At 38.2% G+C, this 144,179-nt stretch overlaps 3 protein-coding genes and 2 long non-coding RNA genes across 8 annotated transcripts; 4 read left to right on the top strand and 1 right to left on the bottom strand.

The window, feature by feature from the left end:
- The first annotated feature begins 8,483 nt into the window (after positions 1 to 8,483).
- Positions 8,484 to 32,083, top strand: LOC147474674 (uncharacterized). 3 transcript variants are annotated; one of them, XR_015207805.1, is made up of 2 exons: positions 8,484 to 9,750; positions 29,348 to 32,083. It is a non-coding gene; the product is annotated as an uncharacterized LOC147474674 (long non-coding RNA). The 3 variants fall into 3 exon arrangements; XR_015207803.1 differs by lacking the exon at positions 29,348 to 32,083 and adding an exon at positions 14,632 to 16,482; XR_015207804.1 differs by lacking the exon at positions 29,348 to 32,083 and adding an exon at positions 9,848 to 10,840.
- LOC147474675 (uncharacterized) lies at positions 25,013 to 35,463 on the bottom strand. 2 transcript variants are annotated; one of them, XM_086582793.1, is made up of 4 exons: positions 35,239 to 35,463; positions 32,381 to 34,558; positions 32,121 to 32,229; positions 25,013 to 25,376 (listed from the first exon to the last, which is right to left on the bottom strand). In XM_086582793.1, exon 2 carries the CDS (start codon positions 34,516 to 34,518, stop codon positions 32,557 to 32,559), a length of 1,962 nt encoding a protein of 653 aa, XP_086438919.1. In that variant the 5' UTR covers positions 34,519 to 34,558; positions 35,239 to 35,463; the 3' UTR covers positions 25,013 to 25,376; positions 32,121 to 32,229; positions 32,381 to 32,556. The 2 variants fall into 2 exon arrangements, with proteins under 2 accessions (XP_086438919.1, XP_086438918.1); XM_086582792.1 differs by having other exon boundaries at positions 32,381 to 35,463.
- Positions 35,464 to 37,493: 2,030 nt separating this feature from the next.
- LOC147474676 (uncharacterized) lies at positions 37,494 to 37,940 on the top strand. Its single transcript, XM_086585155.1, has one exon. It carries the CDS (start codon positions 37,494 to 37,496, stop codon positions 37,938 to 37,940), a length of 447 nt encoding a protein of 148 aa, XP_086441281.1.
- Positions 37,941 to 38,963: 1,023 nt separating this feature from the next.
- LOC147474677 (uncharacterized) lies at positions 38,964 to 39,600 on the top strand. Its single transcript, XM_086585156.1, has 2 exons — positions 38,964 to 39,218; positions 39,331 to 39,600. The coding sequence occupies exons 1-2, from the start codon at positions 38,964 to 38,966 to the stop codon at positions 39,598 to 39,600; spliced, it is 525 nt and encodes a 174-aa protein (XP_086441282.1).
- Positions 39,601 to 55,046: 15,446 nt separating this feature from the next.
- Positions 55,047 to 57,307, top strand: LOC147474678 (uncharacterized). Its single transcript, XR_015207816.1, has 4 exons — positions 55,047 to 55,132; positions 55,262 to 55,440; positions 56,236 to 56,378; positions 56,993 to 57,307. It is a non-coding gene; the product is annotated as an uncharacterized LOC147474678 (long non-coding RNA).
- Positions 57,308 to 144,179: the final 86,872 nt, after the last annotated feature.

Below are 144,179 nucleotides of genomic sequence, written 5' to 3' on the forward strand. Positions count from 1 at the left end.
TTCACTGTCACACCCATGTCTAATTGACCCAATGTGACATTCAATATCAATTGAGCATTAAGAAACTATTTCTTATACCGGCTGGGTTTGAGCTCAATTAGTTATGTCACAATTTCCTAATACATAACTCCATAGAGTGGTGGATCCTTTATTAGAATTCGTGATTCAAGACGTCCTACATTCATTACCCAAAACATCAAGTCTAGTCTAGCTATGAATAGACATTAGTTTTTAACATCTCAAAGTAATAAATTTGAGACACAATGAATTTTCACAATTCCTTAAGTCTAGGGATTAATTGGTAGAGTGAGATTTGCACACTAACCTTAACAGCGAATTCATAGTGTGTTCTCACTTTGATCCCTCGATTAATCGATCACATTGACTACACCAATATACAAACTTAGAGTCATACTCAAATGATTGAGATATCAACATCTTATCATATAGTAGTTATGTATATTACAGTCTTATAAGTGAAGCGTCCGACTTCACCCTTAACTGTGAGCATTCTAGGTAAATAGATACAATCAAATCTCCCGCACATGACTCTTTATATGCTTGATTGTTCTATTTCTATTACCTATGGAACTTATGGTTTCATCATATGATATTAGTTCACCCATATACATAATAATAAGATTTGTGTATTTAATTATCGTGTATAAATAATAAATGTTTATTGGCTTTGTAAAGGCCAAATATCCCAATAGGTACAGAGGACTCCCAAAAGCTACAACACCAGGAAAAGAAAAACAGCTACACCGAAGGAGGGAAGGCATCATCTGCTCGCAATAAGGGCATCCCAATTAAACATAAAGTCGGCGAAAGTAAATTGCTTCTTGTCTTTATGAACTCCTATCCAAAACCATAAAATCCCTTTGATGGCTTGGATAATGTTTCCAATTCAATGCACAGATTGCCATCTCTGAAAATCAAATTGTTCCTTGCATTCCATACTCCCCAAATAACTGCATAAGGCAAGAGTCTCCACATAAGGGTAGTGAATCCATTGTATAAATGTGTGCGCCATTCCTTGAGGAGGTGGCAAATCGAATGAAAAGAGGAGATCGTTACTGGGGATAAGTTACTCTATACTTGAGTTGTGATAGAGCATTGGAGGAAGAGATGTAAGATTGTTTCCTCTCCATTCTTACACAGAGCACATCTATTCGGAATCAACAAACCTCGAGTGATTAAGTTATCTACCGTCAGAATTCTTCCCCACAGAGTGCACCAGAAGAAAAACTTTATTTTAGATGGGACTTTAACCTTCCAAACGATCTCATGTGGAAACGGAGAAGTAATCTCAGCACCATTTCTGCTAGCTTTGACTAGTTGTCAATAGAAGGATTTGACTGTAAAAGTTTTTTCCTTAGTCCACTTCCATTCCCAAGAGTCATCCCCATCCCCAATATGAGCAGTGGAAATAACATCAGTGAGTACATTGAGAGAGATTACTTTGTGAGGATTTCTCCAATACCCAGAATGCATGTCAATCAATAAAGGAAACCAAATTATAATAGGACATACCTGAAGCCATAGCGTTGATCAAGCAAGTCTTATAAGCAGCAGCGGAACATTGTTGTCTTCCACTCCAAAACCCTTCTTGTGTTCTCTCACAGTGGATGGAAAACTTATGAGAATCAAAATAGGGTTTGGGGTGGGGACCTCAACTTATATATTATGGGTGTATTTCTATTATAGCCCATCATGATAATAGAAATACGCTTAAGCCCAAAAAAGTATCTGCACATATAGTTAAGCACATACTCACTTTATACACGTCTCATTACCTAACACGTGTGATTTGAGACATGTAAATGACTCGGTCATGTTAATTTAAGATCACGGTTTAGGAGTCTTCCTAATGTCACTCGGACGTAGTTCAACAATTAACAATTGTGTAATGTGTATGATCTATGTAGGTACACCTTAAAGAGAAAAATTCTAACAATCTCCCACTTGTACCACATAGGTCATAACCTAATATTAAACAATGTTGACCTTAAGAGCTCTAAATTTTATTGTCGAAATAATGAGTGACGTCTCAAAAAACACAATCTGGTCCATTGAAAACAAAAATATAGGATCACAGCGGCCTTTGCCACATTTAGCATGACTAGACCCATATGTGGTCACAATACTAATATCTCCAACGACATAGATTAAGTATGGATGTGTAGAATGAAAATAACATGTAATGTGATCCCTGAATATGTTCATTTTCAACTGGTCCAACCTTATGATTTATAGTGATTTTCTTTATTCTACTTAATCAAACTTTATATGCGCAACCATAAATGAATAAGTAGATAATTTTATTTCAAAATAATCATCAATTACTGAAGTGACAAGCAAGAGTTACTTAGTAATATAGACTCCCACTGAAATGAAATATCACAAGGACTAACCACTCTTTTACGAGCTATAAGATCTTTTGAATGCCTTAAGTGGTAAGCCTTTAGTAAGTGAATCCATATTTTGGAGATCAGTACTAATATACTCAACTGTCAAATGATAAATGATAATTTTGAACCCTTTCTTCATGTCAAGAAACTTTATATAAGTGTCCTACAGGACGCTAATGAACTCTTGTCATTCTCAAAGAAAAAAAAATTAGCGGTTTTAGTATCACAATAAATCTTTAACAGTTTCTAAATGAAACTAACATCCGATAAGATCCAATCGGTTACCAAATGATTGGTTCTTCGGCATGTGAGTGTGAAATCTTTTGTTCTTTGCAAATACTGCATAAATCTTTTAGCCACTTTCATATCCATTCCTAGATTAAGTATTTGCCAAGCATTCCAACTATGTACGCAGTAACTAACTTGAGCATATATGAGACTCCCTACTGCTAATGCATATGGGATATCTTTCAATTGTTCTTTATAAATAGTTCTTTGGATAGGTAAGCAAATTTAATTTTATCACCATTACCAAAAAGTACATTACCTGGTAAATTGTTGTGTATGCCGAAACTACTTAGCACCTTTATTGACATAAGCATTTTGTGAAAGCCACAGTGATCTTTAAGCGTATAACAAAATTGCTACACCGTATGTCACTTCTTGCTAGTAGAATATCATCAACATATATTACCATAATAAATAAATTTGCTCCCACTAATCTTATGATATAAACATTGATCCACATTAATTTAACTTAAAACCAAAAGAGGCAATAACGTGATCAAACTTTAAGTACCACTGAGGAGATGTCTGCTTTAAGCTATAGATGGATTCCTCAACTTGCAAATCAAATGTTCTGTGTCTTTGGACTCAAAACCCTGAGGTTGCCACTATAGAAAGTATCCTGAATGTTGCCATTCAGAAAACCAAGCTTAATATCCATCTGGTGTAACTCTAAATCATAATGAGTTACAAGTGTCATAATAAGTCTTCTCTTTATAATAAATGCCTTCCTTGTGAGTAAAGTCTTTCGAGACAAGACATCCTTTATATTTTTCGATGTTGCCTTTTTGAGTCATGATTGGTTTTGCAATCCTATTAGCAAACCAATTGGTTTGACTCCTTTACGCAATTCGATAAGATCCCAAACGTCATTGTCTTTTACATATACTTTAACTCATTTAACATGGCATTCATCCAATCTAAGGAGTGAGCACTTTTTTTGGCTTGAACAAAAATAATGGGATTATTTTCAGTTCTTATATCAAATTCATGCTCTTGGAGATACACTATAATTTCCTTAAATAGCTAGTCTCCTCCCCTTTATGTGAATTCTTTAATGGCACTTCTAATTGAGTTTGTCGAGGTTTTTCTGTAAAAGTAAGAGGCAACTTAGGAATACTTGGTTGATTTTTCAGCCACATACTGTCCAAAGACATTAAAGGAACATCATGTTCTTTATTCAAAGCATTATTCCTAGGTTGTGTACTCCCACTATTCTCAACATCCTCAATAAATATGGCATTATTCGTCACAGATAAATAAGGTATTTGAACAGGGGAAATAAAATGTGAAACCCCTGTACCTTTCCGAATAGCTAATAAAGTAGTAACTAATAGTTCTTAAGTCCAGTCCTTTTATTAGGCTTGTAAGGCCTAGCCTTAGCTGGACAACCTCAAATATGTAAATCTCTTATACTGGGTGTCTTTCCAGTCCATAGTTCATCATATGGGGTGGTTTTAGTTGCTGCTTTACTAGGTACTCGAGTAAGGTTGTCTATGGTAGTCTTTAAAGTTTCACCTGTAGACACTCTGGTTAGAAGTATGATTTGTCATTCTAATAACCATGTCTTTTAAGGTCTAACTTCATCTCAAATACACCATTTTGACACGGCGTCCCTGACATGGTGTACTAAAGAACAATGTCACATTCCATCAAGTATCTCACAAATAGTTCTAGATGTTGGGCTGATTCATCATACCTGCCATAGTATTTACCACTTCGGTCGGTTTGATGGTTTAACTTTATAGGCCTTAAACACATCTAATGTTTTATTTTTCACGAATTAAGCATGGATACCCATAACGAGAATAGTCGTATGTAAACGTGATCAAATACTGTTGACCATTCCAAGAAGGCGTAGGAAATGGACCACAAATATCGGTATATATCAAGTCTAAGACACTTGAACTCCTGTTGGCACCAAACTTCCTTATATTTGTTTGCTTACCCTTTATACATTCAATACAAACTTTAAAGTCTGAAAAAACCAGGGGCACCAAGAACTCCATTTGACACAAACCTTTCAATTCTCTGTTTAGAGATATATATATGACCCAAACGCTTGTGCCACAATGTAGAGGAGTTCTCATTAAGTAATCTACGGTTAGTACCATAGTTATGAACATGCAAAGTTTCATTTAACCTTAAGTGAGAGGCATCCAAGTCTAACTTGTATAGATTATCAATCAAAGAACCTATACCGATAAGATTTGGATTTTGAAAGAGACTAAATATTCCTTTTCCAACTGAACAAGTATAACTGGATTTGTTGAAACAGGAAATAGAAATTAAATTCCCTCTAAAAGACGGTACATAAACAGTCTCATCTAAATCCAAATAAAAACCAGACTAATTTTAATCTAAAGACTCTAAAGGCCTCAACACATGCCTTATTGACATCACCCATGTAAATTAACCTTTCGGTATCACTTGGCTTGCGACTCCTTAGACAACTTTGCATGAAAACACTAATGTGAATAGTTGCAACTGTATCTATCCACTGTGACTTAGATGGTACTTCAGTTAGATTAAATTTAGAACAAACAAAACTGAAATTCATTACCTTTCTTTGTGAGTCACATGATATTTTGGACAATCTTTATAAAATGTGATTTGCATGTTTCTTGCAAAAGTAACAGAAGATAACCTTATCCTGTTTATCTTGCACGTACATTTACTTGAGAAGTCACAATATCTACAATATTTTTACCCTTATTATCCATTTTCTTTTCTCAGTGCCCGAATTGCCATTCCAGAAAGTTGTCAAGTGAGCACTCTTAGTCTTATCTTGTTTCAACATTTCTCTTATTGCACATATTAAGCAATGAACTCACTAAATTCTTTTGAGTATTATACTTCATCTTAATGGGACCAAATTGTGCTAAAAGAGAAACTAAAATGAGGTGCACATAGAGATTATCAGAAACTCCAACTTTAGTGTCCTCAATTTAATAACAAGATTAGACATTTCCATAACGTGCTCTCTAAAAATTCATATTCCAGTATACCGCAAGGTGACAAGTTTACTAAGAAGCGTACTTGCCTCCACCTTTTCCGATGCAACATCGGTATGCAACTTGGCTTAAGAATTTCTTGGCATTTTCTATTTAGGCATTACACAAAGAATTCATAAACAGAGTACTTCATTACCATAAGAGTAAGACTACTATTATAGCGCTCCCACTATTCTTAGGTAGCCTTTCATTGGCAGAACTAGTACCAGTAATGCTTAAGAGGCACATCAACTTGCATGGCATAATCCCAAAACCATACATCCAAGAACGATTATAAGATGCTCTTGCTATTAGCAAAGTTGGAACAACTAAGAATTTAATTTTTATTCAAATTGGCAAATATAGAATATGCATTCATTGAAGCATAACACAAAAGATATCTCACATTACTATATATATGTCATCTACTACAGTGCATTGACAATAATAAACTGGAATATTATCATGCATTCAGTAGTCTAAATGAAAAATAATAATCATGTAGACAAATGACAAGATAGAAAACATTTTATAAAACTTTAGTAGTGGGCCTTAATGAGAAACCTAACACACCATTATAATTCAAGTCTTTGGACAAGCATTTAACGTGTAAGTGGTTCTCTCTAAACACATAAGGCTAATCGACTTATGTAAAACAAAGTTACGCTTGGCCAAACAATAAGTCTTCCTTAGGGCCGACTATTGAATGCATAAGTAACTCCTAAAATTATTTTACGTATATTAATTACCTTATACCGTCACTAATCCGGCCAAAATAATAAACTTTCTTTGGGCCGATTATTACTTGTATGGATTAAGACGTAACCATATACAATCCAATAAACTTTACCATTAAACCCAAATAAATTTTCCATGAAAGAGGCCACTTAGGCAGCGTATCACGTTGAACTTATCCAAGTTTCATGGTTTAGATTGCTAATTTTTCAAATGTTTGGATCATGCTATTATGCAATTCTACTATACAACATGATAATAATAGAAAAGAAACAATTCCAATAGCAAACTTAAGAAATCCAAACATGATCAAACTGAAATTTAAGTCCGTCTACTTTATTGGGCTCGAAAAACTCTTCGATTTGACTATTCAACCACCCAAAACGGACTTAAATCGAGTTATATACGCTGAAATAAGTTAATTGGGCCCAAAAAAAATACCAAATAGGCCCAAAACAGGGTCAAACTAGGTCCAGTCAGCCTGAGTCGGACCTGGTCAGCACAAGTCAAACTTTGTTTGCAAAGTCAGACCTGGCATACATGGGCCAGACCAAGCCCAATCTAGTTTATGGGTCGAGTTGGACTTTGGGCTATGGGGGCATACTTTAATAAAACACAATTCTATTTTAGTGGGCTTTAAAAGAAAAAACCCAAAAAAGGTTTTATGTTGGAATCGGTTTTAAAACTCACTTGAACCAAGTGAGTTGACTTTGAAAAAAAAAAAAAAAAAAACACTCATCGTCACTTTCAAAGAACAGATAGTGCTAAAAAAAACTTTATAGTTTTCCAACCCCAAACTACCTCCATTAATCCCATCAACTGATGGATACAAAACAAGTCACACAACCCACCACACCAAATTTCAGCCCCATTGGACACTGCATCTCCGAGATACATAGCTTTTAAAATCGCCAGATTTATATAAAAACGAGTTTTTAACCACTTTTAACATCAGTTAACTACATGAATCTGAGATCGAAAACTACAAGCCACCGTACGGATTTAAAATATGGTATAAAGAGATCAATACTGGAAAATCTCAGCACCATACATCCAAACCCGAAGGAGATCCAAGAGTCCAAACTTGACAGGAAAAAAACAGTTTCGGGAATTTTCGATTTCAACCTTTGACAGCGATACCCACCATAACCGGCGATCAAAACCCATCATCCACCGTTGGATATGATCCTTAGATGATGAAGTACTGACTCCACAAATCCCGACCCCAGAAAAATCTGATCGCCGGAATCCGACGGTTCAATAATGTTGAAACCGAAAAAAAATTTGATTTTTCTCAATTTTAATTTTAACTGTGTAAGAAAATAAACCGTATGTTTTCTTAATGACTAACATGTCGGCAACTGATACCAATTGTAAGGATTTCTCCAATATCTAGAATCGCAAGTCAATCAGTAAAGAAAACCAAATTATAATAGGACATACCTTTCTTGTGTTCTCTCAGTGGATGGAAAACTTATGAGAATCAAAATAGGGTGGGGACCTCAACTTATATATTATGGGTGTATTTCTATTATAGCCCATCATGATAATAGAAATACGCTTAATCCCAAAAAATTATCTGCACATATAATTAAGCCCATAGTTACTTTATGCACGCGTCATGACCTGACACGTGTGATTTGAGACATATAAATGACTCGGTCATGTTACTTTAAGATTACAGTTTAGTGAGTCTTCCTAATGTCACTCGGACGTAGTTCAACAATTAACAATTGTGTAATGTGTATGATCTATGTAAGTACACCTTAAAGAGAAAAATTCTAACATGCTTCACTTTCGCGAATATTTCGTTTACGCATTAGGAAGTTCCAATGAACACTGTTCGCGTCCATAGACATATGGTCCTTGACTGTGCCCTCCTTCAAAACTGCAAATCTGAAAATATTCTGAAATCGCAAGGAAAAGGATTTCTCACCACACCAAATATCATGCCAAAACCTGATATTATTTCCCTAACCAATACAGTAGCGAACACAATTGATGAACAATGATTTAGATTGTAGTAGATTTGGTACCATATTAGTCTTAATTTGTTGGAGATTAGCTGTTAGCTTTGCCTATTATTCAAGCCTGTTTTGCATATGAATATATGATTATAAGATCAATATTATATATCAAAGTGATGGGAAATTGGATTCAAAACAAGTGTTATTCAAGTTTTCCTGTCTTTACTACTAGAAACGAGTTACCACAATATTTGATCTAATTTTCTCTATCTTAATCTTACCTAGTGCCGGCTCATCCATAAGGCGACTTAGGCGGCCGCCTAAGGCCTTAAATTTAGAAGGCCTCTAAATTTTCTTATTTCTCCTTACATAAATTTGATATTACCATCTTTTATAAAGAAAAAAATAAACAAAAAAGATAGTAGGAGTCTATTTGTTTTCTCCCCACGCACTAAATCTCAGGAGTGAATTGGTTTGAAGAAAGTTTAATCCAATAGACCACTACACAATTAGCATCTCAGAGTTATAGGATGAATCTAATGGTTGCTAGTGGGTAGTTGTCTTAATTTTTGTGGGAGCGTCCTCATTTAGTTAGATATCTTAATTAGAAAGAATCAAAGAAAATATAAAATTCCACAATATATGCAAGAATCTCCACTTTCTATGGCGCCTTTTCCACTCTCTATCAACTTAACTAATTAAAGACATATTAAATACATATTAACCAACGTCTCTCCTTCTTGAATTGGTCGCCTAAGGCCACATCTAGACTTGAGCCGGCCCTGATCTTACCAACCACCAAGGCCATGGCAGAAATTTCTCGTCAGTATTGGACGCTTGTTCGACAGGCACATGCATGTTCCACATGACATTTGAATGTGGATGCAGAGTTGGGCGTGGCCATTATGTTATTATTTTCCCGAGTGTAGTACTTAATTGTTGTGTCCCTGCACTGTCCTTGTCCTAATTTTTTTACATTGCCCCTATATCAGCGTATGTACGTTGTTAATCTTGAGCTAACTTTGTCTTTACTCGTATCTTTCTTTGTACATTTACAGTTTGGACCTTCATTTGGTGGACCTCAGCCGGTTGTTTACAATCCTCAGGGCGCGCCGGTACAGTCACCTCAGGCGTATATTCATCCAAATGGGCCTGTGGTATGTCATTTCCTAAATTCATACCTTCTATTTGGGTGGATGTCTTTTCTGCTGCAAGTGCAAGTTTGAAGTAACTATTTGAATTCTGAAAGTTTAAAATAACCTTTTGAATTCTGAGAATGAACTTAATCTATTGCAGTACGGACAGCAGATGATTCTTGTTCACCCTAGACAAGTTTTGTACATGCCAAGCCATCCTCCGGTGAGATTCCGTTTTTCATTTCTTTGCTATGTTGTGAAACACTTTTACAATACTGAAAGGAATTAATAGAAATAGGAAATCGGAAGAATTCATATAGGTGGGCTAGAATACAAGAAACGTGGAGTACAACATGACTACCAAAACTGCGAACCGAGAACGTTGAACAGTCAGTCGGCGTGCCCTTTCTTGATAAAACATATTATCTTTTTAGTTTATCTGTGGGTAAAACGTATTATGTCGGTATACCAAAAAGGTCGATTACATCAATGCTTGGTCAACCAGCAATATACTAATGGTCTAAAGCAAATACCCCTAATTCTCATGAAAGAATCTAACACGAGGAGAATGACTTGGACAGTGGTGGGAGAGATTAGTATATGTGTGTGTATAAAAAGTACCAGAATACTTTTCCACGGAATTTATGTTTTCGGAACATACTTGATGAGACCTCATAAGTGATGCCGTGTTTTGGAGCAGAAATAATAGTCTAAAAATAACAAAAGACTAGTGAAAAACCGCGTGGAAGCATTCCAAGGGTTGAATGTTTAGGGGATTTTGTTCAAGCGAAATTTTCGAAAGAGATCCAATTTTTGTCAATTAGTGTAATTAGGCAAATAGATAATTGAAATACTTTCTACTTTTAGAGAGGATATATAGGAAGAATTTTTGTAAAGATTTTTATAGAATGAAATTGAGTTTCTTATATATTTTGGAACCAAACATTTTACATGTTTAAATTGATGTTTCGACTTTCATTGTTTATATGTATTGGTCTGAAACGTTTTGCCAAATTTAATTTTTAAATTAGTTAGAGTTTTAATTTTGATCAAAATATCAAACCTATCATTTGGTCCTGCATTAAGAACGGTTTAGAGGAACTAACCTAAAAAGAAAAGACGTTCAGATTAGACTAACATTTTTGGCATTGGTTGGTTGGACTTGACCATCTTACATGGAGATGAGATTGTGTTCGTGCTGCATTAAGAACGGTTTATTGGAACCAACTTTAAAAGAAAAGAGTTCAGATTAGGCTAACCTTTTCTACATTGGATGGGTGGACCAAAATTCAATTTTACCAACCAAAAGAAAAGATGTTCAGATATAGACAGTTCGACCAGACTAACATATTTCATTTTGGATAGCTGATATGAACCGTTTAGTTGGTCAAAATTGGTCAATTTTTAGTAATTTGCTAAAATTTGGTCCACAGTGGATGACAAAATATTGATTTTAAGACAATAATTAAAAAAATCATCACTAACCATTGTTTATACATCCAAATATTACATATTTATTTGAACTAGTACATAGGCCGTGCCGTACGGCACTAAAAAACCCAACCGAAGCCTGCCTAGCAAAAACCCGACTAAAAAAGCCCAACCACCCACCAAAAGTCCAGTAGCCTTTGTTGACTTCAATAATGATCCACTATTCTTGTTGCCCCTTCTTATCCTGCCCACACTCTATAAGCCTTTAGATCCGCCATGTCATAAGTTAGATCCAAAGGTTAGGGGTTGCTTTTGGGGGCCCACTTTGATCATTTTTATTAGATAGATTGGATTTTAAATTTCTTTGAAATCTTGAACCCCTTGTTTTGGTCTAATGTTTTGTGGGTGGGGTTCATATTTTGTTTAACTTTTAGCGTTGTAGAGCTTCTGACTTTGGAGGGAGAGATAAAATTCAAACTAAAATTTTCCGCCCAAAATTTGAATTTAAATTTTGAAATTGAACTCGGAAAACAATATTTTTGGGCTAATATTTGATGTCCGTGTTGGCCTAATAGAGCTAACATTATGACTTTCAGTAAGTTGGACCGAAATATTTTGTTAAAATTTCAAATTTAAGTTTGAAACTAAACTTTTCAAATTTCAAATGGAGAGAGATGTGTTGGTTGGAACAAAAAAACGTTCACATTGGGCTATCATTTTCTACCTTAGTTGGGGGGAATGGATCATCTTACAGAAAGATGAGATGTGTTAATAAGTTAATCTTGCATTAAGAACGGTTTAATTGGACTAACTTAAAAAAAGAAGACATTTCATATCGGATATCCTTGTTTGCTTTAGATGGTTGGACTGGACTGTCTTGCACAGTACATAGATAAGATGTATCGGTCCTGCATTAGGAACGGTTTAATTGCACTAACTAGAGGGGGGAAAAAACGTTCATATTTAGGCTATCTTTTTCTATCGTAGTTGGTTGGACTGGACCGTCTTGCACATAGATGAGATGTGTAGGTCCTGCATTAGGAACGGTTTAATTGAACTAACTTATAAAAAAGAAATATGTTCAATTTAGACTATTCCTTTATGCCTCTGTTACTGGGTTGGACTGTCTTACACTTAGATGAGATTTTGCTGGTCCTGCATTAAGATCGGTTTAACTGAACTAACTTAAAGAGAAAACGACGTTCTAACCAGGCTAGCCTCTTCTGCTTTAGTTGGTTGAACTTGACTGTCTCCTTCATAGATGGCATTGTGTTGGACTTTTTTTTTCGCGCTATCAGAGGTATAAAGCTCGAATTGAGTGTTATTGAAGTGTGGAACAACGAACAACCCCATTACCACCTTCTTTGTTTTTTGTCATTTAGTATTAAAAAAAACTAAAGACTTTACCAAAAAAAATTAAAAAAACTAAAGAAACAAGTCCCGCGAAGGAAAGGAATGTGAAATGCAAAGACACTCACACTCTACTTTTTGTTATATATGTATAATTTTTGTGCATTACATAGCATTTGGATCGGTTTTGCACCAAGTGTGCGTTGGATCACTTTGTAGTTTAGTGGTGAGCCTTGTTATAAATGAACGTAGAAAAAGAATAAGTAAGCATAGACGAACTTCCAGGACGTCTGTAACAAGGCCCTTGTATTCTGGGTCTTGTAAATTTTGCTGCACAATCAATTAACATTCCATAAAAAACAAGAAATATGACATTATGAGAATATACCATCTAGATACAAATTGAGCAAAAAAGATAGGAAGACCAACAATAGGTCTCAATTTCTCCAACAAGTTCTGCAAGTAGTGGAAACCATCCATTTCTCGTCTAACAAGTATTCTTTGTAACTACACGTGACACATGTGACCGCATAGGCCCAAAACTCATGCACCCTTACTCGTTCACTCAAGTAACAGGAATTGAGAAGTTTTTGACGAGATAAAATGTAGAAGCAAAGTTCAAGAAATGTTAATATGTAGTAGTAATAATGATTTAGTGTATGACAGAGAGAACCTGAAGATTTAAGAACCAACAGGCTTGGAGTGCAACTGAACCGATGTGGGCGTTTTGTTGTGAAAGAGAGAGAGAGGAGAGGAGGTGATATTAGGGCACAACTTTTGTTTTAAAAAAAGAGTAAGCTAGGGTTAGACAGACCCCCATCTGTATTAATCTCAAAGCCGCTCATACAATATTCTTTATGCATCATTCTCTATGAGATTATAGAGTTCTCGACTTAGAGGGGGACTATGAAAAATACAACTATTACAATTAGAGATGTTTAAACTAGCTAACAAATCCGCTGTTTGTTACACTCTCTATAAACAATGAACAAAAGAACAAAATGCAAAAGAGTTAACTAATTCTTTGATATGTAAGACAATTTCTAAACAGTACCAAGGAGTATCCACCACGTTCTTGATAGTCTGGATTGCCCATAGAGAATCTGATTCCACTTCATTGCCTTGTACTTCTAACTCATGACATCTGATGAGTCCTATCTCGATTGCCTTGAGTTCTTGAAATATTACCGATTGCATCCCGGCCCCCAGAACCTGAATAAGCTTCGATCACTGTTCCATGCCCATCATGTATCACTCCTCCATACCCTGTGCCTAAATTATTTAACGCCCCATCTGCACTCAATTTAAGTCTTGGACCAATCGGTGGGTGCCATTGGCACCATTTTCTTCTTTTAGCTTTGAACTGTACCTGAATACCTAATGACTGACATAAATTTCTACTCTCAGGAGAATCTTGAAGAACACTGATTTGAATATGGAGATAAACTCTCATTTCTTTGATTATTCTACCTAACACTATTGCTGCAGGCTTTGAATTATTATTGAACCTCCTCGCATTTCTCTCTTTCCATATTGCATCCACCGAAGCACATATGAAAGCTGCGTATATATCACCAATCTGAGCTCCCCTTTTACATAATCTCAATAGTGAAGACCACTCCCTATTGGATGACCTTGTATCAGAAGCAATGCCTAAGACAGATTTGATACCTATCAAAATTTCCTTAGAGTAACTACATTCAAAGAATATATGGTTAGAATATTCTCTGCTTTGGTTACACAAGCAGCAAAACGAGTGAGTAATTATCTTCTTATGCACGAGCCTGTCCTGTGTTGGTAAGCTATTAGAGAGCAACTACCAACATGTAATCGAGTGCCTTGGAATTACTAACTTTCCCCATACCATTCTCTGCCATTTGACTTTAGGGTGTACTGGAGATAAAGCTTTGTATGCACTGCTGGCCAAGAACTATCCACAACTGCTTTAAAGGAGGAGGAAGAAAAGTAAAATTTGATTTTGGACTTTAGGTTATGGACAAGGTCCATAAGGGGTTAAGTTTGGGGGTCTGCCTTTAGAAATTCGGGTTCGTAGGTAGTCCTTCCCAGCAGAAAGCCCACCTACCTTTTTCTAGTAAAGCCCATAAAATTAAAAATAAAACCCAATAGCCTTTTTGGTAAAACCCATAAAAAAGACAGGCTTCCATATTTGGTAATGCCCGGTATTTTTTTCTTTTCGTAAAGCCCAGGGGCACTTTCATCATTTCAGGTAGGAGACCACTGTTAATACAATATTTATTAAATTAATTGGCTTTGTTTCCTTGTGAGCAAATTTGAACTCCATTTTTGCGTGAGAGGACTGCAGTTGAGGCTAGCAAGAACAATGCTTTAGCCCTCATTTGGGACCAGATTTGTTCCGCCATTTATGAAATTGATGGGTTTGATGTTCCCCAAAAGATTGCAGCTATGGAGTACGTTGTTTTCAAATGATGGTGCTGAAAACCTGAAAATGTTCTTTCTCAAGATGGATACCGACATGCATGCTACTTGGTTATTGAAGAAGCTTGTTGAAAATTGACTTGATGGGTTTTTAAGTCTTATCTTGGAGTTTTAGATGCGCTTTTTGATGTATATTTTAAGTGTTGTAGATGTTTTAAAGATTTAAACCTAGTTTTTTGTTGTTGTTGTTTTGTAAATGCACTATGAAGTACATGTTTGTGGTAGTTTTATGGATAATATTATGCATGTGTGTTGTTTGCAGGTGTATACAATTGTTTATACTCTATGAGTGATGATAAAACAGGGTAGTTCATGTTTTGTTTTGTTTTGTTTTGTTTTTTTTGTTTTTTTTGTTTTTTTGTTTTTTTTTCTTCTATATGCTGAATTTCTTTTTACAGGTGTCATGTATGTCATATATCTGCAAAATAGGATCAGTCGTGCCAATTTTATTTTCCTATGAACTATGAGTTTAAAGAAAATTGTTAGGTAGTATGATGTCTGTTTCCAACTTTCTTTTCCTTTCTACAGTTTTGTTATACCTAACTCCCTAAGAGCCCTCTCTTTTTCTCTTTTCTTTCTCTCTAGGTCTAGCCTCTCTTTTACAATGAAAAATCCTCCCTCTCTCTCTTTTTCTTTCTCTTTGTACTCCTCTCTTCTTTCCCCCTAGCCGTCCATCTATCCCTTGATCTCGCGGCACGCCTTCCTCTACGTGTAAGGTTGCCATACAATAATTTTGAGTCCACAGACCGATCCTGTGCACCACCCTTCCACAGTATATATTACTTCGGGTTCATCCCACCGTTGATCTACCATATCCCAGATCGTACCACTACAGATGCCCCCTCTCGAGGCCGCAATATTCACGCGATGAGAGTCCCCTCCCTCCCACTCTTCGATGGTCGCGGTCCACGTCACTCCCTCTGTACCACTTGGCCACGCGTGTTCAACACGCGGAAGGGGTCAGTGCCCCTTCGATTTCTGGGCATCCACGTGTCACTTTTCGGCTGGTCCTTTTTGGTGTCTCCTCGATTTCAACACCTCCAGATTATGGTTTTACCCCTCCCCTTATAAAAGCCCGCTCAAACTTCCTTCTCTCTCATTCAGACCCTTCCCCTCGCGTTCTGCTCCTTCTCTACTCCTCCCTTTACCTTCGTTTCTTCGATTGGTGGTTGTTGCTCTTTGTGCTTGTTCCATTGCTTGCGCTCCAGCAGCGGACTAATCTTTTAGCATTTACAGGTTGGTATTCTTCTCAAGCTTTCTCTTTCTTACATTGTTTTCTTTTGTTAAACTATTTCTATTTCTCTTCCCCCTTTTAAAACTGTCCATCTTCTTTTTCGGCCACCCTCTCTGATTTCGGCCACCCTCTCTGATTCCGGCCACCCTCTTCCTCCTCTCCTTCTAACACGGTAGCCTCCCCCCCTCCCCTTGATCCATCCGAGGCCCCTTCTGATAGGGTTATAAACTAAAAACATTATTTTTGTATTAACTCTAATTCTTTATATTTTGAATGAGAATCATATGGGCAAATGTTATACATATTATATATGTTATTAGTTATATGCATGTGTCTAATACTTTATGTTGTAGATGATATGGTGTGAACACACAGAAGATCATATCATCAGTACCTTATAAAGTATAAGTAATCGTTCACAACCTAGATGGATTTGGACAAACCATTAGTACAGTTGTAGTATAATCTGGTATTAGTCTATCTTGACTATAGAATTACACTAGTACACATATTGAACATGACCAAGTGAGGTTGTTTCTCTTTATATTGACTATGTAAGAGAACAAACGCCTCTGTTATTATGGATGCTTGTCCTCTTAATCCGGATATAATAACGGGCACTTACGTGCATTGTACATTGCTTTAAATCATCAATAGGTGAGATTCATTTGTGAGTCAACAAGCTCGATGGATTGGGTAATGATATTGTATGTAAGGTGTGCTGTTGATTATAGAAGGAATATGTGACCTGCAGGAAGTCGGGTTGATGATGTTCTCTTGTTCCCTTGAAGAGCTCAAAAAGATTGTCATGTAAACCCTGCAGGTGGATTTATTCCGACATGACAATAAGGTTGAGTGGTACTACTCTAGGATATAAGAAGTTGATTAATGCAGTTGTCAGTAACTTAACTTAAACACGGGGAGATCAATGAGCATATAATATAGAGCCTATAAACGCTGACACGTAATTTGGGATTAGGGCGTTAGTGCAACAATGACCTTTAGTGGAATAAGCCATTTGTTGACGGACTTGGGCAGTGTGTTCTGGGCGAATATGGGAAGCCCAAGCCCGTCGGGAGGCCCAACCCTAATTTCTCCTCATAGTCCCTGTTGTAGCCTATAAATAGAATACTCTTTCTCTCTGGCCGAAATTAACCTATTCACTATTCACTGTATTAGAAAAAGAGGCAAGGAAAGATAGATCCAAAATTGGATCTAGCTTTGTGAGAAAGAAGGGGATTGGTAGATCGTTGCCCACACAACGTCCCATTTATTCTAAATGAATACAACAGAAGATCAAGGGGTTGATTGTTGATTCGGATTCATAAAGCTTGGATTCTCAGAGTTATCAAAACCGGATCTAAAAGGTATGTTCTCTAATCCAAAATCGTGAGAACCCCATTGATTCCGCTGCGCGTGGGTTCTCGCGGTTTGTAGAAATATTCGTTCTGAAAATAACGGTTCCTACACCTTCCCCCTCAGGGCAGCAATTTACTCTTCCTCCACCGCTGCCTCATAGTCGTAGACCTAATTTAGAGGCAATCAAGGCCGCTTATGGCATTCCCGCTGAGTTCATTCTGGAACACATGCCTGACCTCACCTACTTTCCACACTTAGTCCCTTACAAACTGGGGTGTCTGGTAGCCACGGTCGGGTAGATCATCATTGGACTTCGCTTCCCCTTAACTCTTCTGGATGTTAAGGTATGCAATCACTTCAATATCCCTCCTTGTCAAGGTATCGATAATTTTTGGCGAGTCATGTACGCCGCGAACCACTACAATAGATCCGGTGTGCCCAAAATAACATGCCGCGATATGGTCGCTCATTACTATATAAAAAGAAGCACCAAAGATGTAAGTGTAGGTTATCATTCTTTTTTGTGTCGATCTCTAAGATGTCGTTTGTTGTCCCGGCGTCACCACTTCGGACAAGATGTGGCACCACTATCCGCTGTACGTATCTGGAAACTTTCTGTCCGCAGATCTCCCCCCTGACTTGACTCTTAATCATCTCCCCTTTCTGCCCAGTGGTGAGTCCCCCTTGCATCTTTCCCCTTGTATGTGCAGTTCACTGTATGAACCCTAATGTTATGATTTCCTTTCTCTGTTCAGGTTAGAGACCGGATTTGAAATCACGCATCTACGCCGACGTGAACTCTACCATTTCCAGAAGCTCTGCGACTTAGGACCTTCTCAGGCCACGGTTCTTGGAGTTGACCCCCACACTTGCACTCCGCTGCTATCAGACCCTCAATTGCAAACCATCGGTGCCTACAGCGCCCCCTTTTACCGTCCCCCTCCCCCTAAAGAAAGCAAACCTCGGGCTTCTCTTCCAACAAAAAGGCCCCACACCAAAAAACACCACCCACTCCCCGCTAATACTCGCAGACCTGCACATCCCACTCCTCCTTCCCCATCTGACCGCACCGCCTCTCGATCCTATCAGTCTCTGGTTACTTGGGAGGACCAATACCTCTCCCCTCACTCCCCTACCGCGGACTCTCCCTGCTCAGATATGAACATCTCCAAGAGGAAGTTGTTCGACAGTGACTCAGACGATGACGCGGTGACTGAAGTCATTCCTACCGCCCCCACCACTTCTCTATCTAGACCGCTTCTCAAGCATCCGTGGACCTCTGCGTCCGATGAACCAGTTTCAATTGTCAATGCTCCCCTTCCCACTGCTCCTGCTCCTCCTGCTCGCCCCACACAACGGCCTAGAAAGGAGACTGCGGATTCACCAACTGCCTTCCGCCCCACATTCAAGGTCCACAGCCGTACCGTCAATGTTAATGACTCGGCCTTGGAGAATCTGGCGGTGGCCTCCGCTCTGTTCTATGGGTCCCACCTTCCCAAGGACATGGCATATGCAGAAGAGGGCTCATTTTATCAACACTGGACTTCCTTCTACACTAGCTGGGAGAAGGTGTTTTTCATTTTTGTCTTTCTCTTTGTTTTTATTTTCACCCTAGGTTGTGTTAACCCCTCTCTTCCTCTTAGGTGAGCCTGGATATCTCTTACATGATCCGTGGACTGTTCGATGCCAAATCCAAGGTGGAATCACTGGAGGCGGAAGTCGCTCGCCTGGAGACACTGAAGGAGACCTGCACTCAACTCAAACAAGAACTAGATGTCGCATCCCTAGATAAGGTCAAGGCTCAGGATGAGCTCAACTGTGCTGAGGCTTCCCACCAGGCATACATGGACAAGGTTAATGATCGCCTAAGCCATCAGCGAGAGACCATCCTTGACATCAAAGATAGCCATGGCCACTCTCTACCGGCTGACATAAGGATGCTACCGCGACTCTTCTACAGCAGCACGAGTCGAACATGGATAAGCTTCAAGAGCGCTTTAAATCCCTGGTAGACAAATGGGTTGCCAAAAAGATCAAGGAAGAACATGACCGCCTTATCAGAGAGGGCCATCTACTTCCTGAACAGCCTGCCCCCGTTGATGGATCCGCGGTTGCATTGGTCCCTGAGGATCCCGTCCACCCTGCTGAGGCCTCGGCATCCGAAACTCTTATTGACATTGTGGCTGAGGCTATTAAAATAGCTGCGGATGCGGTTATCGAGAAAGCCGCGGATGCAGTGATTTCTGAAAGTGTTTAATTGTTGCATCTCTTGTATTTTTGATTCACTTTGCTGCTATGTATTCTATGGCAAACTTGTCATATTTTGCTACTTTGTGTTTAAGAAGTGTCAAGTTTTTGACCTTCAATTATCTATTTGTCTTTCCTCCCTGATTAACTTTTTTGATTAAATTCACTCGAATCGCTTTTGGTATGCTTTCTGGCCCGAAGGCTCTTTCTAGCTAAGGTCATTGTGTTGTCCTCTTTCTACTTTGGGGGCAACCCACCTTTCCCCTAGTTCGCTTCAGACCTCAGGAGGACAACTCGTCTTGCCACCTTTGGTGATTTTGACCTTTTGTCTGTGAATGAGGCAACTCATCTTGCCCTGATTCGATTTGGACCTCACGTCTGCGAAGGGTTCATCCCCCTCGCTTTCTCCGTTCTGATGTTAAGTCGAAACTCAGAGCCACATTGCCCTCTCAAAAGTGTCATTACATTATATATTTACAAAGAGCTCAAGTCTCTGGTGACAGACTCACATTACATTCAAGTGTGAAACTTTTTCAACAATCTCACATTCCAGGGTCTCTCTATCAACTTTCCTTCCATGGTTTGCAATTTGTAGGTGCCTGCCCCTCCAACGTCCACCACAGCAAAGGGTCCCTCCCAATTTGGACCCAATTTCCCCTCATTCACTTTCTTTGTATTAGGGGTCACTCTGCGAAGCACTAAATCTCCTACTTGGAAGCGTCGCGGCTTCACCCTCTTGTTATATTGCCTTTGGAGGCGTCGGTGATACTCTTCCAGCCTGATGCACGCGGAATCCCTTCTTTCTTCGGCCAAATTCAAGTCCCTGGACAATATGCCCCAGTTTAACCCCTCTTCCACAGCCCTTGTCCAGGTCGTAGCCTTTCTGACGGTATCACTGCCTCTATGCCATATGCTAACGAGACGGGAGTCTCCCTAGTGGTGGTCCGCGGTGTAGTTCGGTAAGCCCACAGTAGATGATTCAACTCATCGGCCCACGCCCCCTTCTTATCTTCCAGCTTCCTCTTGAGATTGTTTAGTATGGTTTTGTTGGAAGATTCAGCATGTCCATTACCCTTGGGGTTGTAAGGGGCAAAGAACCCCTGTTTCACATGATATGCTTGTAAAAATTCCTTCACCTTAGACCCTGTGAACTGGGTTCTATTGTCCGCGATGATGGCATACGGCAACCCAAACCTGTATATGATATTTTCCCACAGGAACTTGACCACTTGCTCCTCCTTTACCTGCTGTAATGGCACATCCTCTATCCACTTCATGAAGTAGTCAGTGGTCGCCAACATGAATCTTCTCTTGCCACTAGCCATGGGCAGCGGACCTACTATATCCATGACCCACATGGCGAACGGCCACGGGCTAGACACGTTATGCAACGGTTCGGCCGGAGCGAATATCAATTGAGAGAATCTCTGACATTTCTCACATTTCTTAGCAAACTCTACAGCATCTCTTTTTATATGGGGCCAGAAGTAACCCTGTGTTTACAATTGATGCGCAGTGGTCCTTCTCGCGGAATGACTTCCACAATCTCCCCCATACAACTCTGCTAGCACCTCTTGTGCCAACTTCGGCCCTAGACATTTCAGTATACGCCCATTGATGTATACAACTCTCCTCCCAATAATGTATACCTATGTGAAGTATGTTCCAACCTTCTCCTTTCTTTCTTCTCACTCACATCTGGTCCTAACAAAAAGTGCTTGATAAGCTCCATCCATCCCTCATCCTCTTCCGCGGTATGTAATACCTCCACTGGTCCCTTAGTACTCGGTCTTACCAACTTTCCTACTTTGGTTCTCTCCTCTGATCCCAGTATGGCCGCCGTTACATAAGCTAGAGCATCCGCATGCCGATTCTCACCGCGATTCAGATGTACAAATCTGACCCTTGTGAATTTCGCAGCCCACCTATGCAGGACTTCCAAATACTTGGCCATTCGCGGACATCTTGCTGTAAATCTGCCGTTTGCTTGGCACACCACCAGATTCGAGTCTGAATATACCGTAAGTTCCTTCACCCCCAAACTCTCAGCCATCCTCAAGCCAGCTATTACAACCTCATACTCTGACTCATTATTTGATGCCGCAAATCCCAGCTTCATGGTTTGTTCTATTCTGTTGTTTTTCGGCGTGACTAGCACAACCCCTATTCCGCTGCATGCATCTGTCGCTGAACCATCCGCGAACACTCTCCATCCGTTCCTCTCATCCCATGGATTCAAGAGGTCTTGTTCCACTTCTCGTTCGGGTTCTAGGACCATCTCTTCCTCCCAAGTGGGATCCTTTGCTACCGCCTGAGCCTTCTCCGCTGTCCTGATCTGATATTGGATTTCATATGAACTAAGCATCGCGTCCCATTTCAGCATTCTCTCGGACTTTTCATCCTTCAGGGCTTGTTTAAGGGACAAATTTGTCACCACCACCACCGCATGTGCTTCGAAATATGGTTTCAACTTCAAGGCTGAGAATATTAGTACCAAAGCATACTTCTCCACCCGGCTGTACCGGGTCTCAGCATCTAACAAAGTTTTGCTCTGGAAATACACCGGTTTTTCCGTCTTATCCATAACATGGACGAGGACTGAGCTGATCGCGTATTCCGTAACCCCCAAATATAAATACAATTTCTCCCCCTGTTCGGGCCGCGACAACAATGGAGCCTTTCCGAGATACCTCTTTAATTCCTGAAATGCCTCTTCACATTCCGCTGTCCGTGCAAAATCCGGAGTGTTCCTTAACAACCGATACAGCGGTCTGCACTTGTCGGACGACTTTGAAATGAATCTGTTTAGAGCCGCGACCCTTCCCGCCAATCGTTGTACTTCCTTAATAGTCTGAGGTGAGGGCATTTCTACCAAGGACCTTATATGTTCGGGATTAGCCTCTATTCCCCGCTGAGTAACAATATAACCTAGAAATTTTCCTGTGGTCACCCCGAACGTGCACTTTTTGGATTGAGTTTCAAATTGTGTGTTCACAGTATACAGAAAGTCTCCCTCAAACCTCCAAGTGCTCTTATTCTGTCATACTAATTTCCACCATGTCATCTATGTATATCTCGATTTCCTTTCGAATTTTGTTCTCGAACATTTTCTCACCCAACCGCTGGAAGGTAGCCCCGGCATTCTTCAACCCAAATGGCATCCTTGTATAACAGTAGATACCCCCCCTCCACCACAAATGACCTGATTGTATAACAGTAGTCTTTTCCTGGTCCGGCCCATATATCGCGACCTGATTGTATCTCATAGAGGCATCCATAAATGAAAATATTTTGAATCATACGGTCCTATCCACTAACTAATCTACTCGCGGCATAGGATAACTGTTTTTAGGGCACACCAAGTTAACATCTGTAAAATCAACACACATTCGAACCTTGCCATTCTTCTTTGGCACCGCGACAACATTAGATAACTAGTCCGTGAACTCCACCTCTCTGATGATTCCTGCTCCTTTCAGCCTGGCAACCTCCTCACGAATCCCCTCCGCGTACTTTGGCCTCACCCTCCTCATCTTCTGTCTCACTGGTTTTGCATCCTCCCTCATATGTAGACGGTGGCACGCGAAATCGGGGTCCAACCCCGTGATATCCTCTATTCCCCATGCAAAAACATCACTATTCTCTGACAAACATTGCACTAGCTTACTCCTCCACTCCTCCAGCAAATTGGACCCTACTGATGTAAATTTCTCTTCTTCTCCCACCCCCATATTCACTAACTCGATCTCATCTAAAGTCTTCGGTACCCTTCCTACCTCCACCTCCCCTTCCACAGCGGCGCACTGTAATTGCTATGCTTGCCTCTTCCTGGGGTTAGATGATTCTCCTCCCGACCCGCAGACCATCCTTTTAACTGTATCTTGATGACTGTTCTTAGATGCCACCTAATCACCGTGGACTTCATGCATTCCCGTTGAAGTGGGGAATCAAATTACCTGATAATAAGTTGAAGGAACTGCTTTCATTTCGTGGATCCACCTCCTTTCCAAAATAGCATTGTATTGGGAGTTGGAGTCTACCACTATGAATCGAGTGAAAACCATCACAGGCCCTGTCATCACAAGTAACAAAAGCTCTCCCATAGGCTCCGTGGCACTCCCATTAAACCCATACAAGTTGGACTGTAGTGGCCTAAGCTACCCCGGGTCAATCCTCATTTCATCCAAAGCTCCCCTGAACAGCAAGTCTATCGCACTGCCGCAATCAATCAACACCCTTTTGACCATGTAATTGCCCATCACCACAGTAATGACCAAAGCATCCTCATGGGGAGTATCGATAGCTCGAAGGTCCGCGCTGGAGAATACAATCCTATCTCCTCGATCTGTCGGCCGCGCATTGGATCGCGACCCTCTAGTTGTCTCATTGATCTGCTTTATACTTGCGGTTCTTCTTACCTTATCTCTATGAGCGTTGTGACTCAAAATTTCTCCACTGAAAATAACATTAATGATTCCTAATATTCTCCCTAGAGCTGGCACCTGCTCCTCATTCAGGGCCCCCACTATAAATTCTCTCATCATTCCTTTCTCTACCAACCTCTGAACTAACCATTCCAATGCATAACAATTATTAGTTTCATGATTGCGTACCTGGTGGTACGCATAGTACGGCTTGTTCGGCATCTCGACCGGCATGTTTCGTTGTCCCTCGTATCCCTGAGCGTTCTTGATCAACGACAATATCTCACTCAACGTCCTGTTCAAAGGCGTATGTTCAAGTTCGCGGTATGGCTTTCTTTCCCTTTGTTCCCTTTGCGCTACCTCTCTACTCCTTTCGGGACGCGACGAATGTCCGTGATACCCTCCATTGCCTCTATCCGACGACTCCGTCTTTCTGCGATCCCCTTCCTTTTCCACAGAGGACACGACCTTCGCTGACCTTTTAGAATCTTTTTGCATTGTGTCATCGTATCTTATGTATTTTTCTACTCGCGGATACAACTCGTGCAAGGTCGCGATCTCATTCTTTGTCACAGATTGATGGACTCCCGTTCCTGGCCGCAGACCTTTTTCGAACGCTATCACTACCTTCCTTTCATCATAGTGTTCTACCTTCAATGTCTTGGCCTTGAATCGACAAAGATAATCCTTTACCGATTTTGCGAACCTCTGCCTAACATTGAACAAGGCCGTGATGCCCACAACCCGTCTCTTTTGATATATAAAGTGATCTATAAACGCCTGCTCTAACTCTTGAAAATTAGTTATACTCCTCAAAAGCAACCGATAATACCAGTCCGATGCTCCCCTTTTAAGGCTAACTGGAAACATCATACATCGCAACCCATCATACCGCACCTCTTACCAGAGAGACATTTGTTGTCTTAAACGGAGTTGCAAACTTACTGGATTTTTTTTGTCATTCGATAATTCACAACTTACTGGGTTTCAAAACTGTGCAATCAAAGCTTTCAATTACGTAGCTCCCTTGAGGAACCAAAGTAATGGAAATTTTTTACTAATTACGCAATGCAATTTATACATGTACATTTGTAAAGATACACCAGAAAGAAGATTTAAAAAATGATAGAACTTCTCTTTTTTGCTATGAAAGAATGGTATATTTTCCTCTTTTATCTATATTTCCTATTGTAAAAAATGGATGAAAAATTACTGCAGTACAAGGAGCCACATATAATCCCTTCTGGCGTACGCAATGGAAGAGCAAAAGGCTTTTCCTGAGAGGCTGCTTGCTCTGATCGTTTGCCCAATAGCCACCATTGTTGTGAACTCCACAAATTCCAAAAACTGCAGGTTCCAGAAGAAAATATAACTTTAAGCACACTCACTTTGTTTAAAGCCCAAATGTACAAATAAAATGCAGTCGTTTGTAAACAGTGACTTGCAGATGCTGAACACAGGACAACCATATATATACCCAACATATCATGACATGTTTGACAACTTGGCACTATTAACTCAGGCTAGTTTTCAGTCTCAAATACCTAGGTTTTCAAGTGGGGCAACGAGTAGAATGTTTCTATTGAGTCAGGATCTTCCTTATACACGAGCGGGTGCAGACCATAAGATGCACATGGCTCTCATCTCTAGACACTCTTGCAGGACATAAGAAGTAGCTGAAAAAGACAGCTTGTCAGCTCTGTCTCAAACAAAATGAATAGGAAACAAAGAGGAGACTTTTACCCATGGATTTCATCTCCTTTTAGCACTCACTAGCCCATAACAAAGACTTCTTTCTTGCCTCAACTTGATAGCAATCTGATAAGTTTTCTTGTCTGAGATTTATGGAAGTCAAAGCAGGAACTTTGACACCGTTTTGAATGGTGTAATAGAAAGTAAACACAAGCACAAACAAAGAACTCGCCACCCTAGGAAATCCATTAAAGGAATAAGAGTTGTGTCACAAGAACTTGCCACTCTATGGAATCCACCAAAGAGATAAGAGTTGTTTCACTAAGAAGAACTCCTTCTCAAGAAAATTACTATAATTCATTCAAAATACTAGTCCCCTTTTCCATTACAAGTCCTATATATATTATAACTATATACAAAATGTAAAACCAAAGCCTATGGGAAATACGAAGAGACAAGCATTAAAAACTGGTGCAGATTTTCCCCTAGGTTCATAGTCAAAACTGAATCTGCACAGGAAGTTTCTCAAGGCATACCATATACCATTAGAAAGCTCTTGATGCGTAGTTTCCAACCCAATTTACGGTTCGCAAAACGAAGATTCCTAGAGAAAGATATGACCATTTTTCCACAAGGTGTCAATCTGGAATCCAAAAATGAATTAGGCCTATTTGGGTTGTTTCTTGGACTTTTGATCGGATGTTTCGTCATCAAACTTTCACTGGTTTTCTTAAACATAACGAATTTGCCGTGATTCAATATGAAGATGTTGGAGCATATGTTTCCTTCCTACCTATTTCACCTTTTCATTGAAAATTTTGATCTAGTATATTACATCTTATTATGAGTACTTTCAGTTTCTTCGTTTAAATCATTGACAGTGAGGACCGGGATTCTATCCTTTAATAGGCATAATCAAATCAAATTGGTTAATTGAAGCTTTCCAACTTTCGAAGTTGCTATGCTTTCATTGAAGAAGTACGATAAAAAGAACATACGAAAGAGAAGACAAAACCCAGAGCAATTTTCTTCCTTTTGTTTCTTATTCGTTTTATTTTTGTTTCTATGTTGTTTCTCTCTTACTACAGAGAGAGAGATAAAGAGTTACCGAAATCGATAGTCCCACATTGCAATGAGATGAACACTATGTATTTACTATTTAGGCTAGGTCCAATGGAACCCCGTTCCCTATAAAATCACTAAGATCAACCTCCAACCGTCCCCTTCCTGCATAATGCTAACCCCACTCCTGCAAATACACATATTTCACCTTGTATATGAGGTGAGCTTTGAGGGATGCAGCAACTGCTGGTCACCAATAAATTGCTAGTAGCCACTCCAACTGGCTACCCTTTTGAGGGCGGGGGCATTTAAGGAAAGTAGAGAACGCTGATCACCACTAACCACTAGGAGTGGCGTCTGAGGTAGACATTTGTTTGGGAAAGGAACGGTATTGGTCAGCAGTTTGAGTGGTTACCGACTCTGGTCACCACTCCGACTGGCTACTGGTGTCTTTATCCATTGGAGATTCTCAACCCCATTCATATGACTGTAGAATGCAGAAGCAGCAAATTTTACTCCAAACCATTGGGCCTAGCCTTAAGCGTGAATCTCTTTCAAACTGCCATTTGAGATAAAACCCCACCTTTTTTGCTCCGAGGTTGTTGATTGTGGACAATATCAATGCTAGTGGGATTCCTTGGTGTTAACAACTTAAATGATGATAATCAGTCCAGCCCAATGGCATGCCCTTTTATAATGACTTAAGCGATAACCAGTCCAGCTCAATTTGTTCTCAATAGAAGCCATACAAGCCATGTGAGTGGCACATGCCCTGTCAAGTTCTAAATAGAAAAAAAAACTTCTTGGGCAGGAAGTTTCCTATTCAAATATGAGCTCTAGTTCCATACCAACTTTGATTAGGAAGGATAGAGACTAGCATGAGAGATTTAGAATAACCATTCATCTTTCTCATCCTCGTCTATATAAAGGAGCCTTCTTCTCCTTTGAGACTTGAGCCTGATTCCTATTTCTTGTTACATAGGCAGCCTTTGAGAACACATTCCACTTTCTGGGCATGTAGGCTGCCCTCAAAGGTTCAGTCTCATTAACAACCAACAATCCCCACTCTTTGCATCCTTTTTACTTCTACATCATTCTGGAATTGCTTATTAGGTATAGTGCCTAACATTCTTTGGCATCGCACTATGGTTCTCCATCAGATCTCATCTCGTTCTTATCAGGCCTCAAGATTTTATTTTCTTTTACATCTTTATAGCAGGCAAACCGGAAACGTTGAAAAACCTGAGAAGTTTTGACACTCGGTGGGAATACCAACATATATTTCTATCTGGAATTCATTTTTCAAACCGTTAGAAGTGTTGGAAAGAAGAGTCGGAGACCTTTGTAATGGCATAGGGCACAAAAGCTGATTAGTCGCATGTCGATACAAAAATCAGAAACTTTTGGTGGCTATGTGAGGAACTCGTAATCCAAGTTGTTCTGATACATATCCCAGAAAAGGGCGTATATACTTCTACAGAGATGCATTCTACGCAAAATAAATTCCATAAGAAAAGATGTATGTCAATCCTCCTTCGTAAGGCAGAGCCTATCCCACTTGACCCAATTAACTTACCTTCTTTCCCACCACTACGACCCCATATGAAACGGAGATCCCCTTTCAGTGCTACAAAGTTTCATCGGTTGGTTGGCTTTCAGCAGTATCTGACACTTACCAGGCCAAGCATTGTCAGTTTGCCTATGCCGTGCAACACATCCTCAATTCACAGGTGCACCGGTTCCCACTCATGTTCTTGTAGCCAAGCGCATTCTATGTAGGACTTTCAATGGGTTGGGCCAGGCCCAAAAGCCCGATTAAATGCACTCCAATAACTTTGGACAGAGACCTTAAATTTCAGAGTAGAATAAAGACCACCATGCCCAATAGGTTTTGGTGGGGCCCAATAGTTTATTGGTCAGTTCTACTGTTCTAGACAGATGCTAGCCTGACCTTATAAAGGGTCAATCTGAATGTTATACGCAATTGTGGTAGAAAATTTCATTTGTGTTTACATTTAAAAGTGTTACATTATTTTAAATAAACATATAGCACAAATTTGGTCACTGTCTGGTGGTCTAAGGAACGCTGTGTTTTCAAACCTCGCTAACGCTATAAATATTTAGAAAAAAATAGTTGTTACCAGAGTGGAACTTCCAAATTGGATGATAAAGGATCTGGACCGGGCTTGGAGACTCTTTTGTCCTTAGGGACTTACTCCAGGATTGGACCACCTAATAAGATGTTGGATTTGGGCCACACTTGGTGTCACATATTTGCCAATCACACCAGACCGGGTAGTCTTATGTATGTTCAGCTCGAATCCTGCCACTGACAGCTCTAATTCTGCGTTAAAGGTATTGTGTATCTTGGCTTTATCTTTCAACCTTCCACGGGTACACTGGTTGTTTCTCTCAATGCTAATTAGGCTGGTCACCCTAATACAGAACTGTCGACTTCAGGCTTCTGTGTGTTTTTTGGAGCCCAACCTCATTTGTTGGAGTGCCAGGAATAACCTACTGTCTCCTGTTCCAGTCCTTAGTCAAAGTTTTGTTATCTTGCTCAGGTGTATGGGCTTCTCACCTTCTTCGGGAGCTTCACTTGCCAGTATCAATCTGCATAAAGCTCTATAATATGTCAAGCTTAGCACTACATACAACACTTCCAATCTTGTATTTCACAGTTGCTACGCACATTGGGCATGACCGCATGACGATCACTTCATTTGAGGCCCTGGCACTTACAAAGTTCAGCTTGTTCCATCAGTTGATCAAACTACCGACATCTTCAGTTCTTCACTAAATGACTTCACAAGCATAGCTTTAAGCGTTTGTGTCCAAACTTGGCCATCAAAGACCGCAAGGTTTGCAGGGGAGTGCAAAATCCGGAATTCTATTTCCATATGTGATCTTGTATTATACTCTCCATATTCATCGGTGCCAAAGCTGAAACTGCAGGGTCTGTTGTAGACGCAGGAGCTTGTCTCGTCCGCTGCTATCCCTCTGATGATCGATGTTGGGTATTTTGCAATTTGCTTTATTACATTTTATTATATAGGCTCGCTCCCGTTTGCTATTCTTGTGATTCCAAATACATTGTGTATTAGTTGTATATTTCCTTATCGTCTTGTAATAATCTACTTATATCTTACGATAAGAAGAGTACAAACACATCTTCAAAAACTTGTACCGATCACACCTTTTAACTCCTTTTAGAGGCGAGACCACCGGATCCTAGTTTTAGAGCATGAGAATCACTGTACCATTTACTACTCGAAAAGATCTTGTCTTTTAACCCTGAAACACTAGATTTGGGTTTAGATAGACAAAATCTCCCACTTTCCTTGTCTCTCACTCTTGCTGAATCTTTCTGCTTCTCTTCTCTTCAACTCTTATATTTTCTGTCTCATTCCTTTTCTCTTACCCCTTTGTCTTACACAACCAACTATGGTTCCCTCTTGCTGAATCATCGAAGTCCAAGCTGATTTGAATTGACTCAGGACTCATTGCTAAAGTGATGTTACCAAGCAATGCAGAAGGCCACTTTCCCAGCAGACAAACAAGGTTAAGTGGTGGCAAGCCGCAAGCCTAGCCAGAAGTCAAAATGGGGGTTGGGTCTAAAGTAGATCAGTTTGGGGATGGTAAAAAGTAAAATCACTTCCACATTCTTCTTAAGAGGTTGAAGGGTGAGGATGAAGAGTGTAATGAGGACAGTGCTCCAAAAAATTTTAGGGTTCTTTTTATATATTCTGAACAAATGCTTCTTCTTTCTTAACTCCTTTCATACTAAGCGCATTGGGCATGGCCGCGTGACCGTCAGTCAGTCACTTCATTTGTGAATGGTGATCCCTGACACTACAAAGTTCAGTTGGTTCCATGAGTTGATCAGACTACACACAGCTTTACTAAATGACTTCACAAGCATGGCTTTAAACTACTGTAATACAAACTTGACCATCAAAGCCCGCAAGCTTTGCGGGGGATCGTAAAATCCAGAATTCTAATTCCATATTTGGCATATACAATCTTGTAATATTTTCTTCAAAAACTTGTACCCAGCACACATTGACACATTGTAACTCATTTTAGAGGCGAGACCATCGGGTCCTAATATTAGAACAAGAGAATCACCGAACCATTTACTAGTCTAATATATTTTGTCTTCTATCTCTCAAACAAACACTAGATATGGGTTTAGATAGACAATCTCTCTCACTTCCCATACCTCTCTCAACCTTTCTCCTTCTCTCCCTAACTCTCTTATTTAATGTCTTTTTCCTCTTCTCTTACTCCTTCGTCTTATGCAACCAACAACATCATTAGTTCCCTCTTGTGGAATTTTCCCAACGAAGTCCAAGCCGACTTGAATCGACTTGGGACTCATTGCTACAGTGATATTACCGTGCAATGCAGAAGGCCACTTGCCCAGCAGGCAAACAAGGTTAACCGGCGGCAAGTGGCAAGCAGCATGCCTAGCCAGAAGTCAAAATGGGGTGGGTCTACAGAGGATCAGTTTGGATGGTTCTTCTTCTTAGCTCCTTTACATATTAATCTTTTATTTTACTTTATTTTATTTTATTTATTATTATTATTTTTTTATTATCAGTAAAGTATTCTTTTATTAATACACATCTATACAAGGATACAATAGGATGAGATACCCTATATTACAGTAGCATATAAGATGATAAATTATTTATCTGTTTTTGTTTGCAAGCACGTTCCACTTGTATTGTCCATAAATTGTTTTTTTCTCCTCATCTCTTTTCGACCAGAGCAAAGAAAATGGTAGAAGAACCTAGAAGAGGATTTTCCTGTTAAGGATACACATACGAGAGAGCATGTGTATTGCTTTTGGATACAAGTAAAATATATAGGAAACAAATATAAAATATATTGCAAATATAAAAAAGTGATATTTGATACCATATTAAAGAACCGCATCCAATTAAAAAAATATTGCAAATATACAAAAGTGATACACATGCTACCTCATGTGTATCCTTAAGACTCCCTTCTTGTCAACATTCAACAGTCCATACCATTTATCTTTGACTGGTCCCGGAAAAGGAATAATATCTAACCTGGATACTTGATCCTCACCATGGGCAGCAAGACTCACAATAGCCCTATCTGAAAAACCCTATGTAATAGAATACCACTATCTTACTAAAACATCGATAGTGTGATTCTTATAGTCAGAGATGATATATAATCTCAGTGAAAATCAAGAATCTGGGTCGCTCATGAAAAATTCAGTTTTATCTCGATGCAATAAGGTAGTAGACCAAAGAAATAGTGTATTTTAAAACTTCATGAAGCCTAGGCTTTAGGAGCTACCTGAGGCTGAAAGTATTCAACTCTGACAAGTATGCTAAAACGTTCCTCTTCCATCTGTGTTTTAACAGCTTCACCGTCTAAGTTCAGAGAAGTTGAATAATCTTGTATACTGAAATAATGACAAAAACAGAAGCAGAGAAGTGGTCTTTCTTAGGACACATAAAAATGAAAAAACAGAAAACAAACTTAAACATAATGAGGTGGGGGGAATAAGGTTAGAAAGAAAAAATCACTAATAATAAAGAGCTGGTCAAGCTAACCATTTGTTAGACGTCGCGCTGCAAACCGATCACCAATCAAAAAATCATAACACTTTGCAGTGTATAGAGAGCACAGCCGTGACTGGATGCCTTCATCGACATCAGAAGGGCTATGTCTCTGAAGGGACACATGTCCAAATCCTCAGCAGAAATGAGAAACCTTAATGACATGTCCCTTAGGCTTTTAACTTATCAGCAACCCAATCAGTTTCAAAAGATTTATCTTCCTTGGGGAGTTCCCTGGCCAAGATAACATATGTTTGGAAATTGGGAGAATAGTTCCTTAATTCCATTATGTGAAGAAACTTCATGCATGCTTCTGATTGCCCCTCCTTCAATAAACCGTCAATGAGGACTGTCCATACAATTTCATCAGGGTTCCACTGTTTGCTAAGCATGCTCTCAAACAATGTTTGAGCATCTTCTAGCTTGCTCACTTTGCATAGAGCACAAATCAATGCTTTAAAGATAAACAATCGAGGCTCAAAACCTTCAATAACCATTGCATTGAAGAATTCAAGAGCAGGATCCACTTTCATATTCTTACAATAAGCTATTAGTAGAGAAGTATATATTTCTTCAGTAGGACACAATCCCTCCTGGGTCATTCTTCTAACCAAATGACCTGCCTCGAGCAACCTGCCTTCTTGACACAAGCCACTAACTAGAGTACTATAGGTATTGAGGGTGGGATCACATCCTCTGTCTGACAATCTGGTTAAAAGACCATAAAAGATTTCAATACCCACTTTCTTCTCATCTGAGCTACAGCTATTTATTTCACTAACACTCTGTTCTGCAAGCAACTGTTCTTTCTGCAACCCTTTAAGCAACACAGTATAAGTTCGGTAGTTCGGTTTGCATCCAAAATCAATCATCCGCTTCAGAAGCGAGAAAGCATGATCTAGCCTACCCAACATAGTAAAACCATCAATTAGTGAGGTATATGCAACCTGATCAAGAATCATTCTCTTACCCTCCAATTCTTCTATCAATTTCTCAGCATCTTCGGCTTTGCCTTCTTGACATAGCCCATAAACGAGTGAACTATAAACATGGAGATTCGGGGGACAGTCCTTTGCAACCATTTCATCAATGACCTTGAATGCAAGATCGATCCCACCATTCCTGCTCAGCCCATTGATCAGAGTTGCATATGTCACCACATTCGGTGACAATCCTTGCTCTACCATCTCAGGAAGAAGGTTTCCCGCTTCAGATAGTTTATTCTCTATGCACAAACCGTTAATGAGAGAATTATAAGTCTTCTCATTTGGTTTGCAGTCGTACTTCTCCATCCTCTGAATTAAAGACAAGGAAACATCGGTTTTCCCCTCCTTACAGTGGCCATCAACTAAAGCAGTGAAAGTAACCGGGTTCGGACTTAAGCCTTTGTCTAGCATTTCCTTGAAAATCCTCGAAGCCGAGTCCAACTCCCCCTGCTTGCAAAAGCCAGAAATCAGTTCAGTATACGTCCAGTCATCTGGTTCAAATCCATTCTCTTTCATGAAATCCACCAGCCTTAGAGCATTGTTCAGATTACCGTGTCTACAGTATCCATCAACAAGTGTGTTGTACGTAATCAATGTCGGAGGAGGCCCAGCCTTTAACATTTTATCGAACAGAACCATTGCCTTCTCAACCTTACCCTCTAAACAATACCCTTTCATAATCTCATTGTAAGTTTGAGAGTTGGACAAGATACCCTGTCTCTCCATCCAATCGAAAATCTTAAGAGCAGACTCAAACCTTCCTTCTGCACACAACTCATTTATCAAGGCATTGTATGTAACTGAATTCGGAACCAGTCGATCCCTAGACATCCTGTGATACAATCCAACCGCCACTTTAAACATCCCAGCTTGACATGACCCACTAATCAAAGCCGTATAGGTATGTACATTTGGCCGACACCCTCTCTTCCTCATATCAGCCACCAAATCAAAAGCCTTCTTAAGACGACCAGCCCCGCAAAGTGTAGTGATTGGAACTGTATACGTATACACCGTAGGTTGAATTCCCTTCTCTATCATTTCCTCAAGCAACTCCAGTCCCTCATCTAACCTCCCCTCATTGCAAAGACCGTTTATCAATGTAGAATACGTAACAGAATTCGGTTCAATACCTTCCTTAACCATCCTATCGAAAACCCTAAAAGCAGAATCCACATTACGGTTCCTACAATGCCCAAGAACAAAAGAAGTATACGTGAACACATCGGGTACCATTCTGTAATCCAAAAGTTGATAAAAAAGCAATTCCGCTTCTCCAACTTTACCCTTTTTACAAAGCATATTAATAAGGGTATTAAAAGTCAATAGACTAGGTTGTACCCCATGACTCAACATCTCTTTATAAACATTTTGAGCAACACCGACCATATCAAACTTACTCAAACATATCAAAAGTGTATTATAACTATATAAACTCATCTCAAACTCTTTCTTCCCACTCAAAAACTCAATCACCCTAACAAGCTCCCTCTCATTTCTACACCCTTTAATCATTAATATCCTAACATGATCTGCGGGTGTAAATAACCGGTGGCGTATTAAACGGTTTAACATAATAAAAAAACAGTCTATATTGTGTTTGTAAAAATGTCTGACCCAGTAAAAAAAACGCAATGTGGATTCCGTGTTTTGGTTCTTGTCTAGTATCATTGCCACGTGATTGGGTGTTAGTTTTGGAGACAAATGGTTAATAAGTTCAGTGTTTTTTTGCCATTGTGGGTCATGAGAAAGTAAACAACACACTCTAGAAACTATGTTATTGTTATTATTGTTATAATTGTTAGTTGAAAATGATGAGTGTTTGAGGAAACGAATGAGAGAAAATGGGGTTTTGAGGAAAATTACCATGTCTAAGTGATGATGACGTGATCATTTAGTTGTGGGAGAAGAAGATGACGTCAACTGACATTTGCTTGGTTTGTTTTGTTTGAGGTTTGGGTTTTGAGCTTGTAGCTCGTTTGTTTAGGCTATGAACGTGGGCATTGGATGGCCACGTGAGAGGGAAGGGGCTTTGTGACTATGTGTAACGATGTTGTTGGAGCATGTGTGCAGTGTGCTAGCCTGATTGCGTTCAAGGCAAGGGCGTATGGCTATAGTTGAGTGTCCAAGGGTCAACTTATATAAAAATTTTACGACTGTACACGCTATCGGCGTATCGCGGATGTTTTGAATTGATATGACACTGTGATTTAGGTATATTGAAATGTGAAACTTGTAGTGGCCCATATTAGAGCCGTGGACCAAGTCAAAAAGAGAACGAGGGCATGGTAACCAGATAGGAGGGGGAGCAGTGAAACATTGCCGCGGAACCCCAAGGGCGGACGTGGCTGAGGTACAACGAAGGGAGAATCGTCGGATGAAGGGACAGGTGTGTGGCCCGTAAGAGGAGGAAAAAAGAGATATAAAGAAAAGAAGAGGAGAAAAGAAGGAAAGAAGAAAGAGAGAGGAGGAGGAGAGGAACTTCTAGGTTCATACATTTGGCGCCGTTTGTGGGGACGCAAAGAAAAGCAAAGAAGATATGGCACCCAAGAAACGAATAGGCAAAACAAAGAAAGTAGCGGGACAGGAAACAACGCCGGAAGCGGAGATTGACGAGGAAAGGGATAGAAGAGAAGGGACGGAGACAGAGGAGCTGCGGCTTATGAGGGAAGAAATCGGACGGTTGAGAGAGGAGAACGAAGGGTTAAGGAGAGAGAGGGAAAGAGAGGAGGAAGGTACAGGCGGAGAGTCAAGTGACGACCTCGGAAGAGGAAGGAGTGGACCCAAACCTCGTTGAAAACCCAGTGGTAGGCTTGACAATCGAGCGGGTGCAAGAGATGATAGACAGAGATAGAGAAGTGAACCAGTCGAAGGTGAAGAGTCGGGGCGGAGCGGCGAGTCAGGTGGTGGCTGGGCTAAACCGCAACCCATTGGCGGAAGGGATTGGGTCCTCGGAGGTTCCGAAGCGTTTTAACCAACCTAGATTTGAGAGGTACGACGGGAAAGGTGACCCAGCAGATCACATCCTCCACTTTAGGCAACAAATGCCGTTATGGCAAGAGTCGAGGTATGATGGGCTGCGGTGCATGATGTTCCCGGCCAGTTTGAAGGGAGGGGCGTCTGATTGGTACTATCGATTGCCGGCGGGGAGCATAAGGAATTTTCAAGAGGCTGGAACAAAGCGTTTATAGACCATTTCATCCACCAGAAGAAACGAGCGGTGGACATCGCCGCGTTGTTCAATGTGAGACAAAGGTCGGGGAGACGATGAGGAGTATTTTGTGTCGGTTCAAGGTCGAGACTCTGAAGGTCGAGAACCTGGACGAGAGAACCGCGGTTATCGCATTCGAGCGAGGTTTGCGACCAGGAACGGGAGTGCACCAATCGGTCGCGAAGAATGAGATCGCGACTTTGCATGAGCTCTATCCGCGGGTGGAGAAATACATCAGATATGAGGACACTTTACCGAAGGAATCGAAAAGGTCAGGGAAAGCTGTGTTATCATTAGAGAAAGACAGGGAGCACCGAAGGGAGTGGGCCGCGGATAGGGAAAGCAGCAGGAACCGCGGTAAAACCCCAAGGGTGGAGAGAGCACGGGAAGGGATTCGCCGGGAGAATAGAGAAAGGAAGCCATACAGGGAAATGGAGGTGACGCCGCTGAATAGACCATTGAGCGAAATATTGCCGTTGATCAAACATTTACAGGGGTACGAAGGACCGCGGAACACCCCAATAGAGCTTCCGGATAGACCGTTCTGTGCATATCACCAGATGCGGAATCATGAGACGGATGATCATTATACTGAAGTGGATGGTACAGAGATTGGTGGAAAGGGGCAAGATGAGGGAGTTCGTGAGGGAGGTGCAGAATGAGGAGCATGGGCCGCGACAGGATCAGATATTGGGGACTATACACGTTATCTTTAGTGGGGAGGTGTTGAGTCATAATGCACATAGAGATAGGGTGAGGAGGACGGCGAGCATCCAGCAGATCAGCGATAGGAATGAGGTGCCGCCATACAGGATAGGGTTAGCCGAGGACAAAGATCAGATCGTTTTTTAAAAGGCGGACTTTATGGGCGATAGACTCCCATGAGGATGCGTTGGTTATCACGGTAGCGATGGGCAATTATATGGTGAAGAGAGTATTGGTTGATTGTGGTAGTGCGGTGGACCTGTTGTTCAAGGGAGCTCTGGAAGAAATGGGAATGAACCCGAAGCAGTTGAGACCCCCGCGCACGAATTTGTACGGGTTCAATGGTAGCATGACCGAGCCTCTTGGGGAAGTCTTGTTGCCGGTAACTACGGGACCGGTGACAGTGTTCGCCCGATTCATGGTGGTAGATTCCGCCTCACAGTACAACGCCATTTTGGGGAGGAGGTGGATCCATGAGATGAAGGCCGTCCCGTCTACTTACTACCAGGTGATACGGTTCCCAACTCCGACGGGCATACATGAGGTCCGCGGAGACCAAGTAACGGCCAAGAACAGCCATAGGAGCACAGTGAAGCGGTTGATCCACGGAACAGAGGAAGAAAGTTCCCATCCCAGGAAAAGGCAGGCATAGCAATTACAGGGTGCCCCCGCGGAAAGTAAGAGAGAACCAGCGGAGGGCCCAAAGACGTTAGATGAAATTGAAGTGGTAAACATAGGGGACGGGGAGGAAGAGAGATTTACCTCGATAGGATCCGGGCTGTCAGAGTGTTGGAAGAGTAAATTGGTACAGTTCTTGTCGGAGAACAGGGATGTGTTTGCTTGGACGGTGGAGGACGTAACTGGGTTAGATCCAGAATTTGCATGCCACCGGTTGCACATGAAGGAAGATGCTAAGCCGGTGAGGCGAGAGGATCGCGAACATCGGACCAAATATATCGCGGAGGGCATACGCCACGGCGACACGTAATCAAGCGGGCGGCATAGGCGGGCAAACCGAAGTTCACCGAAAGTGGTTGTCAATGTGGTCGCTGCATCAAAAAGAATGGCAAGGTCCGGATGTGCGTTGACTTCACGGATGTAAATAGAGAGTGTCCGAAGGATAGCTACCCCATGCCGCGGGTAGATGAGCTGGTGGATAGAATAGCGGGGTACAAAATATTCTCATTCATGGACGCATCTATGGGATACAATCAAGTCGCGATGTATGGGCCGGATCAGGAGAAAACAGCATTTGTGGTAGAAGGCGGAACGCATCTTGTTATACAAGGATGCCATTTTTTTGAAGAATCGCGGGAGCCACTTTCCAAAGGTTGGGGGAGAAAATGTTTGAAAGCAAGATTCGGAGGGGAATTGAAGTATACATAGATGATATGGTGGAAAAGAGCATGTCCGAGGAGGAGCATTTAGAGGGCTTGCGGGAAACGTTTGGGATACTGCGGAGGTATAATTTAAAGTTGAATCCTGAGAAGTGCACCTTCGGAGTGACCACGGGGAAAGTTCTTGGGTTACATCGCGGACTCACCGGGAATAGAGGCCAATCCGGAGCAGATAAGATCGGCCGATAGAAATGCCTTCCCCGAGAATGTTAAGGAAAGCAACCGCTAAAGGAAGGGTGGCGGCGTTGAATAGGTTCATTGCCAAATCCTCCGATAAAATGCAGGCCAGACGGCTGCCGAGGAAGACTCCGGATTTCTTATGGACAGCAGAGTGCGAGGAGGCATTCCAAGAGTTGAAGGGGTATTTGGGCAAGGCTCCTTTACTGTCTCGGCCCGAAGAAGGGGAGAAGTTGTACTTGTACTTGGGTGCCACGAAAGCTGTGATGAGTTCTGCGGTTGGTCCGTCCTCGCAGAGCGGGGGTGGAGAAGCCGGTGTACTTCCAGAGCAAAACATTACTGGACGCAGAGACGCGGTATAGCAGGGTTGAGAGGTATTCCTTGGCGTTGGTTTTCTCGTCGCTGAAACTGAAACCCTACTTCGAGTCCCATTCGGTTGTAGTGGTCACGAACTTGCCTCTCAAACAGGCGTTAAGGACAGAAAGGTCAGGAAGAATGTTGAAGTGGGCGGTGATGCTTAGTGCTTATGAGATACAGTATCAGGTAAGGACCGCGGAGAAGGCTCAGGCAGTGGCGGAGTTCCTGGCTGAGTTTCCGGCCGAGGATCCCACTTGGGGAGAGGAGATGGTGATGGAACCAGAGAAAGAGGGGGAGACCGACTTTCTAGACCCTTGGGACAAAAGAAATGGATGGAGGGTGTTTGTGGATGGGTCAGCCACCGATACTTCTGTGGAATGAAGGGGTCGTGTTGGTCACACCCAAAAAAACGGAATAGAACTAACTATGAAGTTAGAAGGGCGGCAACCAAAGAATGAAGCGGAGTATGAGGCGATGATAGCGAGGGATGAGAATGGCCGAGGATTTGGGGGGTGAAAAAGAGTCGATCAGGTACTCGATTCGAATCTTGTAGTATGTCGCTAATGGGGGTTCACCACCGATGCCCAAGGATGGCGAAGTATCCGGAAGTGTTTACAAGAGATCCAACAAGTTCGAAAATCCAGTTTGTACATCCGGTCGGCGGGCGAGAATAGGCACGCGGATGCTCTAAGCGACGTATCGGCAGCCATGCCGGGTCCAAGGAAAGGATTATAAAGCGTAAAAGATCGTTGGAGAGGCCTAGCGAGGGAAGCGGAAGAGGTATTCCGGATCGGGAAAACGGCGTCTTTGGATAAATCCCATTAAGAATTTCCTGGAGGGAAGGGAGGTGACGGACAAAAGAGAAAAGAGAAGATTGGAACAGACATCACAGAGATACGTCCTGGTGGGGGGCGAGTTATACAAGAAAAACTTCAATGGACCTTTGTTGAGGTGCCTGGGACCTCGATTGGCTTTAGAAGTGTTGGCAGAGTTGCATGAAGGAGATTGTGGAAGTCATTCCGCGGGAAGAACCACTGCGCACCGGCTTTTAACACAGGGTTATTTTTGGCCCCACATGAAGAGAGACGCGGTGGAGTTCGCCAAGAAATGCGATAAGTGTCAGAAGTTTTCACAGCTCATATTCGCTCCCGCGGAACCCCTACATAATGTCTCCAATCCATGGCCATTTGCTATGTGGGCTATGGATATTGTGGGGCCGCTGCCCATGGGACGCGGCAAAAGGAGGTATTATGCCGGGCGCCACGGACTACTTTTATTTAAATGGATAGAGGCAGTCCCTTTGCAGCAGGTCAAGGAAGCACAAGTAATTAAGTTTCTATGGGAGAATATCATATGTCGGTTTGGATTGCCGTATGCCATCATCGCGGACAACGGAACGCAGTTCACGGGAGCCAAGGTGGCCGCGTTCCTAAAGGGGTACAAGGTGAAGCAAGGGTTCTCGGCCCCTACAATCGGTGGCAATGGACAAAGCGTAATCTTCCAACAAAACAATAATGAACAACCTGAAAAGGAAGCTAGAAGACAAAAAGGGCGCGTGGGCCGATGAGTTGAACCATGTGCTCTGGGCGTACCGGACCACCCCACGGGGAAGCACAAAGGAAACCCCGTTTGCCTTAGCATACGGCGTCGAGGCGGTCATACCCTCAGAAATGGTAGCAGCTACTGGGAGGACCAGAGCGGTGGAGGAGGGGACAAACTGGCGCATATTGGCGGGAGACTTGAACCCGTGGGGAGACAAAGGGACTCGGCCGCGATCCGATTAGAGGAGTATCACGAGGAGGTTGCGAGAGAGACAAGACAACAAGAGGGTCAGCCCGCCGCTTCGTTTGGTAGGAGAATGGTATTACGCAGAGTAGTGGCCAAATACAAAAGAGGAAAAGGGCGGAAGCCGGGCCCAAATTGGGAGGGCCATACACCGTGGTAGTGGGGGAGGCGCAGGCATTGCAAGCTCTGCACCAGCGAGGGGGCAAGTTTAATTGAGAAACCGTGGAATATAAGGATCTTGAAAAAAATTCTATAACCGAATGTAATGTGCCAGGCCATGTAAGGTAATGAAGTCCGGAACAAGGGACTAGAGCTGTATGTAAATGTATAAGACCACAGCACTTTTGTGAATGGAAAGACGTTTGTTATGCTTAGCGTTAAAAGCAAAATGTAAACTAGGTGCATGGGGCAATGAGAGAGCCCCAGCAGCTGAAGTCCTAAAGAGTCCGTGGAAGACGCATGGGGCAATGAGAGAGCCCCGGCAGCCGGAATCTTAAAGAGTCCGAGGAGTGGGATGAGCCCTCCCCGGATCAGAGTGGCGAGAGATGCAGAGGGGAACCAGATAGCCCCAAAAGGCGAGATCTCGCGGAGTGGGAGGATCCCTCCGCGGATCAGAGATGCGAGGGATACATGGGGCAATGAGGGAACCCCCAACCGCTGAGGTCCTAAAGGGTCCGTGGAGTGGGATGAGCCCTCCCCGGATAAGAGTTGCGAAGAATGCGTGGGGCAACCGGAGAGCCCCAAAGGGCGAGACCTCGCGGAGTGGGAGGAGCCCTCCGCGGATCAGAGATGCGAGGGATACATGGGGCAATGAGAGAGCCCCAGCAGCTGAAATCCTAAAGAGTCCGTGGAGTGGGAGGAGCCCCCGGATCAGAGTTGTGAAAAATGCGTGGGGCAGCCAGAGAGCCCCAAAAGGCGAGACCTCGCTGAGTGGGAGGAGCCCTCCGCGGATCAGAGATGCGAGGGATACATGGGGCAATGAGAGAGCCCCCACAGCTGAAATCCTAAAGAGTCCGTGGAGTGGGATGAGCCCTCCCCGGATCAGAGTTGTGAAAAATGCATGGGGCAGCCAGAGAGCCCCAAAAGGCGAGACCTCGCGGAGTGGGAGGAGCCCTCCGCGGATCAGAGATGCGAGGGATACATGGGGCAATGAGAGAGCCCCAGCAGCTGAAATCCTAAAAGTCCGTGGAGTGGGATGAGCCCTCCGCGGATCAGAGATGCAAGAGACAAAGGGGTAAAGAGAGTAGCCCCAGTTGTTTACATTGTGCTTCGAGAGAAAGGGCAGCGGATTGGGGAGCCCGATGGCGGTTCAAGGAAAGAAGAGAACGTGGAAAGGATACAGAGTGGTAGAGGAAGAAAAAGGTGGAGAATCGAACTGATAAGTAGCATCAATTGATAAAGAGACAGTAAAATAACATGCAAAGCCCAAGGCAATAGTACAATAAGATAGCAAACAGAAAAGAGTGAGTATGACCCACGGCAGAGTTAGAAGAACAAAAATACAAGATTACAAACACAAAATTCTCTACGACATCTCAGGGGCGGTAGCCGCATCTTCGGAAGCCTCAGTGGGTAAAGCCGCAGCCTCAAGCGGTGCGGGAGCGACATCCTGAGCCGGTAAAGAATCCTCGGGAGCCTCGGTGGAGCCAGTCGCCGGAGTACCAAGCGGTTCGGGGAGAAGACGACCTTCTTGAGTAAGCCGCTCCATTGCTTCTTGGAGTTTCTTGGCCACCCTCTTGTCGGCCAGAAGCTTGAAACGATCCCGAAGAATATTCATATCAGCCAAGTTCTTTTAAGACTCCGCAGTGAGGGCCTCTTGGTGTTGCTGTTTGAGAGCTCCCAGGATCTCTTGATGCTGTTGAGACAGAGAATCTAGGTTGAGCTGATGATGATGAAGAAGGGATTCCCGTTGCTGACTCAGACGGTCATTGACTTGGTCCATATACTGTTGGTGGATACGCTCCGCGGTCCGTAGTTCGTCTTGAGCTTGGAGTTTGGCTAGGTTGGCAGCCGCCAAATCTGAATGAAGCACGGCATTGGTTGCCCTTAAGCCCAGGGGTCCGTCCAACTCCCTTTCCAAGGCAGCCAGTTTGTTCCGGGCGCTGAGAAGACCGCGGATCATAAAGGATACGTCCAAACTGACCTGAGATGCAAGGGAGAGTTAAAAAAAAAAAAAAAAAAAAAAAAACAACGTGATGATGAATAATGCGACACACCCTTTCCCAATTTGTGTACAGTGAGGTACGATGCGAGTCAAACGTGCCTCCATCAGCATAAGCGATATCTCGGGGCAAATGAGAGCTGTAGAATAAGGAGGAGGCCACCGCGGCGTTATCTAGGGCGGAGTCGTCAATGTTTACCCGACGGTTGCGCACCTTGAATACGGGGCGGAATTCTTCGGCAACAGTATGATGGAGTGCCGGGGTATCTGAGGAAGCAGGGGCAGAGGCGGGCGCCTTATCCACGCGGGGAGGAGGGGAGGAGGGGGCGGCAGAGTTTCGGACGGATGGGATGGATGCAACATCCCCTGATGCAGGGTCGTGCTGCGAGGGGAGTTCAGGCTCTGCAGAGCAGGAGGTCCGCGGCCTCTTTAGGGGCGGCTGTTCAGTGGTCACCCGCACCTCAGTGGAGGGAATCTCTATGACCTCTTCCTCCTCAGAGTCACTATCAAAAAGTTTCTGCTTGTGGACATCCATGTTTTCAGTAGGGGAGTTGGGAGAGGTGTACTGGTCGTCCCACTGGGAGATAGATCGGAAGGAGGGAGGGTCACAGGAGGTAGCGGAAAGATGGGTATCTGGAGGGGGACGGGAGCCGGAAGAAGGAGAGGAAGACTGAGGCAGGGGCTGTTGAGAACTCCGGGTACGAGACCGCTTCTTGGAAGGAGGGGAGGCGGGGGGCTTTCGTTCCTTGGGAGGAGGAGGGCGAAAAAATGGTCCTGATAGGCCGCGGAAGGTGTTGAGAGCAGGAATGGGGAGTAGGGGAGTCGCAGTGGTGGGGTGAATACCTAGCAAGGCGGCTTGAGCAGAGCCTAGGCCGCGGATTTGGTCAAAGATCGGGCAAGAGACGCCGTCGTAAATTCGAGATTTGGAATCTGGCCGCCAACCTGTAGACAAAGACAGAGGCAAGTTAATAAACCGGAGGGAAAACATTGTGAATAAGAGGGAAAGAACCACGGAACTCACCACGAAGTCGAAAAGCGAGATGGTTAAGAGTCAGGGAAGATGGGATGTCCGCGGATAAGAAGTTGCCTGAAACATAGAGCGGATAGTGGTGCCAAACCTTGTCGGAGGTAGTAAGCTTGAGGAGAAAAGACTGTTTTTTAGGACGAACGCAGAAGGACTGGTATCCTATGCTTACGTCCTTGGTGCTGGTTTTGAGATAGTAGTGGGAGTATATGTCGCGGCTGGTAATTTGAGAATTATGAGATCGGTTGTAGGAATTCGCGGCATACATTATTCTCCAGAAGTTCCCTATACCTTGGCAGGGAGGAATGTTAAAGTGATTGCAGACTTCCACATCCAAGAGGGTAAGGGGAAGCCGCAGACCGGCAACTATTTGACCTACGGTAATGACCAGTGAGCCCGGTCGGCGGGGAACTAGATGGGGATAATGGGTAACAGAAGGCACGTGCTCCAACATGACGTCGGCTGGAACACCATAAGCCGCTCTGAGGGCATCTAAATTAGGTCTACGAGATCTAGGGGGAGGCGGTGGTAGGGTAGAAGGACGACCGGAGGTGGAGGGCCCGGCAGAGGTAGCAGGAGGAGTGGTCGAGTGAGTGCTCGTTGAACGAGAAGAGATAGAGTCAATAGATCCGCGGCCCGACATCGGAAATAAAGAAGATGAACGGATTCCAGGAATCAAACGTTTTTACGACGATAAGGGGAGAACAGTACAACAAAAAGAAGGAAAGGCTAAGGAAACGTACCTATCGGTGAGGAAAGGGAGTCAGGAGAATCTCGGGAGACAAACGGAGAGAGAGGAAGATGCTGGGGAAACCACCGCTGAGGAGAACTTGCACTCCGATGAAGACTTGAAGAAAGGCGAAAATGGAGGCTGGAGAGAGAAGAGCAAAACCAGATGAAAGAAATAAGTGAGGGAAGAAGAAGGGAAAAGGGGGGTTTAAATAGGCCGAGGGTAAAAGCGTAACTTCAGCCGGTGAGGGAAACGAAGCATCGGTCGGGGCGCCAGCCAAATGACGACACGTAGTTGCACAGGGACCAAGAGGCCGTCAGAAAGAACGCGCGTGATGAGTGCCACTCACATCACACGCTGCCCAAGAAAAGCATGGAATAGTGGAAGAGGAAAGAGAAGGGGAGCAGTTCTCGACCTTGTGCCCATTATATGGTCGCGACGTCGAGAAGGGGCATTTGTAGTGGCCCATATTAGAGCCGTGGACCAAGTCAAAAAGAGAACGAGGGCATGGTAACCAGATAGGAGGGGGAGCAGTGGAACATTGCCGCGGAACCCTAAGGGCGGACGTGTTTGAGGTAACACGGGCGGAGAATCGTCGGATGAAGGGACAGGTGTGTGGCCCGTAAGAGGAGGAAAAAAGAGATATAAAGAAAAGAAGAGGAGAAAAGAAGGAAAGAAGAAAGAGAGAGGAGGAGGAGAGGAACTTCTAGGTTCATACAAAACTCAAAAATGTATATATAGAAACAGCATCAATATAGGCAGTTCATATAATGGCCTTCATCTATATCTAGAAATTTACTCACGATTTTTTTTTTTTTTTTTTTTTTTAATGTCATCTTCCCACCATAAATAACATTTCTTCGAAAATTTGGTTCATTTGGTTTCTAAAGATGCCAAAAAAAAAAGGGTGGGGTTGCAAAATTTTAAATCGTGGCTGTTAAAATAAACTCACATTTTCAAGTCAAAATATTACCTTGCTTAGTTCAACTTATAAAAGGGTGTTGTATAAATTGTTGTATAAAAAATGCTCTATATAGGACTAGTATACAACACTTTTTATACAACATCTTATACAATATAACTCTTTTTTAAGACTTGATTTTTTGTGGATCTCACATTCTCACTATAGAGAACATTCTCTACAAAAAATGGACTCATCTGAAAATTTCTAAATATGCCAAAAGAGGGAGGCAAAATTTCAAATCATGGCCGTTAAAATAAACTCAAATTTTAAAACAACATTTGTAAAGGATAGAGATCTCGAAATAATATGAAAATTTGTGGATATGATATGATCTTTATAGTAGTAAGATCTTACCAACAAAAAATCAACTCTTAATTCAACTTATAAAGGGGTGTTATATCTTTCTGATCATTTCATTTATTTTTTACTATAGAAGTTGATAACCACCCAAAACAGTAATATAAAACCCCGTAGAGTCGTAATATTTTGGTTAATTATGTGTTTAATAATCATAAAATAATCGTATTTTTCGTGCTTTTGTAGGTTTGAGCAATCAATGTAAAAATGAAGATAAAAGCCAGTATTTAAGCACAGAATAGTGTGTTTACATGAAGTTTTACAATGAAACCCGACTAAAGCCTAGGAAAGCAAAAATGACATTTCCAAGTCAGAACAGGATGAACGTGCCGAAAAGCATCAAACTCCAGAAGCTCATATTTGAACTGAGACTCCAATGGCGGCAAATGAAGCATCAGAATGATCAGTGTGATGAGCTCTACACATAGGCGGGACTTTGTAAAAAGTCAACTTTTGAACTTGCCACTGGTCGAAGCATGAGGGACCCACTATGCGAACCAATAGAATTTGGTGATCACGCTCACACGTCAAGCTTCCGCACAAGTCAAGCTGCATTAAAACCATGAAAGATTTTTATGCACTTTGTCATAAAAGTCCTAATTGGTGGCATGATTAGGTGGCTTAATCAAGTGGCATAAAAGTCCTAATTGATGACATGATTAGGTGGCAAACAAATATATTTGGTTGGCACAAAGTTTTGATTGATTGGTTTTGTAAACAAAGTCTTGCTTGATTAGGTGAAAACAAAGTATTGATTAGAAAAAATCAAGACTTCTCATTTAATGATGCAGTTGAGTAATGGAAATTCACGTGGATGCAAAAAAAAATTAAGCATTCTCTTGTGCTTAAATAGGGGGGTCTTCCAGGCACAAATAACTTTTACTCCATTAGTTAGTTTAGTTCCGGAATAGAAAATTTCCATGTAAGGTTTTAGTCTTGTAATATGTTTTCAATTCTAAGTTGTTAATTAAAATCATTTATAAGTTGAGTCTTGCATACTAAGTAAACTAGTAGAATCTTCTTTTCTCTTAATATATTTCTCATTTTTATCTCCTGATCAGTTGCTTTAGCCAAAACTAGTGTAATTTAAGTTGAGCAACTTGCATATTAAGTAACGTAGTAAAGTAGGTAAAAAAATAAAAAGTAAAATCCTGCTCACATAAGTTCCTTCTAGAGAAATTTTCAGCTGGTTGTTAACTATAGTTCTAGCCTTTTGGTTTGGGACGAAACCCTTGCTCGAAATAAATTGTAATGTACTTAAGTGTGTGTGTAAGAATAAGTTTTTACACGTGAAAAAGGACAACTATCAATTGGCACCGTGATAACCAATAAAATCAATACTTGATTTCTCTAACTTAATCTTACATTATCAATTATTTATTTTCTACTCTCACATATATATTCATGCAATATATAGAGTACAGAATTGTTCCACTCTTAACTCTCTAGACTTAAACGAATTCAACTAATCAAACACAAGGAAACAATGGTGAGAGCAATATTTATAGATGTGAATTTATACTATAAAACTAAATATATGAATTTAACTTATACTAATTTAATTAAAGCAATTGAATATGATTTGAATAAAGTATGGAGAAGAATAGAGAAGGAATTAAGGAGATTTGAAATCCACCTTGATTAATCCCTAATATGCTAGTACGGAGTTGTTGCAACCCTAATCGTTATATTATCACATAAATGTTAGGTCTTTTTATCCATAATTATTCATGGCATCTCTACCAACTAATAATTAGCATGTGAGGCAATTGAAACCCATTCTCATGGTGAATTAACTATCCTCTAGAGTGGAATATCTTACTACAACTATTCTATACTAACACATCAAGTTTTCATCAAAGCTTTAATCAAACCCCTCTAATGGAGGTTTAGCTATGAATCATGAGACTATCATGAATAAAATAATAGAAAGAAGACATAATAGACAGAGAAACAATTGAATTAAATAATAACTTCAATGTATTTTAATGGAGGCTAGACTAATAAAATATAAACTAGGTTTTAGACTAGGAGAAGAGGTAGGAAAGGAGAGAGAAAATCCTAATTTACAACTAAACTAAATAGGGGAGTCCAAGTTTTGCTTAGCCTTAACCCTCTTTATATAGGAGAAGGTTAGGTTTACAATTTTGTGTATGGGCTTTGGAGCTATGTTTTGGGCCACTAAATCAAGCCCAAAACCTAATTATTTAAGTCCAAAAAGGGTTTCTCTACTAGAAATTATTGTAATAGCTTTTGTATCCACTTTTACTTCTCTAATTGGATCAAGGCCTAGACCATTAGAAAGCTCTTTCTGAGACGGTCGTTTTGACATATGGTAGGCCCAATTCCGAGGTATGAGTCCAAAGATACGGCCTGTGAAAGTTCTATTGACTTTTCTGCTCTATTTCTGCCCGCGTTGACTTTGACTTTTCAGCTTTGACTGGGCTTTAAAAAGGCTTTTTCTCCTTGAAACTTGGGCTTTAACCATAGAACTTCTTAGCAACCAACCTTTGCTCCTTTCTCTTGTAAAAGTGACCTATTTATTCACATATTTAACTCCAATACATGAAATACACAAACGTACGTAAACAGTACTAACTCTTATTTATTATAAGTATAATTGGTCTAAATGTAATATTATTAAGGGGTTAAAACTATAGTTTTGGGCTCTTATCACGCCGCTGCAGGGGAAGAGGCTCAAGAAATAGCATACCAAGTGGGAATAGTTCAACGGGGAACCCCCCCCCCTACCCTTTCATCTATTTCATTTTTCATTTTGTGTTTGGTTTTCGTTCGAATTTTATTCATGTTTCACTACTGATTCGGTACTATCATTTATTTTCGCTTGTAGGTTGCATACGAGTAGCATAAGAACGTGCTTCAAGGCTGTTGAAGGTGCTATTTCTAAGCATAGCAAGGCTACTTCCATGTTGTATCGGTATATTACCACTTCTCGTATCGGTATATTACCATGTTGTATATTACTATTTACATGATAGCGTATATATACGTATGAGTGGAATTTGTTTTCATGTTTAGCATATATAGATATATACGTTGTTGCATGGTACATTGATATATATTAGCATGATAGATATATATTAACATGATAGAAATATTAGCACGATAGATATATATTAGCATATATATACGTTGTTGCATGATAGATAATATTCGTATGTCTCTAGTATCTGTTTTGTATGAAGCATGTGTATATTAGTATGTATAACTGATATTTGCATGTTTGACATCTCTAGATACGTACGAGTGGTTTCGATTTGCCTGTTAGCGTAGATATATGTATATATAATATATATTTGCCTATTAGCATCCATATATGTATTACTGATGTATATTTGTTTGTTAGTATAGAAGTATATATAGATGATACATCTTTGCATATTAATATATATATATATACGTATGAGTAGAATCTTTTCATATACTAACGTCTATAGCTACGTCTGAGTGGACCATGTTTGCATGATTATATTTTATATGCATATTTAGTAACTTATACTTGAAAAAAATAAAAATAAATAAATAACATAAAAAATAAATAAATAAAACATAAAAAATAATAATAAAAACATAAAACATAAATAATAATAGCATTATCATATAGGATCAATTTAGTGCATTAACGGTGAGGAAATGTTTTACAATTATATTTAATTGTTTTATTTCCTAAGAAAAATGTAAGTAAAGAATAACCCCAGTATGATTAAGGAATATGACATGTGGGTTACACTTGAGGACTACTTGCTAAAAGCTCGGTTTTCCAACAACAAGAATGTCTGCCAGTTTTCTAAAATACTGTTGACTCTTCCTTTCCAGTATTATGAATAGTATCTTGTTAAAGATGATATTAGGATTACTTAATTTCATTCTTGATGATACAAGACTATTTGCTTTAAGCACTAGGTCATTATTGTTTCTTTACGTTTATGATGGTAACTCTGGGACGTCACCCAAGTCACATAGGGTATATGTAGTGCCGTTTTAGGCTATTTTCTCCCCGTAAAGCGTTGACAGACGTGGTTTTACTATTATAAACACTGAAGAATTGATTTTGATTTTACTGTTTATAATGCTTGGAATATAAGAGGATATATCAATGATTACATCATGAATAGTTTTAATATTGTTTGGTATGATTATAATTCATTATACTCTACCTGTTATTGTACTAACACCTCAACACCCATAACACAATCATCAAATGATGATATAAGTTCAATTAAGAACACATAATTAATCAAATATGATCTCGACACGCAGGATAAAATGAACAAATGGACAATTCCTAATATGAATCCCAAGACCATATATAGTTATGGTAACTGGATTGAGAAATTGACCAGTAAAATTGCAGTAAAAACTATGGAACAAATTATTAGTTTATATTCCATGAGTAATAACTTGAATTTGTTAAATTCCTGTGATTTATATCCTTATATGAAAAATTATAAATTTATTTATGTAGGATTGATACAGGTTGCATTTAGACCTTTGACCATTTTGGGCATGAATGCTTGTATTCAAGCAACTCTAAGAAATGCCAGATGTCTGGACTATTTACCTTATCTTATGGGAGCAGTAGAGACTAGTCTTTGTCATGGACTAGTTTATTTTTATGTCTATCCTAATTTATGTTTGTCTTTATCGGATAGAAATCTTTATGATTCTTTATTATTACAAATTTAGGCTAAATGTTACAACTTTTTACCTGGATATAAAGTGATTGGAATTACCTACAAAATTCACTATCAAGTTTTACAAACTTTAACTCCTAACACTAGTAGAAAAAAGACTTTTTGTGACTATTTTAAAATATTATTTGTGATTGTTCTGTTCGAAACGGTCACAGATGGCGAAAAAAAGGGTTTTTGTGACTGTTTTAAAAAGTTTTTGGTGACGTGCATTTTCGAAACGGTCACAAATGGGATTTTTTTTAAAGGTGTATATGTGTGGAGAACTATTTGTGACTATTTTACTAAAATAGTTACATATTATCCAACCTTAAGTGACCGTTTTACCCAATATTTGACCCAACTAGTTTTTGGTCCAGCGTGCCCACAAATGTACTAAACAACAATTAATTCGAAACACGACACAACCACCTCCCGCTAACTTTGGATTCGAAAACTTTTGTTGTGTGTTGTCCCATAAAATAATGTGAATTTATAATTTCACTGTGACAATTTTTGTTTTGAAAAGTTTTCCAACCCGCTCAAAATTTCAGGCTCAAAATTTCAGATTATCTCTCGCCCATTAAAAGAAAAAAGAAAAGAAAAAAAAAAAAAAAAAAAAAAAAAAACCCTAGGCTACTACTACTAACTGTCGCATTCTCTCCCCCACTGAACCGCCCTTTCTTCTTGCCTCCACCACCAATTATTAAATCACCTGAACCGATGAATAACCCTCCCCAATAGATCAGAGAACCGTTTCCCTCCCATACATGCTTCTTTACTCTTAGAAATTTAGAATTTCTTAATTTGACATCTGCATGTGTTGCTGAGATCATATGCTGATTGAGTCCTTATATTCGACAGGTTAAAGTATATTGAACAAGAACTGGTGAAGAAAAAAGGTAAAAACATTGACATAGCGGATCAAGTTGAGAACGATCTTAAACGCGCGGAGGATGAATTATACATCATTCCAGAGCACCTTAAAGTGAGTTGGTACTACTTTATCTTTCCATCCTTCTTTTTAGTTTGAGCAATTTTTAGGAAAAAGATGTTATACTTTTATTCTATAGCAATTTCCCTTATCTTGAGTTTTACATCCCAACTGTCCGAGCGAGGGGTGGGGTGTATGTTCAGGTGATACTTGAGGATTTCATCAACAATACAAAAAAAAACAAGTGATTTTGGTTGATGACTTGACTATTTAGTATTCACTTGTTGTCAAATACCTTGTGTTGCTTCTGTATGGAAGGAAAACTATTTTTAGGAAAAAGGAACCAACATCTGAAACAGTATATTGGAATTAAGAATCAAGGAATAATTTCTCTAGTGACGAGCATTTTAAAGTAAATCCACTGCAATGAAAGGAAGGAAAACAAGAAAACTTTGGTGGTTTTTCTGAGTGAACATTATAATAATGGCTCAAAAGGGCACCCATATAGACGTGAGAGCAATCCGATATTATACACTTTCTTGCAATCAAAGTATCTTTTAAAAACTTGTCCTGCAATATTTTTCCATCCGACTTTCTTTTTATTTGAGCAGCTTTTGTGGATGTTCAGATGATACCTGAGGATGCATCAAGTATCAACACCGAGTGATAATGGTCTCTGATTTGACTATACACTTGTTGTCAAATGCATCACGTAGATCCATAAAGAAGGATTTCATATATATAGAAAAAGAACATAAGTCTGAGTCAAAATGTTGGAATTAATTAGTGCTCGAGTTAGGAATTTGCTCCTAGTGCTCCAAATATTTTAGATGCACAGTGTACTTCCTCTCCAAAAGTGTTAGGTTTGGAGAGTGATCCTTAATGTACTTCCTCTATTATTTAGAGGAGTTCAATTTGGTTTGTGGGATGCTGAAAAGATTCTTTTCAGAGAGGATAGTTCGTTTGATGGTGGCCCCCTTGCCACCGCTTTTCGGTTGTTGTTTGATCATCCGATTTAAAGCCTAACTTATTATGGACTGCGTGTTTGGATATGAGGACGACATATTTTTGAACTTTGGTCTACAAAGAGCTTTGAATTGTTGGAAAATTGATGTATGGGCTTCCCTTATGGCTAAGCTCAACAGCTCATGTGGTGCAAAATTATAATAAGCAAGTGTGCCCAAGCAAGAAAGGTCTCGTTTATTTGAACTATTTTAGTAGAAGGTACACTCTCTTTATCACTCTATTCTCTCTCTTAGGGTTTTAAATTCGATTTTTTGGGGTTTCAATGCAACTTGATTAGCAAATGAAATTCATTCTAGGTGGGGTTTTACTTAATTCTGGCTACACATTTGTTTTCTCTACTAATTTTACAGTCATGGGTTTTATCACAAGTTTCTTATAGAAAGTGTTGCTGCAAGGTCCAAGTTGGAGATGGAGGATGAGAAAGGGGAAAGAGAAATGTGTAGTCAATTGCTTAGTCTGTTTCGTATGATTAGTTTATTTTGGGAACAATTATCCTTCTAGTTTTTGAAGGAAGTGACTTGCTATGTATGTACGAGGTAAAAGTGGCTATTAGATACTTTCATGCTTTGTTGTGGTATGCTAAGGTATTTGTTTGCAGATAAATGGTTAGACTAAAATTCTTTTTCTGTTAAATGGTTAGACTGAAATTCTTCTATGCTAAGGTTTGGAAATCGTTAAAGTATTATGAAGATCTTAAGTCAGGTTCCTACATACACCTAGCCTTTTGCTGTTGTAGTGGCTGCTGCTCAAGCTATTCTTGATGAACAAGCACTTCAAGGTCATTGTTGCCATAGAGAGGCAGCTTTGTCTTTGAATATTTTCACATTGGGTATTAAAGAAGAGTGAATGAAAAGGCAATCAGGTGATGTTGTTTCACTCAACCTAAGATTTGCTCGATATCTATGTTCATTCAAAGTTTAAATTGTTTTGGGTAGTTAGGGTTTTTCACTTTTAGCTTTGACTGATCGAAAAAATCCTTAATTTTACTGAAAGTTTACAATTAATAAAATGCACTCAAATAGTCAAAGACTATATTAGTTTTTGGTATTTAGAGTTGCTTATATGCTGACATTATAGTATTAGTGATGGTTTGACATTGTTACTCAGGCATCTTGAATATAGTACATAGTCAAGTGCATGTCATATTGTCACGATTTGATATTGGGCTACTGCCAAGGAATAAGTTTCCGTCAGAACTCATGTTAGTTATATTTGGATGCTACCTAAGTCCTGGTGATATGAAGTAGGTGATGGTCGCCTGGATTCTAGCTTAAGCTCTTATGTTATTTTGTTTAGGGTCAGGGAAGTAAAGAAGGAATCTACTTCTGTTGCTTGTAGTTTCATGGCTGTGCTTTTGAACAAGGAATACTAAGAATTTCAAATATCCTGTACTATCGTATTATGCTGGTCCAGAGAGTACTTCAATTTTTTTTATTGCCAGTTGTCACTTGGTTTTGTGTTTGTCTTTCAACCGGTGGCTCGGGGCTGGCTCCTCACCATAACACCAATAGTAGAAGAATATTCGGCGTGCTTGGTCCTGAATGCCTGAATGTTTGCTTGAGAATGAACAGTTTGTTTTATTTAATCTTTTCAGGTAGGTACAGAGATTTCCTTCAGACTTCTTCTAGCATCCTCATCTTCATTTGAGAGTATGTTCCATGAAATAGAAAGTTGCGTGATAAAACACACTATATCATAGACAAGTCGTAACAACGGTGTATGTTATGGTACTGAAAGTTATGGAATCTCAGTCACAACATTGGAGAATGTTTTTCTAAGAGTTGCAAGATGCGACGTAGAAGAAATTGAACATATGGAACCGGATAAGGATCTTGTTTTACCTAATTCTCTTGATTCTGATGTTCAAAATTATTCTCAGATAAAGGCTTCGTATACCAAAATACTCTGTGGATATTATAGGAAAGTTCTTGAGGCAGTATTCACCATAGTGAAAAGCAGGGCCGAAAATATCGGTTGAAAAATCAATTTTTTGCCGATATTTATCATTTTTTCAGCCTACCGACTTCGAAATATTTGAAATATCAGTTTCGAAAATTAAATTTATTTTAAATCGATATATATCAGTAAAACCGATATAAAGATATATATCGGCGATATATTCCGACATATTCGATATATATCGTTTAATCCTTAACAACATCAGAGTTTAATCCTCTTTTACAAGGTGGAGGTGGTGGTGGTCCGGTTCCTTTCAATTTATCATGGCCAATTTCAGCAGCAGTACTTGTCTTTTTTTTTTTTTTACATCTTTCTTCCATAGTTTCATATTTATTCTGAATCGTGCCATGTACTACTGTTCTTCTCTACTTCATGACATGCAATTTCCAACTGAAAGCTTTCATCATGCAGGTTTCACATTATGTAGAGGGAGGCTGGATCCAGAGAGCTGAGCCAAGATCATATGAATTTCCAGATTCGGAGAAGGCACTAGCAGATGCTGTTGAAGTGGCAGGACCGAGATTGGGTCCAGCCCTTATTTCAATGAGTGAATATCTTATATCTAGTTTGAATGAATCATACCAGTCAAGGTGTCTCCCTTCTATGCTTTACTATGTCTTAAATGTTTTTCCTTTTTGCGAAGAAATTTATTTTGGTCAAGTCAGAAAAATTAACATAAGTTTAGGAGGACATGGACCAATCATAAGACACAATTGGCAAGATCCCATCTCAAAACTTACTAGTTACGACATAATTCGTCTTTCACATAACTAAGGAATTCCTTTAATAGAATGTTCACATGGGTACAAGAGAAACTTTGCTGATCCAACATGGTGCATGCTTTCTTGACGATATTCACAAGAGGGGAGATGTTTTTAATGGCTTCTTTCTCGCTTTGCTATCCACTTCTTTACTTTGTGCTCCATAGTCGTACTCGACTTTGTTTTGTTTTTTCCATTTTTTGTTGGCCACACAACTACCACTTGAGGTCTTTAGTCCACAACAAGGTTGTTAGCAATCAGTGTTATGGATCTTGAGGTTTGTGAAGGATCATCACTCTACATACAGTAATCGTTAGTTATTTATGAAACTTTGTAAAGAAGGATCATCACTTTGTAAAGAAGGAATCTACTTCTGTTGCTTGTTGTTTCAGGTGCTTCTTAATTACTAGGTTTTTTTTTCCAATAATTCTTTTGTTTATGCTACTACACTTGGCTATATGATGATTATTTTCTTTTGTTTCCATGTTTATATGATGATTCTACTGTAGAATGTTTCTTATATTTCAGTGGACTTCATCACCAAGTTGATGCTACTAGTCTCTATTTGAAATGCTGATATTTGGTAATGTTACTAGCAAAAGTGATAGTAGTTGTGTTTTGCAGTGTGCGCAGGGTAGAAAGTTTGAGTCGTGTTCAAGCTGGGATTCCGCTACCTACACAAAAATGTTACCCCGTCAAGTCTACATTTAAGCGAACCAAGTTTCATTACTTGTCGATGTCTGTGCTAAAAGCTACAAAACTAACAGGTTAGACTGTTCAAACTAAAATTTTTATCGTTCATATACTTACACTGATAATGAATTTTCGTAGTTTATTTTTTGACTCTTAGGCACTTAAAGTGTACATATACATATTTTTTTTCATCTCCTTGGGGGTAGGCTAAAGCATTGGCCATATGTTTATTTATTTATATATAGGTGCTTTGTACTTGGTTGTAAGTGTTTGAGTTATTCACAAAGGGTATGAGTTGTACATGTGTTCTCCAAGAACAATTAATGGGTATTGGACCTAAGTCTATCTTGGTTTAACTTAACAATGGACATATTGTTTGTTTGCGATCAGGGTTTCTTATAAGATGCTTATAATGACTTCTAGCTTGTTTCAAATAGTTTCAGTCGACTTAACCCTTAGATATATTAACAGTTGCAATTCTACTTATTCACATAGGTATTTATGATCTTGAGTTAACTATTTTGCATTAAACTATTATACCTACTAATGACTTACTTTAAATCCTTAAGAAATATCTTATGTATAATTAGTGCATGCCTAGATTACTTGGTTACCTTGTATATCGGTGCATTTATTGGTTATTTTATATCAAGTTATATTGAGTGTCACCACTTCTTTTCAATTGCAGGATTCAAGTGGGCTAGTGTGTTAAAAGATGTGAGATAGGATTTTGGAGTTCCCTTGGAGGAATGAATGCTACCAGTTGGGAAAGTGCTGTGGATTTGTCCAATTTGTTCATATGTGGGTGATCGACTTTGAAGAGATTATGTTATTTTTTCATTTGAATTTGGATTAGGATTAGGCTGATTATATTTATATGAATTAGATGAGAAATGTGTTATTTATTTCATTACGTTTTACAATTAAGTACAAATATATATTGGTTATCAAAGGGGATTGGAATGTTTCAATAAAATTAGCAATATATACGTGTTACTTGAAATTTAATTGATCATATTTAGGTATGTAGTTTATTCAGGTGTGTAGTTTATTGCAGGTTCCAATTTTGTGAGTTTATATATATATTCACGTTTTTTTTTAATAAAAAAAAATATACATATTATGGTTTTACCCAAACCGTCATGACTAATAATACTTTTTATGGTTGTTCAAAAAGATGAATTCATAACAGTTTATTTAAAACCATCATAAATGGTATGATTTGTTGTGATGGTTTTTGAGCAGTTGTTACTGTTTTTTTTATGGTTTTATGACTGTTAAAAAGGATGAATGTATAAATGTTTATTTAAAACCGTCACAAATGATATGATTTATTGTGACGGTTTTTGAGCAGTTGTTACCATTTTTTTATGGTAGAGAGAGGCTAGTCTAGAACAAATATTTGCGACAGTTTTGGGAAAAAAATAAATGACTCCCACTCCGTCACAGTTTTGGGAAAAAAAAACAGTAACAAAAGACTTTTTGTCACTATTTTTAACAGTGATATAAAGCCTTTTTTCTTGTAGTGTAATGCTAGACATAAAACTACAACAAGAAAGACTGTGTTAATTGACACTAATCTTTTAACTTCTAGTATAGCAACACCTAGGATGATTCCTTGGAGTGAAATTCAATTTCCTGACTCTTGGACTTGTAGAAACGCTGTTCAACCACAACCAATCATTAATAATGATTTAGATCAAATAATTCAATCAACAAAAGGAGAAGTTATATTAAACTTTAAGAAACCTTTTGTTAGTAGAAGTTTGTCCTCGAGATCTTCTTATAAGATCTATATACCACAATCTTCTAGGCATTCAGTATCTAAAGCTGAATCGTTATCTCAATATAATCAATCTATAGAAGAGATTCGTATCTCTAATCAACAAATACCACATGATATTTATAGACAGAACACTAGGGAATCTCCCACATCATCAAAAATGGAATTTGTTTTATAATGGATTATATACCATATGAAACAAATCAATTTTATAAATTAAAATATGAGGAGTTGAGTAAATATGTTACTCCTATCGAATTGAAACCTCTTGTTCACTACAACGAATATGACATATAACATCACTAATTTTACATCACATTTAGCGAAGTGATGTTATATGAAAACTATGACATCACTTTTCTCAGCATATGATGTAATAATTATCACAATTTTTTTTTAACATCACTTATTTCAGAAGCTAATGTAGTAGAGTTGTACAACATCATTTTAATAAGTGATGTCGTGATAGTGATGTAGTAACACTTTTTTACGTCACTCGTCGTGTCACTTTTAAAGTGATGCAATATCTATGTATTCAACATCACTTTAAAAGTGTTGTCACTCATTGTGTCACTTATAAAGTGATGTAATATCTATGTATTCAACATCACTGTAAAAGTGACTTTGCCAAGTTTTCGAAATCACTTATAATGTGACTTCTAGAAGTGTTATTATTAATATACCTCATCTTAATTAAGTTAATTAGTTAGGAAAAGACTATGAAAAAATTAGGTTACACTACACTATAATAGGATATTTGTAACATGCACCTTTTTTGCTTTGTAACAGTTTTTTACCATTGGTAAGTTTCTAACTCTATTTGGGAATGTTGGAAAGTGTTAGTTTAATTCGGATGAATTTCAATAATTAATTTCTAACACTTTCAAATTGGATAAAACCATGTCATAAGTGTTACAAACCCTGAAAACCAATCAAATTTTGAAATTTGAAGAAAGTGGGAAACCGAAAAAAATCGTGCTTGTATTATTTCGTGAAATAGAAAACATAATCTCTATCTTTTTTCTCTCAGTGTCGCTACTCCTCCTCTTCCCAACTAGGGTTTCATTCTCTTCTCTCTCACTACCGCTGCCAATTACTTCACTCAATTAATTTCAGTGGATAACTCAAACCTTCTATTCTTGAAACCAAATTGTGTCCCTCTTTCGTGCTCGAAACCCCTTCCGCTTTCTCTCATCTTCTCGAAACCCCTTCTTCTTTCTCTCCTCTTATCACTGGGAGGTCGCTCTCAATCACTGAAGAATTTAATTAGAAGATGATATGCATGATGCAAACAATGTTGATTCTGATGATTTCTATAGTGGAGAGACGACTATGGGTAGAGATGATGAGGATTATGGTGGTTTCGATAATGATACTGATGATTCCGATGATACCACTTCTCATCACCGTTAACAAGTTCATTTTTTACTCATTTTGTTTTAAAAATTGCACCTTTTTGTTATATTTGATTGCTATGTTTGTTAATTGGTTAGAATTTGTTTGCTTGTCATTAAAGAATTGTCCTAATTGGTTGATTTGATGGTTTAAATGGAAGAAATGTTGAAATTAATTGGGTTATTTGCATTTTTAGTAGGGTGGGAGTTATTTGATTAATTTTTTATTGTAGAAACTGTGGTTGTTAAGTAACATTTGAGAGTTAATAGTGCCACAAAATGAAAGTGACACTATAAGAAAAAATGTTTTATATCACTGTTAAAAACAGTCACAAAAAGTCTTTTGTCACTATTTTTTTTTTTCCAAAACCGTGATGGAGTGAGTCATTTATTTTTTTCCCAAAACCATCACAAATATTTGTTCCAAACTAGCCTCTCTCTACCATAAAAAATGGTAACAACTGCTCAAAAACCGTCACAACAAATCATATCATTTGTGACAGTTTTAAATAAATGGTTATGCTTTCATCTTTTTTAACGGTCATAAAACCATAAAAAAACGGTAACAACTGCTAAAAAACCGTCACAACAAATCATATCATTTGTGACGGTTTTAAATAAACTGTTATGCATTCATCCTTTCTAACAGTCATAAAAAGTACAATTAGTCATGACGGTTTGGATATAACGGTAATATTTATATATTATTTTTTTTTTAAAAAAAAAAAAAAAAAACGTGAATATATATATAAAAACCTCCAAAATTGGGGACCTGCAAACACCTGGATAAACTAGATATCTAAATATGATCCATTAAATTTCAAGTAACACTCATATATATTGCTAATTTCATTGAAACATTCCAATCCCATTGGATAACCAATATATACTAGCCATGTAGCCCGACCTGTGGCCGGGCCTGTTATTCTTAAACCCATCATGTCTGGGCCTATATTTAAGGGAAGCACTTGGAAGTTTAACATATCCATATCCAATAAGTAATCCATATCCATATCTATTAACTAATACATATCCATATCCATATCCATATCCAATAACTAATACATATCAATTAACTAATCCATTATTTTTTAGAATTTGTTTTTTTTTTATCCCATGCGCACATTTGAAATAATGAAATAATGCGTAGCTTTGTTTTTTGTTTTAGCATAACACATGAAAGGACAATTTTAATTTATATTAAATTAGAGAGCAGGCCAAATTCAGGGTTAGTTTGGTAAGAAGGCAAGTAATTATTTTTCAAATAGGGACTATTTTAAAAACTTTGCTGATGTGGCTCACTATGAGCATCTTGAGAGAAACGGATATTAATATAGGTAGGATTTGTACAGAATCGTAAAACATAATGAAATAAATAACACATTTTCAATCTAATTCAATATTAATAATTTAAAATTAACGATAAACCATCATATATTTTTTTTCTACAAAAAATTCCGCAGATTTTCCTTTGTATTTTCAACATTTCATATACTTAAAACCTGTCATAACCTGAAAATCAAAATAACATAATATTCATATATCAACCCTTCCAAGTTATATAGCATATGAAGATTAAAAGCTGAATTTTTAAAAGCCAAAGGGTATAAATGCATAGATAATAATGTTGTATCAACCATACTATCCACTAAGCGTAAAAATAAAAATGACCACTAAACATCAAGACGCTCAAATCAGAAAAGAAATTTAAAGGAAAAAAAAAGATACAACTCTCGCTTAAGTAGTACCAGCACTAGCCTTACCCTTCTATTAACTTATACACAGACGTACTAATTGTTCTAGTATGGAATGTCACATTTTCGATTTGTCTAAACTTAATCTTGAATAAAATCATCTGAAGGAACATCAATCAAAATTATATGGAGGAACGTGAACTAACCATATAGTCCAATTATTCACAAACTAACATTCGTGCAGACAAAAATACATACAAAAAACAAAAAGATAAAAAGGAAGCACAGAAATTTGAACAGACCAGGCCAAGCAAGACGACACCTTTAACGCCACAAAACAATTCTTGTATTTGCCAAGGAAATAAAAAACGAATTAACATACTATCGACTAACTCCTGGGAGATTACAATATAATTCAAATCTCACACTACACCAAAACAAGCAATTAGCAATGGCTAAAAACCATTATATTACTATTATTTTTTGCAACACTTATAATGCATTGCAAATTTGGCGTGGGTAAAGTGTTGCAAAACATTTGTAACTATTATATACCATTGCAATTTCTAATTACTAACAATTAAAAAGCGTAACTTATTTAGATTTTGCAACAGTCTATAACCGTTACTAATGTGTTGATACTTTCATTTTTTTTGCCCCGTTTTAGGGAGACTACCTGAACATGCAAAAAACAGCCCTCCTATATATGCAAAACAACAAATATCATATCTTAGTTTATAGCTGAACTAATTCACGACTTATTGTATTTTCTTATAATTTTAGTAAATAGTTAAAAGAAACATATACAAGTAAAAGGCTAAAAAAGTACGATACTCATCAAACATTCAAACCCTATCACTTAAGAACTTGAAAATATTTCCTAATGGGTACAAATTCAATATGATATTGTACGAAGGTTTTAAGCAATAGAAAATAACTTCTGGTTTTGAAAGGTACAAAACACAATCATCAGTTCCAAATAACTTCCAAGCGCAATACTAGCTACCAGCTACCAGGCATTGGTGGTGGCTTCACTATGTACAAGTGATCCAAACCAAGTCCACCGCACTGCAGCTCCACCAAGTACGTCCATATATTTCCTAAAAATGTAATATCATAATACCTGTTAATCAAAAGGGATTTCAATGACAGGCATATAATGAATACCTAGCTAACTTACAGTTATAACTACTACATTTGTGTGATTGTCTGTGTGCATGAGTTTGCTTGTGATGTGTTTGACAAGAGTTCTAAATACTTCCCTAATGCCATACTAGTTAAATAGGGTAATTTAAACAAGTACAAATAAAGTAGTCTCCACAACTAAATTTCTTATTCCCTTGCAAGGAAGAACTGATGATGATGATCTAACATAAGTAATTTGTAGACAAAGCACCTACCTTAACATGAGTCCGTGGAACATCATAAGTACGTAGCTATTCTGTTTTATCCATCAATTTACGTTCTGGCATGCTCAATATGAATGCAGCCTCATCAGGTGTAGCAGGTGTAACCGTTGTCCGTTAACCATTATCCCTTGTTGGTGTATACTTTTGGATGCATACAGACAATGAAGCTCCACAACCTAGCTAGTACCTAGAGCCCACCAAACCCAAGTGGTAGTTCCAATATGAATTTGGCAAGGTATAACCATCAAGCTGAATGATAGATTAATAATCCAGCTCATATGGCTAGATAAGTATAATTTTCAAGTAATACATAATTCTAACAATCACTAATTTTATATAATATTCAAGCGTTACTAATTGAAAATTGAGTGCGTTGGAAAATCACCCCAAAACAGTCCTAGCACTACACTCCTAGTATGGCTCCATGAATTGCAAATCCTAAATTCATGAAGACAATCTAACTAAACCCAAGTTGATATGACACCACTTGATACAACATTATAATCAGCAGCATTGCCATATTTATAGCATGAATACATCTAACATGGTTTTAAGAGTTTCAAGACAATAATCGAGTTTACTTCCAAGCTGAGTAGCCAAAAAACAAAATTAATGCTGCCATCATAATTTAAAATACATATATTATACAAACCATAATTAATCAAACTATATTGAGATTCATATAATTCCAACATAGCTACGTAGTGATGTGCAACCCATTCTCTAAAGATAAACCAAGAAACACCTATATTGCATTATAGGGGTGAGATGGAGAAAAGTTGGAACGTCAAGGTTATCTGCATACCTTGGTCCAAAAGCTCCACTGCTGTTGACATGCATGCAAGTCCAGACCCGATAATCGCCACCTTCAGTTTTGGTCCTCTATAATGCTCAGGTTCTGGTGGAAACAAACCTTTTAGAGATGATGGACAAACCATGCATTAGAGCAACAACATAGTGAGATCCAAGTAAAAAAACACTATAGCATGGGAATAAAAGGTCTAATTCCATTTTTTACTACTCTAAGGGAAGAGAAACATAAAAGAATGTTGAAATCATCAACAGTTAATTGGAACGATATTATTTGTTGTTTTTTTGTTCAACCATCAACAGTTAAGACATTGTTTAACATGTATTACAATTAGGACGTTGAAAGTCAATCTTATATAAACAACTGACATTGATTAGAATTCCCAACCAGACAAATATATCAGTATGGATGTCACTTACGTCGTAAAGGTGGTCTCCAAGCTTCAGTTTAACCACGTCGTGCGCTCTTGTAAACTATAATAAAGAAACCCACTTGTCACGTGTTCTGGTTCTATACACTTAGTTACCACATGCTAAGACACAACTAATCCAACTTAGATTTTCTACTACATAACTTTGACTTCAAAAAAAAAAAATACTTTGATTAGAAAAAATTATTCTAAAATCTAAACATATCTAGTATCATGAAAAAGTATCCAAGTTATACTTCAACTGCATAGCTTTAATAAATAAATAAATAAAAAAACATTGTGCATAGGAAAACCAAAACTTTCTACACAATTTCACATAGGAGTCACACTTTCATAGCCAACTTTAAATATATGTATAGTTAATCTTTCCGTGAAGTTTCTATTACAAAGTCACTTATATCAAAAATAAAAAAATAGCAACTTATTTAACATCAACTAATCATAAGATTGAATAAATTAAGTGCACCTTTCAATAAATTGAATAGACAAATTAACTTAATTTCAATCAAAATCGATACAGTATCAAGCAAGCAGTGTCAACCAAAATTCAAGCAAAAAAAACAAACGAAAAGATGATCATAAAAGACGCACCTGTGAGTCGAAACGAAATCAAAACTAAGCAGCATAAACTCTAGAAAGGGAGACCTAAAGCATGATATTTCAACACCGAAGAAGCAAAAAAGAGAAGAAAAAAAAATTGAAATCAATCAGATGGGTATTCTTAAGCAATTGATGCAACCAAAAAAGATAACTTTATAGTTATGGTTACATTCAATATATAGATATAAGCAACTTGAATTAGGCAAAATAACCATACCCAAAATATGCTCTCTTTGACAAACAATCGCTCGATTCCCCTGTGATGGGAGTCGTGGCAGGGGTTGAAGGGCCGGTGATGAATCCGATGAGTGTTGAGTTTGGATCGAGTAATAATAATAATAATAGTCAGTGGAATTTTGAGGTGCCTTTACCTCAGTTTAATTTATGGCAGCTTAGGATTCTGCATTTATGGTCTGGGCAAATTCAGCAACCTCATAGTCAGAGGTATAGTGAAATGGATGCTCCTTGGAGTCCTGGGTATTATTCGCCTAGGCATCATGGTGGGCACCATGATGCAAGGCAGGTGCCTGAGTTTCAACTTTCGCCCTCTTCTAGTCGATATCGTATGGGATTTGGGGAGTTTAGTGATAGGGCTTCAGCGGAGGAGTATGGGAGACAGTCATTTAGTCATCAACCCACAGCCACAATTTGATAATCGGTCACCTTTTGTCGATAATGTGGTCTGGGCTCCAGCTGGAACAATACCTAGTGAGAGTGGTGGTTTTCCAGTTAATCTTGGTCACCTTCGGAATGGTTTCAAAGGGAATAGTAGTAGGTGTGAGTAGTGTAGGATGGCTTTGCAAAGAAATCAAACTCCAATTGATACTGGTCGTTACCCTGATCCTAGATGGATGTCAGCAGCCCAACCTCATTTGGAACCACAAAACTGTACGAACGAATTCCATCAGTTTGGTAGTCCTCCTTCAGGCCGAAGTGCAACCATAGAAGGGAGGCTTACCATTTTAATTCGGAAGCAAATTTGGAGTCTGGAATATACCCCAAGGAACTAAATGATCCTCGTAACTTCTATAGTGAAGCTCATAATCACGAGTGAGGATGGATCCAGACCCTCGGGGTGAGGAGCCAAGAATTAGTTATGGTTACATTCAATATATTTTGGGTATAGTTAAATCTGTCAAAGAGGCATATTTCCTTTTGTTCTAGTTTGAATCAGACAAAAAGACTCTTAATTTATAATAAAATGAAGGCAGTACCAAGTAAATTCACAATAAAAAATTGCACCTTTGAAGCAAGAAAATTAAAATCGAATTGGCATCAACCCTAGTTTAGCAATGGAATCCCTAGAATATGGAAAACATAATTCAAAACTGAAAGTTGAAGATTCGAATGGGTACTTACTAAATCGGCAGTGAGAGAGAAGATTGAACAGCGTCCGCAAGAGAGACCATTGAGAAGCGGCAGGCGAGAAAGAAACCTAAGTTTAGAAGAAGTGTGAGAAAGAGATGGTTGTGTTTTCTGGTTCGAAGAAAAAAATTAATAGAGCGCGATTTGGTGTTCTCCCAAAATTTCGAAGTTGTTATGGGTTTTTGGATTTGCAACCCTTTCCACATGGTTTGGTGCAATTAATAAGTGTTACAAATTAATTTTAGAAAATCAACCGAATTAAAGTAGCACTTAACGACATTGGTAATGCTTATTAAGCGTAGGCGCTTACCAACGACAAAAGAGTGTTACAAAACAAAAAAGGTACATGTTACAAATATCATATTATGGTGTAGTGTCACCTAAAGATGATGATAGTTCTTTTTTGGCTGGGGAGTAAAAATGAGAGATCAATTAAAGATGTGATGATACAGTTTTTGGATTGAGAGCAGTTTCTGTTCTGTTTTGAGAGTGGTGAGTGAGTGAACATTTTTGAGAATGTAAATCGTGGACTAGAGAATGTTTCATTGAATGAGCGTGAGTGAAAACAGAGTCGTGAGAGATCGAGGTTATTTATTTTTGGGTGTTCATAAGAGGCACGAAGAGTGAGTGAGAGTGAACGTGGGCGTGTTTTCGAAGTAGTTTTTTTTAATGGGCTGGAGTTGTGGGCGGGACCAAAAAATGGATGGGCTGTCACATAAAGGCAGGGGAATATGTAACTGTTTTAGTAGAATGGTCACAAATATTACTCCACACATATGCCCTTACCTAGAAAAAAGCATTTGTGACAGTTTCTGATCCGACCGTCACCAATTTTGTTTTTTAAAACAGTCCCAAAAACCCTTTTTTCTAGCATTTGTGACCGTTTCGAACAGAATAGTCACAAATAACATTTTAAAATAGTCACAAAACCCATTTTTTCTACTAGTGTGGATTTTTTTGGGTCAGCTGGTGGTGAAAACTTTTGATGGAGTTTCACTTGTTTGTGGGATTTCCTTGACCTGGTTTTGCAATTTGATTAAGAACTCTCTGTAGATTAGTCACTCGGAATCTAGAACCTAATACTTTGAATTCACGAGATTGTCACTGTTGAGTAGGACCAACTACCATGTACTATGTCCTGGTCTCCTAGATATGCCATTGTAAATGTTAGACATGCCAGAAGTTCTCAATATATTTGAAGACATAAGAGCAGCTCAAAGCATGTGTTTTTTTGTTTGCTTTCTTTTCTTTTGGCGAACAGGAGCTATAATCTTTCCCCCTCTTTTCTCTTCTTTACATTTTTTGGTCGGAGTTTAACGCTTGCTTTGAATCCTTGCTTCCGAAGAACTACACCGTCTTAAGTGAGGCTGATATACGACAACATCAGGAAGAAGATATCACTAAAATTTCCACTGTGCTCTCTATCTCTAGAATTTCAGCTAGAAATGGCCTGCTACCTGTCAGAGCCTCGAATTGGCATGGGGCGGCCTGCAACAGCCTAACAGATGGCCTATACCAGCCTAGGACTTGAAAATGTATGAAGTATGAATCTTGGGTATTTTGTACCATTATAGAATTATTGTTTGGAACCATAGGAACTTTAAAAGCTAGTTTCTTAGGTAGTAATCAATGCACAAGTTTATTAGCGTGATATGAGTAAGCCCTCAAGATATGAGTTGGATTTGGAGGCGTTACACTTTTCCTTCCTATTTTTTTTTGTTTAGCATGGTAATCATTGTCATTATTTTTTTTTATTGTAGTCTTGGAGTTTGTGTTCTTTTAACTGTTGTTTCCACCAAGTGATAGTCGTCAAGTGTGATGATAGAACAAGAGATCTTGATATTTGCAACACATCCACTTCACTATATATTTACTGAATCAACAAGAACTCAAATAGATTGGTATTAATTTCCATAGTACTTGCTTTGTGATTAAACTCTTTGTGGTCTCTTGTTAGTTTAATTTAATGTATATTTTTGTTTCTTGGTCATTGATTGTAAATTTATGACTCGGGATAGAAAAGTTTGATCTAATTTTGACACTTGGTCTTGATTATATTAATTTTAGTTGTAAAACCTAATTTAAGAACATGGGTTTTTGATATTTTGTATGATCTATGAAGGAGGTTTGAGAATGCGTGGAAGACCGGGCTAGAAACATGACAGAATCAAAGCACATTGAGTGAGATTAATTGGAATATAGTTGGAGTTACACTTTATCCTTGTGCAGTCAACAAAAAAGGATTAATAGAGTAAGTCTTTAAACCTGATCTTAATCTTTCAATATCACCAAGGCCTTTTAGTTTTTTGTAGTGTAATATTTTTGTAGTGACCTGAAGTACTGGTGCAGCTTACATGCTATTGGTGTTACTGCCCAAATCATTAACAACTATTTAAATGTTTTCTTCTGGGTAGACACAAGTTTTAGAGTACTCTGCTAGTGATGCAGGAAAATGGACGACAACGTTTTTATTTTAACTCAACCTCCAACCAGCTTTTGGCACAGGACTGGACCTGATCTTGAACACAAGTAACTGTCTTATGTAGAACTTCCTTTGTCATTCAGGTACTATATTATGCGGATGTTCCATCTGTTTATTTTAATTTTATAAAATTTGTATTGATTTTCTAGTATAATGTTTCATATTGCAGAAAAAAAGAAAACAGAGTGACTTGTTAGGCTGTGATAGGTTATTGGTTTAAATTATTGCATTAAGCCAGGTTGTGATAGGTTCTTGGTTGGGTGATTGTGGTTCTCTTTGGCTCATTTCGGTACTGCAGATTAGATTTTGTTGGTATATGTTGGCTCGTTACAATTTTTTTGTATATAGTGTAATATTTGTAATTGGAGATGATATTTGTGTGATGAATGTGATTTTAAGATACATTTCATCTTTATTTGATGATAAATGACCAGGAAAATGGTATTACATTGGGATGATATTGGCAATTTTGTTTTTTAATTATTATTTTTTTAATATTTTTTTTATTATTTTGATAAATAGGACATCACTTTTAAAGTGATTTATAGAGTTATTTCAAATCACTTTACAAGTAATTTGGAATCTGAATGAATCGTCACTTCCTAAGTGATGTTAATCGGCCTTATTGATTTCACTTAAAAAGTGATGTTAAACGTTATAACATCACTTGTGGACATTGATTAAAAAATGATGCAAAGTTATAACATCACTTGTGGACATCAATTAAAAACTGTTGTGAAGTAACATCACTTGTGGACATCATTGAAAAAGTGATGTGGGAAACCCTAACTTTTCACGTCGCCACCATTCACATTATTCTCAAAAGTGATGTCTTATAGTTTTGACATCACTTTTTAAGTGATGGGAAATACCATTTATGTTGTAGTTGTTCAACATTATCAAGAGTATTTTCGATGGTACCAAGATTATGGTACTACTCTAGCTAAATGGTTTTGTCTAGAGTATTAGAATAATAAAATTCTTAATTCTAGAATCAAACGAGCTACTTTTCAATAGGATGTTAAGGATTATTTAAGATCCAAAGGTTTGTTATTTGATAATGATGTGTGTTAATTGATAGGGTAAAACCTAGTTTACCTACTCAATAGGTCAATCAAGTTAATAGTCATTTACCGGATAAGATTATTCCTTTACCAAATCAATCGGTAAAATATAAGGTAAAAATAGTTTTACCTAAACAGTTTGAGGTGAAAATATATGTTACCTCTATTGATAATTATATTGGTGTTTTAGAGTTTCATCAAAAGAATTAGACTACTTCTGATGAGAAGGAGATGACAGCTGTTCATCCTCCAACAACACCTTTAAAGCTGAAAGATAGTCTTGAAATTGTGGGTTATATCAAACCACATGAAGATCTTAATAGATCTGTTCATTTAGATGATGATAATAAACTTTGTAAGCAAAATATTTATACTAATTTATGTTTACAAACTATAGGAGCTCAATTAATTAGAATTGAGAATAATGCAGAAAATATCCTTAAGCATATTCCAAAGATAGATCCTAATAAAAATAAGGATAAAGAACCTATAAAGAATATTTCTTTAAAGCAGGATATTTCATCTGGTCATATTAGACCATCTATCCAACCTCCCTTGGATGTTCCAAATTTTAAGTTGGGACAATCGTCATCCAAAAATGACTTCATTGAAAAATTATATGGTCAATTAAGTAAATTAAATCTTAATATCATATATCTCAAGATTCAGATTCGAATAATGATATAAACCCTAATAAAATTTTGGATATAGAAGAAAATTTTGTTTCTTCTACTATTAATAAAATATCTTATGATAAGAATAATCAGAAGATGAATAATGCAGGATATAGTAGGCAATATTACCCTCGTCTTACTCCCTAAGATATTCTTTATGAAAAGGATCTTTTTAATGATCAGGCTTCCTATCATCCTAAAACTATTTATACATGGAATATTGATGGTAAATAAGAATACCAGATTTATCACAGTTTACAGGAGATGCTCATGTATGCAAAACTAATGGTAATACAGATGTGGATGTCTGTAAGTTCATATGCCATGGTTTTGTTGGAACCTTGAAAAGCTGGTGGGATAATGTTCTCACTAATGAGAAAAGATATAAATTTTTTAACTCAACTAAGACTAAGTTAAATTCTGATGCAAACGTGGAAGTGTCTACATCAGATGTTGTTTATACTTTATGTTTGACTATTGTCCATCATTTTATGGGACCAGACGAGATGAATGCTGAGAGGAACAAAGAACTTCTCTAAAATCTTAGATGTCCATCTGTATCTCATTTTAGATGGTATAAAGATGTGTTCTTAGCCAAAGTGCTTCAATTACATGATGCTAATAATGAGCATTGGAAATCTAAATTTATTGATGGTCTCTCTAACTTCTTTGTAGGAAAGGTTAGGAAAAAGCTTAGAGACTTAAATGGAGGATCTACCATTCCTTATAATTCACATACAAGTCTTATTAATCATGTCATTCAGGAAGGTCTTAGCCTTTGCAATGATTTAAAGCTACATCATAAGCTTAAAAAGCAGAACCTTTCTAGTAAGAAAGAGTTAGGAGAATTTTGTGAGCAATTTTCTTATGACATTCCTCCTGAGAAGAAAAAGAAGATTTCTTCTCATAAGTCACAGAAACCTTACAAGAGAAAATAGTCTCGTAAAAATAGAAAGAATTTCAATAAAAATTGGAAATCTAATAAAGAGTTTTACAATAATCCACATAAGAGAAATAATGTTACTTGTTTAAAATGTGGAAAAATTGGTCATTATGCCAATACGTGCCAAACCAAACAGAAGCTTCATAATCTAGAGATTGATGAAGATCTTAAATTACAATTAAGTAAATTATTACTAAATACTAGTTCTTCTAAATCAGATAATGATTATGGTAATGATTTTTATTCTAGTTCTTCGGATAATGAGTCACCATGTCAATGTAACATGTTGCAAGCAAAGTATGATAGCATGGAAGCTATCTTACAGATGAATGGTTTGACTGTTAATGTCTTGACCACTGACACTACTAAAAAAAAGGGTTTTTATCTCGGTTCTAAAATTAGCCTTATCTCGGTTCTGCTGATAAGAGAGATAATATGTCCTGTAAATGAGATAATATGTCCTGTAATTTAGGTACTAACTTTGAGTATAAATCTGTTATCTCGCCTCTTACTTAACCGAGATAAAATATATGGATTTTACCACTTTGGTGGATAGGAGGCCCGATATAATAGGAAATTTCATTTATCTCACCATTGTGGAACGAATATAATAGGAAATTTCATTTATCCCACCATTGTAGAACTGATATAATAGGAAATTTAATTTATTTCACATTGAACTGATATAATTGATATTAAACCAAATATCTCGGCACTCAAATGATATAATAGCTATTATACCAAATATCTCGGAATAAATTAAAGAAAACAAAAATCCTAAAAAAAATAGAAGTCCAAAAAAAAATTGAAGTCCCGCTCTACAGTACTCTCTCAAGAATATCACGAACTCACGATAATGGCAACTGCCGTTCTAATCCCAACTATCTCGCTCTCCGCTATCTCTTCGTGTATTTTTAATCCCAACTATCTGGTTAACTATCTCGCTCTCCACTATATATCTCTTCGTGTATTTTTAATCCCAGCTATCTCGCTTTCCACTATCCGTGTATTTTGCCCTCTCTTCACCTCTCGCACCAACGACTCAGAAACAATTTCCACTACCCATTTCAATCCCACAGTAGTTCAACAACTCTTCTGGGTTTTCAGGTACTAAAACTAAAATGATCTTAGATTAAGCTAGGAGATTATATAGTGTTCAAAACTAGTCAGATTTTTGAAAATTCATGTATAAATAAGTTAGTGCCTAACCTTTATAAATTGATTTGCAGTTTTTCCATCAGCTATTCATTCCTTGTTAAAACAAATTGGATCTGAGGAGGTTCTGGGAAACCGGAGGGGGTTTCCTAACTATTTGCGATATGAGATCTTCTGGGAAACCGGAGGGGGTTTCCTAGGAAACCGCTAATTGATTGGGAAATGGTTCCCAGTAACTACATGTATACTGTATCTAACAGTTCCACCTTAAGCATTGGTGACTTCAGAATTTTTTTGGGATAAAGTTGTCCATACCTCACACATGAGAAATTTCTCCAAACTTTCTTTACATATGCGGGTCATTTGCAACAGAAGATATACTAGATTTCCATTGTGTTTTTTCCTGGATAGATAAGTTCCTCTCTTCATAGCGGATCTGAGAAATCGTGTTTTGAGTTCGAGGATCAATTTCACTTCTTTGGGAGCAAATCGTGGATTTGAGCTACAAGCCATGGATCAAAGTTGTTAATCATGAAGAAACAGTATGTGACTATTTTTTTTTTGTTATATGAATGTTGTAGTATTTCCAACACAGTGCTTCTATAATGATATCGGTAATCTTTTCTTTCTAGCCTAAAATCGTTCAACGCCATTTTAATGATCTCATTTAAAGATCTGGAGAGGCCATGGCATTGATTTGGCCCGACAAAGTAAGGTTTTGTGTTCATGTATTTTCTTTTTATTGTGTCATTTACCTCTTCTTTCAAACTTTATCAATTTAAATGATTAAAGGTGAAGTTTTATCAGCCTTCAGTGAACAACATAATTGAACTGGATACAATGTCTAACAATTGATTTTTTTGCCTGCTACTATTGTCCCTTTTCTGAAATACCCACTCGCAGACTTTTATTTTACCTTTCCAATGGTTTTTTTAGTTGATTGGTTTGGATAAGAGAGGGAACACTAAAATAGAAATTATGGAGAATGATTTGGTAGAGGATACAATTCTGGAAAGAGTTGAATGGTAGAAGTGATATTCCTTTTAAGGTGACCACCGTTGAATGGTGGTATTGGGAACATTTGGGGATAGTTAGATGGTGAAGGCTTTGAACATTATTCATAGCTATGTCGGATATCAATGGTTCTGTTGGAAATTTAGAATTGTTCACTTTTGGATGTGAAATGGTTCCTTTGAAGGATGAGGGGGCTGGTGAGACATTTTTCATATCAGCAGCAACAATTTGGTTTGAAATTTTGTACAAAGTGTTTTGAGCTCTTGAAAGTTTGAAAGCTTCCTACATGAGTTGTGCTACATTGATTACGATTAATCGCACTTTTGACATGTTCTACAGACAACTGGTCAACTTTCAAGTTCAATCCTACTTGAAAATCATTGTATGCACTGCTTTATTAACTTATTGTATCGATTATAGAGCCTGCGGTGTTTTAAAAGGTCATCTCATCCCTGTAGTCAAATCAAGTGATTGGTTTATTTCCGTATATTCCTCAGTTTTTAACTTATAGTAATTGTTATGTATTGTTTTATCATGGTGATGAAGGTCAACTAAGCATGGCATTTGTGACTGAAATGCAAAAGGTTCCCTAGATTAGGTGATTTTCTTGTTTACAAAGAGAGAGAAGGAAAATAAAATGAAACTGACAAAATGGTTACAAAGCTGTTTTTCTTCACTGTTTCTGATCTTCACTCTGTTATCAATTTTTGCGATGATTCTTTTATGTTTGTTTGCCAGTTGAGGGTGAATTGTGGAAATCAGTGGAGTGGAACATATTATGGAAGTCAGATTTCCGAAGGATATGGGTATGCTGCAACCCACTTCCAGACTCCAGCACGTCTGGCGGAGCATATGGGACTCATCCAGTGTATGGCAACCACCAACAATAAGTAAGCTGAATGTATGATCAGCTCTCATATTTTTCTCTGAATACGATCAAGCTCTTATATAAAGTGTTGACAGTTAAATCATCATGAATTGCAATTAGTGAACTATATTGTTGACTTTGAACTATGACTTAAAGTCAAGCTGAGAGTCAATGGTGCCTCATCGTCTACGTGAAGACAAATGTTATTTATGCAATTCCTATCTCTATTATATTATTTTAAATGCACAAAAGCATCTATTTATTAACAATGTTTTTCGCTCTTAGGTCGATTGGTTTAAGAAAGATGGAGATTCTGTAAGTAACGGGACACAGTTTGCCAAAGTTTTTGGTAAGGTCACTGTTGCAACATTTTTATACTTGTTCAACCCTTCATTTTTCTGCCCTTCTTCTTTTGTTTATATTCTCTCTTATTATGTGGTTCTATTGCTTAGAAGTAACTTCTAAGCAATGTGAGGACCCTACATCTATCCTACCAGAGCTTCATTGGGGTGAGATAGCTTCTAGTGACACACATAGTAATGAATCTTGAGCAATCAAATAATTCTGTTCAGGAAGGGGCCTCCACTAAAGATGCACCTCAAGTTGAGTCCTTGGTTGCCAAGCGTGGAGATATTCTTATTGACATCAATGACCGATTCCCTCGGGATTTCCTGTCAGATATATTTTCAAAGGAAAGATTGACTGAAGACTCCTCTAGCATAAGTCTGTTGTACAATGATGGAACTGGATTGAGCATAAACATTGGTCATTCTTTTAGAAGTTAGTACAGGATGAGTTTGTTAGAAATGATGTTTCTCTTATAGATTAGGACCATCTTGGATATTCGTCTCCACTTACTAAAGTTGATGAAGAGAGTCTTGGAGCCTATAACTTTTCACAGCTGATGACCAACGTGAATATCTTGGGAGTTGTGGATTCTCAATTTTTTTTTGAGTAGGAAATTCAGCAGGAACCATCTGTCTCCTTTCCTGAATATATAGAGAAAGGTTAAAAAAATGTCTTATTATAGTTCGAAGAATAGTAGTTGATATAATATTTGAGTTTCTATAAATAATTGACTGATCACTAGTACTTTTTGAAAGTTAAGTTCATGTTCGACATTGTTCTTTCTTATCTTAATGAAATAAGTTCTTCAAAGAATTTATTTATGTTGGGTTGCTTTTGTTAATTGGTGTTGATGCTTATGAATATGAAATGGAATGTGGTGGTTTAGGACAGGTTTTTATTTGCTGGTTAATTGTCATGAGCAATACCAACAAAAAATGACAAAGGGTGAGATAAAAGGTTGTCCAACAATCTCCCTTTCTAAAAGAATTTATCACGGTTATTTTTTGATATTATCTCGGTTTCAATAAAAAAACATCTCAATTTTTTTCTATACTAATTGGTTTCAATCAACAATTTATCTTGGTTTTATTCTATATAATATCGGTTTTATTTAGAAAACCGAGATAATATATTTAGATAAGATGTTAGACTTCTGAGATAATTTAATAGCTTATTATCTCGGTTTTATAGAACTCTATTACCTCAGTGGATTTTACCTCGGTTGTAGTTTCCTAGAAAACCGAGATAAAATCTCTAACATCTCACATTTTAGCTGAGCTTATAAGCCCTTTTTTTTAGTAGTGTGATCAGTAGTCAGTTTTAGATCTTCTTGATACTATTACTAATCCTGACACTAAACTTAGGTTAATTAAAACTTGTTTTAAAGCAGTCAAGGATGATATTATTGATCCTTCCGAAGGTTATAACCTTAGAGAGGTTTTTTTTATCGTATAGGAAATAATAAACCTAGTTCTTCAAAATCACCTGCTCAACTAGATTGGAAAAAAGAAGTACAGAATCTTACTAATGAAATAGTTCAATTAAAACAGAGAGGTTTACAAGTTGAATTAAAACAGAAAAAGGCAGTCATAGAAGAGAAGTTAGACAACGACTTGGAATAATGTAATTTTATTTCTACTATATTTTCCAGGAAATGGAATATATTTATAACTTTGATTATCAACCATGAATATATTCTTACTGATTACATTGCTTTGGTAGATAGTGGTGAAGATATGAACTGCATATAAGAAGGTTTAATTCCTGAATAGTATTTTGAAGCTACTACTTAGACAATGACTAGTGGTAGTGGTAGTAAAATTGTTATTTAGCATAAATTAACTAAGGTTACTATTAGTAAAAATGAGGTTAGCATACCTATGTCATTTTTATTAATAAAAGATCTTACCCAACAAATTATTCTGGGAACTCCGTTCTTAAACACCATTTTTCCTATTATTAAGATAGATAAGTATGGTATTTATACTAACTTTGAGAATCACCCTTTGGTTTTCGAATTTATTTCTTCTTTTTTGCATGAACAAAAGAATCAAGATTGTGAAATATAATTCACAAATAGCTATTCTCATATGAGTATCCAAATATTTTGGAAACAAGATACTCTTCATTCTTATTTAAAGAATTTCTCTGGGATTATATCCTGTAAATCTAAGATATTATTTAATGTCTTTTTGTGCAGAATACAGAATGCTCCAATTTGGCTCATTGGAGAATCCATTATATGGACAACCCTCAGAGCAACCACTAGTGGCCTCTGAATCCTTACAAGATAATGCTGATGTTGAAATTATCAACAATTTTGAGGACAATTTAGGCCTCCCTAACTGGGATTATTCCCAGGAGACTGTTAGTCAACCTAACAGCACCAACAAGGGTAAAACCTTGGAGTCTGATTATATCATCACCATTGCGAGTTCTTCACATTCTTTTTCTAGAAAGTTTAACAATACTGGTAGAAGAAAAGTATTATTTTATGATATAAAGTTACCTTATGTTTATGATAACATGCATAAGTTCTTTACAAATCAGAAGCTTCACAGCTTTCAGAAGTCCATTTTGAATTGGACAATGTTATCAAATATTTTGAACAAAATAATAAGAAAAGTCTTATCCAGACCCTCAAGGTTACTGCTAAATATTTTAGCAAGAATAACCAGAGTGCTCTAACAACTTAGTCTGACTTCAAAAGAAGGTTTAATAAATCTCATGATCTGAAAAGATCCTTTGATTGTGTTTCTTGGAGTACTCTCTCCAGAGACTTTTCAAAATCCTTTTGGAATAAAGCCAAAATATCCCTTCCATCACCTTTACTAGAATTAATACAGAATCTCCTCCCTTCACATTATCAGAAATGGATTCAAAATTAGAATTCAATTGTATTGTGAACTTGTTCTTTAATTGTTAAAGACATTGCTCATATCACAGAAGGAACACACAACATGCATCCAAATTTGCATGTTTTTTTCCCTAGTACATTCTGGCAGTATTTCAGGCTTTTGGATATATATCTAATTGATGAACTGTTAGAGATGGGATTTATCAAATCCATAACAATCAGTACAATGGTATCTTTAGAAGTAGGAGTTGATAACAAGACATTCTTGGCTTTTCCTCTTGTTTAAGCCACAGATAATGCTATGATGAAATGGCATTGTGATGTTTACTGTGAATTTACCACATCATGTCCAGAATATACTAAATATGAAACTTATCCTTCAATTCATTTGGTCCGAATTTGCAGACGAAGACCGTCTGATATTTCAAAGGTTTTTTCTCTTTTGGAAGCAAAAGAAAAGTTTCATACTATTACTACAGAAGACATATTCAAAGAGATGGTAGATATTCATGCTATTGGTCTTCATTAGATTAAATGGTCCATTAGAAATAGTTCTGCACAAAAGAATCCAAGGTGCACACTTTTGTTTGAATCTGTTAGATTTCTGACCCAAATAGAATCATTGGATTGTTCTAATAGAACCAATTTCTATGAAAAATTGGGTAGAAAGAGTTCTTTGGCACTTAGCCATCTGCTTTTGAGACTTGGCAACTTATTAATGAGAAGGCCCTTATGAATTCCTCACTCATCTAGGTGGCTTTACTGCAGACTCAGAACCTGAAGAAGGGGAAGAAGATTTCCTTTCCCAAGTTGATGAAAATTTACACACTCAACTTGGCACTCTTGATCATATTGGCAGACATCATGACCCATGATAAGGACCAGAAACAGAATCAGCATTATTTTGCTTAGGATTCTTATCCTTACAGCTGGAATCAGAACAAGAAATGCTTTGTCAAAGGGGACCCTTGAAGTCGACATCCTATCTTTTACTTTCCTCCAAAGTCAAAAGTTAAATAGGATTCTTGCATTATAAGGATTCTTATCCGTTCAAGACAGAAGTAAAAGACAAGTATGCTTTGTCATAGTGGCCCAGTCGACTGCGATTGCTTTACCACACATAGCCACTTCTTGTGCAGACTCCAAATTATATTTTGAGATCTGACTAATATATAAGGGATACCTCACCCTTGTTGAGGAACATCTTTCATTTTAGCTTTCAATTTTCTCTTTGTTTGAGTGATAAGTGTGCTCTCCTTTTTCCCCCCTGTAATATAATTCCACAATATAAATAGAAGTTCAATTTATATACAAGTGTTCTTACTGCTGATTGATCTTTCTGCATTAATCAGGTGTTTTACCTGATCTCTCTTTTTCTTTGGATAGGATAACTGTAAAACATTTCCTTACTGTTAATTTATGTTTACAAACTATAGGAGCTCAATTAATTAGAATTGAGAATAATGCTAAAAACATCCTTAAGCATATTCCAAGGATAAATCCTAATAAAAGTAAGGATAAAAAACCTATAAAGAATATTTCTTTAAAATAGCATATTTCTTCTGGTCATATTAGATTGTCTATTCAACCTCCCTTGGATGTTCCAAATTTTAAGTTGGGACAATCGTCATCCAAATATGACTTCATTAAAAAATTATATAGTCAATTAAGTAAATTTAATTATATTGAATAAGGCTGCCTACTGTGGCCTGGTATTTAAAATTGCAAGCTATGAAAATTCATTATGGGTTAAATGGTCAGTTGAGCATCATGTCAGAAGCCAACACTTTTGGACTATGAAAATTCTAGTAGATGTTTCGTGGGTTTGGAGAAATGTCTTGAAACACTGAAAAGCAACACAAAAGTTCGTAAGGCACCATATAGCAAAAGGAGGGCAGACCTATGTTTGGCATGATCCTTGGTGCCATGATTCTCCGTTAATACAATGGGCAGAAGCAGTACAACTTTTTCATGTACATGATAATGCCCTTTTGAGCGATCTCATTTCTGAGGGGAGATGGAACCAGATTATTATCAATCTTCCCGTTAGTGAGCTGAAGAAGAAAATAGAAGGTACTGAGTTGAACCCTCTACTTCCACAAGACCAAGTTATCTGGACTCTAACAGTATCAAGTAGATTCACTGTCCAATCAGCCTATTACGCTCTTAAGCAGATCCGAAATAAGGTGAAGTGGTACAGGTTGATATGGAGCAAGATAGTTCTTCTAAAACATTCCTTTATAGGGTGCCAGCTTTTTGCAAATTGCTTACCTACCCAGGATAGATTAGTAAAGAGGAAGGTTCTATCTCAATTGACTTGTATTTTTTGCAACTCTTCAAGAGAGCACTCGAAACATTTATTTTTTGATTGTCACTTTACCAAAGGAGTTTGGGCAAAGGTGAAAAGGTGGATGGGCTTGAACAACCAGGTGCAAATATCAACATCAGAATGGTACAACCTGTTGAGGTTATGTCGATCCTTTTCGATGGAATTTGAATTATAAAGGCGATAGTTTGTGCTACGGTATATGCCATATGGATAGAAAGGAACTTGAGGAGATTCCAACAAAAGCAACACAATGAGGATCAAGTTTATAACAAAGTTAAGAAGGAGATGAAACTCTACTTGCAAACTGTGTTGAAGGAAATTCCTGAGTTGGTGGCAGCGAGAGTGTTGATTGACAAGATTAGTATTCAAGTATCATTCATGCACAAGGATCCCAGATGGTGCTCTTGGCTCAGGCCTAAACTAGGTGAGGTCATTGTTCACACTGATGGCTCTGTCACACATGAATCAAATGGGTTTGGAGGGGCCATATATTCGAGATGAAACAGGAGTAGTGAAGTTAGCTTTCACAGGAAGCTCAACAAAGAGGTTAGTTATGACACAGGAACTCTTAGCCATTGAAGTGGGTATGTAAGGTGCACTAAGTATAGGAGCTAAGAAGGTAACCATTGCATCTAATTCTATGTGTGCTGTTCGGGCTATCACTGGCATGGAGGAACCCCCTTGGTACTGCCTCAATACTGTGGCTGTCATAAACTCGTTGAAGGATCAATTTGAACTTGTTGAGTTCAAACATGTGTATAGGGAAACCAACCGAGTAGCTGATTACTTGTCTAAACTATGTAATGCACTACATGACTCTATTTTGTATTTCCTTCCTCCAGTTGATGTTGGCCTTGCCAAGCTTGTAAAGGAGGATGCACAAGGAAAAATGTTTCTAAGACTATAATTAATACAGGTTGAGGTCTGCCTAACCTCTAGCTTCTAAAAAAAAAAAAAAAAATCTTAATATCATATCTCAAGATTCAGATTCGAATGATGAGATAAACCCCAATAAAATTTTGGATATAGAAGAAAATTTTGTTTCTTCTACTATTAATAAAATATCTTATGATAAGAATAATAAGAAAATGAATAATGCAGGATATAGTAGGCAATATTACCCTTGTCCTACTCCCCAAGATATTCTTTATGAAGAGGATCTTTTTAATAATCAAGCTTCCTATCATCCTAAAACCATTTATACATGGAATATTGATGGTAAATTAGAATACCAGATTTATCACACTCTATAGGAGATGCTCATGTATGCTAGTGTATGTAAAGCTAATGGTAATACAGATGTGGATGTCTATAAGTTCATATGCCATGGTTTTGTGGGAACCTTGAAAGGCTGGTAGGATAATGTTCTCACTAATGAGCAAAGATATGAAATTTTTAACTCAACTAAGACTGAGTTAAATTCCGATGCAAACATGGAAGTATTTACATCAGAGATTGGCACTTCACTTATACGGATCCTACCACACGCAACGCTTTCCTTGCTTTAGCTAAGGGATGTTGGTTTTACGACATAAAAAAACCGTGGTAATTAGTCTTGCCAGAGCACAGACTATAAGGCATAGGTTCTTTCTTATGCCAGTCACAGTCACTCGTATGATGACCTTCTTTTTCTTAAAATTCTGTACACGTTTCCCTGATTTGGTTAAGGTTGAGACTATGCGCACGACCAATGGTATAGTCCGTTCTCTACGTGCTATGGTTTGGCTTGGCTGGCGCATCCAACCTCACCTAGTAGGCCCATATACCCCGTCCGACCAAATTGCATTAAATAGGTTAGCTAGGGTAGATGCCAACAGAAGGAAGGCATGGAAGATAGTCATAGATTGTCAAGACTTAAAGGAGCCTCATTTCACAAGTGAGGAACAAAGGGAGGATAATGCCTGATTAACACAACTATATATGGTAATTATTTTAATTTCCTATTAGAGTTCGCTTATGTCCTAAGCGATTTTTAATTCTTGGTATCTCCATAATGGATGGAACTCATATAGGAGTTGCGTTTGAATTTAATTTCTTTATATTTGTAACGACGTTTAACTTTCTTTTACAGGTGCTCCCATTTACAGGCACGTTTCTATGGTACTATATACTCCTCATTTTCATTCCATACTTTGGGGACAAAACATGATTCTATTTGGGGGTGGTATAGAAAGACGTTGTAAATGATTAAGCACATATTAGGTTGTATATTACGCATTATTTGTCGTATAAAAGTAGAAAAGTATAAAAATTATAAATATAGTTTATACTATGCACTTAGGATAATGGTATTATTTCCTTTTCTGTGATGATATTAGTCTAGAAATCTCAAGTAGCAATAAAATTAAGTGTAGTTCTTAGAAACTTAGGTTAATATGTAGATAATAGTCATTGCATCTTTTTCATTTACATCTTGTATGAGTATGTATGAGTGTACTTGGTAGTATTTTTCTGAGACCTATGTTAGACTACTTAATTTTACATATCCTGTGAAAATCTAGCCTAAAAGCCTCATATGAGTGAATATCTGAGTGATGACACAAAGGAGAAGTACAATCTGAGTAGAGAAATCACACATCCACTTACTTGATCACCAAACCATATCCTAAGCAAGAATTTAGGCCCTCTTTGGATCGATATAGCTAAAAATTTATACCTATAAGCAATTATCCACTAGTCGCCCCATTGAGCCTTTTCATTAGCTTTTTGACAACCACAAATCCTTTACCCATATTTAAAACCAATAAGAATAAAAATAAGCCTACCCATCTTGAATGAGTCTGAGAAATAGGATGAAGTAAAGAAATTAAAGAGAAAGACCTATGGAAAACCAAAATTAGTTAGGTGCTCCAGAAAAGAAAAATAGAAAAAGAAAAGAAGTTTACATCCAGAGAAAAGAAAATAAAAAGAAAATAGAAATAAAATAAAAAGTTAGAACTCCAAAAAATAGAATCAAAGGAGTCAAAAGCCAACACAAAAGGGCTAAGGATGGAAACTAAGTGTAAAAGCAAAGTAAGAATAATGTTTTCTCTACTTACATATTTTGAAGACCCTATTATATCTCAGACTTGTTTATTTGCATATTGAAGTTGTAGTGTGGGAGTCTTCAAAAGATATTGAATGAGGTTTACCATAAATTGTTTAGAACTTGGATGAAAGGGAGTTTTAGAAGGATGGAAGGTAGACTTCTTTGCTTTAGGACTTGTTTACTAACTCTAGTTGTATGGACATTTCGAAAAGACTACTTGATTGAAAGATTGATTGAAAGCACAAACATTGAAAGAAATAACAAGATTGAAATGAAGAACAACTTGAAGTAAATAACTTGATTGAATGAAGAACAAAGACTTGAAGAAATAACAAGATTGAAAATGAAGAACAAAAAGTAAATGACTTGAATGTAAAATGAATTGAAAATAAAATACTACATGACACTAGAATAAGTCTAGGTGCATTCTCTCATCCTACTTTTGAGTTCTTATACCCTTACTTTTATAAAAGACTTATTTGCCCTCTCCTATTATATTTAAGACACCTCACCAAGTTTGCTTTATGCTATTTCCTTTTCTTCAAGATAGGCTTTAGAGAAAACCTTCTTTTGTGTCAATGACATCTATCTCTGGTCTTTTGAGTTAATGACTTGACTTTTAGCTCTCTAGTTTGGAGTCCTTGACCTTTGACCTTTGACTTTGACTTTGACTTTTTCATAGCAGCTTCGAGTCTTCATAATAAGCGCAAATAAGGCTCCTTTTGGTGTTAAGACGCAACTTTTATGATAAGTGGTATGAATTGCTCTGTAACCTGAAAAAAGCAATAAAAGCTATAAGTTGTCTTTTCATTAAGCGTAAGAAGGGCTTTAATACAGTAATGTAAGGGTAATAAAACACACATTTGGGAGCTGATCACATATCCATTTCTTTTCTTCTTAAATCATCACCTAAACCCTATATCACCTAATAAAGACCACTAACTCAATTATGATTAATTTGGTGTGATAGTAAGTGGTAGATGTGCTTGATCGACCTCGGCTCCCTTGGACGTCATTGAGATTGTGAGGAAATGTGTGCAAACGTGTGCCCACTACACATTGGAGTAAGCGAAAATGTGAGTGGAAAAATCAGAGTGTTTGCGCCTTGACACATTCTTTGTGAGGACCTACTTAGGGACATTATTCCAAAGTTTCAGAAATGAACATGCCATTGCATTTCATAGCATAGTTCATTACACGTATGTTTATCTTTAGATGATTTGATTATTATGCATATATTAGCTTAGGTTACAAAAGAATTGTTCTTATTTTAGTGTTATTGAGATGTATAGATATCTGAGATTAATTAGGAAACATTGCCTTTATCTCTTAGTGCTTGTAATATAAATGAAGTTTGTAAGTATCTTCTCTGGAAAACTCTTACGAGGCTATAACTCGTCCACTAGGGAATTCTTAATGGTTGAAGGCCTTATTACATATGGTCAATGCAATCACACTTTTCAAAACGAGATTAGTTAGGATCACATTTTGGGTCACTTATCTGTTTTTATTTCTCATCTTTGCTTGAGGACAAGCAAAATGTTGTTTGGGGGTGGTGTGATAAGCACCCAAAAATGTACTTTAAACCCCTTACTAGTATTCTACTTAGGCCAATTATATTTATAATAAATAAGAGTTAGTACTATTTACGTGTTTTTGTGTATTTCAAAATTTGAAGTTGATTAGGTGAATAAAGACACCATTTTTGCATGGAAAACGAGTCAAGATGATTGCTGATGAAGTTCTATGTTTAAAGCCCAATAATCAAGAAGGAAAAACCTTTTCAAGCCCAGTCAAAGCTGGGAAGTCAAAGTCAATTCGGTAAGAAAAAAGACAAAAAGCCATCAAAATTTCAAAAGGGCGTATCTTTGGACTTGGGCCTTGGAATTAGGCCTACTTTATGTTAAAACGACCGGCTCAGAACCAACTTTCTAATGGACCTAGCATTACCCCAATCAGAGTTGTAAAAGTAGACAAAAATAACACTGAAGTAATTTCCAACAACAATGGCCCCTTTAGACTTAACCTAATGGACGTTGGGCTCACATTAGAGGTCCTAAGTCCCCCTTCTAGATCCATGTACGAAAATGTAACCCTAATCCTCTCCTATATAAAGAGTATTAAGGCTAAACAATCTTCCTCTCCCATATAGCATAATATAGAATAGTTTTAGTTTAGTTTTTAGTTAAGTAATTAGGGTTTATTCTTGTACCTTCCATTAAACTCCACCTTCTTCAATAAAAACTTTAGTTAAATTCCATTCTTCTTTAAATAATGTCTTCTTCTTATTGTTTGGTTGAATTCAATCTGATGACACAAAGCTAAAACCTCCATTAGAGGGGGTTTATGAGGCAATGTGAGGATGATAGGTAATTAGTTTACTTATTGTTTTATAATTAGAGTTTAAAGTTCTTCATTGTAAGTTTCTAGAGATATAACTCATAACGATGAACTAGAGATTTGTAGGGGAGCTAAACTCTCATGCTAATGAATCTATAATCAGAGATGACTTGGTATTCACTTAGGATCAAACAAGAGATTCGATAACTAACTAATAATCAATCAAATCGCGTGGTGGAATTTATCCTCTCTAATATCTTCTATCATCATTCAAATCACTGTTTAGCATCTTAAAAGTACTGTTTTCACACAATATTACTCTCTCATTAGTGAACTAGCTTAGTTAATCTAAATAAGTATTCAAGTGCGTGCAAATAAGAGTGGATCGAACATGACTACTCCCCTTTATCTTATGATATTTGAGAGTATCTAAATCACTGTTTTCACATCTTTATCTACTATTCAAGCATCTTCAAATTACTATTTCCAAAAACACCAATCTAAAAAAAAATAAAAATAAAAATAAAAAACTCACAAAAGCAAAACAAGCTCTAATCATTCTGTTCACCTCAGCTTGCACACGCTACTAAGGTATGTATAATCTCTGTCGCGCATGCCACTCTATAAGCTCTAACCAACTCCCATTATTGAGGTTTGCTACATCAAATCAGAAAATACGTGTAGGTCTAACTACCCTATGAAACCTTCCTCCGTATTATCTAATATTTGTGAACACCTCATTAATTGTCTTGGGAATCTGACGTTAAAAGTCCCACCTGGCATACACTCACTCGCTACGTACAGACACATAAATGTGATGCGACAAGAGCACATGTTTTATCTGTGTTTTTCCTACGTATTAATTCCGGATCCAATTGCACTCGCCATCTTGATCCATAAATGTTCATATCTTGGCTATAAATCTCTTTCTTTCAGCCATCTTCATTTTACTCATTCTTCACTATTCTTCCCTCATGGATCAACAAAGACAAATAGTGCCTGAGAAAAAAAATTTGAATTTTTTTTTACGACGGCCTGTTTCATCCATATTTTGACACTAAAATTGTACGTCGAGGATGGATGCCTTTTCTATATCATTCGAAAGTTGCTTATTCTAGGGAATTGGTTATGATGTTCTACCAATATAGCGAATTTGACCATGGTAAATTCTATTTCCATTCCCATGGACAACATTTTGAATTGACTCATGAAATCATCACCGAAATCCTTCAAATTCCAATGACTAACCCTTAGGTGCATATTCAGGAGTCACATTTTGAGATAGTCAAGCAACTACTGTGATAAACGTAAAAACTTGACATTTCTCTATCTTAACTAATTTGATTTATGCTAAGAATAAGAAAGCTTGTGTATTTCCTCTAGATCAAAGTTTCTACTCTCGATTATCTTGCGATATTGTGGAGTAAATAATTCGTTCCACTCCTAGTTTCTTAGCCGTAACAGTTTTACTAATTTAAACAATTCTATAATATCAACGAGGGCAATAATTGAATTATACTAATATGGTGAAAATAGATAATTACGATATGCTAACTTAAATTATGGAAATTTGATTATAAGGTGTGAATGAGAAGAGAGGTATTAGGGGGATTTGATTCCACCTTGATTAAAACTTAATAAGCTAGCATAGATTTGTTGTAATCCTCATCTTTATGTTTTCACATAAACGTTGGATCTTTTTAATCCCTAATTATTCATGGCAATCTCTACCAACTAATAATTAGCATGTGAGGTAATTTAAACCCATTCTCATGGTGAATTAACTACCTTCTAGAGTGGGATAGATTACTACAACTTATTCTACACTAACACATAAAGTCTTCATCAAAGCTTCATCCAATCCTTCTAATGGAGGTTTAGCTAAAATTCATTAGACTATCATCAATAGAAGAATAAGAATAAGAATAAGACATAATTGAAACAATATAAATAATTTGGCTTTATTAATGATGATTAGGCTAAATAAAACAATAACTAGGGTTTTAATTAAAGAAGAAAACTAATTATTATCTAATTTATTAACTAAGAAGGGATCCTTTGAGTTTAGCTTTAGTCCTCTTTATATAGGAGAGAGCTAGGTTTACAATTCCATGCATGGGCTTTGGAGCTATGTTTTGGGCTATTAAATCAAACCCAAAACCTAATTACTTAAGTTCAAAAAGGGTTTCTCTGCTAGAAATTACTGCAATAGCCTTTTTGTCCACTTTTACTCCTCTGATTAGATCAAGGCCTAGATCATTAGAAAGCTCTTTCTGAGTCGGTCATTTTGACATATAGTAGGCCCAATTCCGAGGTCAGAGTCGAAAGATACGATATGCGAAAGTTCTGTTGACTTTTATGCACTATTTCTGCCCGCGTTGACTTTAACTTTTCATCTTTGACTAAGCTTTAAAAAGGCTTTTTCTCCTTGAAACTTGGGCTTTAATCATATAACTTTTTAGCAACCAACTTTTGCTCCTTTCTCTTACAAAAGTGACATATTTCTTCACATATTTAACTCCAAAACCTGAAATACATAAAAACACGTAAACAGTACTAACTCTTATTTATTATACACATAATTGGTCTAAATGTAATATTATTAAGGGGTTAAAACTACATTTTTGAGCTCTTATCAAACCACCCACAAACAACATTTTGCTTGTCCTCAAGTAAATATGAGAAATTAAAATAAGTGACCAAAAATAGAGTTCTAACTAATCTCGTTTCGCCGAGTGTGATTGCATTGACCATATTCAATAAGGCCTTAAACCATTAGGAATTCCTTAGTGGACGAGTTATAGCCTCGTGAGAGTTTTCCAAAGAGGGTACTCACAAACTTCATCTATACTACAACGACTAAGAAATAAAATTACCGTTTCCTTATTTATTCTCAGATATCTATATATGTCACTAGCAAATGAATACATAATAATCAATTCGAAACCTAAGCTAATACGTGCATAATAATCAATCATCTACAGATAAACATATATATAATAAACTATGCTATGAAATTCAATAATAGGTCCATTTCTGAAACTTTGGAATAGCGTCCTTAAGTAGGTCCTCACAAATATATCAAGACAAAAACACTCTAATTTTTCCACTCAAGTTTTGCTCACTCCAGTGCACAGTGGGCACACTTTACCTTACAATCTCAATGATGTACAAGGAAGCTGAAATCAATTAAACACATTTGCCACTTACTATCACACTAACCTATTCCTAATTGAGCTAAAGGTCTTTATTAGTTGTTGCGGGGATTAGGTGATGGTTTAAGAATGAAGGAAATGGATATTCAAAAAGGACAAGTCTGAGATAATAGAGTCTTCAAAATATGTAACTAGAGAAAACCTTGTTTTACTTTGCTTCTACACTTTGTTTCCATCCTTAGCCATTTTTTTCTTTTTCTTTTGGCTTTTGACTCCTTTGATTATATTTTTGGAGTTTTATATATATTTTTTATTATTTTATTTTTCTTTTCTTTGGATGAAAACTTTATTTTCTTTTCTTTTCTTATTTGAAGCAACTAACAAATTATTTGTTTTCCATAGGTCTTTCTCTTTTCTTTTCTTCATTTCATCTCTATTCTCAGACTCATTAAAAAATGGGTAGGCTAATTTTAATTTTATTTGTTTTTGTAAAAGGTTAAAGGATTATGGTTTATGAAAAGGCTAAGGAAAGGCTCAGAGGGGCGACTAGTGGAAAATAATTTAATATAGGTTTGAATTTTTGGCTATATCGATCCAAAAAGGGCTTAAATTCTCGCTTAGGATATGGTATAGTGATCAAATAAGTGGACGTATGATTTCTCTATTCGGAATTTAGTTCTCCTTTGTGTCATTATATCAAATATTTCACTCATATAAGGCTTTAAGGCTATATTCTTACAGAATTTGTAGAATAAGTACTCTAGCTTAGATTTCAAAAACTTACTGCCAATACAATATAGATACTCATGCAATATATTTATGAAAAGATGCAATGACTATTACCTATATATTAACCTAAGTTTCTAAAAACTATTCTAATTTAAGAGCTAAAGTGAAACTTCTAGACTAATATCATCATGGAGAAAGAAACAATACTAATATTCCTAAGTGCATAGTATAAATACTTATTATTTATATATTTTTCTATTTTTTTACTAGAAAACAAGTGCATATTATACATATATATATATATCCTAATAGGTGCCTTAAATTACACATGTTTCTATACCACCCCCAAACAAAAACATGCTTTGTCCTCAAAGTATAGAAATAAGAAGGATATGAAATACCATGGAAACGCGTGAAAATTTTAGAACACCTGCAAAACAAATTTAGAACATACTAATATAGATAAATAAAAACAGACGCAACTCTATATGAGTTTCACCCGTTATGGAAATAACAAAAATTAAATTCTTGGGACATAAGCAGATACTAAAAAAAAGTAAAACTTACCTCATATCCATCATTTAAGCGTTGTCCTCCTCTTCTATAAAGAAGTGAGGTTCCTTTGCATTCTGCCATGCAATTATAATTTGTCAGGCCTTACACCATGTATCATCTACCCGTGCTAATCTGTTAAGTGTTACTCGGTCTGATGGGGTGTAAGGGGCAACCCAATTAGGTTGTCGCCTCCATCCTGACCAAGTCATTGCACGAAAAGAACGTACAATGCAATTTGTGGGTCGCATAATATCAACCCCAACCCAATCCGTATAGCAGAATGCGAAATCAGGGAAGAAACATACCATGATGCGGCAAACCAAGACAGGCATAAGAAGGTACTTATGCTTCATACTATGGACTCGTGCTAAACTGGACACTAAGGTCTGGGGAATGCCATATAACATACGTCCCTCAGCTAAAGCAAGGAAGACGTCACCAGTGGCATTATTCGCAGAAGAAAACCGCGATTCTCCTAAAATGTTCAGCATAATAAAGAACATAATAGTGCCTACGTTAAGGGATAGACTACCAAGGACTACATTAAGATTCCCTTAGTCTTCTACATGAAAAATCCCCGCTCCATAAGTCTCTTGGAAATACTCATAGTTTTACAGGTATATATTATCAGACATATAACCCCATGAGTTTCAGGGGGCAGGCATATGCATCCCAACAGCAAAGGCTACCAAAAACTTGTTGAAATCCATTGTTATATTATCAATGGTGACAGAGAACACTTGTTCCCCATCCGGTCGATAAAAAAACTTACAATGATCATAGAAATAAGAAGTAAGGGTAGGAGAATAAGAGTCATTGGCACTTACCAATAGATTCTGCCATCCTGACTACACAATCCTATCGCGGAACCAGTATCCATAAGCGTCACTATCGAGCAATTCATCAAAGGACTACTTCGGTATGATTTGAGAAAATTTCATAGCAACCAAACACACTCTTGAACTCCCGGAAGTAACCTCGGAAAACCCTAGAAAAAATTAAAAACTGGAGGTCATGTTAAGGTAAGGGCGCGTTCGGAATAGCCTTTGGAAGGGTGCGGGAGCGCTCAACTCTAACTCTGCGTTCAAGTAACTTGAGACATGACACATTTCAATGTATATAGGCAAAAGGAAGGGCTGGCACGCCCGAAAGGTCGTTTTGGTGTGGAGTTTAGAGGTGAAAGTGAGAAGATTAGAGCTGACCATGTATTTATAGAGGACTAGTTTCTTAATCTAAGTTGCACAAGTTGCCCAAATTGTTAAGGCAAGATGATGGAAAAAGAAAATTTCTAAATCCAAAATAGAAACAGAGAAGGTGCAGACTCCAAAATCAAACCAATAGCTTTTAGGCTGGAAATAAAAATAGCAATCATCCAATTTCTAATCCTTGAGGTTGTACAAATCAAGAATAGCTCATTATAGCTACACCACATTAGCAACATGCTCACATAACCCATATTCTCACAGCCTTATAATATTAACTTCCAAAAACAAGTGGAAAGGGAAAAATACAATGCTAAACAAATAATACCACCCCCAAACAAGTCGGGAAGGTGGGATTCATGAAAAATAGAAAGCAGTTTCGACAAAATTTAAATAACTTGAAATTTAGATAACAACCAAATACATAATTCAATATTAACTACTTAACTAACAGCTCGGAATAAAAATTATTCTACTAAAAACAGGTAAATTTCCTAAAACAAAAATAATCCAATCAACAAACTAGCCACGAGAGGAAGATGGGTCAGAACTATCCGTCCTGTGTCGATGACGCTCATACCTCCCAGAGTTAGCAGAAGAAGAAGCCTCATGAAGTGGCAATCGTTGTAGAACTTCTATTTGAAACATGCGTTGTTGCTCCATAAAACATCCATGGCTTCCCAACGCACATTATTACTCTGGACGAGATTCTCTAAGTTAGCCTGGAAGTATGCTTGGCTACGGATAATAGTATCTTGCCTAGTCTGAATAGCCTCACAGAGGTCACGCAGAGAACGTTGGTCTGTGCGCATCATCTCATTCTCGTTATGGAGAGTTCGCAAGCCATGATGAAGTAATGAGATGCGGGCTACATCCGTAGTAGCCCTTTCCAAAGCATCTGCATCAAAACACGTCGTGTTGTCCTCACCTTTCTCATCCGGTGCCGTCTCAAAACCCCTAACTTCTGGCAAATGCCAATCCCGCTTAATACATTTTCGATAGATATGTGCATTTTCATGCAACTTCAAATTAATCTTACCAGTCTTTGAAATACCTCCCCAATAAAACATAATCTTTGTAATCAAAGTAGGGAAGGCTGCGGTTAATTTACCAACTACCTTAGTCTTATTTAACAAAAATCCAAGGATGCAGAATCCATACCTCCTATTATGAAGGGTCCAGAGAACGTGCAGACAACTCAAATTGATGTCACTGGCTTTTGTGGTGGCAATAACATTCCTACCAACCCACTGAGCCATAACCAGCTAGCTTCTTTGCAGAGACGTCTGACAAACACAGTGCGAGTTCGGATTGTAAAAACCTTCCAAGACAGTCTCCTTCATCAAAGGACAGATTCCACCAAGCTAAGATTCCTGCATTATGACTACGATGGGTCTTTGATCAATGCTAGTAATCTCAGACAATACTGATGTAGTCAATTCTCTCCGACTACCATTCACCTTAACAAAAACCCGACCACCATCAATCTCCCTCTTTTTATACAAATCATACACCAAATCAGTGTGATAAAAATCCTCCAGAGAATACCACAATCCATGCCACTTCCTAATAACCATTTCGGCACCAAAAAAGGGTGAAAATTGTGTTCGAGTAAAAACTTGTTCCGGAAGAATCTATGGTGGTTGAGGAGCCATTGGGTTTTGGATTTTGAATTTGGGGTGAATGTAAGGTGGGGAAGAGTGAATTAAAACTCTATTGAAATTTGGAATGAGTTCGGGTGGAGGTTAGGTCATGGGTTTTGTTTTTTTTTTTTTATATATATTTTGGTCGGTGTTCTTGGAGGCGGAGAAGAAGCAGACTAGTGAAAGGCTTTTCTCTCTCTTGAGTTTTTGGAAATCACGTGCGAGTCACGTGACCACGTAGGGTAAACCGGTTTGGGTCCAAGCCCAAAACAAATTATGAAATGCCCATCCTGTCCTATACCTCGTAAAATTTAAAACTAAAATTCCCAATTCGTTAACAGTCCAATTTTTTCGAATGAGCTATGAAAACGATCAGCAGAGAAAATACAATCCAATGATCTATAGAAAACTCAAATCTAATTGTGGTTGACATATTAAAAGATGGGAAATGCCTTAGAACGCGTAAATGACAAAAGTTGTATGATCACAAGAAATCTAAATTCATAGATAGTGTCAACCCATATCAAAATATGACTAAACGGCATAAGCAACAAGAATAGCAAGTTGAGCAATCAAGAAAGGAAAGACCAAACACCCCACCCCCAAACAAATTTTTGAAAAGATAGTTTAGAAAATTTGTTTTAAAAACTTGGGTCTTTTAAAGTCAGATTCCCGAGACTTGCTAGATTACTGTTTATAGGGTTTTAATATTCTTTTATATTTTTTATGAATAATTTTAATATAAAGGAAAAAAATAAAACAATAAAGACATAAATCACTCTATAGAGAAACATGACTCAAAAACCGAGAAAACATGCAAGAGTGGAAAACGTGAATTATGTCAAACGTGGACTTAAGATCCGGTACTTACAGCCACACACTCTAAAGGAGGGCCCATTTACTTGAATGGTGCACTCACCAATATATGGAAATGAAAGGAAGTACACCAAATATCAAAAGTTAGTCTTTATAGACAGGGTCCTGTAAAAGGACCTCCTCTACATTTGGGGACATTAACTCGTGCAAATATTTTAATCATTGGCCATTAACTTGAAATGTACTATTATCCTTGGGATTTACCAAGGTGATTACCCCGTAAGGGGTGACATCAGTAACCAGAAAAGGACCAGACCAATGGATTTTTAATTTTCCTTGGAAAATATGCAAACGGGAGTTGTAAAGTAAAACCTTTTGACCAACCACAAACTCTTTACATAAAATCTGTTTATCATGAACACATTTCATATTCGCTTTATAATCCTTTGCGAGATCATAAGAATCGCTACGAATTTCTTTAAGCTCATTTAATTGTAATTTGTGCTTGACACCTGCCTCATAAGTATTGAAGTTAAGGGTCTTTATAGCCCACATAGCACGGTGCTCCAATTCAACGGGCAAGTGACAAGGTTTTCCAAACACAAGTCTAAAGGGAGACATTCCTATAGGAGTTTTAAAAACTGTCCTATACGCCCATAAGGCATCTGTTAGACGCTTAGACCAATCTTTTCGATTAGGATTGACTGTTGTTTTTAATATTTTTTTAATTTCCCTATTAGAGACTTCTACTTGACCACTAGCCTGTGGATGATAAGGAGTAACCACCTTATGGGAAACTCCGTACTTCTTAACTAATGAAGCAACAACTCTATTGCAAAAATTCATTTTGCCATCACTGATGATGGCTTTAGGGATGCCAAAATGACAGAAAATGTATTCCTTAACAAAAAACACAACTGTCTTATGGTCATTAGTACGGTGAGCCATGACCTCTATCCATTTGGAAACGTAGTCCACGGCAACAAGAATATAAATAAAACCATAGGATACAGGAAAAGGACCCATGAAATCAATGCCCCATACATAAAAAGTTTCTACTACCATAATGGGATTTAAAGGCATCATATTATGTTTAGTGATACGCCCAAATTGTTGGCAACAAACACATGTCTTGCAGTGAACTTGGGCATCTTTAAAAAGAGTAGGCCAATAAAAACCACATTGAAGAACTTTAGTTGCTATTTTCATACCACTAAAATGGCCACCATACTCTTTGTTATGGTAGAAAGATAAAACCTCATTATATTCCCACTAGGGAATACAACGACGAATAGTCTGATCTGCACAATATTTAAAAAGGTAGGTCTCATCCCAGTAGTATAGCTTAACTCTAGCTAAAAGTCTTTTACGTTCATTTCTTGACCAAACATCAGGAATAATATCAGAAGCTAAATAATTCACAATGTCGGCATACCAAGGTGCATAAAAAATAGAATAAAGATGCTCATCAGGAAAAGAATCAAGTATGGACTCAGAATCACTATCAATGTCATTGGTTAATCTAGATAAGTGATCGACAACTATATTTTTGACCCCTCGTTTATCCTTAATTTTGAGGGTAAACTCTTGCAAGAGAAGAATCCATCAGATCAATCTCTTTTTAGCATCATTCTTGGCAAGAAGGTACTTAAAAGTTGCATGGTCCGTGTAGACTAAGGTCTTTGAACCAACAAAATAAGGGCGGAACTTATCTAAAGCATAAACCACAGCTAAAAATTCCTTTTTCATAGTAGTGTAATTTCTTTGAGCATCGTTTAAAGTTATGCTATCATAATAAATAACGGTGGACTTATCATCTAGTTTCTGGCCTAACACACCTCCAACAGCATTATCGCTAGCGTCACACAAAAGCTCAAAAGGTTTAGACCAATCGGGAGGCTATATAATTGGTGCAGATGTTAAAGTGCTTTTAAAGTTTCAAAAACATGTTTGCAGTCATAATTAAAATCAAATATGACATCTTTTAAAAGCAGATTAGTTAAAGGCCTAGCTTATTTGGAAAAATCCTTGATAAAACGTCTATAAAAATCTGCATGGCCTAAAAAAGCTCTAATGTCACGAATAGTTTGTGGTATAGGTAGAGACGCTATTTTATATAATTTGGCCTTATCTACTTCTATGCCCTCACTAGATACAATATGACCTAGCACTATTCCTTATTTTACCATAAAATGACATTTTTCTCAATTTAAAACCAGATTCTTTTTCTCACACCTTTTGAACACCTTGGAAAGGTTAGACAGGCATTCATTGAAAGAGTCTCCATAGAGAGAAAAATCATCCATGAAGCGCTCCACCATGTCACTAAATATATGAAGCATACACCGTTGGAAGGTACCAGGAGCATTACAAAGGCCGATAGGCATTCGTTTATAGGCATATCTTCCAAAAGGACATGTGAATGTAGTTTTGTCTTGGTCGTCAAGATAAATAATGATCTAAAAATAGCCAGAATATTCATCTAAAAAACAATAATAAGCATGGCCAGCTAGACGTTCGAGCATCTGATCTATAAAAGGTAAAGGAAAGTGATCCTTTCGTGTCATGGCATTTAAGCGTCTGTAGTCAATACATATCCTCCATTTCATAGGAACTCATGTGGAAACATATTCACCATCACCATTACGCACAATGGTAACCCCCAATTTTTAAGGAACTATGTGAATGGGGCTTACCCATTCACTATCGGAGATGGGATATATGATACCCGCAGCGAGTAACTGTAAGACTTCTTCCCTGGCCACCTCTTTCATGGAATGGTTCAAGCGATGCTGAGGTTCGCGTGAAGTCTTTGCATTATCCTCCAAATGTATGCGATGTGTGCATACACTAGGGTCAATCCCCTTAATGTCGTTTAGGGACCAACCAATCATGGAACGATTTTCCCTAATCACCCTAATCAAATGTGCCTCTTCATAAGCAGATAACTGAGAAGATATGATCACCAGATGATTACCATCCGGATCAAGCTGGATATATTTCAACTCAACAGGAAGAGGTTTAAGCACAGGGGTGGGAGGAATGGGTAAAAAGGCTTCCGGAAGTCCACGTCTTGAGTAGTGAAGAGTTGGTTAGGTAAAAGGTCTTCAAACTTGGAAGATGGAGCTACAGAAGGATCTAAGTTAGGAGTAGACTCAAAAAGAGCATTGACTTTCTCTAAGTAGGAGTCATCGTCGAGGTCGAAACTTCCGAAGGAAAGGAATTGGTGCATCTGATTCTCGGGAAACGTGTTGTTAAAATAATCTTGAGCTAAACTGTCTATGATTCTAACTTCTCCATCAATAATCCTATTGTGTAACTGTTCCATCATTTTGAAAATATTTACCTCAACAGAAAGATGGCCAAAAGACATGGACATCGACCCATCGCGGCAGTTTATAAGCGCGTTGGCAATTGCCAAGAAAGGACTCCCTAAGATGATAGTAACAGAGTCATTAGCGACTTCTATGTCGAGGATAACGAAGTCTGCGAGTTAGTAAAAATCTTAAACTTTAACCAGCGCATTTTTAACCACACCCTTAGGATACTTAATAGAACGATCATCTAATTACAACGTCATTTTAGTTGGTTGCATCTCCTGTAGACCTATTTGTTTATATAGATAATAAGGGAGTAAGTTAACACTCGCTCCCAGGTCTAAGAGCGCAGTCATCGTGTGGGTATCCCCTAAGGTGCATTATACAGTAGGACGACTAGGGTCCTTGTACTTAACAATTCCATTATGGTAAGATAGAGTAGGAAACTATTCAGTTAAAAAGGCGTCTTTTGGAATGTTCGTTTTCTGCCTAGTAGTGCACAACTCCTTTAGAAACTTAGCATGTTGTGGTAATTTTTTAATAGCATAAAGAAAATGTAGGTTTATAGTTAGATTCTTAAAAAATTCCCTAATCTCGTCAAAATTTGTATCCTTGCTTAACATGGCTAGTATTTGGGGAAACAGTGGTTTCTCCCTATATTTAGCATATGGATCAATAGGAGTTTTAACCTTGGCCGCTTTCCTCTTGGGTTGTGATTTAACTAGTACCTCTACAGGAGTGGGATCTTCAGATTCTATTTCAGTATCTAGTAAATTTTCATTTGTAATGACCACTGGTGGGGTAACAACGGGCATAGTTACGGTGTTATCAACCACTCTTCCAGAACGGAGAGTGGTGATGGCATTTAACTCACCTACATTAAAATTATCATTACTAGTATTACCGGTTACTTCAAAGGCTGTGTGTGGCGTTTTAGGATTTGGTATAACTTGACCTGGAAACACACCTTTTGGTTGAGCTTTCTCTTGGGTTAACTATTGTATGGATTGTTGAATCTGTAGTAGAACCTGTTGTTGAGCTTGCATGTAGGCATCGAAACGATTCGGTTGTGGATGTGTAGTGGCCACAGGTGGTGTGACTGGAACTATCTCACGTTGATTATTAACTGGTGGGTTCCGATAGCTGTTATTAGCCAGAACGATACCTCTATTATTATTATAATTATTATAATTGCTTTGTCCTTGTCTCGGTGGAGCTTGATTGTAATTTTTTGTTGGCCTAACATTTTGATTATTAAACCCCGAAGGTGTAACTTGTTGATTATTTCGCTAACCAAAGTTGGGGTTTTGTCTCCAAAGTAGGTTAGGTTTGCTATTAATGGAGTAAACATTATCCGGCTGTGCGGATGGTTGCTCATAGACGAGAGGACAATAAGAGTCGGTATGCTCAAGGCTGTAACAGAAATTACATGGCAGAGAGTTGATGTTCATGACAGGAACAAGCTTATGTTGAATCGAAATGGCTTCGACCTTTTTTGTGAGAGATTCGATTAGAGTTCTAAGCTTGGGATCATATTTAATTTAACCTCAAACATACTAGCAGCCTTGACTGTAGAAGAAGAATTATCGGAATGGGGGATGTTATTACCCCCCGCAGTTATTATTACGCTTAGATTGATCTTCTAAAAACCTATAAGCCTATGAAGCTCCTTTACTAAGGAAACTACCCCCAGTCATTATATCAAGAACCTCTTTATGGTGATGTAAAAGCCCTTTGAAAAAGGCACGAACAAGCGTGTCTTTTGCTGATAAGGCTTCTCGTGGTCTAACCCATGAAAAACCAGTAACAAATTAAATATATTCAGGGGAATTCGAAAATCCCCCACTGGGTCTGCAAAAACAATGCATGACTTAGGGCTATCGTTTAGGGCTTTGTAAAAGTCAGAGAGAGGAGTCTCTATTTTGTCATCCATTAATGCAGGTGTAGTATGTGATATTCTAGATAGGCGTCTGTGTTGACGTTTACGATAAATAACAGAAGATGGTTTACTCTTATCGGACCTTAATCTCATGCAAGGTTAAGCCAATATGAACACAAACCACTAATGATAAGAGCCCAAAACTGTAATTTTAAACTCTTAACAATAATAATTTTAGACTAATTATGCGAGTAATAAATAAGAGTTAATACTGATGACGTGCTTTTATGTATTTCAGGCATTGGAGTCATTTATGTGCAGAAATACGTCCCTTTTGCGAGATAAAGAAGCAAAGGTTGGTTGCTAAGAAGTTCTATGATTAAAGGCCAAGATTCAAGGAGAAAAAGCCTTTTTAAAGCCCGATCAAAGCTGAAAAGTCAAAGTCAATGCGGGCAGAAATAGCGCACAAAAGTCAGCTGAACTTTTGAAGGCTGTATCTTTGAACTCAGACCTTGGAATTGGGTCTACCTTTTGTCAAAACGACCGGCTCAAAAAGAGATTTCCAATGGTCCAAGTCTTGACCAAATCAGAGGAGCAGAAGTGGATGAAAAGATTTTTGAAGTCAAATCTAGTTGAAAAGCCTCTGTGGACTGAAGAAATTGGGTTTTGGGCTCGATTTTTCGGCCCAAAACATGGCTCCTCAGCCCATGCACGAATTTGTGGATCTTGTCTCCTCCATATGAAGAGACAAAGACTTAGCTCTTAAGTTACCTAGTTCTAGATAAAAAAATTAGTTTTTAGCTAGTCAATTAGTTTTTAGTTAGTTTCTTAATTAGTTTAGAATAAAAAATTAGTTTGTATTTCAAGCTTTAGTTTCTAATTCAATATTTGATTCATAGATTTAGTTTGTCTTAAATTTATAATTAGTTATTCATAATCTTAGTTCTACATTAGTTTTAATTTCAGTTTTAATTCATTTGATTCTTAGACTATTATTCTATTCATTTAATCAAATATATTTTAATCAAGTTTAGTTTAATTTAATTATGTCTTCCTATTATTGATTGTTTATTGTCAATGAATCCAATGAAACTAGGTTAAAAACTCCATTAGAGGAGGTTAAAGAAGCCATGTAAGGATGATTACTTGTTAGAATAGTTGTTATTTAGAATAGAATTTCAAGTTCATTATTATGAGTGTTTAGAGATAAACCTCATAATGATGAACTAGAGTTTTGAGCCACCATCAAAGAGATTTGTGGTGAAGCTAAACTCTCATGCTAGTGGAACCTTGATTCGAGAGGACTTGGTACTCACTAAGGATCAATATTCGATTCGATGACTAACTAATAGCCAATCGAATTGCATGGTGAAATTTCCCCCTCTCTGTTCTTCCAATTCATTAAATTCACCTTTTAATTGCTTAGTTAAATTAGTTTAATTTATAATTAGTTTTAGTTTAAATAAATCACAACACTACTCTCATTGTTCTCACCATTAGTTCATTGTGTTTGATTAATTGAATTCATTTATGTCTTGCTAGTTTAAGAGTGGAACGATTCCGTACTCTATATATTGCATGAATATATATGTGAGAGTAGAAAATAAATAATTGATACCATAAGAATGAGGTTAGAGTAATCTAATTGAGTTTTTACAGGTTATCAACTAACATCAGTCAAACAACCCTGATATGCTAGAATGAAAAATCCTCTAACAGAAAAGACGAGGAGGGAAGGAAAAAGTACCTAAAGGCCTCCTTGCTTCGCATATGAATAGCGTCTTGTATACGCAATCCCAGTATATTTAAGAAGTTGAAAACACTGAATAGTAAAAATAATTTGAACAAAACGAGAGCCAGTGACTAACCTGCAAAAATCAGGCTATTCTTCAGAGGGGCGCGAGTGCGCTCTATGATAGAGTAAACAAAGGCGCAGGCGCGCTCAAGGTACTATTTGCAAAAAAAAATTCCAGTAACAAGAGGGCGGGTGCGCTCCAAAGAAAGAGTTAAGAGGGCGTGGGCGTGCTCTGAGTACTATGTTGAGAAAAAAATTTATTTCTAAAGAAAAAAAACAAACACAGTTAGAACCAAACAATCGGGTGGGTGGGTGAAATGGGATATTGGTAGAATTTTAAACACAACGGTGAACTAGTCTAACAAAACAAAGATGGCAGCGGCGCCATTTGATAAACGTAAAAACTTAGAGTTTCTCTATCTTAACTAATTTGATTTATGCTAAGAATAAGAAAGCTTGTGGATTTACTCTAGATCAAAGTTTCTACTCTCGATTATCTTGCGATATTGTGGAGTAAAGAATTTGTTTCACTCCTAGTTTGTTAGACTTAACAGTTTTAGTAATTTAAACAATTCTATAATATCAACGAGAGCAATAATTGAATTATACTAATATGGTGAAAATAGCTAATTACGATATGCTAACTTAAACTATGGCAATTTGATTATAAGGTGTGAATGAGAAGAGAGGTATTAGGGGGATTTGATTCCACCTTGATTAAAACTTAATAAGCTAGCATAGATTTGTTGTAATCCTCATCTTTATGTTTTCACATAAAGGTTGGGTCTTTTTAATCCTTAATTATTCATGGCAATCTCTACCAACTAATAACTAGCATGTGAGGCAATTTAAACCCATTCTCATGGTGAATTAGCTACATTCTAGAATGGAATAGATTACTACAACTTATTCTACACTAACACATCAAGTCTTCATCAAAGCTTCATCCAACCCCTCTAATAGAGGTTTAGCTAAGATTCATTAGACTATCATCAATAGAAGAATAAGAATAAGAATAATACATAATTGAAACAATATAAATAACTTGGCTTTATTAATGGTGATTAGCCTAAAGAAAACAATAACTAGGGTTTTGATTAAAGAAGAAAACTAATTATCATCTAATTTATTAACTAAGAAAGGATCCTTTGAGTTTAGCCTTAGTCCTCTTTATATAGGAGAGGTCTAGGTTTACAATTTCATGCATGGGCTTTGGAGCTATGTTTTGGGCCAGTAAATCAAGCCCAAAACCTAATTACTTAAGTCCAAAAAGGGTTTCTCTGCTGTAAATTATTTTAACAGCCTTTTTATCCACTTTAACTCCTCTGATTGGATCAAGGGATAAATCATTAGAAAGCTATTTCTGAGCCGGTCGTTTTGACATATAGTAGGCCCAATTCCAAGGTTGGAGTCCAAAGATACGGCCTGCAGAATTTTTGTTGACTTTTATGCTCTATTTCTGCCCTCGTTGACTTTGACTTTTCAGTTTTGACTAGTCTTTAAAAAGGCTTTTTCTCCTTGAAACTTGGGCTTTAATCATATAACTTCTTAGCAGCCAACCTTTGGTCCTTTCTCTTGCAAAAGTGACATATTTCTTCATATATTTAACTCCAAGACCTGAAATACACAAAAGCACGTAAACAATACTAACTCTTATTTATTATACACATAATTGGTCTAAATGTAATATTATTAAGGGGTTATCCAGCTGTTTATCCAGAAATACCTCTTAAAATAGTTTGCATTATTGCAATTAACGTAGACTGCGTCGCTGGTTTTTTGACTCCAAATTCTCACATGAACTTGACAGAGGAACAAGAAGACCATAACCTATCCTCTGAATATTTCTTTGATGAAAATGCCATGCATAACATATTTAATCCTATGGAAGGCATTTAGGAGAACATCCTCACTAGTTTATTGGAATTCCAGGAACGTTAGTCAATGCATGACGTTGAACAAGAGAAAATCTAGCAAAATCACACACAGTTCTTGGAAAGTCACGTTATCCTGTTGGAAAACCAATCCATGATATCCAAAAACCAGTCTTCTGCACGATCTGCATCCACGTAATCATCCTCATTGTCATCCTGGTTCATGATCATTTCATTTAGAAAAATAAAAAAATAGGCTTTTAGTTATTTCTTAGGACGTGCTATTTAATAGTCAAACTATTTTGTTTTTTTTGTGTCTTCTTTTGTTAAGCAATGTTTAAAGAGTATGCCTATTAGGTTGTAATAATTCTAGTTGTTATTAATAAACCGTCATTTCAAGCAAATTTTAAACTATTGTTTTAAGTTTGTTTCCAGGAAGGCCTATCTTCTTCAATACTCTTTCATCCATCTCGACAGACTTTATTTGATTTTTCTCTTTGTATCACTTTATCCATCAGGCGTGGAAAACATACTTGATTCCCTTACGATGGGACCTTCTTGTTGCTTAACGCAAAGTGACTATTTCATTTTGGACATTTCATCACACTGATTGATAGTTTGTCAGGACTCCTTGCTATAAGTTACCCCTCTATCTACTCCAATTGAACTATCTTCATCAAGCATGGCAACTCCAAAAATCATTCCTAAGCAATCTTTCCAAGCTATGATGTATTCCCTTGCTTATGACCTTCACTTTTGTGAATACATCATCAACATCAGGTGGTCTTCCCTCGTTCTTTTCAATCTGACCAAACTTATTCTCCAAGTTTGGCTGCATATTTTTATGCCAATATGGGAGACACACAAGCATTTAATCATGTACAAGGTTTCTTCCTAGACTGGTTCACAATCATAGTTGGCGGCACAAAACATATATTTTATAAGCCAACACTTGCCCTAACTTTGGATCTTCCTTATCATGAGCTTGCGACAACATGGCCATATATCAGCCAGAACTCATACAGTTCCTTTTCATGGCTTGGTTTTCGAGGGACATATGGTGATGGCCTTGCATATAAAGAAAAAGGCGCTGCACCTAGCAGATGGCCAGACACCACCATTCCCTTGGCAAGCATGACCATGAACGTGGGGAATACGATGTTGATTATCCTTCTAATCATCATTGGAGATTGGTATTTTTCTACTGCCAATGATGTTGCATGTGTAATATTCAATGGTCTTGCTCAAGGTCATACATTCTTTGATATCATACACTGTGTTATCACCAATCTGAAAAGAGCTCGCAATTTTCGGCATCATTATTTACTTTTACTTGTAACCGCTTGCCGAATTATGAGGACACATTTTCCATAATTTTTGGCCACTTTTAACGACTGGGTTAAAGTAGATTCTATGTGCCCTACGAACAAAATAATTCATTCATTAATGTCTTGGGCATGGCGTGAACCTTCACGGTACCTGAGGTACTTTTGATGTTCCCCTGACAATGAAGATATGTTGGCACATTTGAACAAATTTGGAGAACAACAATGGAGCACCATTTGGCAAGCCATTATCTATTGGCGAGATACAAAGGAAATGCATTTCACTCGAGATGAGGATAGAATGGATGTGTCTTTCATTTTTATTAGGGCACTGTGAATATGTATATAACTGTATATAGTTATGTTTGGTATGCTGTCTTTTGTTTTGTTCTTGTACCATATATTATGTGAGAACAACTTTTTGTTGCAGATGTCTAGCCCTAATTTTGCTCACGGTTCTGTTAGGAGGTGGTTAGAACCTGTAGCAAAAATTAGGCAAATTTTTAGCTTATATATAACTTTATTTTCTTTCTAAATAAGCATATTTAGTGACAAAGTCTTGTTTTCTTTTCTGTGATGAAGATTGTTTAGAAATCTCACATTAGCATTCAAATTAGGATTTGTTCTTAAGAAACTAAAGATAATACGTAACCAATAGTTTTTACATATTTTCATGAACATTCATGCACTGAGCATCAATTGATTGTACATAGCAGTAAGTTTCTAGAACCCATGGTTAGACTACTTAAGTTCCAAATTCTGTGAGAATCTAGCCGAAAAGCCTCAACATGTGTGGTATATGAGTGATGACATAGATGAGTAGTTTTTCCGAATAGAGAAAATCACACGTCTACTTACTTGATCACCATCCGAATCCTAGGCGAGAATTTAGGCCTTCTTTGGATCGACATAGCCAAAAATTCATACCTATTACAAAATTTACCGCTAGTTGCCCCAGTGAACCTTTCATTAAAATTTTCACTTTTACAAAAAATTCCTTACCCATCTATTAAACCCCAAATAAAATAAGCCCACCTAAATGATGAGTATGAGAAATAGGATGAAAAGTGGAAAAATAAAGAGAAAGAGTTTTCCCAAATAAAAATTAGTTACTTGCTTCAGAAAGAAAAAGAAAAAGAAAATAAAAATGAAATATGTTTCCAGAAAGTCAAAAGAAAAATCAAAGTTTGAACTCCTAAAAATCAAATCAAAAGGAGTCCGAAAGCTTAAAAGTTCCAAGTATATATGGAAACCTATGTTAGAAGCAGGAAAAGAAATAAGGATTTCTCTAGTGAAAATATATTGAAGACCTTATTCTCTCGTACTTATCATTCTTGATTTTCCATTCCATTCTTTTTCTACACTAACACCTAAGCCACGTAATACCTAATAAAGACCTTTAGCTCAACTAGGAGTAGGATGGTGTGATAATAAGTAGTAGATATAATTTATCAACCTCGACTCCTCTGATTGTCATTGAGATGTGAGAAAATGTGTGCCACTGCATACTGGAGTTAGCAAAGCCTGAGTGGAAAAATTATGAGCAAATTTGTGTTTTGACACATACCTGTGAGAACCTATTTAGGGATACTCTCCAAAGGATCCAGAAACGACCCTGCTGATACATTTCAATGTAAAGTTCACTGTATGCATGTCCATATATAGATGTTTTAATTATTGTATGCATATTAACTTGAGTTTTAAAAGAATTAATCCTCGTTCCCCGCTAAGCAAATGTATAGATATCTAAGATTAATTAAGAGAACAAGCCTTTGTTATTGAGTCGTTGTATTATAGGTCAATTTTGTGAGTCTGGAAAACTCCCAAGAGGCTATAACCCATCCACTAGGGAACTCCTAGTGGTTTAAGGCCTTGTTGCATACGGTCAATGCAATCGCACTCTACGAAATGAGAATTGGTTTAGGACTACACATTTTTGGCCACTTATCTATTTTAATGTCTCTTCATTGCTTAATGACAAGCAAATTGTTCTTTGGGGGTGGTGTGATAACCACCCAAAACTGTAATATAAAACCCCATAGAGACGTAACATTTTGGTTAATTATGTGTTTAATAATCATGAAATAATCGTATTTTCGTGCTTTTGCAGGTTTGACCAATCAATGTAAAAATGAGGATAAAAGTCAGTATTTAAGCATAGAATAGTATGTCAACATGAAGTTTTCCAATTTAGCCCACATGAAGCCCCACTAAAGCCCAGGGAAGCAAAAGGGACAATATCAAGTCAAAACAGGATGAACGTGCTGAAAAGCATCAAACTCCGAGAAGCCCATATCTTTTGAACTGGGACTCTAATGGTGGAAAGTGATTCATTAGAATGATCAGTGCAACGAGCTCTACACATTGGCGGGATTTTGTAAAAAGTCAACTTTTGGACCCGCCACTGGTCGAAGCATGAGGGACCCACTGTGCAGATCCACAGAATTTGGTGATCACGCTCACACATCAAGCTTCTGCACAAGTCAAGCTGCATTAAAACCATGAAAGATTTTTATGCACTTTGTCATAAAAGTCCTAATTGGTGGCATGGTTAGGTGGCAAACAAATATATTTGGTTGGCATAAAGTTTTGATTGATTGGTTTTGGAAACAAAGTCTTGCTTGATTAGGTGAAAACAAAGTATTGATTAGAAAAAATCAAGACTTCTCATTTAATGATGTAGTTGAGTGTTGGAAATTCACGTGGATGCAAAGAAAATTTAAGCATTCTCTTGTGCTTAAATAGGAGGGGGGGGGGGGGGGTCTTCCAGGCATAAATAACTTTTGCTCCATTAGTTAGTTTAGTTTGGGAGTAGAAAGTTTTCATGAGGTTTTAGTCTTGGAATATGTTTTCAATTCTAAGTTGTTAATTAAAATCATTTCTAAGTTGAGTCTTACATATTAAGTAAACTAGTAGAATCTTCTTTTCTCTTAATATATTTCTCATTCTTATCTCCTGATCAGTTGCTTTACCCAAAACTAGTGTAATTTAAGTTGAGTAACTTGCATATTAAGTAACGTAGTAAAGTAGGTAAAAAAAGACAAAAGTAAAATCCTGCTCACATAAGTTCTTTCTAGAGAAATTTCAAGTTGGTTGTTAACTAGACTTCTAGCCTTTTGGCTTGGAACTAAACCCTTACTCGAAATAAATTGCAACGTGCATGTGAGCGAGGTATTTGAATGGTTGTACTTGAACGTGTGTGAGAGTCAGTTTTTACACGTTAAAAAAGACAACTATCAGAAGGTAAGGGTGTGAATCATTATAGTTGATTATGGCTTGATAATCTGGTATTAGGTATCACATCTCATGGAAGTATCCTTGTACAACTCACTGCAATTAATTGACAAACAACCCACATTTTGCTTATTTCATTTTTTCTAATCGATAAAAAGCAATACCTTATTGATTGATATAATTAATACATTAACACCCCCTAACTCATTACAAACCTAATTACTAGAGTTAAAGAAAAAAGAAAATATATGGAAAAACAGAGAAACCCATAATCAGAAAAAGAGACAAAGCTCAGTCATGGTCACCAAGCCTCTACCTGTCTTACATAAACCACGACCCTCAAACCCTAAACCTCATTTTCCCACTAATACAATCAACCACTAAACAAGGTCAACCCCACTTTTGAACCTCCTCTTCCACCCTTCCCCAAACACCTCACAAAATGAACTCTCACCCACCATGTTGACCTTCTTTTCCAGCCAAAAAGACTTGTGATCAATCAAATTGTTGTTAATGTGACTTATATTACTCTTGTTCAACCATGAGTTGTGTTTTCATATTAGTAAAAATTATTGTATAGTTCTCTACAAATAATACAATCCTAATTAGTATGTAGAGAATCATAAGAGAATTTTCATTAATATGGAAACCAACTCATGGTTTAACAATGTTCACATAGTTGTTTTGCTTCTTCATCGATTAAAATTATCACCCCACAATCCCTTTAGGAAGTGAATCTTCCTAGTGCTAAAAGTTCAGATCTACTCAAGTAAGAGGAAGATCTAGCACAAATAGGAGTGAAACACTGAGTGACTTCTATAGATCGTGTTTTCACAGAAGAAAAGGACCAAACCTATACCACTCATACACCACATTTCCTACAATCTCGATGGCTCCACTTCCAAATTCAACTAGTAAAGAATAGACTTTTATGTTTCAAGGGTTGATGCCTCATAACCCAAATACACACCTGGAAAACAATTAATGGCACAACTGATGTGGTTTATATGCATCCGGTGAAGTATGATGACAACGTTTGTCGTCATTGGAGTTTTAACAGTACCTTCGTCTTAACTGTAGTTGTTTGCTACATTTTGAAAGCAAGGAAGAAAAATAAAGCTACAAACAGGACTTCGGTGGTTTCATGTTAGAATTAGGAGTTAATTATTTTCTTGTTCAAAGGCATATGTTAACCTTAATTGTTTATGTTAGAGAGTATAATTGACCTTATGTTTGGGTTAAGTCCAAGTAGTTAAGTTTTACTAAGAGTCTTAACGTGACATCGTGTATATATATATATACACAAATCTTCTACTTATACATAAAATTCCATTCCAAGTTTAAATTACTTGCTAGCTACTGATCGATCTCTTTTCCGCTCTACTTCTCTGTAAGTATAAAATTTCTCTATTATTTTTGGCATCAAAGCTATGGCAGCTTAAAATTTGAGGTTAGTGCAATTTAAGTTGAGGGATATCTATAATGTTTATAGTAAGAATGATTTAACGTTAAAGTTATGATAAAACCAATTTGAAAGAATACGGTAGATGGATTACCACTAAAGATGGACTACTTCGTAAAAATTGGTTAAATCTAGTCACAAGCCTGTCTGTCGGGTTCTGTAAGTATTGTTGTTTCTTCCTCTCCAATATTGTAATAGTAACTCTGGGACGTCACCTGATGTTTGCAATTTTGTATACGTACGGTCTCACACACACTAAAATACAATTTATTCAAGTTACCTCGCTCACGTTCACGTTGAAATAAAGTTCGAGCAAGGGTATCGTCCCAAACCTAAATACTTGAACACTTGGTTATCGTTCACTGGAACCTACCCTTTAAGGAACTTGTGAGAAGGATTTTGATTGGTGGTTTAAACTTATTTTACTATGCTAGCTACTTGGATTGCAAGTTACTAAAACTTAAATTTTACTAAATTACTTAGTACAAGAGAGGGATAGAGAGAGGGAGATATATGGAGAGTTAAATTCACTCATGCAAGGTTTAACTATCAATAATGATCTTCATCACTGCATCTCTTAATCAATTTTTGGGTTTATAAACAAACCTGTAATGGATTAGAGTCTTGGTCCATGACAAAACAAAATCATCTCTGAGAACACTCTATTAGCATAAGAAGTTGAACTAGTCTACTTCATCTTTAAATGTATCATTCAACTCCTAGCTTGACCTTTCACTAGCCGTCCAAAGTTCACAGTCTGATTCCACCAAGTAGTAGCGTGCATGACTAGTCCCAGTGTGACTTGGGTCGCGCGCGCGAGTCTATCTTGAGGTCCGGACTCCAAACTTGGCTGACCAGTACCATTTTGTGGTAGGATGTCAAGTTAAGCTTAATATTCCTAATGCTAGTGACTGAACCATTTTACATATACGGATTCCTCACATGGGCTTCATTAACCCTCCACAATGGAGGGTTTAGCTCATGATCATAAGAATCAAGATATGAAATAATTAAGAAATAGAAGAAGATAGAGAAATCCTAATTTTACAAGAAAAGATTTTTATTAAAAATGCCTTGTATCAAAGCTAGCACATAGTTTTTGCTTACAACTAAAATGGAAATTTGGAAAACAAAAAATGAAAGCTAACCATGGAGCAAAGGAAAAAAAAAACTAGTTATGGAGTAAAAGTATAAACTCTCCATGAAGACTCCACCTCCTTAAGCATATCAAGGGAATGCTTCATTTTCCTTTCACTCACGTGAAATCATTCACCTTCATTTAATTTACATCTTCTATAATAATTTCTACCTTATCCATTCATAATCAAGACAAAAAATCAATTAATGGAGTACACAAAAGTCTTCAATCATCGATTATCAAGCTTAACTTGGGCACAAATTATGAGAGCTTGACTTGATCAATAATGGAGAACCAAATCTTGTGGGCCCCACATGCTTTGATTAGTGGTGGGTTTGAAAGTTGATTTTCTGCAAAATTTGGCATTAAATAGTGCTCGTCGCACTTATCGTTCTGATGGTTTACATGCCGAATTTGGAGTCTAGGTTCATAAGTTATGAGTGCCGAAAGTTTGATGCTTATTGGCACGTTAATCCTATTCTGACCTGGAAATGTCCTGTTTGAGTCCCCGAGTTTTTGTCAGGCTTCATTGAGCTTTATGTGGGCTAAATCAGAATATTACTTCATGCATACACACTATTTCGTGCTTAATACTGGCTTTATCATTATTTTTACATTAAGTGTGAAAACCTGTAAAAGCACGAAAATACAATTATTTCATGATTATTAAACACATAATTAACCAACATGCTATGCCTCTACGGGGTTTTATATTACAGTTTTTGGTGTTTATCATCACCCAAGTCGTGTATGAGATTTGCAAATAAGTTGAAGCAAACATCACAAAACTTGGAAGAGAACACCACTAACTCGACTGAGTCCCTAACAAACTAATGATCAATTTATTTAAACACCTACATACTTTTTCTGTTGCTTCCTCAGTATTGGTGCCTACACACAGGGTAGTTATACATTTTAGCCACCCATCCCTCCACACACCAAAGGTGGAAACTATGGCGGCATCTAAGCACCGTTAATGTCTCTTTGGCAGGGAAATCCTCGATATAGATAGGGCAAGTCTCCTTTCCAAGAGGGTGTGGAGTCGACGTCTGTGATACAAAATGCAACAGAGTGAACTTGATCTTAAAGTACTTCTTGTACAAAAGCCTTCCACAAATGAATAGAACTCCTCCTAAGAGTGTAGCTAGCTGCAGCTAGGATTATTGTCAGCCAATTCAAAAAGTGAGATGAATGTATATCATAAACGTTGTTGAAATGGGTCGAAGCATTGACATTCTGCAATGCAAAAACATAGATTAATATAAGAGAAAAGCTCAAACATTAGTTTAAAATTATCTAAGAAGAAGTTTTGATAATTCAGAGTTATTTATTTTCTTGTTCAAAGCAATGTTAGCCTTAATTGTTTGTGTTAGAGAGTATAATTGACATTGTGTTTGTAATGCATGGGTATAGAATTAATAGTATTTGGTTTAGTTAGTTTCTATTTTTATTTGTTATGTTAGTAGTAGTTTCCTATTAGGACTCTAAATGATTAGGAACAAGGTTTATTATATAAAGGCATCTAGGCCTTCATTGTTAGGTTGGTTGTTTTTGGATTATTTAATTGAGAGATTAAATTAGATGAAATTCATTTTCCCTTTGAAACCCTAGTTTTTGGGTGTTTATCAATTTTATTCATTGGTGTTATTGATTAGAAGTTGCTTCCTCTTTCGTATACATCAAATTTATATCAGAGCCAGGTTTTTTCCTGGTTTGCTCGTCATGGACACTCAACAAAGAGGACGCGGATGACCACCATCAGTGAATACAAGATTGGTTCATGTTGAGAAAGAATTGCAAGCGAATTCGATTGATTTGCACGACATAAAATAGATTTTGACGAAGCTCGTACCTGACCATCAACCCAAACAAACCATTAAAGTTGTGGACAGACAACATGCGGAAGATGACCCCCAAGATTCCCACCACTTTGGTTCTAAAGTTGAGTTAGTTGTTGAAGCCCAAAATACTCGATCGAATCGACACCGCAGTCAAGCACCCTCGAGCATAAATTCTCCACATCCATCTTCCATTGAAAGCGATACAGAATCGCTTGTAGCTTCAAGCACTAAATTACCATCTTCTCTAATTCGTTGATTAGGACAACCTATTGTTGATGGAAGTGGTATGATTTTAAATACCACTGATCGGGGATGATTTCCTCGTGCTGATTTAGCCTTTCCGAGTCAAGATTGCAGAAGCAATCGCACAATTTGAGTTCCCCATGTTGATCAAACTTTTTAGCATAATGATTTTGCTCAAGAAATTTATTATAACGGAGATCTCCATGCAAATGGTAGAAGATATCGTTGAATTCCGTCAGGCCTTAGTCGTGGTCAAAGACCTGTTGCTGCTTCTGTTACTCATGCTCCTTTTCTCCAGCAGAATTTTGATAAAACAAAGAGACGATCCTATTTGCCTAATTCACGGGCTGGGCAAACTAACCCCACTTGGGCTTTTAATGTGCAGACCCATGGAAGACCACATCATACTTTCAAGGCTGCAAATTATATTCTAGTCCAAGAAAATACTACGCTTGCCCGCAAGAAAGTTGTTATTGCTGACCAGGGTGCACCACATTCCCCTGACCCAGATAATTCACCACCCCTTTCTCCCCACCGACAGCCATGTTGGTAAGCACCAGCTTTTAATCCTCCAGACCCTTCAGATTCTCCATCTAGTCCTTCTCCACTAAGGCACAATAACCACAATAGGCGCAATTAAAGGCGTGGGCATCAACAAAATGTGCACCATAATGAAGTTAATTTTGATATTAATCGTTATTATGTATTTTAAAGAAGAATCAGATGGGTGATATTAAATTAGACGTGCCTGAATTTGATGGAAAATTACAGCCTGATGCTTTTGTTGATTGGTTAAATAAGATTGAAAATGTTTTTTATTATAAAAATTTGGAGGATCCTAATTGTATTAAATTAGTTGCAACTAAATTAATGGGCTATACACTTGTTTGGTGGGATGAGTTGCAATTGTTTCGTGCAAAATTGGGTTATAGAAAAATTGCCACTTGGGATAAGATGCGCCGAGAGCTGCAAAGAGAATTTATACCTCATGATTACGCGAGAGATTTATTTATGTGCCTCTAAAATTTAAAACAAAAGCTTAAGAGTGTGACTAACTATACTGAGGTGTTTCTTTTATTCGCCACCAGGGCTAATTTATTTGAGACTATGGAACAAAAGGTAAGAAGATATTTGAATGCGGTTTGAACCAATCGATACAGAAGGATTTAGTATTTAAAGACATTTTTGATATGTCTGACGCTATCAAGTATGCTCTTAAGGCTAAAGAGTTGCATAAATCTTCTATTTCTATAGCTACACCACATCCAGTTTCTGTTCCCAGATACACTTTTGAGGTTACATGTTTTGAGTGAGACAGAGTTGGACATAAGAAAAGTGATTGTCCACAGTTAAAAAAAGTGGCATTAGTCCATGATGATCATAGTGAGATGGGTGCTACATAGTTGCCGCATAGTATGACTCAGCCTGTTGTTGTTACACCTCCTAATTTTGGTGCTCTTACTTTGATGGTCTATTGATCCTTGGTTACTTCTTCAACTGAAAACCCTTTTTGGTGTCGTTTTGCCATTTTTGAAACTCGTTGTATTGCAGGAGCCAAACTTTACAATGTATTGCATCTAGGCCTTCATTGTTAGGTTGGTTGTTTTTGGATTATTTAATTGAGAGATTAAATTAGAGGAAATTTGTTTTCCCTTTGAAACCCTAGTTTTTGGGTGTTTATCAATTTTATTCATTGGTGTTATTGATTTGAAGTTGCTTCCGCCTTCGTATACATCAGTTTGGGTTGAGTCCAAGTAGTTAAGTTCGACTAGGAGTCTTAACGCGACATTGTATATATATAAGTATGTCCAAATGGGTACCCGACTCGGCCTGAACCCGAACCCAACTTTTCGGATTTTTAATAGGTATCGGCTTACCTGGGACTGGCCCTGTTATTTACGTGTCAGGTTTGGGTTCGGGTAATTTATTGATAATTGTGACCAAACCCTACCCTAACCCTAAATTTTGGGTACCCAACGGGTTTGGATTTTGGGTATGATAAACTAGGAATAAATTAAGAAGAAAGAGGGTAATAATAAGATAAGATCCAACGTAGGTCCAGGATTATATGCTCCTGTTCATCAACATTTATTTGCTGCTCGTATGGACATGGTTGTAGATTGTAAGCCTAGTGAAACATACATAATCAGGTGGTTGAAGTCAATGTTAATTAAGTAGACAAAACTAAGAAAAAGAAAACTATGCTATTTCACCTATTTGTTCTGTGGACGTTTACTTTTCCCTGGCTTTTGCCACATGGGTTATTGGTTCTTTAATTGCTCTCCTTCAATAGATGTCCCTCCCAATTCAAATGAACTGGAACTCAAGAAAATGGGGTGTCAAAGCCTAGACAAAGTGGGTTGGTAGTGACACTTTAAGGAATTTTGAAGCCAAAGTACTAACGTGAAGATATGGATGGATTATTCACATCATTTCTTCCCTGTAGATTGCAGTTCTCTTTTCTTGTGAATAGCATTCGATATAATTGTTGTACTCCGACTGGTTTGAATGTCAATTTGGTACTTTCTGGATTAAAAAAAGAAAAAAAAATGACAATAAATAATGAACACCCCATTTGAAAATTTTATTTTATTAATTTTTTTTGGATGATTGTAACCAGGTTTCTAAGCCTAGAGGCTAGGCATCCACGACCCTATTACATAAACTATACATCTGAAAAATTGAAACTCTCATAGTACCAAATTATGGAAATTAGTCATAAGATTTGACATCACCCCTCCTGGTTGATCATTTGGTATTCCTTCTTCAGTTATCCACCAATTCTTCAAGCAAATAAACCAAAGCTTACTTCTAAGGTACTTGGAAGTAATTATGATATACACTCTGATATAATTCTTCCACCTGCACTAAAAGTCGATTCGAAAGGAACTGTAGACACAGGAACACATAATAGATCACACACAATTACCAAAAGAACTAGAAAAGTCCCGGCATAAGTCCCTCCAATAATCCAATACACTAAATTCATCATTGCACATAGGAATGGTATCAGAATCTAAATAATTCTCTAACTCATTCTTTTCCTTTTGATTAGTAGTAGGCAATTGAAATTGTCCTCTTGACATAAACATTGCTAATTTTGATTTAGTAGATGTAGATGATGAGGCTATATATGTTGGTAGGTTCTCTACCAAATTTTCTTCAGTATGATGCAGAAAGTGTATCCAACTTGGTTCGATATTCCTCCAGTTTTGTTTTATATATAAGTAGTGTTTTGTTTTATAAGTAGTAGAATCATTAACATATAAGAGATGTTTTAGCACTTCCATTTTATAGCGTGGGTCCGTGACAGATGCAAGTGCCAAAAGTAGAAAATCCATATTTTTTAAATATTTATCATACTTCAAAAGTATTTTTTTCACAAATTAAACTGGACTTTCAGAGTTATCATTGAGGAGATTTCTAAGATGCCCATTTGTCAAACAGAAATCACTTGAAGTGACATATGATAATCAAGAAAAAAGCTTTGTAGCATCAGCAAATACACCAAAAAAAATCTCTCAAGTTTTCAGCAGCTTCTCATTCCCCTTCATTAGGCAAAAACCAAATATTTACCTCTTATAACATGTGATTTATTGGTTTCTTATGTTTCACAATATATTGCAACAATGTATATGTTGCATCCCAACAATGGGGAACATCTATTGGTATTTAATTTTCTTCAAAGCCATCGATCTCACAAAATTGACAGTATCTTCAATATTTTCCAGGTGAAAATCTCAACATTTTGACAAAGCTTCTAAACCCAGAAAGTAAAACAGGAAAATACTTAAGTCCATCTTTAACAATGAAATTTAAAATGTGGGCACTATAATGCACATGAAACAAATTACCATATATCTCCTCACTAAATAACTTAGGGATAAGCTCATCAACCGCATCACCATTATTGCTAGCATTATCTAAAGTTATAGTACCAATTTTATCGACAATTTCATATTCGGTAAGTTTTTCCATCAAAGCTTGAGCAATATATATTCCATTATGTCATTCTAAATGCTAAAAGTAAGCACTAGTTCTTTTGCTCATTTTCCAATCACTATCAATCCAATGTGCTGTGATACACATAAATTGAGATTGAGTTATTCAAGTCTAAAGATTAGAAGTAAGAGAAATCTTTCCAAGTACATTTTTCAACAATGAAATAATATCCAACCTTTTGGACTTGTACATTATTTGAATATCTCTACCAAGCGTTTGTCTAGAAATATTATATAAATTTGGAAAGTAAGCACCATTAATAAATCATGAGTAATATTTATCTTCAACCATTATGAAAGGAAGTTCTCTCATTACAAAAAAAAATTGATTGTATGAAAGCGTTCTTGTGTTGAATTATATGACCAAGTTGAAACTTCACATGTACTACTTCTAGACAAATTATTACATAATTATATAATGAAAATTAGTAGTTTGTGTAGAGAAAAATTATTACATAATTATATAATGAAAGTTTTAATTGAGAAAGAAATGCTAACCTATCGAACTAACTTTGGAGAAATTGTTGAAGTAGATTCAATCACTTGTTAATTTTGATCTCCAATCTTGATCCTTGAAATTTTAGAGAAATTATGAGAATTAAGCTTATGATTAGAATTTGAGAGTTGGAAAATTGTTGTGAATTGTAAATTTTTCAAGTTGAAGTGAATAATTCAGTGTATTTATAAATTTTGATATACATAAAAGTCATTTTTACCTTCAAAATATAGTTGTTAGAAGCCGAACAATCATAAATTATGAGCAAATATGTAACCTCAAGAAAATAAGAATTGTTAAAGTCAAGAGGACATATAAATCCTTCAAATATAGTTGTTGGGAGTCCAACAATCATATTTAAGGGGCAAGTATGTAACTTTAACAAGAAAAAAAAATAGTTGTTGAAGATAATTGTAGTAGCCATATTCATAGATAGATCATGTGTGTATTGGGCTAAGAGATAGGGCCAACACCATAGTATGTATTGGGCCCAGAGAATATGCCCAAGACCATACTATGCCCCATGAACCTAAAGAGAGAAGGTGAGGGGAGGAGAGAGGGATATATAAGGGAAGAGAGGAGAATAGAAGAGGAGGCAGCTCGTAAGAGAGGGGGGAGGGGTGAGGAGACCGGAGTGAACTCCGGCGGCTTGATCCCGAAATAGGTACGTAGGCAACCTAATTGGTGCAGTAGATAAGAAATAGAGCTTTAATACAAGTAAAGTTATAGGTTGCGGTAATTGGGTGTGAAAAATGGCACCATCTGTGGGGAACATGAAAAATAAGTTGGTGGTCGAGAAAAGAGAATGTAGTGGTGGTAGAGATCTGGTGGTGTTATAGATAAAGCGACGACAGTTAACATCGAAGTTCCTATTTTTCTTAAGTTTCGGTTCTCTAATATTTCATAAAGTTTGGTTCTCTATGAAGCTGATTCGTAACAGCTAAATAGAAAGGAATGTTAGGTTTCTCTTTGGTGGTTGAAAGGAAACATTTTATCAATAATGGCACAAGATATTGTTCAAGTTGTTTCAGCAGATCTTCTAGGTTCTCGATTTTGGGCTTGAGGTGCGATGGGACCTTCATTGGGTCTCCCTTTTCTTCGAGGTTTGTGAGCATCATAGTTCGAGCTTAGGTCGTGGAGGAGGCATATGCAAGCAATGGATCCGGTTGACTTTGCCGATGAAGGCGAGGAGAGAACATAGAACCAAGGATCGAACCAACCTAAAACAAATGGGAAGCACAGGTGATCCTTTGGTTAAAGTGGATGTGATGACAATAAGGTTGTTGCAGGCATTTAGAGTTAAGGTTGGTGGCTGAAGCTGTTGAGGAAGGAGAAAGATACTGCCCTATCCAGTGCTCTCGGATGTTGAGTAATCTTTTGAGACAGTTGGGTTTGGTTTAGTTGTAGGGCCAATTCCTAAGTTGTTGTGGGCTGGGCCCCTATCACTTTAAGTGGATAGAGGGTGGGAACGGGTGGTGAAGTGTGTGGGTTGGTGGAGTAGTGTGTGGACTTATGGAGTGTGGGTGATGGCGTAGTGTGGGAACTGGGGGTATAGTGTTGGCATTAGTGGACTAGTAGTTTGTGCGGGGCTTTTAAAAAGGGGTTGACAATCACACCGAGTATTGCCAGAATGGTGAAGGGTCTAACAAGGGGCAGCATAGTCCCCTCCTTTGTGTTGTTGGTGATTTTAGTTTTTGTAGAGTATTCAACGTAACAACATTGACGACGAGGAAGTTGGAGACAAAGGAAAAATGAGATCAATAGATTAGGGCTGAGATCAATGGCTTGGAGTCTGAATACAGATGGTAAGATGATTACAAAAAACGTAGAGAGGCATACACCGTGGCAAGTAACTTGTTTCTTTTACCATCATGTACATAATTGATGGATGAGTGGTGACTCAACCATTAGCCATAGTTACACTGGGGGCAAGCAAGCCTTGTCCCCATCCTTAGCAGAGATATATGTGGGGACAGATTAGGATTGTCCCCAGACCTCGTCGTATTTTGTGAACCTATTCGCTCTAGCTAGGAGGTTGCGGACCATAAATGAGAAATGTGGTTGTACACCTCAGGGTAAGATGGATTGTACACTGTTTGGAGCATATGATTGCCATTATATTTGTATGCAAATACTTATGCTGAATTAATGTTCTTCGTTAAAACTCACGTGTTATTTGTGCAATCTAAAATATGAAAGTTTTAGGTTACAGAGAAAGAGAAAGATACGCGGTACCGTGGAACAGAGTTGAGATTGAGATGGTATTGAAAGATAGATCCATCTCACCTCATTTACTACCTTGTTTGCATACACTATATTGTCATCAAAGAGTTTACTTTCTGCATTAAAGGCTTATTGTATGATAGAACATTGAGTAAGGCCGGGGTCGAGCCCTGTACTAGCTATACAGGGGAACGTCGGAGTCTGTTGGTGTCTCTATGTAGTGGTGACTTACAGTTCACATTAAGGGCATAATATCTTTGCACTGACTTACATACATGTACACTATTATCTCTTCATGCCTTGAGAATTTGTCCGCACATATTTACTAGAGGATGTTTGGTCTACTCTTATGTGGGGGGAGATAGAGATGAGTTGCCACTAAACTAGAGAACGGGGGGGGGGGGGGATGAGCCCTTCGTGGACCGCTATGTCCGAATCAAGCTTGGGGCAAAATGAGCTGCCTCTAAGCCAGAGAACGGGGGGGATGAGCCCTTCGTGGACCGCAGTGTCCGAATAAAGCTTGGGGGAAAATGAGCTGCCTCTAAGCCAGAGAGCGGGCGAGATAAAGCCCTTCGTGAACATGATGTAGAGTTTTACAGAGCTCCGAGGAGAATGGGATGAGACCCTTACGGAGATGTTGAATGTTACTAATAAGACCGAAGGGGTTGAGACCCTTTGCAGATATACTGTTGAGTTCTACAAAAGAGAAATAGAGGGGATGATGCCCTTTGCAGACGGGATATTGAGTTCCATAAGTAAGTGAAAAGGGGATGAGTTGATAAGCACCCAAAACTGTAATATTAAACCCCGAGAGACATAGCATTTTGGTCGATTATGTGTTTAATAATCATGTAATAATTATATTTTCGTACTTTTGCTGGATTCTGCAATTAAAATAAATATAGTGATAAAACATGCATCGAAGTACGGGAATACGGGAATAATTGAAGTTTCCCACTCGACCCCCGTGCAGCCCAACAAAGCCTGACTAAAGCCGAAGTTTCCAAAAAGAACGTAACCGCCATGAACGGGTCCACATATAAAAAGAAAGACAAACTTCGAAGCTCAAATCGGATAAATCTAGATGCCGACGTTGGCTAGTGAAGCCGCCAAAACACAGAATACTGGGAATATTTGGAATTCCCACTCAATTCCCGTGAAGCCCAACAAAGCCTGACTAGAGCTGAAGTTTCCAAAAGAACAAAACTAGTGCAGAACGGGCCCACATATAAAGAAGCAGGAAACTTCCGAAGCTCAAATCGGATAAATCTAGATGCCGACGTTGGCTAGTGAAGCTGCCATAGCAACCCGGGCGACGAACTCGGCGCAAGGACAAAAAGTCGTAAAAACGCCAAAATTGGCGCCGCCACTAGACACACTAAGTGGACACACTCTGCGGGCCCAGAAGGCATGATGAGTCAGCATAGGCAGGTGGCAAAGGATGGTTTCAAATTGATACCACCTGGCAAGAGAGAAGACACGTGCCAATTCAAACCACGGTTTGAATTGACATAAGCTAAAACAAAACCTTAAATCAAAAAGGACAAAAATTAAAACAGGTTAAAAACAAAGTTTTGTTTGAACCATTCAATTAGCATAAAAACAAAATCTAAAACATTCACGGATCACTCCTGTATCAGCCTATATATATGAAGGGCTTTCATTATTACCCCTTCAAAGATATTAATGCTTTTACGCCTAGTTAGATTTTTTTCTTCTTCAAGATTTACATTTTGCCATTTCCATTTCAAGCAAATTTTAAATATGTAAGTTATTTTTACCTTAATAACAGTCATTTCTTTTCTAGTTTAATTCTTGTCCCGCATTTATTTACTTAATGTATACAAAGAAGTTTTATTATTCCTTCTAAGACCATGAGCTAATCCCCCCCTCAGGGGGAGGGTTATGCTGCTCGTGTGAAAATCCGGATTGACTCGTTAGTATTCTAGAATCACTACTTAGGAATTAGGCATAGAATTGACATCCGGTCCCAAAATGACTGAGACTGTACAAAGTTGGACTGCTGATGCTCCAGACAGTCTTTAGCGACAAAATGTCTCGCTAGCGACTCTTTCAGTGTCGATGACTCTCCAATTTGTCCAGCTGATGTGAAATTGAGCCAGGAGCTGAAATAATATACTAGAGATGCGGTATTATTAAAACTCCTTATGCTAGTGAAATGCGACCTAGAGATGTGGGCATGCACTAGGGATCAATACTCGACGTCGTCTCCGAAAACGAGATGAAGTAGAGATGTAGTGATGTGGAAATATAAACTGTTGAAAAATGATTCTCGCATGAGTATGACTAACTCTCTCCCTGTTTCTCTATTTTTGTTTACCTACATCTATTCGCCGTAGTAATTTACATTATTTGCATTACCGTTATTTTAATTAAACCAACTAAAAAGAAACCTAAAAATCCTACTCACCAAAAGTTGTAATTCCAGTTGTGAACCTATCCGAGCCCTAAGGTTTGGACGATCCCTTACTCGACCTATCCTACCAAACCCACGTGAGTAAGGTAACTTGACTAAAACGTACGACTATACGGACGTTGGACTTTGGACTTCGGACTTGGACTGTGGGCCTCGGACTTTGGACTATGGACCTCGGACTTAAGAAAATAAGTAACTGAAAACCAATAAACGTGGATAAAGAGAGTTTTAATCAAATGGTGCCGCTGCACGCCGAAGGACTCTGGACTTAACGTAATAACTGGAATACATCCATAAAAACCCCCTTCCCTACCTCCTCATCTTTTTAATTTTCATTTTTGTTACAATACTAACTCTTTTCCGTAACTTTTTCTACTAACAAATATCTGTGAACCAAGTTGTTTATTTTCATTAGCACAGTTTAAGTACTCGTAGGGAATTTGAAAATCTTGAACGGACAAAAGAGTCTCGGACGAGACTGAATTAGTAGCACGCAAGACTAACACGAGTATCAACACTCCGGTTTTCAGTGTACAGTGCCACTTTTCTTTCAAGATTACTCTTTTTGGGCTCTTTGGTCCTGTTTTGCTAGTAAGCATAAGCTCGGGAGTAGTCGATCGCTATACGAGGGATCGCGGGACGCCAGGTTTCAAACTCTTAAACTCCTCAAACTTTGTCGAGGATATTATTTGCTATAACCTGTTTTACCTCGTATATTTGTATGTTGGCATGAGAACTCCGTGCATGTAAAGGTGGTTCATCATTACATATTCACGTAACACAATTAATATGATTCGAATATATTTTGATATATGCGTAGCGTCAAACCACCTGCTTAGAATATTTTTGTATGTGTATGTTACATCAATTCACGTACATGGTATTCAATTGCATGAGTTCATTCTCGACATCCCCCTAGCTCACGTATAACTTACACATAGTTTTTTTAAAAAAAAAAAAAAAATTAAGCTAGGGTTAAGCAGACCCCCACCTGTATTGATTCAACTATTCCGTACATATATTTGTCCACTTACATAATCATTTACAATACATTGCAGTCTATGATCTAGTGGAGGGACAAACTGTACAACAAATTTAGATGCATCATGATGTGAAGCTAAATAGTCCGCTGCTCGGTTCCCTTCTCTATAAACATGGGAGAAGGATATAAAAGTGAATTCCGACCGTTTCATATATATAGCTTTAATCATGTCCATGCAGAACCAAAGAGGTTTCTCCAACTTGTTGATTGCATTCACAGCTCGCAGAGAGTCCGACTCGACCTCCACTTCCTTATAGCCTTCTGCTATACATCTCTGCAGGCATATGTTGATAGCTTTGATTTCCTGAAAACAAAGCATGACGCCAAGCCACCACCGCCATCGAACCCCGCTAACACCGACCCCTTTTTGTCTCGATAACTCCACCATGTCCCGCCTTCTTATCGCTCATCTGCTCCATCGGTATTGGCCTTCTTTCGCCTGTCATTTGGAACCCTCCATACACATTCTACTTGCCTTTGCGTCATATATATTTGGCGTCGATGTTAAGTCTCGAAACAGATTCCTAACTCTTGCCGTATCCTTGACTGCTGGTTTTAAAACTTGCAAGTAATTCCTTGTGTCTCGCACCATCTTCTCATAAAGGTTTTGCGCTGTCTTGGCAAGATGCTGAAATCTTCGGTCGTTCCTTTCCTTCCATAGATATGCCATCGCCGCACGAAAAAAACCTTGTAGATCTCCCCGTGTCTTCCACTTTGCATATGCGAAGGATAGACGACCACTCCCTATTTGCTGTGCGGTTATCAGTGCTGATGCCGAGCAGTCGCTTGACTCGAGCTAGGACTTCCTTGGAGTATACACATTCAAAGAACAAATGCCCTAAGAATTCCCGGCTATTGTTGCATAGGCAGCAAGCTGAATTTTGGAGAATTTTCCTGTGTACGAGTCTGTCCTGGGTGGGAAGGCTTTGAGAGAACAGCTGCCATGTAGAGAAAGAGTGTCTAGGCAACACCCACTTACCCTAAACTAGCTTATGCCATTTCTTCTTTTCCTTCTCTGGTGACAGCGCCTGGTACGCACTGTTTGAAGTGAACTGCCCACTCGAATGCGGTGTCCACACTATCTGGTATTGTGCGAGATGTTTGTTGATGTCCACCTCTTGAATCACCGCCTTTAAGGTTTGAGACTGTATCTGATTGACTGCATCAGTCCATTCCCCATTAGAAATGATAACACTGACCTTAGCATCTAGCGGAAAATCCCATTCTGCCTTTGCTTCATAGTCTTCGAGTAGCGGTGATCTTGAGCACCAAATGTCATGCCACAGCAGTGTTTCTTCCCCTTTTGCAATGGAGTATTTGATGAGTTTCTTGGCTGCAGTTCTATTGTTCAAAATACTTCGCCACGTCCATGAACAGTCTCTTGGCACTTTCATAGTCCAAAAGAAGTTGGACTTGATGTGTTGTTTCCAGATCCAATCTACCAAGATGGTGTCTTCTTTAGATATTATTTTGAAAATCAGCCCACAATGTGCACCCACATTCCATTGGTGAACATTCATAACTCCCAGTCCACCTTCTTCCTTTGTTTGACAAACTGTGCTCCAACTCGCCTGGTGTAGCCCTTTTCTATTATTTGTGCGGTCAAAGGAATTTTGCACAAATACTTTCCACTTGCTCGAGAACTGTCTTGGGCAGAATGAAGGTTCTTGCCCAATATGTGTGAAAAGCCAGCAGGATGGACTTTATAACCTGTAATCTACCCGCATGAGATAATACTCTTGATTTCCAGTTGGTAATCTTGCGAGTGATCTTCTCTACCAGAGGTTGGCATTCCTTGATACCCAATCGAGCGGAGATGAGGGGGAGCCCTAGATATTTCACTGGAGGTTTGATCAAGTCAACCTCTAAAATGTTAGCCAGAGCACTCGCCTCTTGGTCATCTAGTCCTCCCACAAGCAGAGTTGTCTTGTGCTTGTTGATCCTGTAGCCCAGTAGCATTTCCAAAAATATCGGACATTCTTTCATGGCTTGTATGGATGCACTCTCACCTTTTGAGAGCAATGAGAATATCATCTGCAAAAGCCAAGTGCGACAGCTTCACCTTTTTGCATTTGGAATGATACTGGATAAGTCGGTTGTTGAGCCTTTCTTGAATCACACAACTCATGATCTCCATAACTAGGACAAATAAATATGGAGATAATGGATCTCCTTGTCTGACACCTCTGCCCCCTTTAAAAAAACCTTCCGGGCCACCATTAAGCATGACAGAATAGGAAGGGGATGAAATGCACATTTCAATCCATTGACACATATTATCTGGAAATCCGAAGGTCCTGATCATTGCCTTGATATACTCCCAACTGACCATATCAAATGCTTTCGAATGTCCAATTTAATGGTACATCTAGGTGTGCTATGCTTCCTGTCATATCCTCGGAGGAGCTCATGAGAAAGCAGAATGTTGTCTTGAATGGATCTGCCAGGAATGAAAGATGTTTGGTTAGGCTGAACCAGATCATCAATAACTAGCTTAATCCTATTTGCAATAACCTTAGAAATACATTTATACATGGTATTACACAAGGCTATAGGCCTAAAATCTTCTACTGAGTTGGGGTTATTGACTTTAGGAATAAGACATAAGAAAGTGGCGTTTATTCCTCTAGGAAATATACGCTTTTGAAAAGCATTAAGGATAGCTAGAGAGAAATCATGTCCAACAACATTCCAGCACTTCTTAAAGAAAGTGGGGGTGAACCCATCCGGCCCTGGAGCTGTATTTTCCTTCATCTCAAAGAGTGCCTTTTTTACTTCAGCCGCTGTAACCTCCTCTTCCAGGATAGTCTTCATATGTTCAGAGATGGTATTTCGGACTTGTAACTGATTAAAGAAATTCTCTCCGCTTATCTCCGGTGCCTCAGTGCCCAGAATAGAAGTGTAGTAATCGATGATGGTTTTGTTCACCTCTGCCTGTCCCGTGATAGCATTCCCTTGGGCATTCTGGAGAGACCATATCCCTGCTCTGGCCTTCTTTTCTTCTAAGGATTTTAAAGAAGAAAGTTGCATTTATCTCCTTCTAACATCCATTCACTATCTTACTTGCTTTTGATCTCGAGAGATTTCAATACGCCAGTTCTCATTACCTCTGCAATGCTACATGTTCTTTCTGTCCCAGATAAGGGTCCCATGGCTTTGATTGAAGCTGTCTCTGGATGTCATATAGGTCCTCTCTGGCCTGCTGAACTCTTTCATGGATGTTGGAGAAGTTATTCCTAGCCCACGGCTTTATCCTCTCCTTCAGAAGCTTAAGTTTTTGCATTAGAACATACATAGGGTTGGAGAAAAAGGGTTCTGCCACACTTCTTTCAGCATGGAGTGGAAGTGCGGCTGTTCCAGCCAAGAGTTCTTGAATCTAAATGGCGTCGCCTTCCTCTCCGTGTCATCCCAAGATAGGAGAATAGGCGAGTGGTCAGAAACACCGTGAGGCAGAAATTCTGCTTTGGAATTGGGAAACCCATTTACCCGGCACATTAACCATACATCCATCAATTTTGCTCATAATTCTGCCTTTGCCCTTCACCTTGTTGTGCCATGTGTAGAAGAAGCCACCGAATCTCAGGTCAACCAGTTCAGCTTTGAGCAGACAGTCCACAAATTCCTCCGCTTCTCTTGGGTGCATTGGTCTCCCACCCTTTCGTTCCTCCGCTGTGGTGATGTTGTTGAAATCACCCACCGGTTGCAGGCAAGGCAAGTTCGATTGAACTCTTTATGGCAATTAAATCTCTCCATAAAAGCTGCCGAGATTTTTGGTGTTTTCGCATACACCGCAGGTTAAAAGGAACTCTTCGTTATTAGGTTTGTATCTCCCCTTACAGTGGATGTACTGATCAGATTATGCTATCTTATTGATTTCCATCAAGTACGGATCCCAGCAAATCCAAATATGGCCAGAAGGATCCTTACTGTAGTTATTCATGTGCTCCGTAAAAGGGCATGTGTTTCTGATGAAATCATATCTGTCTTGCCGGACTTTGGTTTCTAGCAAGCAAAAAACGCTAAGTTTCTTCTCTACTCTGACCTTGTTTATTTCTCTCGCTTTCGCAACATCATTTGCACCTCTAACGTTCCAGAAGCACATGGGTGTCATCATCTATGATTCCGGTTCTTGGAGCCTTTAGGTCTGCCCCTACTCTTCTTGCCACTATTGTTACTTCTTGAATTCGATTCCTTCTGCTTACCGACCTCAGCTCTGCTCTTTCCACCTTGTTTCCCAGATCTAGTTGTAACCCCAGTTGGTATTTCAACAGTCGGTGTAACAGTTCCAGCATCTGTCTTATTATCTACCTGAACACGATCATGGAAATGCTCAGTCTCCACTTCCGAGATTTCTGATTCCTCAGAGTCCTGTATAGGTGTCAAGAGATGGTATCTACTTGCTTCCAGGTTGTACATATGACTCTCTTCTAATTCCATGACCGAATAACAAGGTTCATCATGATTTGCTTCCTGTCTTTGGGCTTCCCTATCCCTACTTTCTTCCTGTTGTCCAATGTACACAATCATCGAGGAATCTATGTTGTCATTCCCCAGAATATCATCACTCTCCAGAGCAAGTGGAGCATTCTGCCCAGACTCCACTTGCTCTTCCTGAGTTTCCACCTCTTGTGGTTGCATAAGGCTTGTTTCAGGCATCGAGTTACTAGTGACTGTGTCGTTCTTGGCCTCCACTCTTGTGCTCTCTTGCTTCTTTGTAGTCTCCTTTTCTGACTCCTGGACATTCTATTCCTATCCAGCTGAGGTTCCTGTTCTACTGGTTCATTGCCTCCTTGTTCCTTGTTTGCATTCTCTGTGGTAGATTGCGGCATTGAGTCTTTTTCCTTTGATGTCTTCCTACATTCAGCGACTAGGTGTCCTACACACTTGCAGTTGTTGCAAAACTTAGGGATCGATCCAAATTGGATTCTCTGCCAGAACTCAACCCCTAGTTCAGGCACTTCCACAAATATTTGATCCGGGATTGGAGAGGCTAAGTCTATATCAACCAGGACGCTGGCATAATATCCATTCGTTCTTTCCAGCGAGTTCAGATCAACACGAATCGGGCAGCCAAGACCTCGTCCCATACTCATGAGTATTTCTACTTCCCAATATTCAAAAGGCAGACCTGGAAACTTAACCCACACATACGCAGATGTTTGTCTATGGGTATCGATATTAAAGTTTGGTGTCCATTTAGTGAATCTAACCAATTGGCCCTGCAAAAACCAAGGACCACCAAAGAAAATGCGATTATAGTCTTCCTCATTAGAGAATCTGAACAAAACATATCCTTTCCCCAGGGGTGAAAGCTTGAATGTTGCAGACAATCCCCACGCAGCGGTAACTGCCGATCTGATGGTGTCCATGTTCAGGGATTTAGCCTCCAGCCTAGTGATTAAAGCAAACTTACAAGCTTCTATTCCTTTTTCCACCACAGCTCTGGAGATTTTAATTGCCGGCTTATCTCCTTTGCGTGTTGGAAGTGGGAGGTTAGAGATGTTCACTGTTTGCTTCATCCTACCTCGAGCTATATCAGCATACGAATCTCTGGTGGATGCAAGATTGTTTCTGAGCTCGCCCTGTCGAGATGTTTCCGCTCCATCCACCTCTGAAGACCTTGTGAACCTTACTTGATGTCGGCCACTATTGAATCCAACTGGAATCGAAGCCATCGACCTCAAAGATAACCGATTCCAAAGGAAACTTGTTTTGACCAGCTACGAACTCTCTCTGTTTCCAGAGGAGGATTTTACCAGTAGCTGAAAGAAAGGAAGAGAAAGAAAATATCTTCCACCTTTGAACTCTCACTGTAGACAGCGGAGGATTTACCAAAAGTGGAAAAAAAAGGCGCTGGAACCAGATAAGAAAACTTGGAGAAGAGTTTTGTTTACTAAACTTGGTAAGAAACAAGGTACCGGATCAGGGAGCTACTTACGTTATCTCACTACCTATCTCACCTATAGCTGTCCCCATTGTTCATAAGATAACTATATAATTATCGTTTTCTAACTTACACATAGTTGCACGTATAAGTAATATAGATTTGCATGGGTAGACTTTCTGCGTAAACTAGTATATGTTAGTTAGTTTCTATTTTGGCATCTATCATTTTTAATTGCATATTTCGTAATCACGTCTCCATAATACACTAATTACGTAAATTAAAAAAAAAAAAAAAAAAATCATCTAAATCATCTTAATAACACCCCGCATAATACACCATCATAAATTATCATCCTATTCCATCAGTGCCTAGGAAACTTGAAAAAAATTGAGGTTGCCTAATTAAGGAACGTCTTTGTACGAACAACCTCCCTCAATTCTCTCGGTGACACGGCTGGAATATTCACACGTTATCCTAGCTTCCCTGCTCGAGTTAGCAACAGCTCAGGAAGACGTGCTTCAACTCCCTCCTTCCTAACTTCTAAAACCTCCAGTCATTATTCGTTCCTTATGAGCACTAAATTAAAATTTATATTTGTATGAGACTACGGTCTGGTAAACAAAAGGAATTAGAACTTACATATCATCGTCGAAAATACAAGAAACAACTGTTTATGTTATCTCCTAGGCATAGTTCCTCTTCCGTAAATCAACCTCGTCAAACATCTCCGTTTCCATTATCTCCTTTAATTATGGCTGAAGAAAATCTCACAGTCGAGAAACCCCTTTCGGATTTCTATACTGCCTTACAGGAAGGACCTGCTTCCTGCATTAAACTTGATGCGATTGTAGGTGATTTTTCAGTATTCCGCCAAACATTTTCGGTTTGTTTACCTGTTTACCATGGTTTAGACCATGAAAAACCATACAATCATCTTCGTCGGATGCAACAAGTAGTCACCACTTTCTGCCATCCGACCGTTACTAACGAACAAGTCTTGCTTAGGTTGTTTCCCTTCACCTTAGCCGATAAAGCTTCAGTTTGGCTTGCCGGACAAGCGCCGCAATCCATTGACACATGGGCCAAACTTGTTCAAGCATTCATGATAAAGTTCTATACTCAGAAGAAAACTACAGAAATGCTTCAAAAGATTCAATTCTTTCGCCAGCACCCCCAGGAATCCTTTTCGGAAGCGTGGAACAGATTTACTGATCTACTTCTCGAATGTCCCCATCATCAACTCGACACCGTTGTATTAGTCCGTTCATTCTTTAATGGTCTCTCTGACCATCAAAAGGAAACATTAGATATCATGAACAGCGGTTGTTTCATGGACAAAGTATTTCTTGAAGCATACACTTTTCTTGAGAAACAGGCCTCACGAAGCACCCATTGGGGAAACACTGATTCTTCTAGATCTTCTAAAGACATTCCTACCAAAGTTACGTCTATGTTTGAGGTCAAACCCGATCCGGAATTAAAAACTCTAATCGAGTCCCTAAACAAAAAGGTCGATGCTCTTTCGGTACAAGTAAATGAACAAAAACCCAAACAGGTCATGGCTGCCAACGCTTCCCCATGCCCTCTTTGTTTGAGTCCTGAGCACGCCGATTCTTATTGTCCTTTGGTATACGAGTGTCCTCCCCAACCTTCTGAAGAGGCTTGTGCTTTCAACATCCCTAATGCACCTTGGCGACAACATCCGAATTTAGCTTGGGCACCCCCTGTCCAACAACAAAATCCTTCAGGTGGCAACAATGTTCCTGTACGACCACCCGCGAACTACAATTCCTATCGTCAAGGAAATCTTCCACAATTCCAGCAAGGGCAAAGTAATTTTCCCAACAACGCAAATATAGGGTACCAAAACAACCGCAACCTTGTTCCCGCTAATCAAGGATATGGCTACCAAAATCAACCCGTGAATAATAACCGTGAACTAGTTCCTGCTACTCCCTTGGTACAATCCACAGCCGATAAAATGGCTGAAACTTTCCTGACATACATGAATCAACAGAATCAAATCCTAGCTTCTATCCAACAGTCTCTTCAGCTGTTAGCTCAGGATAAAAGTCAAAAGGGCGTGTTCCCTGGCCAAGCAGTTCCAAACCCTAAGTCTACAAACACTGCCTTTGAACTCAACAATGCACCAGGACCTAGTAATCCAAGCCAGGGTGAGGTAAATGCCATTACCACTCTTCGTTCTGGCCGAACCATCGACAATGATATACGAATGCCAGACGAGGAATCGACGGAAGTCACGACTGACGTCCTTCCAACTCCTACGTCGCAACCTATAACGGACGAAGTTGTACCTTCAAAATCTACACCTACGTCCCTAGGGAAAGACGCCACTGATCCTTATACGCGATTCCGTCCAAAAGCTCCGTTCCCTACCCGTTTGGTAAAGAACAAACATGATGAACATTTTGATGAGATCCGTGAAACCTTCAAAAATTTGACCATAAACTTACCTTTCCTAGATGCGCTAAAGCATTTGCCCAAGCATGCCAAGTTTTTGAAGGACATGTGCACCACCAAACGACGTACAAATGTACCTCAACAAGCGTTCCTCACTGAGCAGTTTCCCTCGATTACCACTACCAATGGTGTGGTAAAGTACAAGGACCAGTGACCTAATTAACTGTACCATGCGTTGGGCGACAAGTACACCGCTACTGCACTTTTAGACCTAGGTGCCAGTGTTAACCTACTTCCCTACTACTTATTTAAGCAGTTAGGTCTTCATGAATTAAAACCTACCAATATGACTCTGCAACTCGCGGATCGCTCCATCAAGTACCCAAAAGGCATAGTAGAGAACGTTATAGTAAAGGTCTAAGATTTTTACTACCCAGTGGATTTTGTCATCCTAGATACTGAAGTAGCCTGTGACTCCATCCCTATTATCTTGGGACGTCCTTTTCTTGCAACTGCTAACGCTCTCATAAATTGTCGGGACGGTTCAATGACATTATCTTTTGGGAACCTTTCTGTCGAACTCAACGTGTTCAAATTAATGAAATAGTTTCCCGATCCTATAATGGAGGGCGAGATTAACTTGGTTGATAGTCTGGAACATGATTATTTCACAAACTCTTTTCCCCCAGACGAGATACACCAATTTCTTTCTTTTGATAATCCGGAGTTTGACGATGACTCGTACATAAGGGATGTCCATGCATTATTAGAGTCAGTACCACTATTTGACCCTAATGCTTCGGTGCAAACTGATTCAGAAGAACCGGATTCACTCTTTTCCATTGAAGAAATGATCCCTCACGAATCCTTGATCCCCAATCCTCCAACTCCGGATTTAAAACCTCTACCCCCTGATTTGAAGTACGTGCATCTCGATCACGACGGTAGTCACCCTATAATAATTTCTGCTCACTTAACTATAGACAAAGAGGCACGTTTGATTCATGTCATTCGTGAATACCGCTCCGCTATCGGATGGTCCTTAGATGATATCAAAGGAATAGACCCTAGCATATGCACGCATCGTATACATCTTGATGACGGCACAAAGACATCGCGAGAACCACAACGCCGCCTTAATCCCGCCATGAAGGAAGTGGTGAGAGAGGAAGTTTTACGTTTACTTGATATGGGTATCATATACCCTATCTCAGATAGTGACTGGGTTAGTCCTGTCCACGTTGTTCCCAAAAAGTCCGGCATTCAAGTTGTGCAAAATGAAAATGGTGAGTGCATCTCCACTCGCATTCCTTTGAAATGTCGAATTTGCATTGACTATCGCGAAACTTAATGCGGAACTTCGTAAAGATCACTTCCCTCTCCCATTCATTGACCGGATGCTAGAACGCGTTTAGCGGTCATGCTTACTACTTGTTTTCTTGATGGCTATTTCGGATACTTCCAAATTGTCATCGATCCCGCCAATCAAGAAAAGACAACTTTCGCGTGTCCCTTTGGAACCTTTGCATCTGGGCGAATGCCTTTTGGTCTTTGTAATGCCCCCGGACACTTTCCACGCCGCTGCATGCTTCACATTTTTAGTGATATGGTGGAACGCGTTATATGGAAGTCTTCATGGACGACTTTTCCATTTACGGAAATTCCTTTAACGATCGTTTATCCAACCTTTCCAAAGTATTAGCGCGTTGCGAAGAGAAAAATCTGGTACTCAATTGGGAGAAGTGTCATTTCATGGTTACCAAAGGATTTTTCTAGGTCATATTGTTTCAAAAAGGCGGGATAGAGGTTGATAAAGCTAAAATTGTTAAAATTTCTTCGCTACCCTTCCCACGTACAGTTCGGGATATCTGTGCCTTTTTAGGCCACGCTGGGTTTTACAGGAGATTCATTCAGGATTTTTCTAAAGTTGCTCGACCCTTAACCAATCTCCTGCTTAAGGATGCAGTATTCGACTTCAATTTCAATTGCAAACAAGCTTTTGATACTCTAAAAACCGCTCTGACTACCGCTCCTATTATTCAACCCCCTGATTGGTCTCAACCATTCGAACTGATGTGTGACGCTAGCGACTTTGCTATTGGTGCCGTGCTAGGCCAACGACGTGACGACAAACCCATTGTCATTTACTACGCTAGTAAAACCCTTAACGATGCTCAACGTAATTATACCACAACTGAGAAAGAGTTCCTACCTGTTGTCTATGCTTTTGATAAGTTTCGCCCCTACCTAGTTGGAACATCGACCATCGTATATACTGACCATGCCGCAATTCGGTACTTCCTCGCGAAAAAGAACGCAAAACAACGATTGTTCCGCTGGATCCTTCTCTTACAAGAATTCCCCGGAAATCAAAGACAAGAAAGGAACCGAAAATGTCGAGCCGACCATTTATCAAGGTTGGTTGGTGACATCGATAGTGATTCGGAAGCTATTGGTGATTCCTTCCCGCATCGAATACTTGTACTCTATTTTCTCATCTCCATGGTAGTGCGGATATCGTTAACTACCTAGTTCTTGAGGAAGTCCCCTCCTTTTGGTCACGCCCCGATCATAAAAGTTCTTATCCATAAAATATTATTTCTGGGATGAACCCTACCTCTTTAAGTATTGTTCCGACCAACTCATTCGTCGCTGCATTCCCGACTGGGAACACACCGACGTATTATCCTTTTGCCATGAACAATCTTGCGGAGGTCATTTCAGTGGAAAGAAAACTGCGGCCAAGGTGTTACAATGTGGTTTTTACTGGCCTACCATTTTTCGCGATGCACACGAACATTGCGTAGCTTGCATTCGTTGTCAACACCTAGGTCGAATTACCAAACGAAATATGATGCCCCTAAATCCTATCTTAATTGTGGAAATTTTTGATGTTTGGGGCATTGATTTTATGGGACCCTTCCCTATTTCTCAAGGTTTTCTATACATTTTAGTCGCTGTAGACTATGTGTCCAAATAGATTGAGGCACTCGCATGTCGCTCAAATGACCATAAGACTGTCGTGAGATTTGTAAAAGAAAACATTTTCTCTCGTTTTGGTGTTCCCAAAGCTATCATCAGTGATGGGGGTACACATTTTTGTAACAAATTTTTTGGGTTTTAATGAAGAAATATGGAGTTACTCACAAGGTTGCTACTCCATACCACCCACAAACGGAAGTGGCCAAGTGGAAGTCTCCAACAGAGAGATAAAGTCTATTTGGAGAAAACTGTCAACCCATCAAGAAAGGACTGGTCTCTCCGCTTATCGGATGCCTTGTGGGCATACCGAACAGCATTTAAGACACCTATAGGGATGTCTCCTTACCGCATTGTATTTGGAAAACCTTGTCATCTGCCAGTTGAACTTGAGCATCATGCCTTTTGGGCCATCAAAAGCCTCAATTACAATATCATCGAGGTAGGCGAGAAGCGAAAACTGCAATTAAATGAGCCGGAGGAGATTCGGAGTGATGCTTATGATCTCTCGAAATCCTACAAAGCTAATATGAAAAGAGTACACGACAAGCACATTTTGCGTAAGAATTTCAAAATTGGCCAAAAAGTTTTACTGTACAACTCCAGATTACACATCTTTCCTGGTAAATTGAAAACACGATGGTCTGGTCCTTTCATTGTGTCAGCTGTGAAACATTATGGGGCAATCTCTTTGCTTAATCCAAAAGATAACAGCGAATTTCAAGTCAATGGACAACGCCTAAAACATTACCATGAATTACGCTCACCAGATGTTGAACAGACTCTTCTTCAAAATCCAGTTTACACTGACTAGATGTTTCGTTTGGCGTACTCAATCTTGTTTCTATAGAGGGTACGCCATGTTGGTAGCCGGGCCATCTTCTATCTTATGATCTCCAAAGTTCTTTGAAGTGTGGTTGCAAAGCGCCCGAAACCTTAGTCCATGAAAACTCTTTTTGCAGAGGCGAAGTATAAATGTCTTTCGCAACACGAAAGCAAACGTACCTTTCGTTAAACGATGGGTACCTAAAATTTCACCTCCTTCCTTCTCTTCCCTTTTCTACTCTCTACCTCACGAACTTCAGCTAATCATTTGGTGTAAGTCTCACTCATCACGAATAGGGAATAGTCATAGTTCTTTTGCTCATAAACGACATGCGCGAAGAATGGGCTGGTGTATGCTTTCCCAAACACCCTTCTGTCTAGGCCCTGACTTCCTATCCGATACTAGCCAGTTTAAGGTATACTTTTGTCTAACACCAGCTGCGCAGGATAATCTTCGTCGCCGCGCCGTTTTTCCCACAGGTTGGGATTCGTCTTGAGGATCTGACGTTAAAAGACTCACCTTGTAAATATGTTTATTTTGTTACCTTTTCCCTTTGCATTAAGTTTTGCACATGGGATTCGTGTCAAACCTCAGATGTTGCATACTTGGAACACAAACGGGCAATGGATTCCACCAGACCAACCTTAGAATTGGTTACTTTGAGTCCCTTGGGGCGGTTTGAGGATAGCCGTATGTAAAAAGGGCAATTTTATTAGACAGTGGCGGCGCCGCGGTCGATGGTACCGTCCCCGCCCTAACCCCATAATACATAGAGGTGAAGCCACAGTCTGGCTGGATTGGGTTCGCTCCAGATCCGACATGACAGTTGTCTATGATTTAAGATGGTGACTCCCCTGGACATCCAGTGTTTTTCAAGTATATCTCTCTTGTATGTAAATAAAACCTTTACACTCTCCTTTTCTAGTTTAAAAAAAAAATAAATAAATAAAAAAAAAAATTGGGGCACTCCTTGTCACATGCCCCATTCTTCTCATCCACACTACATCCACTTTTGCGCATATCTTAGAAGATACACGTGGTCTAACTACCCTGTGACACCTCGAAACGTATCTTTTACATTTTCGGATGGGTGCCTATTTATAACAAGGATAGACACCTCAAAAATTTAACTTCCCTTTTTCCAAAATAATTTTTCACCACTCCATCTTTAATGGCCCTCACTTTCGAAGTTTCGCGTGTTCGAGCAAAATTTTATGGAAAATTTCCAAAATGGTCTTTTTCATCCTTTTTGACACTGAAATATTACGTCGAGGATGGAACCTTTTTTACACCATAAGAAAACATTTTATTCCGAGAATTGGTCTTGTTATTTTATAAAAGCGGTTATTTCCAAAGCGGACAATTCTTTGTCCGTGCAAACGGATCTGAGCATGAATTGACTATGGAAATCATCTCCGAGGTACTTCAAATTCCTATTACAAACCAAGGAGTACACCTTCGAGATTCACCTTTCGATAATATTCGCATCCGATGTTTGCAACTATCCTTCACGGCGAATACAACCGGAAAAACCGTATTGTTTATCAGCGATCTTTGCAAAAGAACCAATTATCTGTGATCCAATGGGTAGCTCATAATGTCATCGGCACGTCCAAGACTTCCGAAATAACCAAACCACTCCTCCATTTACTCTGGGTGTTGCGGACTAACTACAATGATTTTTGCATTATTAAATTTCTCTGGAATGCGATCGCACATGCCAGGAAAAAGGCAACCCCTTTACCAACCATTGTGACGCTTATCATGATACATTGGGGTTTTTCTAGTACTTCTCCTCACACACCTCTTCGAACAGCTAACATTCTTACCATTCACTCAGTATGTAGGAACGGATTCTGGAACCCCGACGTTGCAAAGAACCATGTCGGTGCAGGAACCAACGAAGATTGTTCCACCGACAACATCTTTCATGAAAATGCATTATGCAACGTATTTAATCCCATGGAAGGGCTTCGCTTAATTCAACAAGGACTGATGACATTATTCAAACGTCAGAACATTATTATCACCAGCCTTCTTGAATTTCAGGACCTGCGGACAATAAACGAAGAGGAACAAGCACAATTCTTGCACAGCCACAACCAATTCTTGGCAAATCACACTCTCATAATGGAGAACCATGCCGAGATTTTACGGATTGAGAAAGCAAAATGTTGTTGCAACAACATTTACGGATTAACGGCATAGAAAATCTTATAAACGCATCCCTCCCACAAATGGATCCTCGCCGTTACTTGGGCCAATGAAACCATTTAAATTTTGCAATTTTATATTATTTATCATTTTCTTTTTAGTTTTTAATTTTCATATGGTAATTTGTTTTTACTTAATTATTCTCATCATACTCTAATATTTGTTTATCCTTGTCTAAACAGGTCACATTTTTTCACACAATGGAAGCTCCAAAGATGATCCCAGAACAATCTTTCCATTCATTGCTGAATTCTCCGACATATGGACATCTTTTCAGAGACTACATCACTCAAGTTGGTTGGAACTCTCTCATTCTACACCCGGAGCAGACATACTCCCCAGGGTTGGCAGTTTATTTATATGATAACATGGAAGATCTACCAGCTATCCAGGGTTTCCCTTTGAATGGGTTTACACTACGTATTGGTAACACCCGACACGCTTTTTATGAGCTAACAGTGGCTATGGCTCTAGACCTTCCTCCTCTTCAGCCAGATCTCCCCATTCAATACATGATAGAGAATGACCTTAATGACTATTCTAGGGAAGATTTTGCTGCCCGGTATGGCGATGGCCTTGCCCACGTCAAAGAACGTGCCGAAGCTGGCCGATGGCCAGAATTCACTATTCCACTAGCCAGTATGACCATGAATGTTGGAACTGCCATGTTATTTATTCTTCTGAACATCATGGGAGATTGACATTTTTCCACGGCATCAAAGGCAGCGTGTAAGACATTCCATGCATTGGCCCAGCAACGTACCACCTTCGACATTACAGAACTAGTAATTGAGAATCTTAAGAAGGCTCGGTCTTTTCGGCAACACTATATCACCCCCGCCGCCGATAAAGATGCGGGATAGTGAGGGCGATACTCCTCGAAGTTTGCAACCACCTTCGAGGATTTGGGTAAAGGTCGACTCTATGTGTCCAACAAACAAGATAATTCGTTCTTTGCGATTTGGACATGGACCGCCGCAAGGTATCTTAAGAAAATTCGTTCTTTCCCCTAACGATGATAAAATGATAGCTCATCTAGACAATGCAAAGAAGAGGAAGTGGAGTGAAGTCCGGAAAGCTATGATAGATTGGCGGGATGCGAAGGAATGGCATTTCTCTGAGGGGACGAGGCAAGGAGGGACTATCCCCCAGTTCAAGGTTGGGGCAATGTGAGTTGATGCATGAACATATTTGTTTTACGTTTTGATATGAAATAAATAAATAACCTAACGGTGTGCTACTCTAACAGTGTGCTTCTACTTTTATGATGTATAATATATAGTGTGTTACAATAAATTTCTGTGGAAGATGTCAGCTTTATTTTTGCTCAAAGCCTCTCAAGTATACTCTTTCTTCCTCTTAACACTTTGAGGACATAGTGTCCGACTGTTTGGGGATGGTGAGAACCTTTTGCAAAAATTAGGCATGCATAGTTGTATATAGTTTACTTAATGTCTAAATAAACGTATTTAGTGACAAATTCTCGTTTCTCTTTCTATGATGAAAAATATTTAGAAATCTCACCCTAGCATCGAATTAGGACTTGTTCTTAGAAACTTAATTTAATCATTATGCAATAGTTTTACATCTTTTCATGAGCATTCATGCATCGACTATCATTAAATGTACCACAATGATAAATTTCGGGACCCACGGTTAGATAACTTAGTTTCCATATCCTGTAAGAATCTAACCAAAAGCCTCAAAATGTGTGATATATGAGTAATGACACAGAGGAGTAGTTCTTCCGAATAGAGAAGTTCACACGTCTATTTACTTGATCACTACCCAAATCCTAGGCGAGAATTTAGGCCTTCTTTGGATCGATATAGCCAAAAAATTCACACCTGTAAAATTTTTTTACCGCTAGTCGCCACATTGAACCTTTCATTAATCCTTCACCAAAAAAATCATTACCCATCTATTAACCACAAATAAATAAGCCTACCTAGATGATGAGTATGAGAAATAGGATGAAGTACAGAAAAATGAAGAGAAAAACCTTGTCACAAATCAAAATCAGTTACCTGTTTGAGGAAAAAAAAAAAAAAAAAAAAAAAAAAAAAAAAAAAACAAAATAGAAATATGTTTCCAAAAATCAAAAGAAATGTCAAGGTTAGAATTCCCCCCAAAAAAATCAAATCAAAAGGGAATACAAAAGCTTGAAAAATCCAAGTATGGAAACCCATGTTAGAAGCAGGAAAGAAAATAAGGATTCTCTAGTATAAATATCTTGAAGACCTTATTCTCTCATACTTATCATTTTTGAACTTTCCATTCCATTTTCTTCTACACTACCACCTAAGCCCCATAACACCTAATAAAGACCTCTAGCTCAATTAGGAATAGGATAGTGTGATAATAAAGTAGTAGTTGTGACTTCCCGACCCTCGGCTCCTCATTTGTCATTAAGTATGTGAGGAAGCGTGTGCCCACTTGCACACCTTTGGAGATAGCAAAGCTTGAGTGGAAAAATAAGAGAGAAATTGTCTTTCGACACATACACGTGAGAACCTAGTTAAGGACGCTATCCAAATGATCCAAAGCTTAAACCCCCCGCGTACATTTCATTATTAGATCACTGCATGCATGCTCATACGTAGATGTTTCGATTATTGTATGTATATTAACTTGAATTTTGAAAGAATAAAATCCTTGTTTCCCCTGCTAGTGAGATGTCTAGATACCTGAGATTAATTAAGGAAACAAGCCTTTGTTACTGAGTCGTTGTAGTATAAATGAAGTTTGTGAGTATCTTCTCTGGAAAACTCTCACGAGGCTATAACTCGTCCACTAGGGAATTCCTAGTGGTTCAAGGCCTTGTTACATACGGTCAATGCAACCGTACTCTGCGAAATGAGATTTAGCTTAGGACAACACATTTTTGACCACTTATCGTTTTAATGTCTCTTCTTTGCTTGAGGACAAGCAAAGTGCTGTTTGGGGGTGGTGTGATAAGCACCCAAAACTGTAATATTAAATCCCGAGAGACATAGCATTTTTGGTCGATTATGTGTTTAATAATCATGTAATAATTATATTTTTTCGTACTTTTGCGAGGATTCGCAATTAAAATAAATATAGTGATAAAACATGCATCGGCACGGAATACGGGGAATAATTGAAGTTTCCCACTCGACCCCGTGAAGCCCAACAAAGCCCGACTAAAGCCGAAGTTTCCAAAAGAAACGAGAACCCGGTCTTGAGCGGGTCCACATATAAAGAAGCGACAAACTTTCGAAGCTCAAATCGGATAAATCTAGATGCCGACGTTGGCTAGTGAAGCTGCCAAATCTGAGAATCTGAGGAATATTTGGAATTCCCACTCAATCCCGTGAAGCCCAACAAAGCGACTAGAGCCGAAGTTTCCAAAAGAACAAAACCGGTCGAAGCGGGCCCACATATAAAGAAGCAGGAAACTTCCGAAGCTCAAATCGGATAAATCTAGATGCTGAAGTTGGCTAGTGAAGCTGCCATAGCAACCCGGGTTATGAACTCTGCGCAAGGACAAAAAGTCGTAAAAACGCCAAAATCGGCGCCGCCACTAGACACACTAAGTGGACACACTCTGCGGGCCCAGAAGGCATGATGAGTCAGCATAGGCAGGTGGCAAAGGATGGTTTCAAATTGATACCACCTGGCAAGAGAGAAGACACTTACCAATTCAAACCAGGTGGTTTGAATTGACATAAGCTAAAAACAAAACCTTAAATCAGCAAAAGGACAAAAATTAAAACAGTTAAAAACAAAGTTTTGTTTCGAACCATTCAATTAGCATAAAAACAAAATCTAAAACATTCACGAATCACTCCTGTATCAGCCTATATATATGAAGGGGTCGCCTTCATTATTACCCCTTCAGCATATTAATGCTTTGGCTACGCCTAGTTAGATTTTCTTCTTCAGTACTTACATTTTGCCATTTCCATTTCAGCAGCTTAAATACTGTAAGTTATTTTTACCTTAATAACAGTCATTTCTTTTCTAGTTTAATTCTTGTCCTGCATTTATTTACTTAATGTATACAACAAGTTTTATTATTCCTTCTAAGACCATGAGCTAATCCCCCCCGGGGAGGGTTATGCTGCTCGTGTGAAAATCCGGATTGACTCGTTAATATTCTAGAATCACTACTTAGGAATTAGGCATAGAATTGACATCCGGTCCCAAAATGACTGAGACTGTACAAAGTTGGACTGCTGATGCTCCAGGACAGTCTCGCGCGCGACCCAAAATGTCTCGCGCGCGACTCTCTGGTGTCAGACAGCTCTCCAATTCGTCCAGCTGATGTGAAATCGAGCCAGGAGCTGAAATAATATACCAGAGATGCGGTATTATTAAAACTCCTTATGCTAGTGAAATGCGACCTAGAGATGTGGGCATGCACTAGGGATCAATACTCGACGTCGTCTCCGAAAACGAGACGAAGTAGAGATGTAGTGACGTGGAAATATAAACTGTTGAAAAATGATTCTCGCATGAGTAGGACTAACTCTCTCCCTGTTTCTCTATTTTTGTTTACCTACATCTATTCGCCGTAGTAATTTACATTATTTGCATTACCGTTATTTTAAGTAAACCAACTAAAAAGAAACCTAAAAATCCTACTCACCAAAAGTTGTAATTCCAGTTGTGAACCTATCCGAGCCCTAAGGTTTGGACGATCCCTTACTCGACCTATCCTACCAAACCCACGTGAGTAAGGTAACTTGACTAAAACGTACGACTATACGGACGTTGGACTTTGGACTTCGGACTTGGACTGTGGACCTCGGACTTTGGACTGTGGACCTCGGACTTAAGAAAATAAGTAACTGAAAACTAAGAAACATGGATAAAGAGCGTTTTAATCATGAGTTCATGGACAATATGTTGAGTTTGAAGAATGAGAGCAAAGTGGATGAGACCCTTCATGGACAATATGTTGAGTTTGAAGAGTGAGAGCGTAGGGGAGGATACCCTTTGTGGATACACTAATGAGTTCTATGTACGAGATCCAATGGGTTGAGACACTTTGCAGAGATGACAATTGATTGTGAAGAGTGAGGGCAAAGGGGAAGAGACCCATCGCGAACATGGTAGTGAGTTCTGTGAGTAAGTGTGAAGGGGATGGGACCCTTCGCAGACATGATGTCGAGTTCTAGGAGTAAGTGCGAAGGGGATGAGACCCTTTGCTTACAAGATATTGAGTTTGAAGAGCGAGAGCGAAGGGGATGAGACCCTTTGTGGATACAATCCTGAGTTCTACGAAAGAGAAACGAAAGGGTGAGACACTCTGCAGACTTGGTAGTGAGTTCTATGAAGGAGAGCTTATGGCTAGGCTGAGACACTCTGCGGACATAGTAGTGAATTTTATGAAGGAGAGCTTATGGCTGGGTTGAGACACTCCAAGGACATAGTGGTGAGTTCTCTGAAGGAGAGATAGTGGATGAGGTGAGACACTCCGCAGACATGGTAGTGAGTTATGAGAAGGAGAGCTAGTGGCTGGGGTGAGACGCTCTGCTGAAATGGTAGTGACCTCTATGTGAGAGGTGCTGGCTGGGTTGAGACACATCGTGGGCATTGTATTGAGTTAAAGAGTGAGATCGAAGGGGAATAGACCTTCTGCGGACATGGTAGTGAGTTTTATGAAGGAGAGCTGGTGTCTAGATCGAGACACATCGTGGACATGGTAGTGAGTTTTGTAGAGAGAGAGTTGATAGCTGGGTTGAGACACTTCGCGGGCATGAGGATTGAGTTTGAAGAGTGAGAGTGAAGGGAAGAAACCATTCGCTAATATGTGAGCAAAAGGATTGAGGCGAATAAGGATATGCTAATTGAGATTCGCCCACAAAAGTACAAGCGGTGACCATAGAAAGCATATTCTAAATCACGAAGTAGATAAGCACACTTGAAAATAATATGGTGGCAAATTAACTATGTAGAAGGAGAATTGAGTCTGTGGGATTTGGATATAAGATGCAAACTGCTGAGTTCAAGTTAAATAAGAGCAGAGGTCGTGGAATTTGAGATACAAACATTTGATAGAATGAGGATTTGGCAGATAAGGAAGGTCGAGGACTTCTCGGATCCGCAGATTTATAGATGTCCTTGCACCCGAGAGGGGGCAGTGTAGTAGCCATATTCATAGATGGATCATGTGTGTATTGGGCTAAGAGATAGGGCCAACACCATAATATGTATTGGGCCCAGAGAATAGGCCCAAGACCATACTATGCTCCATGAAGTAAACCTAAAGAGAGAAGGTGAGGGGAGGAGAGAGATATATAAAAAGGAAGAGAGGAGAATAAAAGAGGAGGCAGCTCATAAGAGAGGCAGAGAAGGGGGAGGGGTGAGGAGATCGGAGTGAACTACGACGACTTGATCCCGAAATAGGTACATAGGCAACCTAATTGGTGCAGCCGATAAAAAATAGAGCTTTAATACAAGTAAAGTTATAGGTCGCGGTAATTGGGTGCGATAATAATAAAGGAAAATAGAGTTGTTGGGAATTATAGTCGGGTTCGGGTTTGGGTTTCGGGCATTTTACCTGGTTTTGGGCTAAATTTTCGGGTCAGGTTCGGGTTTAGAGAGTGTGACCAAACCCTACACTTTAAATTTTGGGTTGGGTTCGGGTTTGGGTTTTGTCGGGTTCGGGCAGGGTTCGGTGCGGGTTTTTTTCCCGGGTTTTTGGTGAGATGGACATCTATATATATATACAAAAATATTCTACTTATACATAACATTTCATTTCAAGTTTATATTGCTTGCTAGCTGCTGATCGATCTCTTTTCCTCTTTACTTTTTTGTAAGTATTAAATTTCTCGATTAGTTTTGGTATCAGAGCCATGATAGCTTATAATTTGAGGTTAGTGAAATTTAAGGTGAGGGGTATCTATAATGTTTATAATAAGAATGATTTAACATGAAGGTTATGATAAAACCACTATGACAGAGTATAGTAGCTGGATTACCACTAGAGATGAACTACTTGGTCAAGACTGGTTAAATCTGGTCACAAGCCGGTCCACCGAGTTATGTAAGTACTGTTGTTTCTTCCTCTCCAATATTGTAATAGTAACTCTGGGACATCACTTAATTCGCGTATGGGATTTGTAGTCGCCAAGTAGGATATGTTTTGGGGCATTTTGAATCCAGTAAGACAGACGTGGTTTTACTGTTATAATGTTAAAGAAGACGACGCATAGTTATAACAATCAATCTTTTAAATTATTCATTCTAGAAGATATATATTGTGGATTATCCTCCCTCATCAAGTTGCACTAACACCTCAACACCTATGGGAAAGACATCATCAACTGATGTCATGAATTCAATAAAGAATTCTGACTTAGTTGAATATGGATTTGTAACAAAAAAACAAACAAAAATGAATAAATGGACTATTCCGAACATAGATCCAAGAACCATATATCATTATGGTCACTGGTATAATAAATTAACCAATAAAATTGCAGTAAAAACCATGGAACAAACAATAAGTTTGAATTTTATGAATACAACTTTATATTTGTTAAGTCCTAGAGATTTGCATCATTATATGAAGAATTATAAGTTCATTAATATATGATCAATATAGGTTGCATTTAGACTTTTAACTTTATTAGGAATGAATGCTTGTATTCAAGAAACACTTAGAGATGCAACGCGTTTGACTATTTACCATCTCTTATGGGTGCAATAGAAACTAGTTTGTGTCATGGACCAATTTATTATTTTGATGTCTATTCTAATTTAAGTTTGTCTTTATCAGATAGAAATCTATATGATTTCATACCATTACAAATTCAAGCAAAATGATATAATTTTCTGCCTAGATATGAAGTTATTGGAATTACATATAGAATCTACTATAAAGTTTTACAAACTTTAACACCAAATGCTAGACAGAAAACCATGCAAGGAAAAATTGTGTTAATAGACACAAATTTGCTCACAACACGTGTAGTGACACCAAGGATGATATCTTGGGATGAAATTCAATTCCTAGAATCGTGGACAGTTATAACTGTTGTTCAACCACAACCAATCATTAATAATGATTTGGAACAAATAATTTAGACTTATGGAGGAGTCATAATAAATTTAAAAAAACCTATTATTGGAAGAAGTTTGTCTTTGAGAACTCCTTATTAGTTTTCTCTTCCTCAATCTTGTAGACATTGCCAATAAAAAAAAACAAAAATCATCTAGACATTTAGTCTCTAGAACTGAAACTGTATATGAATCAAGGTCTAATAAAAATCAAATAATAGAAGAAATAAGGATCTCTTATCAACAGATACCACATGGTATCTATAACAGAAACAAAAATAGGGAATCTCCTACACCTTTAGAAATGAAATTTGAATTATAATGGATTTTATACCAGATAGAAAAGCTATAAATGCTCAATTTAAACATTTAAAATATAAAGAATTTCGTGATTAGTACTTTGAATATTATAAGAATGACCAATTATAAGAATTAAAAAATTAATTTTATGATTATCTAAATCATATAAAAAAGGTTATACCTTTTGTTCAATGGTATGTGATTTCACAACAAGATTTA

The sequence above is a fragment of the Coptis chinensis genome, chromosome 9 (genome assembly GCF_015680905.1).
Source record: "Coptis chinensis isolate HL-2020 chromosome 9, ASM1568090v1, whole genome shotgun sequence".
Classification (NCBI taxonomy): domain Eukaryota; kingdom Viridiplantae; phylum Streptophyta; class Magnoliopsida; order Ranunculales; family Ranunculaceae; genus Coptis; species Coptis chinensis.

Excerpts from the sequence above, each read along its gene's own strand:
- LOC147474676 (XM_086585155.1), top strand. The coding sequence starts at position 37,494 with ATGGGCAATTATATGGTGAAGAGAGTATTGGTTGATTGTGGTAGTGCG.
- LOC147474675 (XM_086582792.1), bottom strand. The coding sequence starts at position 35,241 with ATGGTAATTTTCCTCAAAACCCCATTTTCTCTCATTCGTTTCCTCAAA.
- LOC147474677 (XM_086585156.1), top strand. The coding sequence starts at position 38,964 with ATGCAGGCCAGACGGCTGCCGAGGAAGACTCCGGATTTCTTATGGACA. Across the intron at positions 39,219-39,330 it reads TTACTGGACGCAGAGACGCG|GCGTTAAGGACAGAAAGGTC; the intron begins GTATAGCAGGGT and ends CCTCTCAAACAG.